Genomic DNA, 137,411 nt, shown 5'->3' on the forward strand with positions numbered 1-137,411 from the left:
CAAAATGTGGGTGGCTGAGCCTTTCATCTCCTCTCTTCCTTGCTGCCCTCCTCATCCCTCTGAGCTAAATAGAGCTGGCTGCAGCAGTGAGAGAAGGGACTCCTGGCTGCCCCAATGCCTGTGCTGCACACTCCCAACATTGCTAAAAATCACCCATAAATCTCACCCACCCAAGGTCCTTCTCCCCTCTGCACCCCCAGTCTCTGTGGGAACTTGCTGCAGTCCCTTTGCTCATTGCTGACGTCCCCTCTGAGGAGCACGACCCTGCTGGGGCAGGGCAGGGCCACAGGATCTGCTTCCAGTGGGAGCCTGGTGAACAAGGGACGTTGATAAGAAAAGAATCCAAATCTACTCAAAATTTTCCAGCACTGCTTCAGCCCTGGAGGAGGGACTGGCACTTCCAGAAGGACCAGAGCTGGATGAGGGATAGTCCATCCAGCTAACCCCTCCTCAAGTCTATCCACAACTGAACTTCAGTGGTGGCAAAGTGCCCTGTGGCAGCATCAGCACCCACATGGTGGCCTGTAGCTGTCCCCCACTTGCTCCCAGAGGGATCCATGTTCCCCCTGCCTCCTGGGCAGTGGAGGTGTCTGCATTAACCCACAATGTTTGAGTCAAAAGAGTTTGGCTGCACAGAAAGGGTGGGAAGGAACAATATGGGAGGTGTGAGATGAACAGCCTGGGAGAGATTTGCTACTGCTTTTCACAGAAAACAGCCAGGAGAAAGGAGGGAAAATGACTCAAAACCAGAGTAAAGGGAGAGAGAAGTGGAGAGGACATGCTCCCTTGGGTACAGCTTGCAGGGGTGGTGGGTGCTGCTGGGACCCATGGGAGCCATCGGGGAAGCAAAAGCAGCTTCTGCAGAGTTCTCTGGGATTATGCTTAAGGGTTTCACCAACACCCACCTCTGCCTACCTCTCTGGTAGTACTGAGAGCTGGAGACTGACCCTTTGCTCTGCGGGGTAGTGGGTTCACTACCCTATGGGTGCTGGCAACGTCATGGGAAGACTTTTCCTATCTCTTCCCATGTCTCAGCCCAGCTCACCTCTCCCTGGTTGCAGAGAGGAAAGAAAGGGCTTTCAAACTTAATTTCTCCTGAAATCCCAGTGCCCTGGATTCTCCTGGTTCTCAGCACCTTCACTCCCACAGGGCACCCCTCTGTCCCAGAGCCCAGGCACCCCCATGGCTCCATGGACATGGGGCCAGAGCTTGAGGTGCCACCAGCACCACCAACACCATGGAGCTGAGGGTCTCCATCAATGGCAGGGCACCTCCTGGGTGGTTTGGATCACTGGACTTTATTTGCATGAAGATAAATTGCGCATTTGTCTGTACAATTTCTCCTTAAATACTTGGCAATGCTTAAAAAATGAAAAACAAAAACAATCAGGGAGAAAAAATCCTAAACCAGAAAGGAATAGCGCAGGCTACAATATCCAAACAGTACAATGCTTGTGAATAAATAACCCCCTGGGGTGGCTGTGGGGACTGCAGGGGGCTGCTGAACTCAGAACCCATCGGGTCCTTGCTACCCCTTCCTGAGACAGCAGGAACAGTGTCCAGGTGGGACTGGATGGGCACAGATGCCCCTCCCTGCCCTCTCCCAGTTCCTAGTTGCCTGTCTCAGCTGTGGTGGTGCTGGTGGTGTTTTTGTTGGTTTTGCAGCAGAAGTACTGGTTCCAGATCTGCAGGAAGGCTGTCCGGAACTTCTTGATGCGGAAGGCGTAGACGATGGGGTTCATGGCCGAGTTGCCGTGGGTGAGGAAGATGGCGATGTAGGTGAGGATGTGCGGGGTCTGGCAGGACGGGCAGAACAGGGTGATGCAGTTGAGGACGTGCAGAGGCAGCCAGCTGAGCGCAAACAGGAACAGAACCAGCGCCAAGGACTTGGCGATCTTCAGCTCCTTGCCGTAGTACTTCTGGGGGTCGTTGGAGCTGGAGGACACCTTCTTGTTGAGCTGTTTGCGGATGAGGTTGAAGACCTCCAGGTAGATGAGCAGCATCAGCAGCAGGGGCGGCAGGACCCAGACGAAGAAGTTGAAGTACACCATGTACTCCATGCTGATGACTGTCTCAAACTGGCACGTGATGACAAACTCCGTGTGGCTGCTGTTCAGCTCCTGAGTCCTTCGCATCTTGTTGAGGTTGTTCCACCCAAACATGGGGGTAAGTCCCACCAGAAAAGAGACTATCCAACAGCAGGCGATGGCCACAGCTGCCCGCCGTGGTGTCACCATGCTCTTGTACCTGTCGGAGAGACAACAGCCACAGGAAGGAGTTAGACATGGGTGGGATGCTCTGTGTGGGGGTTGTGTAGCTCCAGGTGGAGTGGCAGTGGTGGGATGGCAGTGCCCGTGCTGAGGTAGGAGGATGTTCCTCCTTCCCTCCCCTGGAAGTGGGTAACAGCCTGTTCTGAAAATTGTGTTCACAGATTGGCTTCCCTGCCTGTGTCCTGAGGTGGCAGAGACCCCAGGCACAATCCACGAGCTCCAGGAGATGATGTCAAGCCAGGGAATGCATTAGCACCTGGAATGGGCCTGAGTATCCAACCCTCATGATTTGGAGGGAGTTCATATGCTCTGGAGCCCAGCTCCCATTCAAGCACCTGCACCTAGGGCAAGAGGTCGCCCTTTCCTCCTGCTACACACCAACCCCACCAGCTCACTGTCCCAGACAATTGCCCTGTGCCTGGGGAGGAAATGGCCAGCAAAAGCGTCCCCTGGGATGTGCTGGGGTGGAGGAAGGATCTGCGGGTGCTAATGGACCCCTGGGGAAGCTTTGGGCACAGCCTGTTCCTCTCCTAATGCACTTGGATTGACGAAACCCTCCTTCTTGATGGGCTGATGCCAGGGGCAGGAGGAGGAGGAGAGCTGTGTTCTGGCTAGGCTCTGCTCCCTCCCTGATGCCCCTGGGGAGCCACCAGGGCTGGGCTCATCTCTCCAGAGCTCTGCAAGCGGGAAGTGCCGTCTGCTGGATTGATTTTTCCCTTGGCTCTCCAGAAAGCTTTTCTTTGGAGGCTGAGAAGATTCTCAACCCAAGAGTTATTGCTTTCCACCAAAGGGGATTGAATAAAGAATGTTTTCCTGACTGTTTGCTGGGTCTCTCAGTGCTGCTGGTGTTAACCCAACCATGGGGACCATGTGGAGGTGGCTGGCAAAACTGGTTTCCATCCTGCTGCTCAGAGCTCCCTACTGCAGGTCTGCAGCCTTTACCTGTGATGGAAATGAATCATTTTGGGCCTTTTTATACAGCCAACCCACTCTCCCTTCTCAAGACCCCTCTCATGGGCAGGGCATCAAGGTGGGTGCTTGGAGTGGCACAGGCTGGAGGAGAGGACTTCAGTCCCTGTGAGTCCAGAGGGTCCAGAGCCATTGGCCTCCAACAGCTTTCCTGAAGGAACCTCCTGTGCTCTGGGAAAAGCTTCACAACATCCTGGTGGCAGCCAGGTCCCGTGGGAAAGAGGTGACAGTGTGGGCAGCTGTTTCCGCTGAGCCAAGGCTGGCTTTGGAGGGTGATTTATTCCTTGTGGGGAGGAGAGAGGGCAGGAGACCCTGAGAAAGGCTCAGGGCAGGGAGAACAGGGAGGGCAAGGGGTGGTGGGAAAGAACCAGCACTGGGGGTCAAGGGAAGGGAATGGCAAGGAGGGTCCAAGGGAGCAGGGGGTGGCAGAGGGATGCCAGAGACCCCCGTGGGGCTGTGTGCTGGGCCCTGCACCCCATGTGGGGCTGTGTGCTGGGCCCTGCACCCCATGTGGGCTGTGTGCTGGGCCCTGAACCCCATGTGGGGCTGTGTGCTGACCCCTGCACCCCATGTGGGGCTGTGTGCTGAGCCCTGAATCCCATGTCTGGTTGCAGGTCCTTGGTGGGGGGCTGATGAGCCCTCCAGCTCTGACACCCCACGGCCACCTCCCCAGGCTTGAACAGCTTGGGGAGTGACACCAGAAATAGCAGCAGCACCCCCTGCCCCAGCTCCTTCCCTCTTTGCAACCCCTGCAAGCTGTGCCCCATTTCTCACTCCTGGGGGTTTCTGGAGTCTTCTACTGGACATGCTCCCACTCTGGGCGCTGCCTGACCTGCAGAGCTGTGTGGGAGCCATTGCCCAAGAGACAAAGCTGCTGAGCAGCAGCGGTGTCACCATGGTCCCCAAACATGATCCCAGGGCTGGCAGCCACCACCCAGACACGGGATCCATCTTTCCTCAGTGCACACCCCTCCCTCTCCATGGTCCATATCCCTCCTTCCTGCACATCCATCTCTCTGCCATGGTCCATATCCATCTTTACCCCGTGCTGCAGTGACTGCTCTGACACTGCCTGGGAGCAGGACCTGGATCTCCCTGCTCCTGCCTTCACTTTGCCCCACAAGGTTTGAGGGTGCACCTGCAGAAGCAGCCAGGGGAAACCGGGACATCCTCCTCCTGCCTGTGTGTGACATGGTCACAGAAAAGTGGGTGAACCAAAACCCATAGAAAACAGCCACATTTTCTCCTTCAAGCAACAAGCCAGGGGCACAGGCAGCTGCAGGAAATGTGCTTTCAGGGACCTGTGTTCACTGTCTCCATCAGCCCCACATGGAGAATGACAAAAGCTGTAAAATTGCCCCAGGTTCCTCCTCCCTCCAGCTCACCAGGCCCATCCATCCACTGGAGCTCTCATGGAGCTCTCATGGGGCTCAGCTGGTCCAAAGGCCACAAGTCCAATTTCAATTCCTTTTACACTTTATTTTCCTTGGAGGTGTCCAAGGAATGCCTGGATGTGGCCCTCAGTGCTCTGGGCTGGATGACAAGGTGGGGATAGTTACAGGTTGGAATTTATGGTCTCAGAGGCCTTTTCCAACCGAATTGATTCTGCGATTCTGTAAAGGGTGGAAATGCAGGATCCTACCTAATTCTCAACCCCTGCCACATGGTGGGAGGACAGTTAGCAGAGGGACAGAGATAGACCTTGCTGTTCCCAGCATTATTCTTCGTTATGCCATAAAGAAAATATTTTCTCATTTGTCTCATTTTGCATTAATATGATAGGGCTGGAGTTTGGGATGGTATGGGAGGCAGAAGCACTAGAAAATGCTGATAATGGCTCATAGTTAATAAATAATCTTGTTATTCTCATCAGCACCAGAGCAATTACCAGCATCATTGCAATTTTATTACTGCTGTTATTTTTATTAACAGCTGTGACTAAAACATCCATGGTAATCATCACCCCCATCCTCATTCACTTTGGGTTGGTTTCCTTTTCCCCCTGGGGGTTTGAGCCTGACTATAATTGGTAGATGTTCCCCTTGCCCTCCCTGAGTGGTGGTTTATGCACCATCACTTCCCCACAGGGATGGGCATTGACCCAAACCCTCTTGGATGCAAAGTCAACCCGTGACCATCCAGACCTATCAAGAGATGGGACGGGCAGAACTGTGGTGTGGAACAAAATTGCCTTTGAGGGTTTGGAAGATAATGCCAAGAGGCAAAAAGGCAATTATTGATAGAGCTGTTTGCTCCCCAGGGGAAGGGAATAGGTGATGGGTGGAGGCAGAGGCCAACAAATTGTCCCCAGGGGCTGCACAGAGCTGACAGGGAGGCAGGGAGCAGCTCTCCAGGGCAGGATGCTGCCTGCAGGAGAGGCTGAGGATGGAGCAGCCACTGAGACCCTTTTTCTCAGGAAGATCATAGGAACCTAGAATGGTTTGGTAGGGAAGGGATTTAAATCCCATCTCCTTCCACACCTGCCATGGGTCAGGACACCTTCCATTATCCCAGGTTGCTCCAAGCCCCAGTGTCCAGCCTGGCCTGGGACACTTCCAGCCATGGAACAGCCACAGCTTCTCTGGGCAACCTGTGTCAGGGCCTCACCACCCTTGGAGGGAACAATTCCTTCCCAATATCCCATCTCACCCTGCATTACAGAATCACAGAATCACAGAATTTCTAGGTTGGAAGAGACCTTTAAGATCATCAAGTCCAACCCATCTTCTAACACCTCAACTAGATCATGGCACCAAGTGCCAGATCCAGTCTGTTTTTAAACACATCGAGGGATGGTGACTCCACCACCTCCCTGGGTAGATGTATACAGTATTTGACCACTCTTTCTGTGAAAAACTTCCTTCTTAATTCTAGCCTGTATCTCCCTTGGCACAGCTTGAGACTGTGTCCTCTTGTTCTGCAGTGGGAAACCATTCCCCCTTGTCCTGTCCCTCCAGACCTTTGTAATGGCCCCCTGGCCATCATTCTGAAGACACCATCCACCCTCCTCTCCCTTTGGTCCTCATTCCCAGACTAAATTCAACTTCTTCTGCCACATCTTGATGTGTCCAGACCTCTGCAACCCCCTCTGCTGCCCAGGAGCCCAGCTCAGCCCAGGCCCTGCTCTGGAGGTGCCCAGCCCTGGGCAGGCAAAGGCCCTGTGACCATTTCAGATATTAGGGCATGTCTGAAAGCACCTGGAGAGCAGAGCATTCACCTGGAGAACAGAGCATTCTTTGCTTTCATGGATTTCACCTTTGCCTTGGGGTCGTTCCCCAAGAGAGAGATGAGGGCTCATTTCCAACATCCCAACCCAGAGGTCAATCCAAACCCAACACTCACCAAACATCTCTTGTTTTGTTTGAAAAAGATTCAAAGGCTCTAGGCCTGGCTTGAATAAAATGTGAAGGTTTTTAGCAGTTCTGTGATTAGTTTTTCTGTCTACAAAACACTTGCTGTTGTCCAGCCAGTGCCAAGATGTGGCTTTGCTGGTCTTTGCTCTGGAGAGTTTATTGCAGTGCAATTCCTGGGGAATTAATTCACTAATGAAGACAGACCATTACTAATGAAAAGAATCTGGAGCCAACGTGGCAGGGAGAAAGGAGGCCAAGCTGACATGAAGCTCATCTGCACGATGAACACAGCAAGAAAAAGCAGCCAGACCATGTCCTGATCTAATTGAAAGTCTCTAGACAAAAGTGCTTTGATCTCAGAGGATTTGGATTCCTGCTCCTTTCTCCTGGCTGTATCTTCCCTTCAGATCTTTCAGTGTCTTGGAGGCTGCTGGGTGGGAAAACTCAGATTGTTGGTGTTCAAAGCTTTGCTTTTGCATTTTCAGAGCATTGCTCTGGAATGAGAGCCTGAGAAATGCAAAGTGGTGTCTGGGTTCTGCAAGGGAGAGGTCAGCCACAGCTCAGGGCTGGGACAAGAGGGTCCCTGGGTGCTCACACAAAGCGGGAAGTGCTGAAGAAAGAACTCTGATTGTAGAGCCTTTGTCACTATGATCCTGGAAGGGAAAGGTTGGTTCCTTCTTCACAGAACCACAGAATGGTAGCAAATGTGGGTTTGTGGCCGCGGGTGGGTGTCTCACCATGTTCGTGGTGGCCTTGGGAGGGATAGAGGTCAACCAATATCAGTCAAAGCTGGTATTTGGATGGACATTACAGCTTGCTCCTACAAATGCTTGGAATGGAGAGACTGGTCCTGTCAGCACTGTCTTAGGGATACATGGGGGACTGTCCCGATCCCCAGATCCCAGACTGATTGTTTGCCAAACCCAGGTGGCAAGTAAAGGCATAAAAAAAAATGATCTGGTCTTTCAGGCAAGCCAGAAGAGCACATGCAGCAAGGACATTGGTGTTTGTTGGTGCTGGAGCCCCTGTCCTGCACCAAAGTAGCCCAGCAGTCTCCATCAGCACAGCATTTCCAGCCTGACACCTTCATGCTACCACAGAGCCCCTTCCCAGGGCTCTGAAGGGACCTGGAGCACCCCGTGTGTGTCCCTTCCCAGCTGGTTGCTTGGTCTGCAAGAGATTTGAGCTGTGGGAGAAATCTGGGAAGTGCCAGCAGCTCCCTGGGACAAGAGGGAGTGGGAAACACAGTGGGAGGGCACGGCCAGGTGGTCAGGACATGGAATCCTGGCCTCAGACTCTGCCTTGGGGACCTGATTTAAAAGGAGCTGAGGAGGAAAATCTCTCCCTGGTGCCTCACCCATGTCTGTCTGCTCGGGCTGAGGGACAGTTGGATGAGGACAATGATCACTTTCCTGCAGGTGTCATTTCTGGAGGTTCCCACGGCAGGAGAGGCAGCATTGGCAACAGGCACCTTTTACCCACCACTCACATGGGTGGGGCTGCATCCCAAACCTGTACCTGGAACCTCTCTGGCAACCACTGAGCCCAGGTCAGGGCTGCCCTGCCCCCATTACCACCCGCTGCCCCAGTCTGGGGCTGGCACTGGGACAGCCCAGGGGGCAGTGGGTGCCTGGTGCTCCCTGGGCCATGTGCTGCAAGGAGAGGAGGGCACAGGAGGTGCAAAGGTGAGAGGAGTCCAGGGATGGATGTTCCCCACAGTTCCTGGGTCCTCCCACCCACACCTCTGTCCCTGTGTGCTCTGAGCTGTGATTCCAGAGGTCGTGGCTGTCACTGGAGCACTCTTGGCTGTTATTTGGCCCTGCAGGGCACCCAAGCCCAGCTAGGACCACCCCACTGAGAGACAGGGAAGGATTTTCTCACTGTATGGTGTCTTTTCTGCTTGGCCCAGGTCTGGGAGCAGCTGGCACCTTCCTAGACTGGCAGCTCAGCCCATACCTGGAGCTGCAGCCACTCCTGCCTCCCCAGAGACCACCTGGGCATGAGAAGTGTCTTCTTTGACGATCTCTGCTCCCAAAACACTTTGGGTCTCCTCCACTGCAGCATGAGGAGATGGTTCCACACCAGGAGGCTTTTTGAGGCAAACCTCCCCCACAGCCACCAGGAGAAAGGCATGGGAGAGGGTGGATGTGTGCATCCCACTGCTGACCATGCTGGTCCATCCGAGTTCAGGGTTTGGTTTTACCATCCCTAAAAGGTGATTCTGTGTAGGAATCATTCTGCAACGAGTGCCTGCAAAGCACAAACAACTCCAGCCGGGCAAAGCGTCTGGCAAGACCTCTGGATGTTCGCAATCACCTCTAATAGCCAGTAATTCTCTAATGGATGTGGGTGAGGGGAACAAATTCATGCTGACAAAATTGATTGGTCCCCACACACAGAAACATGGAGCCCCCAGGGCTTTGGTGAGGGCTTCATTCAGTGGTGGAAGAAGCTGGAACTTGTCACAGTTCCAGCAAATGGCAAGAGAACAACACAAAAAGGAGATTTCGTGCTTTGAACTTGTCAGAGAATGCTGTGGAGAGACATGGAACATTTGTAGATATCCTGGGCTCCAAACAGGGATTGGGGAAATGCTGCTGCCTTGGTGTGGGTTCAGCCTTGATGTGGGCTCAGCCTGCCCTGACACTGCTCTCAGGACCTTGGAGGAATCCTGGAATTCTTGAGGACTGCAGAGGGGTGTGGGCACATCCAAAAGTGGCCCCAGGCACACAGACACCCCCACAAGAAGCTGAGGAGATAAGGTAGAAAAGAGCTTTATGTGCTGAAATGGTTGGAAGTGGGAATGAGGCCTCCATGGGGCAGCCTGGCCATGCCAGGTTATCTTCAGCCCAGACTGGCAGTACCAAAATGAGGATCCATCGGGGATGCCCATCCAGATGGTGGTTAGGGGTGTGGGAAAAGGTGACCCCCCAGCTCCAGCCTGTATCAACACAGAGCCACGTCCCCCCAAACTCTGCCACTCCCCTGATGCCACCAGTCTCAGTAGGACCAAACCTCAAAGCACAGCACACCTCAGAGATCAGCCCAGCCTGAGCTTGGCACCTCCTGTGTGGGCATCACCCAGAGCCTCAGGAGGTTTCCCTGCTCCCCCATATCCCCACACACCCCACAGTGCCCAGCTGGTTCTGAGCTAAACCTGCCCTATTTCAGGTTCCAGTGACAGGACCACGTCTTTCCCTGCAGAGCCAAGGAGATTTATCCTGTCACACCTCTGGTCCCTGGGAGCAGCCACAACATCCCACCAGGCTGGCTGGGCCCCCACAGCCCCTCCAGGACTGCTCCTGGCCCCGCTGGAGCTGGATCCAGCCTCCCCTGGGTGTCTGTGCTGCTGCATTGCCCCAGCTCTGGCAATGAGTCACAGCCTTGGGAACAAAGCTCAGGCTTCCAGGAACTGCAGAACTGCTCTCAGATCCCTTGCCCAGCTGTGCTCAGCTCAGAGGTGTGGGGTGAGAACCACAGTGTTCCACCCGGAGCAGCACCCACAGCTCCCCTGGGGTATCCCCGTGGCTCCCACCGTGACCAGGGGCTGCAGGGGAAGGGGGACCAGGGGAGGGCTGGAGATCCCTGGGAGGGAGGATGGAAAGCACAGAGAGCTCACACTGAAGCATCCTTCCTTCAGGTTCTGCCCTGGTGTGGAGGAGATGAGGCTGCTGTCCAAGGAAGGTGAAGGAGGGCTGGTCACCCCCTCTGCTCAGAGAGGGTTTTCCTACATCCTCCAGCAACACGCCTCACCCCAGCAGCCAGTATCAATCCTTTCTGCTCAGAAAACTAATACTGCTTCCAAACTGAGCTTGGCTTTCAGCCCGAGGCTGCAGCCTGATGTGGACTCTGTCACTGAACAAGCAGATTCTCAGCACGGACCACTCACCCCATGCTCAGCCCCTCATCCCAAATGAGTTTGTGGAGGTTAAGCAGGGAGCTGGGATGCCCAGCTCCTCAATGCCTGAGGGAAATGACAATTTAGTTTGTGTCAGTGAGTGAGCACCACCCTCCAACCCCAGGCAGACCCTTCATGCCCAAAACAGGAGCTGTGAGACCCCTGGTGCCATGGGCAGCACCAAGTCCTTCCAAGGGTGCTGAGTGGGTGGCCCTGCCCTGGATGTATCACCCTCCTGCTGCCGTGTGACAGTGTGAGGGTGCACCCTGGTCAGTGGGGCACAAATCCCACTGAGCCAGAGTTTTGCACCCAGGCAGCTCCGGGGCTCCCTCCCAGCTCTACCATGTGTGGTCAGGGCCTTCCAGGACCCCTGAATTTTCTGAACCTCTGGTTTCTTCCTCCAGGACCCTGAGGGAGGTAGAGGGGGGGGGGAGGGAAGGGAGGGAAGTGATTTAATACTCTTGGCAATGGCTGCAAAATCATGAAACGACCTGCAGAATCTCAGAACTGGTGATGTTCTCTGAAAAAATGTGATGTTCTTGTCTTTTGGCTGCTGCTTTCAGGCAACAAGATTTTGAGCAAAGCAAAGTGTGAGAAATGGTGCTTAAAAAAAAAAAGAAGAAGAAGCAGAAGCTGAGATTCTTTTATAGACCCAGGAATTTAGGAATGAGGACACACAGAGAAGGACAGCTTGGTCCCCAAGAGCTGGGGTGAGGTTGTGAAAGCTGCAGGACAGTGTGATGAGCACCACGGGCTTGTCTCTGGTGCTGCCCCTGTGCAATATATTTCCTGGACATTTTTACTGTCTAAACGGTTTTGTTGTCAAAAATAGTGATTTGTTGTGCGAGCATTGCCTTGGAGGATGGCTCCCACACAACTGCATCATCACAGGGATGAGCCCCCTGTGCTGTGGGAGCAACCCCACCTCCAGCAGAAGACAATTTCAGGCGCAGCCACTCATCCCCATGTGCATCTCTCTCTGGCCAGGCTGTTCAGGGCTTGGAGCAACCTGGTCTGGGGAAGGTGTCCCTGCCCATGGCAGGGGATGGAGCAGGATGAGCTTTTGGGCCCCTTCCCACCTAAACCATTCCATGATTCTATGACTGTGCTGGAGCTGTTTCTCACCCAGGGCTGTGGTAGGATATCAACCTGCTTGGCCAGGAGTCTCAGGTCATCTTCCCTTGCTGTGCTGGGCCATCTCCCTGTGCATTTGGCCACCTCCAGGGGTGCCACACAACAGCCCTGCCCCTGCCACAGCAACCAGCCAGGAGCTGATTGTCCAGACCCAGCTCAGCAGAGTCTCTGTGTGCTTGGATAAGTGAGGGTGAGGCATTCCCTGAGTACAAAGGAGAAGGGATAAAAGGCAGTTTTTGCCAATCTTCAGTGCAAATCCAAGGCTTGGCTGGATAAAAGCAGTGGGTTTTTAATTATTGCTTGTATTGCACTTGATTTTTCTATGCATTGCATATTTTGATTCTTTATGCAAAAGAACCTCTTTGAAATGAGACCTCTGAAAGTCAGCCCTCAAAATTTAGAAGGGAGGGGTAAGAGGGGAGGACGAAGAAAGAAAGTAGCTCTAAAACCCACTTTAAATGCCAAATGCAACCAATGTGGCTCTGGGAAATGGAAATGGGAGAGCAGATATAAAGTACCTGATATGCCTGGGCTCCCAAAGGCTCTGTGGCTCAGAGTCCATCCCACAAAACACTGAGCTGCTGAGGGAAAAGGCTGTGCTGGGAGGGAGGTGCCAGCTGGGGAAGTGCTCGGTGCCACCACCCTTCCCTGCCTGTCACCACCACTGCCACACAAAGGGAGCTGGGTCTCCAGGGGAGGGCCCCAGCCAGGGGGGCTGGAAAGCATCAAACGCCATTAAAAGGTAGGAGCAGATCAGGGGCCCCAAGGAGAAGGGAAATGAGTGGGGTCTTGAGAGCTGCTGTTGGGCTTGTATTTGCATTCAACAGGACATTGAGATCTGCTCGCCAGATAAATGGGAGGCAGGAAACTGGAGACAGAATCTCGATTAAGAAAGGCACCAAGAAAGCCTCAGAGCAAGGCTTAGGTCTCAGAGCAGGCAAGGTCTTAGGGTCTTTCTCTCTCCAGTGCACAAGGACTCATCAGAAAAAAAAAGAGATATCCTAAATTACAGTTGGGACAAGAGATTGGTATTGGCTGCCTTTTAATTTCTTGAGTTTAACACTTCTCTTGCTAACCTAACTCCTGATTTTGCAGTCAACATCTAAACTCCTAATTTCCTTAGGCTGCAACTTGTTATTGGATCAGGATCCTCAGAGCAGAATTTGTCACTGCAAAGGGAACATTTCCTTTCTTGCACTTAACCCAGTTCAAAGATTAGGACATTCAAGACTGAAAAATTGGCTGGAGGTTCCCAAAATGAGGGAGGTTGTTTTCTCCACCCAATGCCTAGAGGAGAATTAGCAGTGCTGATGAGATCTACTGTTTCTAAACCTCAGAGGACACAGTAACCCAAAACAACCAGTCCAGCACCTTCTGTCCAATGCATATTTCCCCTGATTAAAAGATCAATTTCAAATGCAAAAGCAGCTGGATTCATTTAAGGTTTTTTTAATGAGATGGTTATATGTAGTTCAACCAGGGGAAATAATTTTGGAGGTACCAATTTGGGCTACAGTCGGCTTCCAACTTCTGTCCAAACACAACTCCCCACAAAGTTTAAGTAAAACCTGGGTAATTACCCCCTCCACACACCATTAAGATGGAAGAAGTAACGAGCAGAGGACATGAGTGTAAAGCCATTGAGTTGTTTATCTTGGGATAAGTCTGAACAGTGAATCCGTATCTCAGTCAGTCAAATGAAATACCAATTTGGAAGTGAAGGCTCCAGTTAACACCACAATTAAATGTTCCCTCACCTCTGAGAAAACAGGAAAACAAATAAAAAGTGCAAATGCAAAGCAAACCTGAAGTTTATTTGCACTCTGTTTTCTCATTTAGATTAAAAGATTATCTATTCACTTGGAAGAAAACTGAGGGGCCTTGGTCCCTGGGAGGAAGCAGCTCAGTATTTCCGTCAGGATGGTGAGGAGATCTGAAACCCAAGATCAGGTATTGCAGTGAAATGCCTCAGCTGGGCCTAAATTACAGCCTCTGCATGTTCCTAATTACTCTGGTCTTAATTCCAGCAAGGAACAATGGGCAGACACAGCCAGAGGCTGCCAAGCCTGGCTGGCTCATGGAGATGAGGGACACATGGACCAGGCAGGATGGAGGTCATGGATTTGCCCCAAGGGCTGGAGTCTTTGCTCTGGAGCCAGGCTGGGAGGGCTGGGGGTGCTCACTTGGAGAGGAAAAAGCTCTGGGGAGAATTTAGAGCCCCTTCTAATGCCTAAAGGGGCCCTAAGAGAACTGAAGAGGGACTTGGGACAAGGGATGGAGGGACAGGACAAGGCAGAATGGCTTCTCACTGCCACAGGGCAGGGAGAGATGGGATACTGGGAAAGAATTTTTCCCTGTGAGGGTGGGGATGCCCTGGCACAGGTTGCTCAGAGAAGCTGTGGCTGCCCCATGCCTCTAAGTGTCCAAGACAGAGGTTGGATGGGGCTTGGAGCAACCTGGGATAGTGGAAGGTGTCATAGCAGGGCGGCGGGGGACTGGGTGAGCTTTGAGGTCCCTTCCCACCCAAACCTGTCTGGGCGTTCTGGCACTCTAGGAAATGCATTTCACTCTCCCTGAGCCTCAGCAGAGCCAGGGCTGCCTGTGGGTGGGGAGCAGGGCTGGAATGTGGAGGATCCCCACAAGACCCCCTCATGTATGGGTCACACAGAGGGTGGAATGATCTTTAAGGACCCTTCCAATCCAAACCATTCTAGGATTCCATGATCCCCTGGAGAAAAGGGGTGTCAGTGACTGCTCCATCCTCAACCCAAGAAAATTTGACTGCAGCATCTCCTGGGTTCTGGGATTCCAGGTTTTCTGCTATTGGAGCACTTTCAGCTCCTTGGAGCAGACAAACCTCACTGAGCCCATAAAGAACCTGTGTCCCAGCAGTGCTGAATGTGGGGAATGAACTCCCTGAGATTAGACCCATCTGAGCTGCATCCATGCTGGCTCTGCTCAGGCTTTGCCAAGTGCATCCGGACCCAGGCTGAGCCCTTGGCTCTCCCAATCGGGAGCACTCAGTGGAGAATGGAGCCTTCACACTGAGAGAAATGAGTGTTTCATTTGTGTATTCCACACTTAAAGGCACTGACTGTTGTTACCAGAGCAGAAAAAAAAAGAGGAATAATTTAATCTGTAGGACTGTGCTAATTCTGGCATGTCTGAGACAGCATTTCTCAGCATCGGCCCCTCGCTGCTGTCAGAGAGAGCATCACTCCCTCTGTGAACAGATGGGGAGACTGAGTCGCAGAGGGGAGCTGTGATCTGCCAGGATGGACCAATCTGAAGGAGAAAACATCCCTGGTGCCAGGAGCTGGCACTTCCCTTCTTTGAAGGATGCCAAAGAAAATCATCCCCATCTCTGGCTGCAGGGAGAGAAATGGCCTGGAGAAGATGGATAAACTGTCGTGGCAGCAATGTCCCAGCCTTCTGTGCCTTCCTTGGAGGAATGATGGAGGGGTGATACTGCCACCCCAGGCAGGGGGTGGGACAGGGGGATGTCACTTCTGTGTCCCCGCAGTCCTGCTGGGCTTGGCTGGTACCTGGGATCTGTGTGCAAGAGGACCAGGGACAGCACAGAGGGAGGCTGGCAAGGGACACACAGGAAAGAGGCTGGGCAAGAAATCTCTTGTCCTCCTCCAGCTCTTTTTTGTGATCAGAGGCTTTAGTACCTGACAAAAACCCAACCAAACCACCCAAGACTGGGACAGCTGCTGGTCACAGTTGCCTGCTCAGTTCTGGGGGACAAAGCCCAAGCAAGGAAAGGATGAGGGAACAATGGGAAATGCAGAGACGGAGGGTGAGAGTGCACAGGGAAGGTGTTGGGTCTCACAGTGCAGAGAAGGACAAACCCAGATGCCCCAAATCTTTCCAGTGTCTGATCCTGCTCTGCTCCTCCCTACATCACCAAATGCATCCCCCATTTGTCCCCATTGCCCACCAGCCCTCAGCCCACAGGACACTGTGAGGAGGAGGATCTCAGTCTTTCAGGGTTATTTCATCCTCTCTCACTGGTGGCATCACCAGTGCTGTCTCCCCTTCCCCCTGCCCATCCAGCCACCCTTGGGAACAGCATCTCCATGCAGGGCCAGAGGTGCCGTGGGAGTGCCTGGGTGCTCAGCTCATTGCTATTCTGCAAGCCAGCCTGCTGCCTCTGTGGGCTTTTTGTGGCTGCCTGAGAGAGCATCAATTGTTCTTTCTTGCCACTGGGCACCCCATGCAGGAGCCAGCCCCAGCAGCTGGGTGGCTGCACTTCCAGAGCAGAACTCCCTGCTAGAGCCCAGGCAGCCTCTGGGACAGCACCTTTCCTATTCCACGGCCTTGACAGTTCAGGTCACCTTGGGTGAGAGGTGTCCCAAAAGGACCAGCCCCTTGGGACACTCCTCCAGCCCCCTGGCAGCCCCAGAGGTGGGCTGCACTGCTGTGTCCATCCCGGCTGCTTTGGCAGGATCACTGTGAAAATAATTTATTTATCATTTATTTATCCAGAACAATCTAATGCTGTTCCTGTCAGCTCAGCTGTGCTGGCTGTCACTTCCCCAGGCTGAGGCACTTCTGTTGTCCAAAAGGGGACGAGCCTCTCAAACTGTCCCCATCCCTCCTAGAAATCTCTTGCTCCTGTGATCCCCTCCATGCTCCATGTCCTGCTGTCTGCAGAGACCACAACCCTCCCCACGCTGTGTCTGGGCTCTCCTCACACCCCTGTGGGCAAGATCCTTCAGGGCTTTTCCCTGTCCTTCCAGACAGAGATTTTCTTCCAGCCCATCAGTTCCTGTCCAGTCTGAAATGACTCTGGTGTGTGTCACAATGAAACTCACCTCCCAGGTTCTTTCACTGTGGTACCTCCCACACATTTTCCTCTTTTTTTCCCATCCTTCTTTGTGTTGCTATGACCTTTCTCTCCCCCCTGCCTCCACCCCAGGACACAGACCTGCCAGTGCAGCACTGTGACCCCTTGGATGAGCCATTCCCGGCTGTCAGGCTGATTTCAAGCACAGTCATTGGGATGGAGGAGCTCCATTGTCCCCATCCCTGATCCTTTGTCCAGCCCTGCCTGTTCTGCCTTGGAGACCCATGGGCCTGCACATCCCAGGCCCCCAGACAGGTCCCCTCAGAGCAGATCCCCACGGCCAGCAGTGGCTGCTGGTGGGTACAAGCTGCTCTGAGGTGTGCCACACAGGAGATTTCATTGGGTCTGGCCTCACAGGGGTCCCTCCAAATCCGAGTTTGGAAGTGGAGGCTGGTGGGCTTTGTCCAGATGTCTCATGGCCAAAATCCCCTTCCTGGTCAACAGAGCCAGTCTGGCCCTTTTATGACACAGTTAAGCTTATTCTGACACCACAAATGGACTAAAAAACCCTGGTGTGATTGACCTGGGGGTGTAAGAGGAGCTGAGGGTGCTTTGGCTGTTGGTGGCCACATGGGAGGTGTCCAATAAGAGCAAGACAGAGGCCACGTGCCTGAGCCAAGGGCTGGGCAAGGGCACGGAGACCAGCCCAGAGCCCAGAGCTGCTCAGTAGGAAAGGCTCCAGGTCAAGAGGAGCATCTGAGCCCCTCTGCACCCCCGGCCTGCATCCCAGAGTGGTGTCTGAGCTTCTCTGCACCCCCTGTGAGTCATTTATTCCTGCTCTGTCACCTGCTCTGGCTGACGTGGAGCGAAGGTGAGACCAGAGGTGGGACTGCCTTGGTGAAGGTCAGGTGATAATGGCCCCTCCTCTGGATGGAGTCACATTCCTACAGGGGTGGGGGAAGGCCCGGGACCCCATTAAAGGGCTCCTGATTGCCTGAGCCAGCTCAGCACAGAGCCCGGTGAGCTGGGCCTGACTCAGCCCCACACCCAGCCTGCAGGCCCAGGGCAGCTGAATCGGCAGCTTTGGCTTTGGCAGAGCCTCCTTGCCGGGTGTGTGCCTTGTCTCTGTGCCAGCAGCTGCACAGGGCGCTCAGACACGCAGCCCCGAGGGACATCACTGCCACCTCCACCAACCAGTGCCCTGGGACACAGCCCAGCCACTCCAGGAAAGGGAAATGTCAGATGTCACCCATCTCCTGGAAGTGTGACAGTGTGTCTGGGTGTTCCAGGCAGTTCTGGGGCCCTGCAGCTCATCCACAGGCCTGTGCCCCAGACACAGGAGTCTCTCAGCTCCAGTGGGGGCCCTGCCGCCTGTCCCGCCTTGCCTGGGTGGTCCTGGCTGTGGGTGCTCCTCATTTTCTGCTCACGGACCCTCTCTGCTGCCATGGGATGAGGGAACACAGTCTGGCTGCGTCACATCAGCTTGGCAGAGCAGATCCTCTTGGACTGATGGTACCACACCTGAACCATGGCCATGGAGGTACCAGAGCCTTCCTGGGTTCCATCCACACATCCCCACCTGGTCTGGTGTCTGCTCCCCATAGGACGAGTTCATGGGGAGCCACAGAACCACAGAATCCCAGAGTGGTTTGGGTGGGAAGAGACCTTAAAGCTCATCCAGCCCCATGCCTGCCATGGGCAGGGACACCTTCACTATCCCAGGATGCTCCAAGCCCTGTCCAGCCTAGCCTTGGACACTTCCAGGGATGGGACAGCCACAGGTTCTCTGGGGACCCTGTGCCAGGGCCTGCCCACCCTGACAGGGAAGAATTCCTTCCCAGAATTGAACCTAAATTTCTGGTTTTTCAGTTTGAACCCATGGCTCCTTGTCCTGTCCTACGGTTGAGCTAACCCGGCCCATTGAAGACACATTCAGCCTGTTCTAATACCACAAAAGGCTACAAACCCACACTGTGGTGCTCCCTGGGCTGAGAAAGAGAAACAATTTAATTTCATGGGGTTACTTCTGCAGGGATCAGCAGGGCTGGGACTGGATCCTGGATGAGCCTGGCTCCAGAGCCCTGAGCACAGTCATGGCAGCACCCCAGTGCAGAAACAGAGAGGCCACGTTGTCCCAGAAATCTCTGCTTCCACACCTTCCCTGTTCCAGCCTCCATCCCTCACCCGTGAGACCACCCTGAGCCAGCCATGGTGCAACTCGGTGCCTCAGTTTCCCCATCTGCAGATGTGCCCTTGCTGGGAACACACCCTCAGATTTACTGGTGAGATATTGCCAAGGGTCAATTCCTTACCCTGAAAATCAATAGAAATAGGTAAAAAGCCCAATAAAAATATTCCCAGAGTAGGGGTTTGGGGTGCAGCACCAGGAAGGAGTAGGTTTTCATTCATGGCCCTGTAGCACAGCCCTGGCAGATGTGAGCTCTGTGAAGGGACAGATGTGACACTGCTATTGGGGTCAGAGCGATTACCCAGCACAGGGACCACACCTCGCCCTACTGGGAGACACAAGGACCACGAGGGGACAGGGTCCTGCTGCTCAGGGAGCCCACGCAGGGTCTCTTGAGGCCATTCACTTCCTCGTGCCCTTTTAATTCAGAGAATTTGTGAATAACTCCGAATATCAGGCTCTGAGCATCCCCGCACAGGATTCAGGGCTCTCCTCCCCTTCCCTCTGCTCTTCTGGCCATGGAGCATCCCACACTCAGCCCCTCGCTGCATCCCCAGCTGACACCCCCAAGCCCCAGGATTTTTCCTGCCATTCCAGGAGCTGGGAATGCTGCAGACAGCCCCACTTGCCTCCCTGCAGACTCACGGCAGTGTCTGGAGCTTTTGGGAGTGACCTGATTTTGCGTCTGCCAGCCAAGATCTCGTGGCGCTGCTGCAGCAGCTGTGTGAGCTCCCAGTGAGCCTAATCCAGGCATCCCCTCACTGAGGAAAGAGCCCTCATGGCTTTGATCCCTGACTTAGCCTGTTCATGGCTGAAAATCATTCTGTGGATCAGAGAGTAGGGCTGAAAACCAGCTCACCTCGGTATTTACAGGTCTTTACCAGGATCTCAAACCAACATAACCTGCTGGTAAATCCCTGCCCATCTCGAGGGCTCTGGGATTTTGGTGATACTGGAATTGATCTCCTGGTGCTGCCCGGGCACAGCTCGTCCCTGCAGCCGGATCTGGCTGGAGCAGAGCTCAGTGGGAAATGCTGGCTCTGATGTAGCACCCACATGCTGAGCTGGTGCAGTGTGCTGGAAACTGTGGCTTGGAAACAGCCTCCAGTCTGCAGAAACCTCCCTGGACTGTAATTCCTGCATTTTGATCTCCATCCTTGGTTCAGAGCTGCCTGTTCCATGGAATGAAGGTCTCTACAGATCACTCTCACTTGCTAAAAATATACCTGGAGGAGGGCACCAAGGGAAGAAACAAAAGAGGTGGCTGCAAAGACCTACCAGTCCCTGAAATTCCTCCAGGTTAGGGAAAATGGAAGTATTCTCCTTGGAAATGAAATGTGCTTTCTTGGGGGCTGGGACTGTATGGATGGATGGCATCTTTTCACTGACTAGTGGAGGGTGAAAGAAAATAGATGAGCTCCAGGGTGAGAGCTCTGAGTCACCTGGATGCTTTTGAAATTCCTCTGAATGTAAAACAGGCCTTGGACGAGCTGTGGTTTGGCTTGTTCACTGGCCTGGCTGGACAGGAAGGTTTCCTGGCACTAAGTGTTGAGAGTGCTGGAAAGATGTCCTGTGGGCCCTTTGATGTTTTGGGAGGTGGGAATTTGCATCCCAATGTTCTCCTCCTCACCCATCCCATGGCAGCAGGTGCCCATCACTCCCCTCCATGAACCCTTGGTGGAGGAATCATGGAATGGTTTGGTTGGAAGAGATCTTAAAGCCCATCTTATTCCACTCACGGGCAGGGACACCTTTCACTATCCCAGGTTGCTCCAAGCCCTGTCCAACCTGGCCTTGGACACTTCCAGGGTGGTGCAGCCATCCCACAGCTTCTCTGCAATGGGGAAACGCCCCTCAGATGTGTCCTGCTCCAGCACCCAGCTGGCTGAGGGCAAAAAGACTTCCCAGGCTTACCATGACCTAGTCCTAGCTGGCCCCATGCCTGTGGCCCTTGGCAGGACTGGGGAGAAGGGGAAAGAGCGCTACAATCCCAGGAAGAGCCTGAGCTCAGGCAGGAGCCTGGAAAACAGGGAGTCCAGGGGGAAGCTTCCCCCTCCATGTCCATCCAGGAGCTCCAGGTCCCCTGCACATCTCCCTCACTTCCTGCCTTGCAGGCATGCACTCCAGGGCTGAGGGATGTTCCTGCCATCCCTGAGCTGTTTTATCTCGTTCCAGACAGGCACTCTTGAACCACCAGACAATGCCAGTGCTGTCCACAGAGCCACCCCCTGACACTGATTTTACCCTGGGCTCCTCCCCTGCTGTGCTCCAGCCTCCTGGCCCCCATTTCCTAGAGATTTTCAACCATTCTGACCTAATTTCCATGGCTCTGCAGCCTCACAGGGGTGCATTCCAAACCTTCAGCAACACCAGAGGCAGATCTCCCTGGTGGGATGGTCCTTGGGATCATCAGGCTGGGAAGGGCAGGGCTAGGAGGAGACCCCAGTGCTGAGGCCCAGGCACAGAGGGGGAGGTCCTGGCTGTGGACAGAGAGACTCCAACATGAGGACTCCTGCAAACATCAGATTCCCGCAGGTTTTCCCTTCCTGGCGTGTTTCAAAGTGTTTGGGGTGAGGTCACAAGGTGAGGACCCCCAGGGACATTCCAAAATAGGCTTGGGCTGCATCCACACATTCAGCATCCCCAGCCAAGGGGTGGTTTGGCACATCCCAAGGACAGCAGCTCCTTTTGCCGTGGCCCTTTCCAAAAGGCCCAAAACACAGAGCAGTCACAGGGCCCCCAGGGCAGCAGAGGCTGGTGCTGAAGGAGCTGCATCCCCCCAAACATCCCTTCAGCACCATCCTCCCCAAACATCCCTGCAGCCCCGTCTCCTCCAGCATCCTGCCTGCCCCAGGATGCCGAGGGGCCGGTTCCTGCCAGACACCCCCAGCTGGTGCTTCCCCTCCCTTTGAACTCCTTTCATTTTCCCCAAGCACGGCTGTGAGAGGGAAGTTTGGGCTGGGCTGAGGGACCCCGCTGTGCCCGGACGGGGGGATCACAGGCTGGGGGTCCTGCCTGGTGCCGGGCAGGGAGGAAGGATGTGAGAGGGGAGGGGGAGTTTTCCACCAGCAAATCTATTTCTGGTGGTTTCCAGCTGTTCCTGTGGGGGCTGGGAAGTGGGGGACCCTCTGCTCTAGCCTGCTCAGCCCAAGTGATGCTCCTGCATCCCTCCAAAGTCAAGGCAAGGCCCCTCGCGGGGGAGGCAGCATCCCTCAGGGCCCAGCAGCCAGGAGGGATCACCCCCAGGAGCAAATGGAGAGGGTTTGGTGGGATATCCCAGTCCCTTGACCAGGCTGGATGAAGAAGGAAGAACAGGAGGCACCAACTCAAATCCAAGCAAGACCCCTCTCCATCTGATAAAATCTGCTTTGCAGGGGTGGCCCACATCCCTCTGTGCTTCTGTGTCCATGGGAAGTGGCCACTGGAGCAATGCAGCTTTGGATGCTGCTTTGGCATCTCCCACTGCCATGTAGAGACACCCCAAATGTCTCAGGGCACCATTTCTTCCAGGAAATATCCACCTCTGGAGACACCAAGTTCCCAGACTCGCAGCCCAAGGTCCAGGGTGTCCCTGGGGAGCCTGGAGCTGGAACCAGCTGCCATGCACCATGTTCCCCATTCCCTGCCATTCTTCCCTGTGAGGAAGGCACAGGGTGCCCAGAGCAGCTGTGGCTGCCCCATCCCTGAAAGAGCCCAAGGCCAGGATGGAATGGGCTTGGAGCAACCCTTGGGGTAGTGGAAGCCCCTGGCAGGGTAAGGTCCCTTCACAAACAAACCTTTCAGGGATTCTGTGGTTCTGTGAAATGCATTTCCCTCTTCCTGAGCCTCGGCAGCACCAGGGCTGCCTGTGGATGGGGGGCAGGGCTGGAATGTTGGGGATGCCCCCAAGACCCCCTCAGCTTGTGCAGGTCACGCTGGTGAGGATCCAGCCTGTGCCAGGCTTGTCTGAGGAATCCTGTTGGCACAGGAATGGGCTGCAGTGAGCACACTGTCCATGCCTGGGCTGGAGGGGCTGTCCCTGCTCAGCGTCCTGCCTGCCCTAGGGATGAGCCTGAGGCAGATATTCCCCACCTGCCTTCCCCCCGCCTGCAAATCTCTGCTCAGGTCTGGCTGCCATCATTGCCTGCAGCCCTCCAGGGCTGGGTTCAGTGTCACAGTCAGGAATGACACCACAAGAGCCATGAGCACTGCAAAAATGCCATCCCTGTCATCCTTAGCATCCTCCAACAGACTGGGAGAAACTTGAGGTATTTCAGAGTCAGAAAATATTCCTTAGTGATGTTTCCTGTCCTGTGTGCTGTATACAGGGCACTACATCTCCTAAAATCTCCACATGTACCAACTGCCAGGAATTCATGAAGTTGTAGGATCTTTAAGGCTGGGAAAGATCTCTGAGATGCTTGAGTGCACCTATTAAGTTGATGAGGTTACAAAGCTTTTCAATATTAAAACAGGCTCTGAAAAGACAGAGGAAAATCTCTTGCTGCTGAGTGCTTGGGCACACAATGGGATCACAAAATTCAGGGTGGAAATTTCGTAAGAAAAACCCACCCCAACTGTGTACAGCATAATATTAATATTAATATTAATATTGCTCCCAGGAAAGCTCCTGGGATCAGGGCAGGAATCTCCCCTGAAAGGCCCATCTGATGCTCAGAGGCAGACAAGGAGTTAAAAATGGACTGGTTTGTTAGGAAAATGCCTGACAGGCTGTGCTGCTCCTGTGGAGCCGCAGAACTCCCACAGCAGAGCCTTCCCCACAGGCAGGGGATGTGCGAAGCCCAAAAAAGCTCCAAGAGCAGTGACAGGGTGGGAATCACTCTGGTGCCACCGGCGGGCTGGGAGACAGTGACTGGGAAAATCACACCTAGGGAGGAAGTCAGGAACAGTCTGTGAAAATCATGTGTGGCAGGGAGGGGGTGGGCTGGGATTGTGGATTTATCCTGGGCCCCCTCCTCTGTCTTACACTCCTTCTCCTCTCCACGTCTGCTGGTGGCGGCTGCAGCAAAAGCCCAAAGGAGCACATCTCTAGCCTGATCCCATGGATCTGGGAACACTCCAGAGCAGTCAGGTGATCTCCAACACCTGGGGTGCCTCCTGTCCCTGTCTCCCTGCCCAGGAAGGTCCCAGACCTGCTGGGGTCTGGGCAGCACCAACACAAGGGGTGCCTTTCTGGGGTGTTTGTGCTGATGGAGGGTCTGGGACCACTCCAGCCAACGGCCTCAACTGCTGAGGGGTAATGGGGGGACACGAGTGCTCAGCTGGCCTGGGCTGTTTTCCAGCAATGCTCCCACATCCGGAGCCTTGCAGGGCAGATGAGGCTGGCAAAGGCATCCCCACAGAGTGAGGGGGACTCACAGCGAGGGGCTGAGCCTGGCTCTGCTCGGGGGCACCGAGCTCGGGTGTCCTGTCCCCTTCTAGCCCCGCTCACAGCCACCGGTCCCACCGTGGCACCCCAGAAATGCTTCCCCAAACCAGCATGGCCCCAGCACGGGAAGGGAGTGGGGCATAAAGGGTTAACTATCTCATCCTGGAGCGGCAGAGTTCGAATAAAGTGCTCAAATAAAGTGTCCTCCTCCTTTACACCACGAGGCACTTGCTCTGGGCTTGGAATGGCAACAGATACAGAAGGGGCAAAAGGGGGAAAGGAATTATTTGTGGGGCACCCCATAGCTGGGGTCTCTCCTGGGTGAGGCTGCCTCATGAAATGCGCCAGGCTGTCACCTCTGGTTCCTCAAACTGTCAAAGCTGTGTCCCACAGCAAGCCACCCCCGTGCTCGCCATGGCAAGGGAAAAGCTGGGGTGAAAGGCAAAGCTGTCACCCGCTTTCCTCCCGGAGCACCCGGTGGGGCTGTCCCATGTGTGGGGTCACACCTTGTCCTGGCCATGGGCATCCCGTGGCTGTCCCTCACTGCCAGCTAGCTGCCACCGTGTGATCTCTGCCTGCACACCCAGCACCCCCTAAGCCCCCAAAAGAGGCTGCTGGAGGCTCCAGGACACCCACCCCTACACCCCCCTGCCCAGCCTGCCTCGGTTGCTGCTGCAGCCAGATGTGTCTGGGATGGCAGCGTGGAGGAAAGTCCTTTCTCCCAGTGTTTCTCCAAGAATTTGGGGTTTCCTCAGTCCCTTTTAACCTCCACAGCAGAGCTGGTTCCGACGCCTTCTCCTACCTGACAGGGATCTTCACCCGCAGGTACCGATCCACGGCGATGGCCAGAAGCGCCAGGATGGAGCTCTCCGTGAGGATGAGGACGGGACAGGCCACCATGAGGCAGGTGTAAAACTCCGTCTGGGGTCCGATGTTGATGATGATGGCCAGGGGGATGACCAGAGCCCCCACGGCCACGTCGGCCACCGCCAGCGAGACGATGAAGCAGAAGGTGGCATCCCGCAGCGCCTGGTTCATCTTCACAGCCCAGATGACCAGGATATTGCCCGGCACGGACACCAAAGCGATGAGCACTTCGATGGAGATGTAGGCAGCCTGGAAGGCTGAGATGGGGTGTGCCATGATGCTCCGGTCCGCCCCGCTGCCGTGGGGGTCCTCGGTCACCTGCAAACGCACAGGGAGACGGTGAGAGAGTGGCATCGCTGCCAGAGCTGCGAGCGGGATGGAGCCTGTGCGAGGGGGTGGGAAAAACTCCTCTCCTGTCTGCGCCGTCCCCCGGGGCTCCGGGTCCCCCCGCCCCCCCAGCTCATCCTGCACCCATCCCGCGCCCAGCTCCATCCCGCACCCTTCTCCATCCCGCACCCATCTCCATCCCGCACATCCCGCACTCCCCTCCATCCCGCAGCGGGACCGATCCCGGCGGTGAAGAGGGAGCGGGAGCCGCCGGTCAGTCCCAGGAGAGCGGCAGAGCCCCCCGCCCCTGGGGCCGCCCCCGCGGCCGCTGTCGGAGCCTTTCGGGGCTCCCTCTGTCCTCTCGCTGGATCCCCTCCCTGCTCTGCTCTGCTTCCTGCAGCCACCCGAGTCCCGAGTCCCGGCAGCCGACCCCTCTCACCTTGTCCTGCAAATCCAGGGCTTGTTTTGGGGTGCTCTCACCCCCGGAGAGCCAGCGCTGTCCCCCCGCAGGGCAAGGCGGGGCTCATACCGGGGGCGGCCGGGGGGACCGTGCGGCCGCCGGGGGCCGGGCTGGCCGCGGCCGCCGGGGCTGCGCTCGGTCCCCGGTGCCCGACACCGCTCGGCTCCCACAGGCGCTGCCCCCTCCCCGCCGGAGCCGAAGCATCACATGGTGCCGCCTTCCAGCCTTTAAAGAGCGACTGACCCGATTCGGGGCTCGCCGCGGCACCGGGAAGGACCGGGCGGAGCGGGGAGAGGCGGCAGCGGGGGGAGCAGCCGCGCCAGTCCCAGCTCCAACGCTGCCGCCACCAGTCGGGCTCCGGATTTGACGCTAAAACCGGTTTTTGAGGTCGGGTGTGAGCAGAGGATCGGGACGGGGAGGGGAGGCAGAGCCTGAGCTGGGGCGGGCGAGGGCCCGGCCCGCCCCCGGCACGGGCAGCGCTGTTCGGGACTGTGCCCCAGGACGGCCTCGGGACCCCAGTCAGACCCGAAAGGCCCCAAGGAGCTCTGGTGCTCACCTGGGCTGTGGCTGGCACTGCCTCACCCAAAATTACTGCTGGGGTGGGCGGGGGTGAGACCCCGAGAGCGCTCTTCATCCGAACTGCACCGCCGGGCTGCGGAGGGGCTGCGTCCCCGGGGCAGGGGAAGGCTCTGTTCACACACGGCGTCTGGAGGAAAGGTGGCCCCGAAATGCCGCTGGAATATGGTCAGCCCCAATTCCCCTCTCCGGGCCAGGCAGAACAGAGAAAATGGGTCTGGGCGGTCGATCTCACTGATGGAGTTGAATCCCCCAGTCCCTCCAGGGACCTCCGGATGTGCACCAGGCACCTGCAAAGCTCATCTTACATAAATCGCTTCCCAGGAGTGTGGCTGGTTTATCCAAATGCTGCAAGGAACAGGACCTCAGACATGGGACAAGGGGACTCTCCCGACCCCCATCTGCACCTCTCCCAGTCCCTTCTCCCTTCTCTAGTGAGATTCGGGCTGGAGCTGTCCCCTGCTCTGCTCTGCTTCATAGGAGATGTCCCAACCCTTGGATCTGCCCCTTGTGGCTACCCCTCATCCCTCTCTTCATCAGAGCCTGCCCACCCCACAGCAGGGATGGGGTCAGCTGTGGGACCATCCCAATCCAGGGCTGATTTTCCATCAGCTGCTGTCCCATGGGGTGCCTGCTCTCCCCCTTGGCAAGTGGCCAGCAAAGAGCCGGGGGTCCCAGCCTCCCAGGCCTGTCTGGGGACTGTGGCATTGTGCCACCTCTGGGCACTGGGCTGTGCCAGCAGCAGGGCGAGGTGAGCTCAGATTGGTCTGAATGATCTGTTTGCTGTGCAGAGAGAAAAATAAACCGAGGCTCGTGGGCTCCTGTAAACACAGCACTATTTATGGAGCGTTGGCATCCTGCAGCATCTCCTCCACTGCAGGGGAAAGTGATGCCCCCTATGGCTGAGCATAAATCCAGAGGTAGGGGGTGACATGGGGGTGTTCAGGATGGAGTACTGAGAGTGAAAAGGGCATTCCCAGAGAGCCCAAAACCCCTCGCCCACCACCTTCCCAGGGAGAGTGTCCTTGCAATCAACCTCTGGCTGGGAGCAGGGCAGGAAAGCCAGCAGGTTCCTCACGGGAGTGCAATGCGGAAGCAAACGCAGGCAGGGCCTGGCCTAATTGTATGCAAATCGCCCAAACAGAGATTAAAACCACTCCTTTTCCTTTGTGGATTTGCAGTTTGTTCTCCCTCCCTGGATTCGTTCCCCTGAATGCTCAATTTTAGCAGCACCCCTAAAACCCCCCATGTTATGCCAAAAATGATCTGCTGGCTGTGAACCTGCCAGAGGGGGTCTGAGCTCTCTCACCAGCCCAGAGCATGGGCAAAGGCTGCAGGGGTGGGATGACCAAATGGATACAGAGCCCATTCCTGACAGAGAGGGATCATCAGCTCATTCTTTTGACACCAAGCTGGGGATGTGTCCGAAGAGTGTCAGGGATTCCTTAAAAACCCATGACAAAGAATTTTCTGGTGAGCATCAAACACTGGGGAAGTTATTCAGGTCTTCCAGGCTCTTTCTGGGGGTTTTAAGGAGAAAATGTCCTGAGAGCTGCAATGGGTTGTGAAGATCCCAGTGTTGGATAATGCTGCTATGGATAAATACCTTTGGCACACAGGGAGAGATGGGATGAAGCGGGACAAACAAGGGCCATGGTGTGGCTTCCTGCTCCAGCCCCTGTGAGCTGGGGACAGGAGCAGCCTGTGGCTGTGGAAGGAGGGGAGGGTTGGTGTCTGGCATGATGCCAGTGGGATGCACCCATGGCTGTGGCGTGTTGGGGCTGGTTGATGAGACCGAACCCTGACTGAACCCCCAGGGTTTGGCAGCAGCCAAGAAATGCTTTTCCAGGAAGACAAGTCAGGGCATGGGGAGCTCATTTCTGCCCATCTTTCTTCAGCTTTTCTCTGGGGTATGAGCTTCCCTCTCCTGCCTTAGTTTAGCTGAATGAAGAACAGCTCCATGGTGCCATTCTTGGTGATGAGGGAGGAGAAGTTGAGGATTTCTCCACCTCTTCCATCATGGTGACCATCCCACAGCACTTCTGGTCATGGAAAGAGGCTTCTTAACTAGGAAAGTTGATTAGGAATGTGGCTGGTGCCAGCAGCACAGGGATGTGTGCTTAGAGGGCTGATGGCTCTGAGAGACATTAATTAGGACGAGTGACCCCCTGAGTGCCATGGTCTGGTGGGTCCACACAGGATGGCACAAGGCAAAGAGAGAAGCAGCAAACAAAGGGAAGCCCTGGAGCTTTTCCAAGGAGGCCTCCACTGTGTTGAGATGTTTTGGAGTGATGGTCACCCCATACTGTTGGGGCCACCACTCTGTGTGCCAGTGACACAGAGCTCTGGGGACCTCACTCAGGACACAGCTGCTCTCAGTTTGTGCTCAGTTTCTCTCCCATTTAAGGGATACACAGTTCTGGGAACCCATCTGGGGAGCAAGGAGCCCCAGACTTCTGTAGGGTGGTGCATCCCTATCTGGACTTGGCAGGAGATGCTCAGCAGCAAGGACACAGCACAGAAAACATCCCAGAAGATAACTTAAATGGGCAAATTCCATGGAGTGAATGAAGGAAAGGCTGTTTTCCTGTGAACTGCCCATTCCCACGGAGCACATCCCACTCCTCAGAGCAGGTTGGGGAGAGGGCTGGCAGTGCTAGCAGTGCACCGAGGGACAAAATGAGCCCTGAGAGGTGCCTGTGATCCGTCAGCCCCGTGCTGGCATAAGGATGTGCCCCAGTTCCCTCTGGCCTGGGGAGATGCCACATCCACGATGCTGCAGATTCCCACAGCAGCCAAATGGGTCAGGCCCCACTCTGATCCCTGCCAGATGACAGCCAGATGCTGCCCACAGGCAGCTGGGTCATTGTGCCTTGGCACAACAGGGTATTGCCAGGCTTTTGTGCTGCCCTGTCAGGGAGGAACTACTGAGACATCACTGGCTGGAAGAGAAAACTGATCCCAGCCCAGGGAGCTCTGGCAGCCTGTCCCTGGCAGGGCAGTGGGGTAGGGCAGAGGTCTGTGCCAAGGTCCGCCCCCACAGCCCAGTTGGGGCCCTTTGCCTCGGCACTGCTGCCTCTTCCTCACCACACCAGGGTTATTTTACTCTGCAGGGAGCCCCGGGGGTGTTACTGAGCCAGGCTGAGGGCCAGGAGCTATTCCTGCCGCCGCTTCCAGCCGTCTCTGCAGGGCAGGAGGGGGTTAAACCTTTCCAATCCTGCCAAGCGGTTCTGAGGGCGGTTCAAATCCTTTGCTCCCTCTCCAGGGCCACCCCTGCACCAAACCCAGCACTGTTTGGCCTCTGGTTTCAGTTGCAGTAGCCCATGGAAGGGCAGGACGGTGCTGTGGGGAGGGAGGGGGGCCCCGGTGCTGTGAGGGCTCTGGAACACCCAGCAGTGATGACAGATCCTTCTGGGGCAAAGACTGGCATGAACCAGTGACTGCTCAAGAAAGGGAGAACAAAAGGCTGTGAGGGACAAAAATGTAAAAGGAAAAATTTGAGTTGCTACAAGGGCTGAATGAGGGGAACCACTTCCCTTGATGGATCTCAGAGATGATAAAAAAATTTTCCGATTGATCTTTGGGGAAATATTGGGGAGGGGATGAAGAGCTGAGTAGGTGTTGTGGCTGGAAAAGCCCAGGGCCACCCCCAGACCTAGGCCTGTGATGGCCTGGGGACACCATAGGGGTGGTGGAAAATGAGGATTTGGGGTGAAGGAAGAAACTGGGATCAAGCAGTGACAGCCACAGTGGGAATGCCCAAGGAGGACCGGGCTGGGCTGGATCGGTGGCTCTGAGTGAGGAGGGAAAGGTGGCAAAAAAGAAACCATGGTTGCTGCTCCCCAAGCCCATATCTCTCACTTCAGCATTTTGTCCCATATTTCTATTTTTAAATTCCCTGCTTTTAGCTTCCAGCTGTCACTTACAGCTCTCGGGTTTGGTAAGGGAGCTTACCCCCCACTCAGGCTCTCACAGGCTGTAACCATCTCACCGCACCCCAAGAGGAAAGCTCTTCTTCCACCCTGCACCCTGCTGCTGCCCAAATTATTGCTTTCCAACCAATTTAAGGCGAATTCTTTTGTATCCAGAAATTAATTCACGCCAGCGTTTCACTGAGTAGCTTCTCTGTGTTGTAGGAAAAGCCGTTCAAACCTTTCCCACATGCCTAAACCTGCAGATTCCTATAGAAGATGTGGAAAATTTCTTATCAGCACAGGGGATCCGTCTCCTGCCTTGTTCCACTTCTCCTCTTCCATCTGTAATCGTTTCCCCCGCGGCCCTGGAGCGCACAAACACGGCTGGAGCGGCCCGAGCCGGCCAGAGCAGCGGCCCGGCCGATCCCCGGGGAACGGCTCCTGCGGGACACGGGACATTCCGCAGTGCCCCCGCAGCGGGGGACGTTCCCACAGCTGGGAGCCCCCTCGGGAACGCGGCCCTGCCAGGAGCTCGGGGCGCCTCGGCTCCCTTGGGCGGGGGGGTTCTGCTGCCGGCCCCGCTCCCGGCCAGGCTCGGGGGTCCGGGCGGGGCGGGGGGGTCACCGAGCTCAGGCAGCCTCAGCCCGGAGCTGCCGCCACAGCGGCGCCCCAGCGCGGCTCCGGGGCTGCAGGGCAGGGAAAGGGGGGCCCGTCAGTGCTGCACAGGCCCAGGGTGTCAGCTGCAGTCTGGGGGGGCTGACATCCCCCAGCTGTCTCTGAGCTCTGGGGGAGCAGGGGCTGGGCCGGGGGGGATGCGGGCACCGCATATCCTTTGCTGGGAAAGGTGGGAGAAGCACCAGGCTGACAGGCAGAGACCCAGTCAGGCGTTGTGAAGGCAGCAACCCCAAATTTCCTCTCCTCACCGCAGAAGCAGCCCTTCCCACGAAAAGCCTTGGCCGGAGCAGTGTTTGCCATCCATGTCCATCCCCTCCATCCGGGCTGGGCGGGTGGGGATGGAGCAGGGAAGGAGCCCCCCGATGTGTGCCCATGACACCCACAGCAGCTCACCCTTCCCAAAACATTCCAGGGGGCCGCGAGCTGGGATGTTGCACCTCTGGGGACACCCTGGGATTAAAAGGCACCCAGGCACTGGAAACTGGGAAACTGGGAAAGAAGCCCAGGGTCCCCCTGCTGAGGACAAGGGACCTCCCCATCCCCAGGGCAACTGGGGCTCCCAGTTTCACATCCCTAAATAAATGCTTTTGAAAGGGCAGAGACCCACATGAACTCTGGTGCCTGAAGGGCTCCCCCCTACCCCAGCCACTGCACTTCCCAAAGGCAATTAAATCCATGGAGCCAAAGGGACCAGATGGGACACGGGCACTGGGAAAGAGCATCCCGTGAGGGACAGAGGAGAAAGAGAATAAATAGAAAAATAAATTATTATTATTATTATTATTATTATTATTATTATTATTATTATTATTATTATTATTATTATTACTATTACTATTTTATGTCCGATTGTTTATTATTAATATTATTCATATTATTTTATATTTCTGCTGCAGAATAAATTGAGGGAACCCCTCAAATTACACTCCTGTCCCTCCCTATGGGATGAAAGCCAGCTGCTCCCCAAAACAGATTTGGAGGGCAAATGTGTCTGCTTCAGCTGAGGCTAAAAATTCCTTCTCCAGGACAATTTCATCCACAAATGAGCAGGAAAACGCAAAGGAAAGTGTTTCCGGGGAGTCCCTCCACTTTCCTGGAGCCTCCCCTTCCCGGATTAGGATGTTTTGGCCCAAAGGATGAATGAGGGAACTGGGACTGGAGCAGGAACCGCAGGAAGCCAAACCCTGGGAGCTATTTTCGGCCGTCAGGCAGGAAAAGCACCTGTTGGGGTCATTACGCCGCGGGAAAAAACAAACCTCGAGATTTTCTCCCATGGGGGGGTCGGAAATAAATAGCTGGGATCAATTCTGCTGGAGAACTGGATCTGGATACAAGGGAAACACCCCAGGTTTCCAAATCCTGGTCCCCCCTCTCAGCCGCCAGGCCACCCCCGCCTGGATCCTGGGGGAGAAGGGCAGGTTCCCCCTAAAAAGGGGAATTCAGAGGGGTCTGAGATGCTTTGGGGCTCTGGCTTGAGGTGTGCGTCCCTAAATCCGGACTCGGCTGTGGATAACCGAGCTGTTGGTGCCCTCTCCCGTCCAGCTGCGGTGGCTGATGCCTCCTGCATCCCTCCTCCATCCCTCCTCCATCCCTCCTCCATCCCTCCTCCCTCCTCTGCCGTTCCTCCTGCACGGAACCGCAGATCTTGAGCCTCCCAGGTCTCATGGGACCCTCGGGCGACCTGACCAAGGAACGGCGGGTTTATCCTCGGTCAAAACCTCATGTTCCACGATTTTGGCTTTCAAGGCATTTTTCCTAGCAGGCAGCCAGGGGTTGCATTTCCTCAGTAGCTGAGATGGGCTGGGAGGAGCTTGATCCCCTGAAATGGGGCACGGGGAGCACCCCAAAAACACCTACCCCGTTTCTGTTCCCTACACCAAAACCCACCAGGCCTTCTCACCCCTCCCAAGCCCTCCTCATCCTCCCGGCTCTCCTCTCCCCGCCTGTGCTCCGGCTCCATCGGCTCTTGGGGAGCGGGACACCCCCGGGCGGGGCTGGCCCAGGGACCCCCCCGGGGTGCAGCTCTGCCCGGCCCCGGCCGGGATTCTCCTGCAGCCCCGGAGCGGTGCCCGAGCGGCGACAGCTGGGAATGCGAGAGGGGCTCGGGGTTTGCTGAGGCGCCCGCACAGGGAGGAGATCGGGGAGGGGGGCACGGAAAGCTCTGCCCCTGCCAGGGGAATTTTCAGGGTGGGGCCCCTCCGGAAGGGCTGGGGGCCCCTCCCTGGGGACCGGCGCGTCTGGCATCACTGCTGGCATGTCGGGGGGGGAGTCTGCTGACCCTTGTCCCCCGGGGAATCCCACGCTGAAGCCACAAAATCGTCACAACCCTCCCTCCCTGTCTCTCCGAGTTACCACGGGGTGCCCTTCATGGCAGGCAGAGGAGGCTGAGTGTCACCCCTCCTTGTGCCAAAATTTGCTGTCACTTGGGGTGGGAGCAGAAAAATACAGGAGTCACTGGTGTATGAAAGCTTGACATGAGCATCACTGACCAGACCTTGGTCCTGCAGCATCAGCCCCAGTCAGGCCATGGAGGGAAGGGAACATGCCCACCACGGGGACAAGCTGATGGTCACCCACCCAGGACACCTGGCTGGCAGTCACCCAGATCCCCTTCCCTGCTGGTTCCAGGCACCTCGTGTCAGGGCTGTCCCTGCCAAGGGACGCTGCTGTCCCCAGGTCCCATCCCCAGCCCTCATGCCCTCCCCTGCCAGGACAGCTGTCCCCTCTTGGGGTCAAACAGCCGCCACATGTCACTGCTGAATCCCTCACATTCATGGGTCTTCCTCTGAACCCCCACCTGTCCTGCAGCTTGCTCCTGCCACAGTGTCCCACTCCAGGGAAAACAACGCCTTGTTGACAACCCAAGTCCCCCCTGCTCCTCCCTTGGTGACACATGTGGGGACAGCCCGGCCAGTGCCACCCTGCAGGGGAGGGAGCAGCTGGGGATGGCCCTGGCCTGGTGGCAGGGAGGTCCAGAAGGGAAGCCCTGCTGTGGGGTTCACTAGTGGGAGTGCTGCTGGGTCAATCCCTCCTCCAGCTGTAATCTGGGGCTAGGGCCTGTGAAGGGGAAGGGTCATGTCCAGGCCATGGGGTTATGGAGCAAGGGAGGCCATGGAGGGGCAGAAACACAGGAGGCTTAGTGCAGAGCATCCCCTGATCAGTGTGAGCAAGGAGGGAGGTCAGGGCACCCAGTGTGGTTCCTGGGCTGGGAACCAGCAGATTCATGGGTCAGGGTACCTGGTTTTGTCCCCAAATGCGGATCCTGGTGGGTCAGGGCACACGGGGTGATTGCAGCAGGTCACCCACTGAAATTCATAGACAGGGCCCAGTGGCTTGGTATGCTGGGGCAACCAGTATTGTCCCCAAACTGGGATCCAAACCTACAGAGAGTTGCTGGTGGCTGAGTAGCCCCAGCTACTCAGGGTCTGGGGGCTACTCAGCCACCAGCACCTCTCTGTAGGTTTGACCTGGGAAGGAGGTGGGGGATCAACAAAGACAGTAAACAACAAAAATAAAGTTGTTCTCCAGAGAGATTTTAGACCTCCATCATGATCCCTGATTTCCTTATGGGGAAACTGGGGCACTTAGAGTGCAGGGGAGTGAGGGGGCACCAAGGGTGCTGAGGCCCATGGGGACCCCAGAGCTACAGGAGCAGCCCTGTCCCACCAGGGAACTGAAGCTGGACCAGTTGGCACTTACTGGAGTTGGCACCTCCCAGTTGGTGAGGGAGGGATTGTCTGCTGGTTCTGTCACCACTGCTGCCATCCCTGCTGGGACACACAGCAGGACATCATCCCCCATCGCTCCCCACGGGCTGGACCCCAAACTAACCCCAAATCCCCAGCAGCACCAGACGTGGATGTGCAAAGCCTCGGGCTGGGGCTGAACGGGGAGGCTCTGCCGAGCCCCATCCAGGCCGAGCAGCTGTCGCCGTCCCAAACACGTCGGAAATCCCGGGTGTCGGAGGAGAGGTCTGCTCCACATTCCTCTGCCAAGCATGGGGACAGGGCCAAGCATCTCCCCGCCGCCTGCAGCTGCTCCCAAATATGTTACAACTTGTCACGGCGGCAGGAAGGGATGTCGATGGGCCTGGAAAGGAGAGGGGATGTGGGACGGTGGGGTGCCCGGTGGGGTGCCTGGTGGGGGGGGAGGGTGGGTCCGACTGGAAGTCGCATTCTGGTGAGTCTCCTTCCTGTGCTGAAGTCCCAGAGGGATGATATCTGCTGAGCCCTGGTTTTCCCCCTTTTTCCCCATCAGTGGGATGGTGCCGGTGCCCCAGGTTGTAGATGCTGCTTGGGGCATCCAAATCTCTTCACCAGCCCACAAACCCAGGTTTTCCTGCCCTTTCCAGTAGGAGCTGGCCAACACCATCCCCACCATGGCTGCTCCAGCATGGGCACGGTGCAGCTCCACGCCCTGGGCAGGGATGGGCAACCCCTGTGTGCAGCTCTGAGCAGGGAACAGGGACTTGCACTGGCTAAGGCTGTGTGCACTGGGAGGGACACTCCCCAGGCTGCAACACGCTCACCTGTATCCCCAAAACTCAGCAAATCCAGACCATCAGACGTGGTGGGAAAGCAAAATAGCCAAGGCAGCCCCTGGGTGTCTCTCAGTGACCCCGCTCCATGGACCTGGCCACCGGCTTGGGAAGCTGCCCCGGAGGAGCAAGGACAAACCCTCCTCTCCGGGATTTTCTCAATGGACGGGTATTTTTAGCTCTGGGCTCGTGGCTGCCCTCCCCGCCAGCTGTGTCGGGGTGAGCCGTCCCCGCGAGGCCCCGCCGGCCGGGGAAAGGTCACCCCGTGACGGATCGCAGCACGTTCGGCCCGGGGCTCACACAGCGTCACTTTGTGCTGCCTCCCAGCCGCCACCATCCATCACGGGATAACCTGACAGCCGGCAGCACAGCCCTAATCCCCCCTCGGCTCCCAATTACCCGGGGCGCAGCCTCGGCCGCCGTGGGCACCCACGGGACCGGGAAAACCGCGCTCGCCCATCCCCAGCAGGTGCCATGATGGGAGCCCCCCTGTAGCCCAGACACGGGGGGCCTTGATGATGGCTGCGTGTCCCATGGGATTCTTTATCCGTGATTCGATATTCACCGGGATGAGACCACTGCACCTACAGACCCCAGACCCCGCCGTGCCCCTCCTCCGTGTTCAGGAGGGATCATCCACGGCATCGAGGGGCTGAAGGAGCTGCAGAGCTGCAGTTGGGTGGGCACAGTGTTATCCCTGCTCCCGCATCACTGGATGAGACCCCCAAATGCAGCTGGAGCGAGTGCAGCAGCTGCAGCAGTGCAGCTGCCAGAGGGATCCCTCTCCCCAGTGTCCACCCCACGCCGGCACTGAGTGCCCTTTCCTCCCCATCTCCTTAAGCTGCCTTCTGTCTCCCCTGCCCGCTCAGCCATGGGCACAGTGGCCTTGGTGGCCCTGTTGGGGCTGGCTTGTGGCACACTTCTCCAGCTGGGGACACGTGGCTGGTGCTGCCCGACCAGTGCTGCCCCTGTTTATGAACTGACAGATGCTTGACTGCTCTCCTGTGCACGTCAGCCACATGGCCCTGGAGCCCATTATGTCACCACTGTGTCTCTCACCCTCCAGACATGCTCCTGCAATTCCAAAACACCCATTTATACCTGACACCTCTCACGCAGGGATGCGGCTGCAGCTCAAGAGGCTCACTGGGGTCATGTCCACCAAGTGCCACTGATAAAGGTCCCCATGAGTGACTCAAGCTGATTGATGTGATGGTGTGGGGTTGATGTGAAGACCTCAGGCTCAGGTTATCCACTCCTAAAGCCTTCACTCCTGCCACGGGCACCTGTGCACACATGAGGGATGAATCCTGCATCTTCCAACCCTTTTAGTGCTTTTTCTTTAGGCAAGGGCCAAGCTGATGCTCTGATTTCTTTCCTTCTTGAGTATTTTGAAGTTTGACTGACTGTGGGAAGCACAGGGGCTGTGCTGAGGGTGAACCTCAAGGCTGCAGGTCCTGCTTTCCTTAGTGCAGACTTTCATAAATGTTCAAACCGTGGGGACAGCAAATCCACAGCTGGGACCCTGGGAGAGGAGGAATTGGGGTGAGGAGGCGTTGGAAAGCTCCTGGCCACAAAGAAATCACAACAAGGAGAGAAGAGCATAATGACAGGTTCCAACAAGGCCAGAAATCAATCCCAAGTGAGCAAGAGTGCTGATAGTGGGCGCAGGGAATGTGCCACAGCACGGCCTCTCCAAGGAGGGGGAATTTGGGGAAGGAGAATCCCAGCAGGGTTGGCCCTGCACTTTGCTGACATTCTTTCCACTGACCAATCCCTCAGCTGGAATCTGGCCTGGAGCAGGAATAGGATGAGATGGGAGATGATTTGTGATGCTCCAGATGGAAAAAAAGGCCCCTTTGAATTAAAGACAAGGCTGGAGAGATGTAGCCAAGTCATTGGAGTCAGCAGGGAAGGGATAGGGATAAGTTAAAATCCCCCTCATGCTGCTGCTGCTGGGTGAGCCTCAGTTTCCCTATCAGGAATGTGTGAGCAATGTGTCCTCTCTGGGAGAGGCGTGCATCAGGATGGCATTTGGGGCTTTGGTTACCCACAGGTACAGAGGCCAGCACAGGAGAGCAGGTGGGATGAGGCAGCGCCAGCTGGGAGAGGGCTGAGCCCAGCCTGGCTCTGCTGGAACCTGGAGACACGTGGGAGAAGGTGTCCTTTGGGTTTGGTGCATGGGACTAGCCACAAAGTGGATTTTGTGACACAAATGTGATAAGGAACTTGACTGGGCAGCTGCGGCAGAGGAAAGGTTGGGCTTTGGCTCTGTCCTGCCCGCTCCTGCCTGCTCTGTTCCTGTGGGACAGGCAGCAGGCACAGCAGCTGAGACCAGGACTGGTGAGCACGGAGAGGGGTGTCCATAGAGATGGGACTGGGGCCCAGGGTGCTCCCTCCATTGGGATGCCTCCCCCGAGGCTGATTCCAAGGCTTTCCCGAGGCTTCAGCAGAAGTGGCATCAGTGTAACATGGACCGGCAGGATGGGACCATGGGGAATATGGGGCAGAGCAGGATCGGGAGGTGGGAAGGGCTGCGAAGGGGATGATGCTGTGCTGCTGTTGGGTCCCACCGCAGGGAAGGCTCAGATTTGGGATACCGCGGGATCCAGGGGGCAGCGTGAAGGGATGGGGGTGCCCTGGTCAGGCAGCCTGGCCATGAGGCCACCACGGCCCCCCCAGCCCGGCCGTAACTGAAGGGACCAGCTGAGGCAGGAATGCCAGGGGGGAGCTGGCAGCTCCGCCGTCCCCAGCGGCACCTCGGGGCTCACACAAAGCCCTTGTTCGGGTCCAGCCGAGCCGTGCCAGCCCCCCCAGCCCTGCCGGCCCGGGCACTGTAATCCCGGTGGGGAGAGCACATAGAATCAGACAGACAAGTTTTGATGTGAGGCAGCAGCTTAGGGTGGGCTCAGGTTTCCTTTGGGTTTTCTATATTTATCTCCGTGATTTAATGCCAGCGCCGGGGTTTAAATGGCACCAAGCAGTTGGCGCGGGGAGAGGGAGCAGCCGTCGCCGAGCCGCGCACACGTCCCCGAACCGCCCATGGAGCTCTTCGAGACCAACCCGTATTTCTTCCCGGAGCAGAGGTTTTACGATGGGGAAAACTTTCTGGGCTCCCGCTTGCAGGCCTTCGAGCCCGCGGCGTTCCCCGAGCGCGCCGAGGCCGCGCTGTGCGCCGAGGGCAGGGCGGCTCTGGAGGACAAGGAGGCGCTGGCCGAGCACTGTCCCGGGCAGTGCCTGCCCTGGGCCTGCAAGGTGTGCAAGAGGAAATCCGTGTCCATGGACCGGCGCCGCGCCGCCACGCTGCGGGAGAAGCGGCGGCTCAAGAAGGTGAACGAAGCGTTCGAGGCTCTGAAGCGCAGCACGCTCCTGAACCCCAACCAGCGGCTGCCCAAGGTGGAGATCCTGCGCAGCGCCATCCAGTACATCGAGCGGCTGCAGAGCCTGCTCAGCTCCCTCAACCAGCAGGAGCGGGACCAGCGGGAGCTGCGCTACCGGCCCCAGCCCGCCGTGAGTGCCCGAGGGGTCCCCGGGAGGGGAGGGGGTGCCCCGTGGGGTGATGAGTGTGGGGGTGATGCCATTCCGGGGGACGCTCCGTGGGAGAAGGGCCATGTGGGACTGATGCTCTGTGGGGACAATGCCCTATGAAGGTGACTTTCTATGGGGTAATGCTCTATAGGGGGATGCCATTTAGGGGCGATGCCCTATGGGGGTGATGCCTGATGCGGGGTCATTTTGGAGTGCCATTCTATGGCAGAGATGCTCTGAGGGGACAATGCCCTATGGAGGTTATGCCCTATGGGGATGACACTCTATGGGGCTGATGCCATATGGGAATGAGATTCTGTGGGGGTGATGTCATTTTGAGGTGTCCATTCTACATGGGTGATGCATTATGGGATGATGCTTTAAGGGGTTGATGCCATTTCAGGGTTAAGGTCCATGGGGATGATGCCATAGGGGGGTGATTCTCTATGGGGACATGGCTCTATGGGGTGATGCCCTGTGGGGGCAACCCCAAGCAGAAGCTCTGGGGCACTGGGTCCTGCTGGGGGGGAACAGGACCCCAGCTCTGGGGTGGGGCAGGCACTGCCATCTTGGGACACTGGTGGATGTGTGTCCTGCACGGGGGCACACAGACAATGATCCCACCCTGCCGAGTGCTCACATCCCTGCGGGAAAGGGGCCACTGCCACTCTGTCCCTGGGAATGGCTGCACTGGGGCCGGGCATGTGAGTGACACGTGGGCCTGGGCTGGGGAGGGGTGGGAATGGTGAAAATGAAGGAAACAACATAGAACTAACCTAAATGAAAATGTAACATAACATAACATAACAATTAATAATATTAAATACTAAATGCAAAAAATAGAAATACAAATATGAAATATACAAAAATTGTAAAGCATAAAATAAAAAATAAAATTAACACTCTCTGTTCACACCCAGGCAGAGGAAGGGATGAAAGGGATGGCACAGGGTCAGCTCTGGTTTCTAGAACTGAAAGGGCCCATTTGGGCACTGGCTGAGGACACTCAGTAATTGTGTCCTGCCACCATCCCCAGAGAGCCAAGACCTATCACTCCACAAGAGTTTAGTCATTTAACCAAGTTTTTGAGAGGTTTTCACCTGCCCCCTGATCCCTGTGGATGGCTGGCTACGTGCTTCCCTTCTGCTCTGAGGTTTGGATCTATGAATGCACAGAGAGCTGAAACTGCAGCTACAGGTCTAGGGAGAGGTGGAGTAGATAGATGTAGGGGTATGTATTGGTATAGGCATTGATGACATAGGTTCTATAGATCCAGAGATCATATAGACAAATTAGAGATGAAATTGATATGGATATGATAGCTATAGAGATAGATACAAATTATAGAGATAGATTATATATAAATAATATAGACAGTGATAAAGATTATATAGATTATCTATAGATATATATAAATGACATACAGGTATATCTATAGATACAGATTATGGAGATATAGATAATGTAGATATGGATGATATAGATACAGACGTAGGTAATGTAGATATGGATATAAATATGACACAGATATATGGAGATATATATATATATATAGAGAGAGATCCATATAGATATAGATGCAGATAGATACAGATACAGATATATATATATATATATATATAGGTATAGGTATAGATATAGATAGAGGTACAGGTACAGGTACAGGTACAGATACAGATACAGATACAGATACAGATACAGATACAGATACAGATATGGAAGGACTTTATCAGAGGCCTGGAAGAGGGAATCCCACATCTCCTTCCAGACTAAGGGATTTAAGGGCCAAGCCAGTAGGTATCCAGGTAGTCCAATTTAATGCTGAATAAAGGAATGAAAAAGTATTTAGGCTTCATCCTAAGTATTTGTGGGACTTCCCAGTATCCATTTTAATGCCAGAATAGACTTGGATAGCAGAATCTAATATCCACTTCCAAGAATCCACTTAGATTTGCAAATGTGCCCAGAACTGTGCTGAGCTGTCCCTTTGTCACTTCTGTTCTGAGCAGGTGCAGCCAGGGGTTCACATATTTATGCATATTTATGCAAAAGCCAATATTTGGGGGGGAAAAAGATCGTACCTGGAAGAATTTCCTGCTTTAATGGGAAATAAGTCCAAGTGTTAATCAATTATCCTGTGTTACCATGAGCTTGTAGAACCAAAGCGCCATTCTAGTCTGCTACAAAGAGTGGGGTCTGTGGGGTTGCTCATATGAATCACTTTTGGGGTTTTACCTGAGCTGACACCCATTCCCAGACAAAGACACACCCAAAAAAAGTGAATTCTGAGCTGTGCTGAATAATGCTCTCATTTTTCATGCTGTCAGCTCTTTTCTCCAAAACCACTCAGCCCCAAATCCACAAATCAAACTGCCAAAAGCTTTTCCCAATCCCCCCCACCTCAGGATGGCCTGAGGGCATCCAGCCCGTGTATCATTTTTTACAAACCTGATTCTCAGTAAAAAGGTGTTTTGCCCAAGAACATTTGTTCGTCTCCAGCCCTTTTGCATAATCATTGGGGAAAGAGACACCTTTTTACGTGCAGTGAGCAGGGAGCCCCATTTCTCTGTGGCCAGTGTCCCAAAAAAAGGAGGTTTTTCCAGCCTTTATGGTTAAGGAAGCACCTGGCCCTGATGGGTCCTAGGGACCCTGTGTGCTGTTGGCTCCTCCAGGTGGGGAGGGACATGCCCCCGCTGTGGGATGGGCCCCCGGGTGTTGTTGGGGATGCTGGTGGGGCTTGCTGTGCCAGAGGAGGTGACACACGGCTGTTCTGGGCTCCTGCAGGCAGCCAGTGACTGCGGGTCCGGCAGCTCCTCCTGCAGCCCCGAGTGGAGCAGCCAGCTGGAGTTCAGCACCAACCCTGCAGGTAACGCCCTCCTGGCCCCCCTGGGGCATCCCACGGCCTCGCTGGGCTCTGCAGGGAGTGGGAAGGAACCTTGCCCTTCTCTCCCCGTCCCGCTGCTGCAGAGTGATTAGCTCAGAAATCCTACAGAACCTCCTTGGCTCAATTCTCAGCAATTCAGGGTTCTCCGAGCCCTGATTTCACCAAAACACCAAGCCCTGGGAGCTGCAGCAGCCTGGGGCCCTGGTGCCTTCATCCCCAGCAAGGCTTTCATCTGTCGCCATCCCTTAGCTTGGCATGCTTGGCTGGGCATCACTGGGCATGGCTGGGCATAGCTGAGCATGGCCAGCGCTGCCCCAGCCCCCCTTCCCTCCCTACACCCGCTCGGCAGCTGCTGATCTTTTTTTCCACGCTTGCCATTATCCCCGCCCCTGCCAAATCCACCTGTTATTTTCCCCAGAAGGCAGAAACTTAAATCTCATTTTCCAGTGGAGATTAAAACCTATAAAGGATCCAAAAGTCCCACTCCCTGTTGCTCTCTCATCCTTCCCCAGGGTGGGGGCTGGCAGCAGGTCCCTAGGTCCCTCTGGCCACGTGGAGGATCATGGGGTCCGAATCATAGAAAAGAATCAACAAATTGTTATGGATGCAAAAGATCAGCAAGTCCAACCCTCAGCCATGTTCACCACTAATCTACATCCCCTTGAGCAGAACCAGGAGCCATCTCCAGCACAGAGTCCCCATTCCCAGTAGTGTCCTCACCCCTCTGTTTCCCCAGATCCCATTCCCAGCAGTGTCCCCACCCCTGTGTCTCCCCAGATCTCATTCCCAGCAGTGTCCCCACCCCTGTGTCTCCCCAGATCTCATTCCCAGCAGTGTCCTCACCCCTGTGTCTCCCCAGATCACCTCCTGGCCGATGAGGCAGCCGAGGAGCGCAATCTGCACTCGCTGTCCTCCATCGTGGAGAGCATTGCTGTGGAGGACGTGGCTGTGACGTTCCCGGAGGAGCGGGGTCAGAACTGAGCTGGTGCAAACCCCGGCGGCTCCTTGAAATGGTAATGGGGTGGGAATGAGATGCCAGAAGAGTCCAGCTGGAAATCACATCCACCCCTCCTGCTGTGGGCTGCAGGGCTGACATCACTCGGCTCCCTCCCCACTCCTCGGACCGCTCCTGCCGGGCTGCAAGAACAACAGGCAGGGGTGGGGTGGTCCTGGAGGGGCTTCCCAGGGCCAGGCCCTGCTCCGCTGCCCAGCCAGGGACGGGCGGGTTTTGGGCCAATGTGTGCTGGGTTCGCTTTGCTGAGTTTTCCAGATGCTCCTTGACCAAGGTCTCTGTCCAGCCGCTGTCCGGTGGGGCTGACCCAGAGCCCACCTGTCTTTTCTACTGAACGCTATGTGCAGTTGCCATTTAGGGGTTTTTTAATTATTATTTTTGCTAACTTATTTGGATTCTTTTTTAAATAAAGGCATTCTTGTTTGGACAGCTCAGGGTTTCCTTTACTGTTGTCCTGCCCTGTGTAGGTCTCCTCAGTTCCACAATTCCCAAATCCAAGTTGAAGATTTTCCCATCAGTAAATCCGGTTGGATCTCAGCACATTCACTCAGTTGGGAAGTGGATGTGCCACACTTCAGTTAGCCCTACACTGACCAGTGATTTCACTGGTGTTTAACTGGGGTTCAGCCTTGCACCCTGAAAATCTTGAGGGAGCTAGAGATTAATGATATTTTTAATTTGGACTCTACAAAGGAGGCTCAAAGCCAGCACTGTTTTAAAATCCTGTTTATTGGAACACACATACATCCTTTCCTGACCCGATCCAGGGTTTGGAGTCCATGCAGTACCAGTAATATGACGAAAGAAATAGGGCATCGATATAAAGGGCTCACTGACTCTTCAAATTAAAAAAATATTTAGTACTGTATTAGGCAAATGATACACCGAAAAGACGCTGTGACTGTAGAGTCTCTCAGATATTGCACTTCCAGACAGCACATGATAAGTATAAGGTCATTCCAGCCATCAATAAATATCACATCAGAAATAGGGGCCACACAAGGCAAACGTGGCATGAGGAGACAAAGAGATCCTACCCTATGGAAGAAATGGGAAGAGTTAAGAGCCTCCTGGATTGACCCCTGCCAGGAGGCAGGAGGGGAGAGCATCTCCTCTGCACCCAGAGGGGAAGGGTGGGCACATCCCGGGGGTGGAGGGGGCTCCTGTTGTCTCCCTGGGCACCCAAGGAGGGTCCCCTCTCCTGTGGGTGCCAGACACCGTCCCCATGAGCCGTGTGGGGCGGTCCCAGGCACAGCCCCCCCGAACAGGGCATCTGACAGCACCAAAATCAGCACCTTGCCCACCCAGCCCTGGGCAGACACCGCCCTCCTCGCCTCATGCTGGGCCCCCTTCATCCCACCCAGCACCAGCCCTGGCACTGCCCCGGCCCCTCCAAGGGCAGCTCCTTGCCCAGCCACCCTGGAGGGAGGATTTTCACGAGCCTGAATCTTCCTTGGCTTCAAGTCCTGTGGGCAGCAGCATCCCCGATGCCCAGGGCTCGGGCGAGTGAGTGCAGCCCCGTGGCAGATTGGCAACATGAACCAGGCAGGGGAGAGGTTTCCAAACATTGCAGACACTTTGGGGGTGTCTGTGCTGCTCCCCACATTGCACCATGCCAGGACAGCATCCGGAGCACATCCATGGCCCAGCCAGCGCAGGAGAAGTGGGGGACAGGCCACGGTGGGAGCCACGGGAGCCGGGGGAAGCAGGGGGTGCATGAGCAGGAGGGACAGATCTTGTCAGTCCACAGCAGTGACAGTCTGTGGGTCAGGGCCGAGGAACAGGCACAGGCTGGGCTCTTGTCCTGGAAGGCAGCCAGCACGTGGCATACAGACATGGGGATTTGCTGAGGAGCAAAGTGGGAAAGGCCCCGTGAGGATGCTGGCTCAGCTCCACCCATGCACCCACCGGCCAACAAACCCAGATGGAATCAGCATTGGATCCTCCTGGACAACCACGGCCCAGGGCACAGCAGGAGCCTCCCTGAAGTGCTTGACTATCCTTCCCTCACCCAAGTGGGAATGGCATCCTGGGGTCCCCAGAGGAGCAGTCTGTCCAAGAGTGGACAAACCGCACGTGGTGGGACGCTGAGCATCCCTCCTGTGTCATCTCTGTGAGCCTGGGGCAGCAGCAGATCCCGCACCACTGAGCTCTCCCTGGTCCTCCATGGCCAAACCCTGGTGAGGGCAGCCCCCTCCCTGCCTGGGTGCTGCTGGGGCTCCTGCTCTGCCCTTGGTCCCCAGCACTCACCCAGGGCTTGGCTCCCATCTCGCTGACCCTCAGCATGAGTACGTCCGGACCGTGGAGGTCTCCAGCCTTGGGGACCCGGAGGCACTGACTGGAAGGGAACCAAAGAGCAAAGCAATTAGTGACTGCTCCAATTAGCCCCCAACATCCCCAAATCCTGTGTTCATTGAGCAGCAACTGTGCACTGCAGCCACATGAAGATGAGCATCAGAGGAAGAGCCACGTTTGGCTCATGATGCTCCTGAGGCTCCAGGACATTTGGGAAATTGCCAGCTGCCATCCCCGCTCCTGGGCAGTGAGCACCCTGCTCCCTGTCTGGGTGGGATTCTGTCCCAGGCTTCACTGTCTTCAGCCAGAGGGGAACTGAAGCTTCCAGGGAGGGGGTGAAAAGGTCAAACAGAAGCTTGACCCAAACTGCTGGATGGAAAGCTGGGACATCTGAGCAAAACTGGAGGCAGGAGAAGAGCTGAATCAGGGGTTTGGAGTTGGAAGGTAAGTACACAGCTTTTTAATTCTCATTCTCATCCTCATTTCTGAGTCTGATGAAGCCAGCTTTGCTCCAGTGGGGAGCAGCTGCTACCTTGGGATAGTGGGACCACGGTTCCTGGTCCAGGGGACAAATTGTAGTGACCTGGCTGGAGCTTCTGCCTACCTATGGCTTTGGAAGGGACCAAGACACCTTGAAGAAAGGAGTTGTCTGTTGGGGGCAGATCCTGGGACATAAAACAGGACAGCCAGCACCACGGGCAGAGCAGGCAGGGTGTCCCAGCAGGTCCTGCCAGCCCTGGGAGAGCTCAGGCAAATGAAGCCAGTTAATACATCCCTTTGGGGGTGGTTTCCAAAACCAGAATGGAGAAAACTGGCCCAGACTGGACTCCTGCATCCTGGCAGCCCCTGGGTGACATATCCCACTATATGCCACAATCCTGGCCCCTAACTGGTTCTTGTAGTTCATAACCAAGAACTCACACACAGGTCTGAAGTAATCCTTTCAGAAAAACATTTCCAGCAGACCACTGCTCCAGGATCATATGGATTGAGCATCTTGGTTGACCAGCAAGTCACTCCCTCTCCCTCTCCCCATTCTCCTTCTCTTCCTCCTTCTCCTTCTCCTTCTCCTTCTCCTTCTCCTTCTCCTTCTCCTTCTCCTTCTCCTTCTCCTTCTCCTTCTCCTTCTCCTTCTCCTTCTCCTTCTCCTTCTCCTTCTCCTTCTCCTTCTCCTTCTCCTTCTCCTTCTCCTTCTCCTTCTCCTTCTCCTTCTCCTTCTCCTTCTCCTTCTCCTTCTCCTTCTCCTTCTCCTTCTCCTTCTCCTTCTCCTTCTCCTTCTCCTTCTCCTTCTCCTTCTCCTTCTCCTCCTCCTCCTTCTCCTTCTCCTCCTCCTCCTTCTCCTTCTCCTCCTCCTCCTTCTCCTTCTCCTCCCTCTCCCCCCCATCCCTTTCCTTTCCCGGTGGCACATCCTTCCCCACATTCCCTAAGACTCTGAGCAGGGGTGGGAGAGGGCCCCCTGGAGAAAGGCTGACCGACCTTCCGGGGGCATTTTCTTGGCTGGAGCAGCCGGAGGGGGCAGTGGCACGAGGCTGGTGACACGGAAGCCGGCGGGGAGGGTCTCGGCAGAGCCGCTCAGGAGGTTGATGCTGTGCACGTCCCGTGGGCGGAAGCGCTTGCGCCAGGACGGCGTCCGACGGAAGGTTTTGTCATCGCCCTGCAGGGAACAGCAGTGACAGGCCGGGGTCAGTGCCAGCAGCACCTCCTGGCCCTGTGAGTTAACAAGGGCAGGACTGTCCTTGGTGATCAGCTCTAGAAAAGTGTGGGATCAAAGGACATAGGACATCTTGCTGGGATCCCATGGCATTGGCTTTATCCTTTCCAGCTCATCTGTCTCTTCTCTACAGAAGCCTGTAGAGAAGGGACAGATCATCTTTGCAGCCTGCCCGCAAAGATGCCTTGGAGACATCAACACTGAAGTCCCAGTGAAGACTCCAAGGGATGCTGGACTCATGGCAGAGGAGCTCCAGCCCTCAGAGTTCTTCCTCTGGACTTGCCCCAGCAGCTCCATGTCCTTCTATATTGGAACCTGGGGCTGGAGGCAGCTCTGCAGGTGGGGGTCTCACCTCAGAGGGGTCCAGGGGCAGAATCTGCCCCTGCCCTGCTGCCCACGCTGGGGGATCAGCCCAGCACAGGCAGCCCAAGGGGGGTTCTGGGCTGCCAGAGCACGTGGCAGGGGCACATTGAGCTTCTCATCCACCAACACCCCCAAGTCCTTCCCCAGTCACACAGGACATGGAGAGGTTTGGCACTCACATCATCCAGCCTCCGGTCCGTGCCCAAGGCAAGCAGGTTGTTGAACTCCCTCTCCAGCACTTGTCGAGCCTGCAATTAACCAAAAAACGATGATCCCTTATCAATGGGGAATGTGCTTCCAGTCCAAACTTCCATTCTAGGAAAGTCTGAGTGTGACAGAAAGAGCCCCCATGCCATAGGAGAGCTCTGCTTTAGCAGGCAGAGCTGGGTTGGTGACACAGGTGTGGTCACACCACAGCCATGTCCCACACTGGCCACTCTCCTCCAAAATCCCCCAAGGATGCTGCTCCTACCTGTGTGTTCTGAGTGGGGATCTGCAGCACAAGGGCCAGGCTGTTGTGGTCAAAGTTTTCATCGAGGGCCAGCAGGGCCCCGTGCACACCACTCTCCACCAGGTTGTTCCCGTACTCGAGCAGCCCGATGGACTGGATCCAGTGAATGACCTGGTCATTGGTCCACACCAACACATCTGCAGGACAGCAAGGGCACGGCTCAGGGCCACCTCACAACACACTCGTGGCTCTGAGGAGCTCTGGGATGTCCTGAGGCCCTTTCTCTTTGCTCCAGGATGATCCTGGGACTCTCCTTCCCAAGCCAGCAGCAAAACTGGGAGCGCAAGTGCCAAAACCAGCTCAGTTCAATTTACCAAGCTCAAAGCTGAAATAACAGGCAGAAAACAACTGTGAAAATTAATCCTAAGAACCCACGGCTGCTGATGTAATTAGGGGCATTATCAATAATGAGATGTAATCCAAGCAGCAGCCAGATGCACAGGGAATCTCACAACAGTGATGAGGAAGGGGAGGCTGAGCAAGCTGGGGATGTCCTGAGTAGTGAAATGGGCAGAGAAGATCATGGGATGCTCAGGCTGCATCTTTGTTTTCCCCTCCTCATGCCTGCCTGGGGCCAGCTGATAAAGGCACTTGGAGCAGCAGGAAGGTGCCTCAGGAGAACAGCACTGGGGGCTCAGAAATAATGGGTTAAAAATAAGAGATAGAAGAGAGACCGGCCCTGGATATCTCCTGGGAGGTTTCTGTCCTGTTCTGGAGCTGGACAGGGGGTGCTGACCTTTGATTTCATGCTGGGTCTCCTCTCGCCTCCTCTCGAGCTCTTTGCGGTCGTAGTTGAGCCTCTTGAGGCACATGATGCCGTACTGGAGGCTGGTGCTGCAACACACAAGGGGACACAAGGGACACAAGGGGTCACCCAGACCTCCAGGATACCTGGCTGGGAGGGACCTGGGTAGGAACCCCCCTCTCCGTGTGCTCCCACATGCCCAAAGGATGCTTCAGGCCAGGGATGGGTCAGGACAGACAGAACCCAAAGCTGGACAATGGGGAATGTCCCTCCCTTCCATGGCAATTCCTCACTCCATCAGTTTGAGCCTGTTCCAGCTGCCTGAGAGCGTTCAGATCCAAACAATGCTCACACGTGGTTGCTGGAGAGGGAAGGGGGAACCAGCCCACGAGGGCTGCACCAGGCTGAAGGGGTCACCCCTGGAGGTGACCCTGGCAGGCCCATGGGTCAGGGTGGGCAGTGGGAACCCCATGGCAGGGTTGGATCCTGGTGCTGGAGCCATGGCTTGGATGGCACAAGCTTTCTCCCACTGGGTTGCTGGCAGACAGCAGTGGAGCACCAGGTGGGATGGACCTGAAGTTTTGCCCATGGTTTGCTTCACAGCCAGGGGAAGGCCTGGTCCTCTGCAATTCTGCAGCAGGGAGTGAGGTGAAGGAGAACTTCTGCCCTCAAGAGCTGCCTCAGCTCAGGGTGGTGAGTCCAGCCTGGAAGAGCCATCCAGGGCTGCCCAAGACAGGGGAGAATCCCTCAAATCCCCCTCTCCTCTGCTCCATGTGCACGCTGGGGAGCTCCGAGGGCCAGCACTCACCGGTGGAAGCTGTCCACCATCTTCAGGTGCACCCTCAGGTCCTTCTTGGTGAGGTGGTCCAGCATGCGCGCATCCACCAGGCATTCCATGAAGTAGCTGCGGTACTGGGGCAGACCCAGGCTGGGCAGCCACTCGTTCCCAATCCACTCGTGGTTCATGTCCCCATAGGCCAAGGTCTGCACAGAAGCACATGGAGAAGCTGGGGAGAACCCAGGGCTTGGTGGAGCTGCACAATCCCAGATCAGTGACAGCCCAGGAGGGTCACTGTCCTGAGGCCAAAGCCAGGCCAGAGAAGTCAGCCCTGGCTGATACTGAAGGAGCTGGAGGGAACAGTCCTGTTGGCCATGGTCTGTGACCTAGTCATGTCCCTCCAGGAGGCAAAGCATAGCCAAAAGCAATGGCAAGGGATAACTGGACTTTATGAGCAGCTGCCTCTGGAAAAAGCACACTCATTGAAAGACAAAAAAACTGAGAAACAGGTGACAGTACATTCCCAACTCATTTTTAAGAATCTCTACTTTAAGAATCTCTATTTTATGGCTAAAAAAAAAAAGGTCAGTTTTGGGGAAAAAAACTACCCATTCACTTCTACTGCAAACTGATTTTGGGCCCAAAAATAAATTATAATAAATTTGAGAGGGATAAAACCAGAAGAGATGGATCCAAGTAGGACTCTTTCCTCCCACCTTTTTGGTTCATAAAAATCATCTGTATGGACTTGGGGCTACAAAATAGGTGAAAAACAAGTGTGCAGCTCAAATCCTGCTTGCATGCAGGGTGGTCACACAGGTGGGTGTTCTTAACACAGGCTCTGGATCTCACAGAGGTCCCAGGAAAAGCCACTGCCTGGAGCAGAGAAGGGCCCAAGAGGACATCCTGTAACTGAGAGACGGCCCAGAGGAGCAGCCAGGGGGTGTAGGTAAAGCCTCCAAGGCCTTGGTGAACATCAACGCCCCACACATCCCCTGGGATGTCCAGCTCCCCCCCGAGCACCCCATGCACCGCCCACGGACAGGAGTGACCCGGGGACCTCACCTGTGCCCAGCTGCCTTCCTCTGTGTCCTAAGTGTGACACACGCAGCATGACAACAGAAAGGACAGTGCAGTCAGTACCTGCTGGCCCTGCACAGGCACAGGGCCTGCCATGCACACTGAGACACCTCAGCACAGAGGGACATGGGGACAGGGCTCACTCTTATGGCTGGGGGACCTCAGCCTTGTCCCCAGGCTGCTGGGGACACCCCAGCCCTGCTGGGCCTGGTTCCCACCCCTTCTCTAACCAAGAATACAGGATGGAGAAGGAGAAGGAGAAGGAGAAGAAAGAGAAAGAGAAAGAGAAAGAGAAAGAGAAAGAGAAAGAGAAAGAGAAAGAGAAAGAGAAAGAGAAAGAGAAAGAGAAAGAGAAAGAGAAAGAGAAAGAGAAAGAGAAAGAGAAAGAGAAAGAGAAAGAGAAAGAGAAAGAGAAAGAGAAAGAGAAAGAAGAAAGAGAAAGAGAAAGAGAAAGAGAAGAGAAAGAGAAAGAAAGAGAAAGAAAGAGAGAAAGAAGATAGGATGAGGCTTGGGCTGGAGATAGCACCAACCCTGGGGCTTGTTCATCTTTCCTGGGAAACACAGAGAGTTCTTCAGTCCCCCCAGGTCAGATGGATGAAAGCCAATTAGGCTTCAGTACATCTGTCATGACCCACAGGGGGCTGCCCAAGCCAATTTGCTGATTTTGTAGCAATTTCCTCCATTGCCAACTCATGCTGGTTTTCCCCAGAAAAGAGCTCACAAAACCTGCCAAGGGACAGTGGCACATCCCTGCTTCCCAACAAAAGCTTCAAGAAAATGTTTATTTCAGAGAACCCCAAACTTCTTTGGATTGGAAGGGCTCATCCTATTCCACCCCTGCCATGGGCAGGGACACCTTCCACTATCCCAGGGTGTGCCAGCCTGGCCTTGGACACACAATTCCCACCCAAATCTGAAATGCTGCCCTGCTCTGACACAGACAGGGCATGATCAGGTTGCAGGGAAGGGAGTGTGGCTCCACCTCTCCAAGGAGCCAGAGCTTTTGGGAGCATGGACACATGCCTGCAAGGGACCCCAGGCTGTCAGCCAGTGGCAGGGACACAGGGTGGGGACAATATTTGGGTATGCTGGGGTCAGTGGGGGATTAGACCATGACTTGGGTGCAGAATGGCTCGGGGATCTCATGTGTCTTGAGATCATTCCTGGGTTTTGTCTTTAAGTCCCAAGCAGCCAGGCTGCTCTGGAAACCCAGTGATATCCACAAGGGAAAACAAATCGTATGGGGTTTAGAAATTGCTGGGACATAAAAGGTTGAAACAAGGTTTCTAAAGAGCTGCAGGGTGCTGTCCAAGAGCTGACATGTGAGGGATCCCCTCCCCTGTGGGTTAACACACCTGGAGCTGCTCGGACCCTGACACCCCGGGGGCTTCCCCCAGCACCCTGGGGGCTGCCCAGCCTCACCGTCTTGGTGGAAGTTGCCATGTTCTCCATCTCCTCATGGGTGACCCAGACATTTCCAGAGGACTGCAGGGAAGAGAGCAGAGGGGTCAGAGCAAACCACCACAGAAACATGGCCTCAGCTCACAACCACCATGGAGCCATGGAATCACAGAATTATTAAGGCTGAAATATCATCAAGTCCAACCCCCAAGCCAGCACCACCACCACCGTGTTCGGCACTAAACCACGTCCTCAAGTGCCACATCCACTCATTTTTTGAACACTCCCAGGGATGGTGACCCCACCATTGCCATGGGCAGTTGTGCCAGGGCCTGATCACCCTTTCACTGAAGAACTTTCCCCAGTATCCAACCTGAACCTCCCCTGGCACAGCCTGAGGCCATTCCCTCTCCTCCTGTCCCTGTTCCCTGGGAGCAGAGCCCAGGTCCCCCCGGCTGTCCCCTCCTGTCAGGAGTTGTGCAGAGCCACAAGGGCCCCCCCTGAGCCTCCTTCTCTCCAGGCTGAGCCCCTTTCCCAGCTCCCTCAGCCTCTCCTGGTGCTCCAGACCCTTCCCCAGCTCTGTTCCCTTCCCTGGACACGTTGCAGCCCCTCCAGGTCTCTGTTGTCATCAAGTGCCCAGAAGTCCCCCAGGATTCCAGGTGTGTCCCCAGCAGTGCCAGCACAGGGGATGGGGACTGCCTTGGGCCTCCTGCCACCACAGTGCTGGCACAACCCAGGTGCCCTTGGCCTTTCTGCCCACCTGAGCACACCTGGGCTCATGTCCAGCCTCTGTCAGCACCAGCTGTGCTGGAACCAAGCCTGGCTCAGGCTGGTGGAGGATCAGACCACCATGTGCTGTGTCCTTGGGACACCCCACATCCTTGCAGCTCTACCTGGTGACACCCCAATGCCCAAAGGGACCCTGGGCTGTTCATGCAGACACAGAGAGCAGATCAAGGACCTTCATTCATCTCCCTTTCCACTTTAGTGTGATGCTCAGGGAGTCTGCAGGCCATCAGCTGTGACCCCAGACACAGCCATCTGAGGGGGACATAGCAGCCTTCCTTCTGCCAGCTGCAAGTCTACAGATGTGTCTTGGCATTACTTGGCCACCATTAACCCCTCAAGGCCTTTGGGGACCAGCAAAAGACAAAATCCCTCCATCCTATCAAGGGCAGGGATCTGCAGTTGCTCTGAGTTGCCCCAGGAATTTCAGATGTAAAATTCTTGTGTTGAAATGATTGGGAAAGAGGCTTGTGCAACCAAGCTGGCCCTGAACATCAGGAGTGTTTGGATTTCTGCTCTTTGGATGGAGTTTTATCCTCTCCAGGGCAGCCAGGCCTTGAGCTCTACTATTTGCAGGACTGGCCTCCTGCTGAGAACCCCATGTGAGTGGCAGGAGCCTTGAAACTGGAAAGAGCTTCATGCTTCCAGTTTGGGATCCCCCAATTGTGCTGGGAGATGAGTGTTCAGTGGTTTGACCAGTCCACAAGGGGACATCACCCCTCCATGGCCACGTTTGCCACACTGATCCCAAGGGAAAGGAGGGCAAGTGTGCTACATTTTATTTAAATGGTTTGCTCTGTCTCACCCCTGGAAAATGTAGGGTTTATTCCAAGCCTGTGATCCTCCCCTGCAGTATCATGGATCTGTAATCCCATTGGCCCAAGGCTTATTCCGTGCCCACTTTGAATCTCCCTGTTAAGCTGTGGGAGGCAGACCCGGATGCTGCTCCCAGGGCTGTGACCCCCAATAAACCCTCATCTAATGAGCACCCTTAGAAGCCATGTGGAGTCTCCTTGCCTGCCTGCTGCTACCAGGGAACACACACAGCTTAGGGGCCCGGGGACTCCCCAGGGACCCACAAACAAACAGCAACAGGCAAGGAGGGCAGGGAGGGCAGGGAGCACGCTGTGGGGCCCATGGAGGGCAGGGAGGGCAGGGAGCACGCTGTGCCGCCCATGAAGGGCAGGGAGCACACTGTGGGGCCCATGGAGGTGTGGGAGGGCAGGGAGCACGCTGTGGGGCCCATGGAGGGCAGGGAGCACGCTGTGGGGCCTATGGAGGGCAGGGAGCACGCTGTGGGGCCCATGAAGGGCAGGGAGCACGCTGTGGGGCCCATGGAGGGCAGGGAGGGCAGGGAGCACTCACCGTGCGGGACGTGGGCGGCGCGGAGGGGCTGGTCAGGGACACCATCTCCTGGATGGCCAGGCGCAGCTTGAGGCGGTGCAGGGCGTTGCTGATGCCGATCTCGCGCTGGATCTCGGTGTCCGACAGGGCTGACATGATGGCCCCGCTCTTGACGTTGGCCCGGCATGCAGCCACGTACCAGGCTGGCATCCCCACCCAGAGCTGGGGACAGCGACAGCAATGACTGCCTGGCACTGCCACCCTGGCCCTCGTGCCAGGGGCAAGGCCACCCTCTCTAGAGCCCAGGATCAAAGCTGAACGTCCATGTGGGGATTCCTGGCTTGGTTGTACCTTGCAGAGGTGGCCTGTGGGAGGCCCAGCATCCCTGTGCCTGATGGGCACAGCACAGGGAGAGAGCACCCACGGAGCTTTTCATAAAATCATTAAGGTTAGAAAAGCCCCCTAAGATCAGTTCCAACCATTCCCCCAACATTGCTACATTCACCACTTACCCATGTCCCACGTGCCACATCCACACATCTTTCAAACACATCCAGGGATGGTGACCCCACCACTGCCCTGGGCAGTTGTGCCAGGGCCCGACCATCCTTTCACTGAAGACCTTTTTCCCAATATCCAACCTGAACTTCCCCTGGCACAGCCTGAGGCCGTTCCCTCTCCTCCTGTCCCTGTTCCTGGGAGCACAGCCCGACCCCCTGGCTGTCGCCTCCTGTCAGGAGTTGTGCAGAGCCACAAGGTCCTCCCTGAGCCTCCTTTTCTCCAGGCTGAGCCCCCTGCTCCTCAGCCACTCCACCTCAGATTTATGCTCAAACCCAAAGCTCTACTCAAACCACAATTCCACAGGCCCTGTGAGGGATGCAGGGATCTCCTCCGCTCTCCCAGGATTTGCAGGCCCCAGATGTGCACATGGACTGAGGATGGAGGGACATGGTGGCACACACAGACCCGTGGGGACAGCATGGGGACAATCCATGGGCACGCACCTCCAGCCAGGACACAACAGTGGGGCCGTCCCAGTGGGCAAAGGGCAATCCTTTCCTCCGAGCCTCCTCCAGGAGCTCATGCCTGGCAGGAACAGAAGCACAAGAGTGATTTATGGGGGACTTGTGTGGAAGGGAGAGTTCCTTGAAGGGAATACACCCCGAGCAGCAGGAATACAAAGCTGTGAAGGAAGTAACAAGCCCAAGGAAGGGTGAAGATGAGATTTCCCAGCAATTCCTAGTCCTGTGCCATGGATTCCCAGCAAATCAGTTTCTTGCTGGGGTAGGGAAGGAAGTTTACTCACTTCTTCCGTAGGCGCCGATCCTTCTCAGCCTGAGCCCCCAGCTTGCCCAGTCCCAGGGGGTCCTGGATGCCCCCCTCCACATCAGTCAGCAGCACTGTTGGGCAAGCAAGACACCCTCAGGTCAGTGTGATGTCCCCGGGTCAGTGTGATCTCCCACAGGGACGGTGTGGGCATTGTCACCGTCCCTGTGCCAGGGGGACACAGTGACAGCACAGAAGGTGACAGTGTCCCTTTGCAAACCACCCCCATGGCCCCCCAGCATCCCTGGGAAAGCCCAAGCAGACCCCCTCCAGCCATCCCTCCTATTTCCAAATCCCAGAATCCCCAAATCACAGAACTGTCCCTTCTGGAAGGGACCCAGAAAGATCAGTGAGTCCAACAATGCTCAACATGGAAGTAGTAAAGGATTTGAGAGTGGAAAAGCAGCTCCTAGCAAAGGGCTCTGCAAAATCCATGGGAGGGAAGTAGATCTGGGGACATTAAAGATGAGATACAAGGACAGGAGGTCACTGTCCACATCCCAGCTCTGACAGAGCATTAAGGAGACACCATGCTTAGGCCAGAAAGGCCAAGGGAGAAAACACCAAGCTCCAACTTCCCTGAAGCTGCCATGGTCCCAGCATCCCACACCAGTAGGGGTGTCCCTGCCCCTCCCTGTCACCCAACAGCACCCCAATGGCAGACAGAGCCAGAGGATGGCACAGACAGGGACAGGGCTGCTCACGGACCCTGCCCCGTGGACCCTTCTCTGCTCAGCTGGTTGAAACGACCCTTCTCCTTCTTCCCAAACAGGCGCCCGATGGAGGATTTGATCCCCTTCCTCTTGGAGCCCTTGTGCAAGGAGTCCTGGCTGCTGCTGGGGTTGCTAGCCTGGTCCTCCAGTGAGCTGGGGATGGAAGAGGGAGAGGAAGAGCAAAGCCTTTAGGTTATTCTTGAGAAGGGCACATGGCAAAACCCAGCCCACCCATCCCACCACGTGTGCCCCAGGTGTATACTCAAACCAACAGAGATGCCAAGGGTCTCCACATACCTCCTGCCATCCTCCTGACTCAGAGCAGGGTGGCCCAGCTTCTCCAGCCGCAGTGTCCTGGGCGAGGAGGGCGGGGACGTCTCACACTTGATGGTGGTTTTGTCCTCCCGGCTCTCGTCCCGAGCTGCGGGTGACTGAACAAGCGGAGAGGCCGTGAGGGTGGGAGGCCAGACCCCAGCTCCATCCTTGCCCTGCTGCCTGCCTCTCTCTTGCTCCATGGAGGCATGGCCAAAAGAGCCACCAGAGCCCTGCTGGGGCTTTGCCACGCTCCAGGAATGGCCTGAATGAGAGCTCTGGCAATGGTTCCAGATGCCCAAGCGGATGGGGAGGATGTGGCAGTATGGCTGAGATCCTGGGAATGGGGGGTGAGAGGATGCAGCCCCATGGTCCAGGTCAGGGTGTGGGGACAGAAGCTGCTGGCCCTCATCAGAGGGCTCTGAGGAGCACAGATGGGAATGTCCCAAGGACACCCTGTTGCCAGAGGGGACACAACGTTTGAGGACCCAGTGGCTTTCTGAACCTCCCCATGTCCTGCCAGACCCCCCAGGCTGCCAGTGGGAACATGTCCAAGCACCTTTTGGGATCCCCATGATCCTCCTGCTGAATCCCTGGGGTCCCCAGCTCCATCCCGCGCCTGCTGCACCCTGACCTGGTGTGGACAAAGCCAGGAGCAGGCTGGAAAAAGGGCTTGGACAAAAACCAACGGGATGGGAGCCACTCACTAGCAGTTTCCTCCGGTGCTTCCTCAAGTCGCTGGGCTGATTGCAAGGGGGAAAGCGAGAGAGACACAGAAAGGGGGGCAGTTAATGGAGCACCCCCCCAGAGCAGTCCCGGGGCCAGGCTGCCATCCTGGAGACAGCAAACACGGGCACCCCCTCGTCCCACACCCCCCCAGGCCCGTGTGGACACCGGGCATCGCTCCCACCTCACAGCCCCTCCCGGCTCCTCACCAACGTCATGATCCCCATGCGGTCCAGGTCCTGCGCCACGCTGCGGGAGCTGAGCTTGGGCGTGGAGCGGCCGCTGAGTGGGGGGGACGAGCTGGCCAGGGACAGGGCCGTCAGTGAGGTGGGGATGGAGGCCCTCTTGCACAGCTGGGTGAGGTTCAGGCCCTCCATGCTGCCGCTCGTGACCCGCGTCTCCAGCTCCTCTGCACGGAGCTCCGTGGACTCTTTCTCCTCCTGGATCATCCTGGGGGAGCAGCAGGGCTCAGGGCTCCTGGCTCCCCACCTTCCCAGGAACACAGGACCTCTGTCCTGGGGAAATGCACCTAGGTCCTGTGCCTCAAGCCCCAGTCTCCAAGAATGGCAACAAGATCCATCAGGATCCATAAAAACCAGAGCTGAGACACACCCTGATTCCTTTTAATATACATGGAAGATATGAAATATGATTGTTTGAAATAATGACCCTCTGAGCCAGCACTGGTGCAGCTGAGAGACAGAGAGACTTGGCAGGAAGGACCAAGCCCTGTGGCTGGATGCCCTGGAGCCACTTCCCTGGCTGAAGACACATCAAAGCCCCAATTTTAGGCCAGCAGAGCCCCCTGGCTATTGTTGTCCCCCTGGAGCCATTTCTGCACAAGGCAGTGGTGGGGTTTTGGCCACAGTCATACCTGATCTCTTCGTTGATGGCATCCAGTTGCTCCTGAAGCATCATGGCCAATGTCTGGGCGTCTGAGTGCCCACCAGGAGACAGCACATCCATGGAGCTGAACAGCGTCTCACGGTCATCCTCGTCCACGTCAGAGATGTCGGGGTCACTGTCGAAGGCGTGAGGCCCCGCGGCCAGGACTCCCCCTGCCTGGGCCTGCTCCCAGTCCTGGGGGAACAAGGGCCACTGTCCTACACAGCATTCCCACGTCTCCAAAAGCCAGACTGGTGATCTCCATGCAGGAGTTCTATCTCAATGTGACCCGAACGAGAAACCCTTCCGATGTTCCCCCATCAATGCACCAGGAGAAGGAAACTGCCCCAAGTCTCCAGATGTGACCCTAATCCCAGGATGCAGGGCAGGAGCAGACCCTAACTCTGGGGTGCACAGGCTTTACCTTGGCTGGCTCCTCTCTCCGGGCACTGAATCGTCCCTTCTGTGCCCGGGGCAGCCCCGGAGCTGCTCCGAAGGGCTCGGCCGGGCCGTGGACCACAGCTCCCAGCGGGAAGCGCAGGTCAGTGGCACTGCCCATGTGGGACCTGGGAAGAAAGAGTCCTGTGGGGGACATTGCTCTGTGCAGGACACCCTCACCCTCAGGCTGCTCCCCTTGCAGCCCAGGCTTCTTGGGACAGAGGAGCAGGAGGAGGAGCAGGAGGAGGAGGAGACCACTGCAGGATGCCCATCCCAGCAATGTTTGCCTGCTTGACATGAAAGGATGCGAAACCAGTCTCTGGAAAAAGGTGGCCCATTCCCCCACAGGGGACCTGGAAATGCACTCACAGAATCTGTCACAGAATCATTGAATCACAGAATATCCTGAGCTGGAAGGGACCTACAACAATCCAGCCCAATCCCTGCCCTGCACAGACTCCCCAACAATCCCACCCTGGGCATCCCTGGCAGCGCTGCCCAAACACCTCTGGAGCTCTGGCAGCCTCGGGGCTGTGCCCATTCCCTGGGGAGCCTGGGCAGTGCCAGCACCCTCTGGGGGAAGAGCCTTTCCTGAGATCCAGACTGACCCTGCCCTGGCCCAGCTCCAGCTGCTCCCTGGGTCCTGTCCCTGCTCACAGAGAGCAGAGATTGGAGCTGTCCCTTCTGAGGAATCTGCAGCCTCTGATGATCTGTGACCTCTGGAGACTCCCAACTTTCCCAGACTGTCAGAAGTTCAGCCCTGGGCCCTCCCCTGCTGCTCTCTCCCACCTTTTTCTGTGCACCCATCAGGGCATCCAGCCAGTTCTGCCCCAAAGCCCCTGCACTGGGGGCTGCTGTGGAGCCAGGGCTGAACAGGCCCCTCCTGCCCCTCCCTCTCCAGAGCAGCTGCAATGTCCCAACACAGCTTGTGTCCTCTCAATCTCCACGTACCCAGCAGGAGCCAGCCAGGGAGCTCTTGTCCTTTTCGTGTTTATTCCAACATTTTCATGAGAAATACCCTGATGGGGGTCAGTCTCTTCTCCCAGGCAGTGAGTGACAGGATGAGGGGAAATGGCCTCAAGGGAAGGTTCCGGTTGGATATTGGGAAAAATTTCTTAATGGAAAGAGTGGTCAGGCCCCAGCACAGGCTGCCCAGGGCAGTGGTGGAGTTCCCACCCCTGGAAGTGTTCAAAAAATGGTAGATGAGGCACTTTGTGATGTGATTTAGTGGATATGCTGGTATTTGGGTGAAGGTTGGACTTCATGACCTTGGAGGACTCTTCCAACCTCAATGATTCTGTGATTACAGTGAATAAAATTCCACCCGAAACATCTGCCAGGAGTGAGGGCATGAGCATTGTTGGGACCTCCCAGCAAGAACCAGCTGGGACTTCTTCACCCTCCTCTTCCTTGCCAGGGCTGGTGCTTGGGGCCAGGCCCTGGTGAGTCCCATACCAGGCAGGGCAAGGCAGCAGCTTGCCAGGGGGGCACTTTGAGCCACTCGTGATGCTCATTCCATGCCTCCACTTTGCCCAGTTGTTCTTCTTGGCCCTGAAGACCCAACCATGGAGCTGAGCCAGGCACATTCCTGGGCACAGGGTGATTACTCCCCACATACAGTGCCACTGGAGACTCGAGGTTTGTTTAATTTAAGGTGAATTTAAGATGACAAAAGCAGCAGCCCCAGGCAGATGGTGGTTTTCCATCATGGTGGGCCTGGTTTGCAGGCCTAGATACAGAATCAGGTCAGGCCTGGAGGTCAGGCAGATACAGGCCTGGAGAAAATCAGCACCTTGAGCAGCATGGCTGGAGCCTGGTGTGTCAGACAAAGGCACAAGCCAAGTTCCAGGGATTTCAGAGCTGCTGACAAGCTGCTGCCCAGCTAAAACCAGATAAAAACACCTCAGACCAAAGCTGACATTTCAGCTGGGGGATCATTCTGCAACTCACAATTTCTGCTGATTTTTCACCTGAGAAATATAAAAAATCACCAAATTGTCCATCCTGCTCTTACAGACCCATGCAAAGAGGTCCCACACACGCTCCAGACTCTGCTCCAGCACCCAGCTCTCCTTCATCCATCCTCACAGGCTCTTCCTCACCCTCCCCATTTTTTCTCTCCATGACAGACACAGGGTCTCCAGGCCTTCTTCTCCTTTCTGCTGACAGGCCCAAGGCTGGTTATATCAGCTCTTCCCCATCGTTTCCAGCCTTGCTAAGAGGGAAATTTTCTTCACTGGTTGCTCCCACTGACCCCTTGCTGCCTTGAACCCACACTGAAAGTGCTCAGGGCAGCGTGTGGTGTCCCAGGTGAGGCTGTTGTGCTGTCACCCTCCTTTACCACCTCCATTTTCCTGGAGCAGCTCTGGGTATCCTGGTCAGTGCTGGAGGCTGAGACCTGATGGACTCACCTCTGCTCCTGGTGCCCTGGGCTGGGATGTCCCCATATCCCAGCTGACTTTAAATGAAAGGGTGTGGGAGGACCATAGCATTGGAGAAAGAGAGGCTTCATTCTCCTTTGTCTGCAACAGCTCCAAAGCAATTCCTCCTTCTGCCCCAGCCCATCCCCTGTACTCCCCAGGGGAAAAGTCCTCTGGTGAATATCCAGCTTTCAGAGCAAAATAAGTCTTAAGCCACTTGTGCAGAAAAACAAGAGCAAATTTGGGGCCATTCAGTTGGGCTGGGCTATCCTCAAGAGTGAATGTCCCACCCCAGGACAGATCCATGATGGGACAGCACAGCTGGAGCTGACCCTGCTGTGAGGACTCTGCAGCCCAGTGCTGAAGCTTGGGGGCACCAGAAACACCCGGTGCCAGCGCCACTCTGGGGCCCCCGAAGAAAACTGCCCCCAAAGGCAGGGGTGCAGGGGTTTGCCCTGGCACTTACCTGGTGTGCACACTCTCCACAAATGTCCCACTCCTGGTCTTGAGCTGATCCACCTCCAGCCTCAGCTTGTCGATCTCGTCAGACAAACGCCGCTGTTTGGGGGGATGAGACAGGCAGGGCTTGGCTTTGCTCTGCAGAGCTGCCAGGTTTGGGGCAATCCACATCCTTGGCTATTGCCATGCTGACATTCCCTTTACAGATCCCTACCCCAGGTTTAAAGCATCTTGGACACATCAGCAGAGAAACAGCTCACGCAGGCAGAGGGAATGAGGGTGCTGGGGAGGGGGGATCAGGACAGACAGGCACAGGTGCTCAAGGAATGCTGCTTTGGGAGATGAAGGAAAACAGGTCCCACTTGGATGCTCTGGTTCTTCTCCAGACTGCACGTGTGTGCTCCCTTGGCAAGAGACTGGCAGTGAGGGACCCCCCAGCCAAACTTGCTGCTGGCCCTGTCCCTCCTGCTCCCAGTCCCATCCCCATGGGGAAGCTGTGCCCACACCCAGTGCTGGGAGATGCCAGGCGGAGGCTGCAGATGGACAGGGAGAGAGGGAAGAAGGGATCTCCCAGGCACAGCAGGATCCAGTCTGGGGGACAAACAGGCTGAGCCAGGGTGGGCAAAGTGCCCGCAGTGTCATGTGAGTCCCCGAGCTCTGCCCTGCCCAGACCTGAGCAGCCACGGCTGGGAAGCACAAGGAATAAGCACACAAGCTCCCTGCAGGCAAGGGGAAGCACAAGGAATAAGCACACAAGCTCCCTGCAGGCAAGGGGAAAAGTAGCCCCCTGATCCCCCAAACCATGCATGAGACATGCAGCACATCCCAAAAGCTCCCATTGCTCCAAAAAGCCACGTCCCTGCAGCTTTCTAGCACGGCCACTGGGGGTTCATGCAGATGCTACTGAAGTGCCTCATCTGAGAGCAGGGTGTGAACACTGCGGGGTCCCTGCAAGCTGGGCACGGGGCAGAGCACCCCCAGCCTGGGGAAGCCTCAGGGGCCAGGGGATGTGGCTGCCTGAGCCCTCCTCCAGGCACGGGTGAAGCCAGCCTGGCCTCGGCACTGCCCCAGTGGGCTCAGGGATGGATGAGTGGGACAGGAACATGCATGGCAGGGAACTGACCCGGGGCCCTCTGGGGAGGGGCTGGCAGCTTCCATCCAGCCACTGCGTGGGTGAGTGTGTGGCCTCCTGCTGCTGGGTGCTCTGCTGGCCCCAACCTGGGGCATTTTAGGAGAAGCAAGTGCCCCTAGCTGAGGGTTGGGAGTGAGGCAATGCCATCACTGGGTCAGGTCCCTGCAGCCGCATTTACCTTGTCATGCTGGTGTTCCTCTATCTGCTTTTGGGTATTTTCCAGCTCTTGTAACAATGTATTCTTTAAGAAAAACCAAAAATAAAATAAAAGGGAACAAAAACAGGAAAGAAAAAGAGAGACCATTTAGGAAATGGCCACGTGGCCTCCCCAGAATGGCCAGTGTGGAATTCCTGTGTAGTGAACACCTGGAAAAGGCTCCCTGGGCTATTCCTCACCTGCCTGTGCACAGGTCTCCTCTGCAAATCTCCTGCCTCTCAAGCAGGGTGGCCACAGCTCAACTCCTGCCCCACTCTGGGGCTGAGCAAGGCCATGGAGGGCGATGAGGGACTTGGTGGACAGGGCTTGAAGATTAGGAAATATGTCTGAGAGAAGAACAACTCCTCGAGCAGCTAGATCAAAGGGAAAAATATCCCTTACATCTAAGCTAGGGAGTAGGCAGGGGGGAAAGGAGATGTGCTTATAGAGTCACAGAATCATGGGATTATTAAGATTGGAAAAGCCCTCTAAGATTGAGCCGAACCGTTCCCCTCAGCAGTGCTGTGTTCATAGCTAAACCATGACCCCAAGTGTCACATCCATGTTTTTGGAACACTTCCAGGGATGGTGACTCCACCACTGTCCTGGGCAGTCTATTCCAATGCTATAATTATTTCCTTGATTTTTTTTCCTAATATCTGTCTAAACCTCCCCTGGAGAGTTTGTAACTGCCTGAACCAGTGCTCATTTTTGGTAAGTGCTGGCAGCCAAACAGAATCATTTTTGTGCATGAAGGACCTGGATGAACTCTCAGGGTGGCCAAGTGCTGGCACCAGACTGGGGAGCAGGCAATGCCCTCCAAAACATGTCAGTACTCTGGTCCCTGTTGCTTGCTGGGGTGGGGTTTGGACTCATCCCTGCAGGTTGGGTCCTGCTCTTTATCCAGAGAAATCTGCTGAATAACTGGACATGCCGGCATAGCCACATTTGGTTGAGGACAGGAGGAGCAGAGCAATGGGGTGGGGGGACAGAGCCAGCCCTGGGGGCATCAGCTGGGGGATGCACGGGTGTGCTGAGGGCAGGAACCCTGAGAGAGCTGAATCACCAAGGCCTGACCTCCCACTGGCACTCTGGATGGATGCTTGCTTGGAGCCAGCAGCTCCCAGTTAATTCCATTCACACTGAGGCAGCCACAGCTCCAGCCAGTTCCTCCCAGGAAACCCAGTTCCCCGGGAGTCAGGTGGGAGATATTCATGGACACTGCCCTGGCTTGGAGAAGGGAAATCAGTCTGCACCTGGGGGCAGGAAACTTTTAAGGCAGCATGGGGAGGGATGGGCACTGGGACAGGATGAACACTGCAATTTTTCCTGCAAAATGCAGTCGGGATTTGCTCTGACAGCTGGGCACAGGTGGCATCAGGGCTGCACCAGCAGAGACAGGGAGGTGAGGGAAAGAAGCAGGGCAAATCCTGCTGCTGTGGGAGGTGGGAGGTGGTGGGGAGGGGGTCTCCCTGAGTGAGGTGACCAGAGCAGTTCCCTGTGCTCCACCAGCCCCAGCACAGCCATGTCTTGCATGTTACCATTTCTCCAGCCCTGCACAGGCACTTCCAGCCCTGGGCCATGGCTGGATGAGGCACAGAGGGACTGCAGACCCCTCAAGCGCCAGAGGAGCCCTGCCCCATGCAGTACCTTCTCCTCCAAGGCTGCCATCCTCTCCTTGAGGTGCAGCTGCAGCCGCTCGTTGCTCTCGCTCAGCAGCCGATCCACAGTGTCCGAGAGCCGCTTGTTGTGCTCCTCGTTCATCTTCTCCCTCTGCCGCGCCTGGGACAGACACAGAGACACCTGTGTCACACCCACAGGGGCTCAGTGCCCTCCTGCCTCCCTGTGCCTGCTGCAGTGTCAGAGCTGGCCCACCAGGCCCAGCGTTTGGGCACAAGTCCACCTCTGACAGCACTGGTTGGACCCTCTGTGCTGGCCCTGCTGCTCTCTGCCACCTCCCAGCCAGGGATGAACGGGAGAGAAAAGGATTTAAGGAGACCATGCCTGTCTGCCCCTCAAGAAAGCTTCTCCTGTGTGTCTGCCAGGAATACCCACACTGGGGGCACCCTCCAGACCCCACTGGATAAGGAAACTGGATTTTCAAATATCTGTCTTAAGGCTAAACATCTGGAGGCTTCCCCAGGGCCACATCTGTAATGTCACCTGGGTGACCTGAGAAATGGGCATCACAGCCTCCTGCATGGACAGCCCAGCCCCAGCTGAGAAGCACAGAAGCTGAAGAATGGACTGTGCAGCCCAGGGCACAGCAGCTCAGCTTCCCTGCCCTTTTCATTCTGCTGATCCAGGCTCGGGGGAAGAGCTGCTGAAGCCTCCCCTTCCACCCTTTGGGGTTCCAGCTTTCCCCAGGGAGTGATGCTGAGAGAGGAGTGGGTGTGGAATATTAACAGCAAGTCTTGGATGCCTGGGAGATGGGAAATCACAGAAGAGAGTGCCATGAGCTCCTGTGTGGCTCAAGTTTAAGTGATCCCAGATGGGAAAGGATTAACCAAGCTGTCCTCCCAGGCTGCTCCCAAACTGCAATCCAGGTGTGCCCAGGTACCCAGGCACCAAGGATCAGGACTTACCCTAGCCAGCTCCTGGTTCTTCTCCTCCAGCTGAGTCTCCAGCTGCCGGAGGTGCTCCTCGATGCTCCCATGCCTCTCTTCTGCCTGGGAAAAGCAGAGCAGCCTTCTTGGATGATGCTCCCCAAAGCCATGAAGGCCCTGCTGCATCCTGGTGTCCATCTCTGCATCTGAGTCCTTCCTGGGATGCAGGGCTCTCTCCCACTGCCTGCATCCCTGCCAGGGCTCCCTGTGAGCCCAAACCAGCCCTGCTGGCATGGTGACAGGAGCTGGAGGTGCTCTGTGAGAGCCTAAACACCATTCCAGAACCCAGGAAGGGCAGGGATGGCTGCATCCCTTCCTCCCTTCAGGCCTGCACCTGCCAAAATCCAGCCTGGTGCTTCCTCTTTCTCCTCATCTTAGAGTGGTCTCACCCAAACCAAAGGGCATCCACACCAACAGGGCCATCCCTGCCTTGGAGAAAGGGGCCGAGGGAAGGGAGCAAACCCCTCATGTGCAGGATAAATTGAGGTGTCCTTTAAAGGCAGCGCCTTGTCCCTGCAGCAGTGGGGACGGCAGGGGACAGGGAGGCCACAGCTGGGAAGGAGAATGGGACGCCTTGGGCTGCCAGGGGCTCCATCGCTGCAGGGGGCGGCCAGGCCCAGCTCCTCCCCTGCTCCCAGCACTGCCCTCCCTCTCCAACCCCTGCCCTCCCTCTCCAACCCCTGCCCTCCCTCTCCATTCCCTGCCCTCCCTCTCCAACCCCTGCCCTCCCTCTCCGACCCCTGCCCTCCCTCTCCATTCCCTGCCCTCCCTCTCCAATCCCTGCCCTCCCTCTCCGACCCCTGCCCTCCCTCTCCATTCCCTGACCCTCCCTCTCCAATCCCGGCCCCTCCAGCCCGGCCCCAGCCCTGCCACTTGCCTTGGTGAGCGCAGCAATGCGCTGGGCCAGCTCCGCTTCCACCTCGGGCAGCGTCTCTGCTTTTCTCATTGTCTGCTGCAGCTTCTGCTCGGCCAGCTCCAGCAGCTCCTGCAGGTGCCGCGCCTTCTCCTCGCACTGTGGGACAGCAGGGTGTCTGCCACCCCGGCATGGCCCACCCCCAGCACCCCTCCTGCCCCAGCCCCGGGGCAAGGGGACACTCAGGGCCCAGGGTCAGTACCTGGCGGTGCAGGGACTCCTTGTTGGCCAACTCATTCTCCAGTTTGTCGTTGAGGTCATGGATGGAGGTGGCCTCTCGCTGGGCTGCCAGGTACCGTTTCTCCAGCGTGGTGATCCTCTCCTCCATGTCCTCCTTCTGTGCCAGGGCCTGGGAAGCGATGGGGCTATCACATCCTGCTCTGTGACAGCATTTTGGGAATAGCAAGGCCATCTAGTTCCTTCAAGCCTGGGACACTCCGAGTCTAAGGGGTGGGAAAACCCCCCTTGACACGGGGATGAGGGACAGCAGAATGGGACAGTGATGAAGGGAGAGTCAAACAATCGCAGGAAAACCTTCTAGAGAGGACACAGGTCACTGCCCCAGGCGTGCTGCACACCTGAGAGCCTGTCTGTAACCTCAGGGAAGTCCTGCTGATGGACTTGGGGACAATTTCCCAAAGGCAGTGGCCTCTTTTGGAGAACATCCTGCACACAACAGGAGTTCCAATCCCCTCCCAGCCCAGTGGAAGCAGCTGTGAGGTCTCTGCCCTAGGCTGGGTAGTGCAAGGGGTCAGGGACTCACCTCTCGGAGGTCTCTCTGGTACTTGCTGCTCATCTCCTCAGATTTGATCAGATCCTTCCTGGCAGTGCCCAGATCCTCCTCCAGCTCGGCCACGCTGGCAGCCAAGGCAGAGATTCGTTCCTTGGCCTGGACCACTTCAAAATTCTGCTTCTCCAGGAGCTCCTGCAGCTCCACCACCCGCCCAGCCTCGTCGTCCGGGTGGACGGAGCCATTGGAGAGACGCTGCAAGGCAGAGGGAGGTGGATATTGAATGCTCCAAAGCTCCCAGGCTGTGGCATTGCCTGCAGCTACTCAAAGTGGGAATGTGCCCTGCAGGGACTCAGTGAAGAGGTGGAAGTGGAGACAGGGGGCTCTGGGACCTCCATCAACAGCCTCCACAAGTCAGGGATGGGGCTTCTTACAGGAATGATGGAATAGGAGAGGCTGAGGGCTTACCAGAGCACCTGGTGGAAGATGTCCCTGCCCATGGTGGAGGGTGGAACAAGATGGCCTTTAAGGTCTCTTCCCATACAAACCATTTTGTGATCTCTGGTAAGTAGAACCCCTTGGAGCACCCAAGCACAAATTCAGTGCACCCCGCTCAGAAATGGCCTGTACCCACCAACAAGGGCATTTCCCACGGGGCTGGACCCAGAGGAGAGGGAAAACGGTTTTCAGCACCCTGGATCCAGCACCAGGGAGGTGGGAGAAATGACAGCCTCACTGAGCAGGGGTTTGCTGGGCTCTCACCTTCCATGGAAGTTTGGGTGCTGGTTCCTTGGGCTCCCTCTCCTCGCGCTCGCCCGCTGCCGGCTCCCGGGCAGAGCCTTGCTGCAGAGCTGCCACCTGATGGGAACAGGGACTCAGCACTGGGGACAGCAGGAGCTGAGGCCAGTCCTGCTGCAGCCAGGGCTGCACCAGCTCCCTGCCAGAGTCCTGCTAATGGCTGGGGGAACCGGAGGGAGCGGGTGAGGAACAGCCCTGAGCTGGCACTGCTGGGGTCCCAGCTGGAATCCTGGGGCAGCTCTGGGCTCTCAGTTCAGGAAGGACACTTAGGGGCTGGAGTGTGTTTAGGGAAGGGAATAGAACTGGGGAAGGGACTGGAGCACCAAGAGTGGTTGAGAGAGCTGGAGGGGCTCAGCCTGGAGAAAAGGAGGCTCAGGGGGGACCTCCTGACTCTGCACAACTCCCTGACAGGAGGGGGCAGCCAGGGTGGGGGCAGTCAGGCTCTGCTCCCAGGGAACAAAGGGACAGGACAAGAAGAAATGGCCTCAAGTTAAGCCAGGGGAGGTGTTGCAGTGTGATGCAATTTCCTGTTTTAGCTATCCCAGTCGTTTCCCAGGTGTGGCAATACCTTCTCCCTTCCCCTCCCCTTGCCTCCTGCTAAGTGCTGTCCGTCAAGCTTGACATTACAGCAAGGGCGTCGTGTGATTGGCTAAAGTTCAAAAGATGCTTCTCAGCCCTGGGGTCATTGGCCTGTCTAGGTGTCATTGTCCCGTGAGACTTCCCCCTCCTACCTGGTTGGTGGGATCCCTACCCCTTCCCTCCCCCTGTCCTCGGGGTTTAAAAGGACACTGAGACCACATGCTCGTTGTTCTGTTGGAGCTGTCGCAACATTCAGAGGTCTGCGTGCCCAGGAATAAAAGTCTGGATCAAGGCCCTCCAACAGGATCCGTCTCCTTTTTTCCTTCACCTCACCTAAAGCCTTTCCATCAGAGGTAAAACCTGAGTTCCTGCTTGCCTGGACTTGTCCCAAGTGCCAGCTGCAATTTCCAGCTAGCCAAAGGTGTCTCTGAGGTGAAACACCACAGCTGCCGCCTTTGGTCAAGCAGCAAGGGCCAGACGAGCCCAGGCATGTTCCATCCGGTAATAGGGAGGGTCAGGTGGGACATCAGGAAAAATTTTTTCCCTGAAAGGGTAGTCAGGCCCTGGCACAACTACTGAGGGCAGTGATGGAGTCACCATCACTGAAAGTGTTCAAAAAACAAGTGGACGTGGAACTTCACAATATTGTTCAGTGGGCATGGGGGTGTTTGGTCAAAGTTTGGAGGCTTTTCCAGCTTTAATGATTCCATGATTCTAAGAGAGAGGAAGTCAGACGTGCTGGGAAGGCTCAGTACTGAGAGAGATTTTCCTGGTGAGGCCAGGGCTCCTTCCCAGCTCATTTCACTGGTTTACAGCCAGACAGATTCTGAACCCAGTGCAGCTGGAGAAGGGGATAAACACTGGCACTGTGTCCTGCTCTGATAGAGGAGGGTGGGGAATGGTCCCTGAGAGAGGCCTGGAAGTACGGGAAATACCATGAGACTTATCCTGGGAACTGGAAAGAGGAGCAAAATTTGGCCAGCAGAGGCTGTAGAATGGCTCCTTCCTTTTGGGACTAGTGGCTGGTCACAAACTCCAGGAAGGAAAACAGAGTTCATGTCTCTTCAAGAACATTATCCCTGGAAGTGTCCAAGGCCAGGTTGGACAGAGCTTGGGGTAACCTGGGATAGTGGAAGGCCTACCTGCCCATGGCAGGGGATGGAATGAGATGAGCTTTAAGGTTCCTTCCCACCCAAATGAGTCTGGGATTCTGAGATGACCACGGCTGGAGGTTGGGGACAGCGAAATCCAAACCCCAGGACTCCAGCAGGGAAGAAGATGGGGGATGCAAGATGAGGTGCTTGAAGCAGTGTGGTTTGGGTCTCTGCCAAATCAGGGCAAATCTCACATCACCCTCAGCCCCCTGGAATGATTCACATTCAGACTGTTTTTGTCAGTGACATGAATTCCAAACAGCAAACAACAGGGAAATGTCACCTGTGAGACAAACGTTCTCAGAATCTTTACAAGGTTTCCTTCAACACAGACAAACCTTCAAGTAAACAGCAATTTTAGAACAAAAGCCTTACAAAGAACCTGACCAAATGCAAATATCACATGAACTGCCCAAGGTAATGGGGAGCATTCCCAGCCCAGCAGGTGCCCAGGTACCCCTTACCTGCCGATGGGCATCCACGAGCTGCTCCTCCAGGGTGGCCACACGCTCCAAGGCTGCTCGCAGGCGTTCCCTCACCTGCAGGTGAGTGAAACAACGGGAAAGGCTGTTATTTTTCCAGGATGAGGGTATCCAGGATTTAGACATGCTCCCAGGCTTGTTTGTTAGGCTGACAGCCAGGCTCAGGTGGATTCACAGGTTCAGGATCATCCAGGCCATCACAGGGGGTTAAATTGTGTTGGAGAAAACAGGCTGGGACAATTCTTGGAGCTCTACAGCCAGAACAGCCTGGAGAGGTCTCCTAGCAGAGGAAGGAGATGCTTGAGGTGAATGAATGAGGAGGAACAACAAAGACTGACCCAGGGTGTCAAATGCCACCACCTCGAGAGTGACCTGGGGGAGTTCCCTGTGCCCAACAGCCTCAAATCCAGAGGATACACTGGGCAGCCCTAGCAGCTCCTCACTGCAGCTTTGGGATATCCAAGACTTTCCTGCTGAGTGCCCCCATGTTACCTTAACAACACAAAGTAGCAGGGAGGGAGTGGAGGGGCGGGAGAAGGAACTCTGAGCAGGAGAGGTCCCAGCAGCTTTCCCACCTTTTCATCCAGCGCCTTGTGATGCTCAAAGAGCGACTTGAGTGCCTTGAGCACCTCGACCTCACTGGACACCCCAGATGGCGACTGGGCCTGCCGCTTGACCACGGTCATCCTGAGGGAGCGCTCATGCCGTGACACCAGGCACTCCAGGTGCTCCAGCAGGAGCTGCAGGGGGACGACAGAGGGGCTGTCACGGCCAGGATGGGCCCAGCGGCCCCGGGGCTCCCACAGTCCCAGGGCTGAGGGCCTCCCAGCAGGGTCTCCAGGCTTACCCGGGTGTTGTTGCGCTCGGCTTTCAGCTCTGAGATCTCCTCCTCCCTCTCCAGGAGCTGCTCCCGGCAGGCGCTGAGCTCCCGCGTCAGCGTCGCAAACTCCTGCGGAGAGCAGCGACAGAGGGTGGTGGAGTCAGCACTCCAGCCCCACTGCTGGACCTCCAGCACAGCATTTCCCATCCAAACCCAACCAGGGCAGCACTGAGGGAATGTGGAGAAACCAGTGGAGAGGCACAGCCAGGCCAGGAGGGGATTTATTCCTGGCTTCCCTCATGCTCTGGACTAGGAGAACAGAACAGCTCAAGATTTATCCCACTTGGTTTGATGTCCAATGGCACAAGAAACTGATCTACAGCTGCAGAGGTGGTCGATGGCATTGAAAGCATCCCAGTCAAGACCACCAGCATGTTCCCATTCCCACTGTCCCCTGGATGCAGATCCCACCTTGGAGCATCCCATCAGGCTAAAACTCACCAAAAAACCCCAGCCAGTCAGGATGAGTCCCCTGGCCCTCAGCCAGCCTCTGCCATGGCCTCAGGACCTGCAATCATCCAAAACTTCCTTGCAAAAAAGAGGTTGCTGCCTCAGTCTAGCATGTGGAGCCCCAGTGAGCTGCACATGGGGCACCTTCAGGTGCCAAGTCCCAGCTGAGAGGGATGGGGCACAGCAGGAGACAGCCAGGTGCCACCAGCTCTTGCTGCTGCCACTGCTTCCTCCAGGGATGTGACAGCCAGCAAGGAAGAGCCAAGCCCAGAGCAATGCCAAAGGAATGCTGCACACCCAGCACATCCCTCAAGATAGGATGAAAGCCACAATCACACTTGTGGCTGTGTTGGAGGGGAAGGGAAATTCACTTTGAAGTCCCTTGGATGCAGGAGGGTTCCCTTTCCCATAAAAAATGAAACCCAGGCACCTGGGTGAGCCATCACTCCCAGTGTCTCTTCAGTGGTGCCAGGCCTAAGTGAGGTTTTGCAGCTGGGATTTCTTAGGGTGAGAAATGCAAATGCAGGAACACGCCACAAATTCACACCATGTTCAGTGTTGGAAAGAATTTTAAAAGGCAAAGGATTTCAGAAGAAGCCAAGGAGGATTTGATGGAGCATTAACAAACCAAATTTCAAGAGGGGGTTGAGAGCTGCTTTACAGCATGAAATTCTTTTTCACTTTTATTTTCAGGTTTACCAAATAAAACCCCTTCAAACCGAAGCAAAGCATTGAGGCTTAGGCTGAACCAAATGCTCTGCTCAGCTCCAAGTGAAACCTCCTGTGACAGCTGAAGCTCTGAGAAATCCAGAGCTCTTACATCTGCTTGCCCCAGCAAGGTTTTCCCTCTCCCTCCCTTGCCCTCCCCAAACCTGTCCCACTGCTGGGGTTTGTAGCCTGGGATTGGTGGGGATTGTGGTGCCACTGGTGCAGTTGAGACCCCCACAGTGGGACAGGACCTGAGCAGGTTGCAGTGAAGGGAAAGGGAAAGAATCACTGATCCCATAAACAGCTCCTTTCCAGCCTGTCATCTGCCTCAGGCAGCTGCCACCCCACATCCCTGCTCCACGCCCCTGCTCTGGCATTGCCCCAGGGCCTGAGGTCCTTCCCAGACCCCTTCCTGCCCCATCCATTCCCCAGGGACCACTCCAGCCCTGCAGTTTTCCCTCTTCCCATCCCTTCTTAGGGACCACTCCAATCTGGGATCACCCCTGGCCCCATCCCTTCCCCAGGGATCCCTCCAGCCCTGGGATCACCCTTCTCCCCACCAGTTCTCCCCCAAATCTGTCACAACACCCCAAACCTTGTCACTAACCTCTGCCATGCCCCATCCCATCCTTGCTCTGGGACCATCCCAGAGCCCCCAGAGCACAGGGAACCCTCGGCAGACCCAGCTCCAGTGGGATCCCACTGTGCCAGCCCAGCTCCCTCCCCGCCCTGCCGGGGACCGTGCGCCCGCCCAATCCCGATGCTGGGACCCCGATGCTGATCCCAATCCCCATCCTGATCCTATCCCGGTGCAAACCCAATCCCAATCCCGATCCTGATCCCGATCCCCATCCTGATCCTATCCCGGTGCAAACCCAATCCCAATCCCAATCCTGATCCCGATCCCGATCCTGATCCCAATCCCAGTGCGATCCTGATCCCAATCCTGATCCCAGTGTGATTCTGGTGCGATCCCGATCCCAATCCCAATCCCAATCCCAACCCCAGTGCAATCCTGATCCCAATCCCGGTGCAATCCTAGTGTGATCCCAATCCTGATCCCGATCCCAGTGCGATCCTGATCCCGATCCCGATCCCGATCCGAGTGCAATCCCAACCCAATCCCAATCCCAATCCCGACCCCGATCCCGGCGCAGGCTCAGGGATCAGGCCCGGCCGCAGGCACATGTGCACGTTCCGTGCGTTATGCAAGCGCTGCCAGCAGCTCCCGAGCATCCCTGCGGATTAGAGCCGGGCTGGGAATGCCGGCGAGCAGAAAGCAGCAGGGAGATGTGCCAGAGAGGTGCCTGTGCATCGCCACACACTCAGGGATCTGTCACTCCCCCAGTCCCTCAACGCGCCGAGAGACAGGCGGCAGGGCTCCAGGAGCTTGGGAAAAGCATCCTGGCACCGGGATGGCCCCGGGAATGGCTCCCAGCAGCCCGAGCTGAAAACGTGGGGGACGCATCAGCTCTGTGCTTTTCCAGCACCAGGCCAGGACCCTGTGGATCCAAAGCACCTCTTCAGCCCTGTGGCTGGAAGGGCACACTGGCTGTGGACACAGATGCTCTTCCCACGGGAGTGAACAGAGCAGGGCAGCACAGGATGGGTGGGACAAGGCATTGGAGGCAGCAAGAGGACAGGGATGGCCAGTGCTGGGGACAGAGATCACCAGCACCCAGGGAGGGATGGCCAGTGCTGGGGACAGAGATCACCAGCACCCAGTGGCATCCTCTCCCTGCATTCCCTCGCTGTGGTGGCCAGGCTGTACAGATGCTCCTGCAATCAGGATTTCATCCTGAAAGAGTGGATTAAAAGGGAGCAAATCCTCTGGAGAGAGAGGCAGCCCCTGCTGCGGCCAGCCCGGTGCACAGGCGGTCAGCGGGTCACAGCCAGGGTGGCACAGCACAGAGCTGCCACCAGCCCTCCCCCAAGGGTGCTCCTCTCCCAGCCCTTCATCCCGACAGGAATGCTGCCTGCATCCTGTGCTCTGTGTCCCACATCCTGTGCCAGGCCTGGAGCACCCCATGGCAAATCAAAGAGCCCTCGGTCACTGTCCCCCCTCAGGGAAAGCTGCAAAAATGAACATTTACATCAAAAATAGCAACAGCCCTGCGGCGAGCCAGGCCAGCAGTGAGGTCAGCCAAGTACACAGGGCCTGAGTATGATGCCTTGGGAATAAAAAATAGGAATAAACCACTGCAGCTCCTGCTTGCAGCCACCTCCGAGAGCCCCGGCTGTGCCAGATGCTGATGTTGCCGCCTTGCTCTGGGTCACTGGTGGGCACCAGGCAAGCTGGGGACCATGACAGGCTGTCCCAGCTCACAGCTGCAGTGTTGCACTGTGGAGTGCAGCCTCCACCCCCATCCACAGGTGTGCCATGACCCTCCATCCCAGAAAAGTGGAGATAAAGAGGATCCAGATGATTTTCCTCTGCCCTGGCCATGGCCAGGAGTCTCCCAGGCAAGGCAGAGGTGCCTGCCCAGCTCTGATAAGTTCTGGGACTAAGCAGGGACACCTATAAACAGATTAGAAAGTGAAGGAGAGTGCCTGATCTCCAGTCCAAGGGTGAACAAACACAGCCTGGGAGTCCCCAGGAGCCCTGCAAGCCCAGCAGTTTGGGAAGGGGCTAGTTTGGATTAAAACCAAACCTCCACCAAGTGACTGATTGGGCTTGGCCCCAAGTCGTGGGGTGAGAGGGAGCAGGATGGAGGGAAGGAGCAGGATGGAGGGAAGGAGGGATGGAGGGATGGAGCAGGATGGACAGATGGAGCAGGATGGACAGATGGAGCAGAATAGAGGGATGGAGCAGGATGGAGGGAAGGAGCAGAATAGAGGGATGGAGCAGGATGGAGGGATGGAACAGGATGGAGGGATGGAGCAGGATGGAGGGATGGAGCAGGATATAGAGATGCTGTTTTCAGAGCAGGGAGGGAGACCTGGAGCACCACACAAGGTGTTGAAGTGGGACGCTGTGGACTGGGACTCAGATCTTTAGTCAGCACCAGGCATGTTGGGGGTCTGGGGTTTTCTTCCTTGGCTGCATCAGGGGGGAAGGCACAGGGAAGAGCTGGAGGCGGGCCAGGAACCAGCAGGATGGAGATGGCTGGAAAAGCACAGAGAGGTTTAGGAAGCTCGGGGGGAGAAGGCTCCAAGGCCTGTAGCACGGAAAAGCTGGAATGCCAAAGTCCTCAGCCCAGGGCCCCCTCGTGTCTCTCCCAGTGCCGTCTGCAGCACAGACAGGGATGCAGCAGGATCACACCACAGGCAGCAAAATTCCCTGTTTGTGGCAGGAGCACGGTTGCGGCTCCAAGGCACCCGAGCCAGCTGTAGGATTAATGGCATTTTAAAGCCCCTAATTGGAGAGATTGCTCCTGAGGGAGTGGCAGGGGATGGGTGGGAAGGATGCCCATGCTGGGAAACCAGCGCTGCTGACTCGGCACGAGTGAGACAGTCCCATCCATTGTCTGCCCATGTGGCAGCCCCACCACCCCACTTCTCTCCCAGGAGTGGAGCAGAATGAAGAGGAAGCCCCAAATCAGAGATGAGGGGATAAACACAACCCCAGCAGTTATAGCATGGGATTACACAGATTAAATCCTGCTGGGTAAACCCAGGGCTTCGACCATCACCCACCCCCAGCGCTGGACAGCGGCACCTCCCTGACCTCCAGGATACAACACCAGGGCTCTGCAAGAGCATCCATGGGGAATCAGTGTCCTCCCTTCAGCACGTTGTGTATTTCCACCTGAGATTGCTCAGGGAGGAGCACTGTGCAGCCAGGCAAGCAGGAATCCAACATCTCAGCATCCCAGTCTTGTAGGAGCACAACCAGCTCCAACACAGCTGCCAGATCCCCCCCTCCTTCCCAAAATCTGCAGATGCTTTAAGGGTCTTACCCAGTGGGTGTCTTCCCCCACCTGGGGCTCCTGAGGCTCCCATTTACCTGCTGGTCTTTGCAAGTTAACTTGAGGTATACTTTGAAGTTATATGTGATTGTTTGATGTCAGGATCTGCCCCAGGTAGTTTGGGCAGTCTTAGAGGGTCTGCTCACCCCAAAAAGACCAGAACTCAGCTCTACAGGCAGCCCAAGAAGCAGCAAAGGTGCAGCAGAGCTCCATGGATGGAGAAACTGCAGGAGGTCTGCATGGCCATGGGCAGCCCACAGCCCTCAGCCCTGCTGAAATCTGGGAGTGTGTTCTCCCACTGACACAGGTGGGACAGGGACTCCTGCCAAAGCCCCAAGCCATGGCAGGACAGGGAGGAGCTCCATCCCACACAGGACCCTGAACTGGGAGCACATCTGGATGCACCGGGACCCCTGAGTGTAACATCCCCTGGTGGCGCCTGCCCCCAGGAGAAACTGAGCTGCGGGCTGGGCAGGAGGCAGCTGGGAGCAAAGCCAGGGCCTTGGGGGACTGCTGAGAGCACCCAGAACCTGCTCAGGGCTCGGTCCTTGGCCACGAATTCCCTGCAGAACAGGGGGGCTGGAGCTGGAGCTTTCAGCCCGATTAAGTCACATTCAGCACTGCCACATGAATAAATAAATCATGTAAGAAGCATTAAGGCAGCTTAGTCTCCCCAGGAAATCGCCCTGGAGTTCTGCCTTTTGGGGGCTGAGGGATGCCCCCATGGATTGGGAGTGGGGATGGTTCAGCCATGCAGCACAGGCAAGGGGGAATGGGAGCTACAGGCAGGAGCATGCCTGGAGCACCCCTGAAAAGGGGTTTGCCCTGGAGAGGAACATCCCCTGCCTGCCCCATGCCTGGATCTGCACCACATGCACATTCCCAGCCTGTCCCTTTGGATCCCATGCGGACACAGCAGCATCCAGCTGCCACTGTGCCCTGAGAGGGTGCAGAGTGCCACGTCCCCAGATGCCACCCACCCCAGCCTCAGCAGGCAGTGCATCCCCAGCCTGGCTGCACCCAGGGGACACTACTGATGAGCCTCGGTGCCCACTCCTGCCCCCAAAGAAGGGGTTCTCCCAGAAATCCAGCTTGCATCCCATTCCCAATGGGTCTGAGACACTTTTACCACTCCTGGCTAAAAGAGCTCACAGAGAAGGAGGAAGAGGATGGGACAGACCTATGGGATGCTCCCCAGTGCCCTGGGGAGAGACCCGCGCATCCTGGTCCCACTTACCTGGTACATGCACATGCTGGCATTAATCCCATTGGGCAGGTGAGCGCCTCTGGATTTGCTTCCCGTGTTCATGCCGAGCCCTCATGTCCGGGGGAGAGCACGGGAGGCACCGGAGCCCCCTGCCCGCAGGGACCGGGAGGCAGCGGGAGCTCCGGGGGATTCCCCATGGGAGCCGCTCCAGTCACATCCCGGGGCCGAGGGGCCAGGGCGGCCCCGGCCGGGCACGCAGGGGGCACAGCGCTGCCGGCGGCCCTGAGTGCTGACCCAGATTGCTCCGAGCACACCCCGAGGCTCCCAGGGCCCGTCCCCGGAGCGGGAGCCGAGGCTAAATCCGCGCATCCCTTAATCCGGGATGCTGCGGTGGGGCGGGCAGAGCGGCAGGGTGACCCGGCTTGCTCTCTCCAGAGCGGGGAGCAGAGGGACCCAGCCCTCGGCACTGGGAGGTGGTGGTGAGAATGGATGCACTCAACAACTGGGGACATCTCAGCAAGTCTCAGGAACCTCCTCACCATCTCATCCATAGGGACCCCAGGAGCTCCTGGGAAGCACTGTTGGGTGTTTTGCTCTCAGCATCTTGGGCAGAGCCAGGACCAGCTGAGCTCTGCATATGGAACAGCTGTTCCCAAGCTGCTTTCCTCCATCCAGACAAGGCAGGGATGCAGAGAGCTGGCCAGCCAACAGCCAGAGCTCTGTCCTAGCTCATGCCACTATTTTTGACCCATTTTCCATCTCTCTGAGGTGCTCCAAACCCCAACACCCAGGCAAGGAGGATCTCAGGTTTCAGCACTGCAGAGTTAGAACAGATGCAAACATTTGAAGCCTCCTGCTTCCCTGGGCTGTTGGGCTCCTCCCACACCATACCCACAACAGAGCAGAGCAACAGCCCCCCAAAATCCCTGTTACCCCAAGTCTGAGCCCTGGGACACCGTGCTATTTCAAAAGACCCCACAGAGATGGTGGGCAGCTCAGACTCATCCTGCACAGCCCTGTGACACTGGATTCATCCACCTCATCCTCTTCTAGCCTGAATATCTTTGTGGAAATCAAGACCAGGCCTCTGGAGTACCTGGAGAGGGTCCTGCAGGTGGAGGAACCAGGAGCACAGCACCAGCAGAAGTCCCAAGGCAAGCCCTGACTCCCCAAGCCCTAGGCTGCTCACTGAGCACAGGCCCCTGGCAGCCTCACTGTCCTCTGCTGAGATGTCCCAGTCCCCACCCTGCACCAGCTCTGACTCCAGTGTCCCCTCTCAGAACCAAGACTGAGACACAGAAGTCCCATTGCCCCACTGGGAAAGGGGGCTGATGGAAAGGAGCCCTTCTGGCGAGGGAAGGGGCAGCAGTGGGGCTGCTCTGCACAGTGGGGAAGGAGAGTGATTGATGAATGGTTAATGTCCCCATCTGAAGCGCCACGGTGGGCTCAGCACTTTCTGACATCCCAAGAAGTTAACTGGAGGCAGAAAGCCAGATCTGCTGCCCAAAATGAGCTATCTGCTCCCCAGGTGCTGTCCCCCAGCAGACTGACTGTCCCCATAGGAAGCAAAGACTCTGCCTTGCCCTCACCCTGGGGTGTCCTTGGGGAGGTTTTGACCCTTCTCCAAATCCATTCCCCTGTGGACAGGGGCATTGCATTCCTACCCCTCCTCAAAGACCAGCAAGGGTACAGAGAAGGGAAGATGTCCCAGTTGGTCGTGGCTTGGCCTGAGAGAACCTACAGGATTTACTGCTGACATGAGGTGCAACACCTGCAGCGTCACCACTGTCACACCAAGCCAACCCACCCAGGGCCATGAGCTGAACCCCACATGCAATCCCCCTCGTGTGCCTCAGGGCAGGTGCCAGGGCAGGTCCTCACCTGCGGGAGCGCCGAGTTCAGCTGCCTCTGGAGCTGGTCCCGCTCCCGGAGCGTCTCCTGCAGGCGGCTCTGCGTGACCGCGAGCGTCTCGCGCGTCTCCCGCAGGGTGTCCAGCAGCTTGTCCCTCTCGTCCAGCATGTTCACCATCAGCTGCTCGAAGTCAGCGTCCGCCTCCGAGCCCTGGGGGGGGCCCAGCGGGTCCCCCTCGCTGATGGTGGGCATCACCTCGCACATCATGGTTGGGCTGGCTGGGGGAGGCTCCCGACGGGGCTGGGGGTGTGCTCAGCACAGTCACATCACTGCGGGCTCCCGCGGGCCAGGGGAGCCAGCACGGGAGGGGACACTGGCCTGTTCAAGGAGGGGGACTCCCCATCCCTTCCTCCTGTGGGCTAAGCAGCAGCTGGCATCACTCCAGCAGGGTGCAGGGATGTCCTGGGCACCAGCAGGGTCCTCACAGTCACCAGTGCCCCGCTCGCTGCTCGTCACTGCCGGCTCCCACTGCCACCTCTGCTGGGTCCTGTGTGTCACCTCTCCTGGGTCCTGTGGGTCACCTCTCCTGGGTTCTGTGTGTCACCTCTCGGGGGTTCTGTGTGTCACCTCTCCTGGGTCCCGTGTGTCACTTCTCCTGGGTCCCGTGTGTCACTTCTCCTGGGTCCTGTGGGTCACCTCCCTGGTGCCTTTCCAGGGGCTGCAGAGTCCGGGCTGTTCAGAGGGGGACAAAACAATCCTTGAGGATTTGTCCCAGTGGAGAGCCCAAGCCAGCATAGGGAGGGTCCAGGGAATGTTTGGGCTGCCTGTCCATGCTGAGGGGGGCTCTGGTGAGGATGGGCTGTTTGCCCTAAAGCTGGATGAGGTGTCACTGCTGACGTGGAAGCGTGTCTCTGTTGAGCATCACAGTTCTTCAAACACCCAGCAGTGACCTGTGGCAGAGGGGACAGAGATCAGATCCCTCCTGCTGGCCCCAGAATGCCCAGAGACCTGCCCAGCCCCCTCTGCCCCCCATCAAACCCTTGAGAGCTGCACCAGGTGGGCTCAGCACCCACAGGAATGGGCTGTGGCAGGTTGTACCTCCTGCACCCACTACCCCAAATCCAGGATGGCACCAAGCTGCAGGAAACAGCAACCCTGGCACCCAAAATCCTGCAACTGTCTCTGGCATTCACATATCCTGGGCCAGGATCCCATGCCCTCTGTGGAACTCCTGGCTGCCCAGGGCCCCACTGTTCCCCAGCCCCAGGGAATTTGCAGAAAATCAGGCTCCAGCTGAGTTTAGCCCAAACCTGGCAGGAAGTCACAGCAACAAATGAGTTGAATGATTGGATTAATAGACAGATGTGCTGGGCCCAGCTGTTCAGTGACAACTGAACTCCAGCACATCCTCCCTTGGTCAAACCTCTCCCAGGGGATGAAGGCAGCAGCATCCCCAAATTCCTGCCCAAGCACAAGCACCACAGATGAGAGGCTGGGGGGAAGAGGCAGAGCTGGCATTTGGCAATATATAGGCTGGATTAAAGCATGGCTGGACCTGAGAACCCAGCCCAGGGCTGATGCTGGAGCCCACAGCCCCACCTTCCCTAAACCATCCCAGACAAGGTGCCAGCTGGGGATTCACAGTCCTGTGGGGGAACTTCAGCCCTCTGCAGCTCCGTGAGGGTCCCCAGCAGCAAGGGTGAGAGTGACACTGCCACCCCAGCCACCGTGGGGACCTGCCCACTGCAGTCACCATCTGTGCCAGGGGACAAACCATGAGCAGGGCTCAAGCTGAGCACCAAAACACAACAATGGCAGGCCCAGGGTGAGCAGTGCTGGTCTAGAGCTGCTTCCAGGACAGGCCCCACTCCAGTGTGAAACTTTGCAGATGAAATGCTCAAGGGTAGGTCTGAATATTCTGAGTCTGTGGATGCATCTGAAGCTGTGGCTGCCCCATCCTGGAAGTGTTCAAGGCCAGGTAGGACAGGGCTTGGAGCAACCTGGGGTAGTGGGAGGTGTCCCTGCCCATGGCATGGGATGGGACTGGATGAGCTTTAAGGTCCCTTCCAGCCCAAACCAGCTGGGATTCTGTGTCACTTCCCCTTCAAACTCTCCCCCACACACATGGATAAAAAGGACCTGCACACAGGCCTGGCCCAGAGCAGCCTGTTCTGGCCCTTTGGGCTGGGATGAAAGCTCTTGTGCCCAACAGCTCAGAGGCACAGCAGGGACCTGCCCTGATGAAAGGTGACACTTGTGAGGAGGTGCCTTTGTCACACCAGACACTGCCAGGGCAGGGGAATCAGAACTCTGCTCTTTGGATGACATTGGCTCATCAGCTGAGGGGAAGTTTGACACAAAAAGCTCTCTAAAAATAGAGAGGCTCTGGCAAAAGCAGCAGCCCCTCACTGTGCCCCCTGTGTGATGCTGAGAGCCAGCTTCAGGGGACAGAGGACAGGGCTGTCCCACAGGTGGTGTCCTCCCCTCACTTCACAGGTTGGATCCTCAAGTGGGATAAAACCTGTTGTGGACATGGGCCACTGTCCTGAAGCTTTGAGGGTTGTTCACGCTCTGCCCTGGCTGTTGGGATGTGAATGACCAGGGTAACTGTGGATTCATGGGATAACTGCACTGAGGACATCCCAGCTGTCCTAGGGTGAGGTTATGATGCTTGTATCCCCAGTCATCTGTTCTGTTAATGCTGGATATTCTATTGTCTGCCTTCAAGACTGGCTCTGAGAGCCAAGGTGGGGAGAAGAAGCATGGAGTGTTATCAGAGGCTGCACTCACTCCTCCACAGGCTGCTGGAACTCAGAACTCCACTGTGGTGTCTGGGCACGGACAGGGCAGAACAGAGCCTTCCTTTGCTTTTCAGTTGGTTCAGCTGGCTGAGGCAGAGTTTTGCCTGGACTGCGTTTGTTTCTTTCCCTTATCTTGGAACTGTTCAAAGTTGCTGTGCACTGGGACTTGGGGAGAACTGAGAGCTTGTACTTTGTGGCCTATGGGGGCCTAGTCTGGGCCGCAGCCTTTCCCAGTGCTCGAGGGATTGATAGGAGAGCGAGCATCCACAAGAGAGACTTTCAGAATTTGTCGTCTCTTCAGAGCAGCGATTGAGTTTTGTCATCTGGTACTGCTCAGTTTTTGTGCTGGGGAGTGCTTTGCCTGTTAAAGAAACAGGTTCTTTCCACTTCTCTGCAAGGCAATTTTCCTGAACCAGGTGTGGGGAGGGGCTGTGGGTGTGGGTGTGCTTACCTGGGGGGGGGCCTTTTGAGGTTTTCTCCCCAATTTGCCCTAAACCAGGACACTATCCCAGCAGGATAAAACAAAAAAAAGGCTGGTGGAGCAAAAGGCACAGAGTGAGGGACCATTCCAGCCCCTGCTCTCCTTGGGTTGAGTTGGACATGAGCCTCATCCCTGTAATTAAGCAGGGAAAATGCTCTCCAGTTCTATGGCCCCTAACGAACAGCCCCAGGGGTACCCACAGGCATGTAGCTCCCTGTCAGCTTTCCTGGGGTTAAGAGGTCCCAGACTCCAGGGAGATCCAGAAGAGCAGAAATCAGTCCTACCCCAGGGCTAAGCCCTGTTAATTTGGGCACAAAGCCTAAAGGAGGTGACTTGCATGCCCCCTCCTCTGCTGTGCCTCTGCCTGAGGGACGAGCACGAAGAGGGAACACCCAGGCTGGGCAAAGTCTGGCAGCTCCTGAGCACGACTTGAATGGCAAAATGAGCCCCATGGGCATGGCCCCAGCCAGCTGCTGATGGGGAACTGGGAGAAATTAGCAGATGAATTAAGAGATGTTAATCAAGGCAGGAAGGGAAGAGCCCTGCAAGCCCTCAGGGAAGGGAAATGCTGCAGGGAATGACCAAGACATAAATCTGACCTGAGCGATGATGGGATGGAAATTTATCCCAGCTGCAAAGGAGAGACACCCTTTCCATGAGGAGACTCTGCAGATGCCAATTCCAGCAGGGCCATGGCAGCCTCCCACACCCCCATGGGGCTGGACCCACACAGTGCAGCAAGAGGCACAGATTTACATCCAAGAGCTGATTTTCCTTCTGCTTCCCTCATGGCTGAGCTCATGCACGAGTTGTTCTGGGGGGGTTTTGTTTCACTGCAAACCTGCTCCTGCCCACAGTCGCATCCTGTTATTCCTGTGTGCTTGTGCAGGGAGATGGGGAGATGAGCACAGCCAGTCCCTCAGCCTGGGGAGGGTGATCACAGAATCACAGAGATCTTACACCCTGTGGTCCAGGGTGGCCTCATCCCATTCCACTGGTCCCCAAAAGCCTCTGTGCCCTGTCCCTGAGGAGGCTCAGTGAAGCATCAAACTCTCCTGGCCAAGGCAACGTTGGTGACCCTGAGCTCCTCTGTGCCCAGGGCCTGGGGGTGTCTGCACTGACTCGTCCTGGACCACCAAGGACACCAACAAAGGTGTAAGGCAGCTGCTATAAACCCCTGCAGCTGGAGCAGCCCTATGAGCAGGGTGAGACCTCCCACCACCCCAGAGAGCGGCCAAAGCCCCCCTGGCCTGGCCTGAGAGCCCTGACAGGTGGGGACAGCCAGCCCAGGGCTCTCTGTGCCCCCCAGGATGCTGTGGCACTCTGAGAATCCTTCTGCCAGAGGGTCCCTGGCAGGGAAATCCAGGGGGATGCTCTGCCACCTCTGAGTGTGGCTCTGGACACAATCCAGTCCCGTGTGCCCATCCTGGCTGGAACCATGGCAAAATCCAAGAGTGGGAAATTCCCTGCACTGCAGTGAGACCGTCCACATCCATGGACAGACACTGAGCTGCCTCCAGCATCCCCATCATGGATCCATTCCTCTAACAACCACAGGAACTCTCCAACCCCACGGATTTGTGAGTGATCATTTCTGGATTCAACCACTGCAGCTTTCAGAGCAACACCACGAGTCCCAGGAGTGGCCCAGGCTCTGGGAAGGGCCAACACCCAGAGTCAGGGCAGATGCAAAGGGTTTATTTGGGATGGCACATGAAGGAGCCAGGACCAGGCTGCGTTTGATCCCTGCTGTATTCAAGGCCTGTGGAGCAGGAAGTGAGTTCAGTAAGCAACAGGTACAGGTGAGTGTGCAGGGATGTGCACACAGGGACAGGGATACAGCAACATCCATGCAGCCAGGGATGTGCACACGAGCAGGAATGTGCAGGATGTTCCTTTCCAGGGTCAACTCCCCTCACTGCTGTCCCACCTCAAACCTTGGGCTTTTCTCCATGCTCCACCTCACCCATTCCCAGGTGCCTCTGCCATTCAGCCCAGCTGAGGGGGCACACCCAGGCTCTGTCCCTAGCCAGCAAAGCTCAGCAGCTCCCAGGCAAACCCACACATGCCAGCGGTCACTTTGAAGGACCTTGGGGACATCAGTGTGGGTGACAGCACAGACACCCCCCACACTCTGCTGTGACTGCAGCAGCAGCGAGGGCACACCCAGAGCAGCTCTGTGCTGCTGGAGGTCAGAGGGGCCTGAGCTTGCTCCCAATTAGTGCCTGTAAATCTCAACCTTGCACAGGTCCTGGGAGAACTCCCTAAATGCTCCTGCCTGGCTTTAGAGGGCCTTAAGTGCTGGGATAATCATCGGGTAGAGGCTGCAAGGAGACAGCTGGGAGCTGAGCAAACACACAGTGCACAGCTCCAGCCCTTGCTGGGTATTTTTAGCCCCGTGGGGCTGCCAGGCACAGGCTTGCTGGGAGCAGGTTTCTTGCCAGGGAAAACGTGCTTGCTTTACTATCCCTCCCCCCTCCACCCCAAAATGATGCTTTCCTCACTTTTGGGGATGGAAAACAGCACCATCACATGTTGCCTGCTCAGAAAGGGCACTTCCTCACAAAGGTGCCCAGATGTGGAGCAGCTGATGGGGAGCAGAAGGGGTTTTTGGCCTGGAGCTGATGATTTGCTCAGCCCAGCTCAGCAGTGAGTCAGGCTGCCTGTGGGATGCTGGGTCCCAGGGAGCACCCTGGCTTTCCCTTCCCAATGAGGGCAAGAAGCACCCACAGCTTTACCCACACACAGAGGATAGAGACAGCCTCGTGTTTCCTCTCTGAACAGCTCCAGTCCCATCCCAGCCCCGACAAGAGGAAGAGAAAAGCCTCGGTGGCTCTGTCAGCAGGACCATCACCCAGCAGGCAGCTGGCAAAGAGGCTTTAATGCACTCCTTGGAGGCAACAAGCTCTCAGAGATTGATCATCCCATAAAAATGTCACTCTGATCTTTTCTGCTCCTGGAAAATCCTTCTCAGCTGCCCAGCTTGGTCTTGGAAGCACAGAGTTGGGGTGGCAGAGCCCACACCAGCACCCCTCACTCCCAGCTCCCTGGCACAGGGACAGCCTCCCCTCTGCCCAGCTCGGGGTCCAGCACCCACACTAACCTCCCACACTGACTCCTCTCTGCCAGATCCAGGAGGGACCAGAGTCTGATGCCCTCTGCTGTTAGTTCTACCTTTCAGGAACTTGTGACCGCAGGACAGGCTGCAAGTGTGACATCCTGGCATTCCCAGCAAGCTCATCCCAAACACTGCCCTGCAGACAGAGCCACATCCCAGCACAAGTCCTGCCCACCCCCACTGCAGTCAGACACCATTTGGAAGCAGCCAGGAGACACCAACCCACCCTTGCCTACCCGAGGGAAGGTCAGTAGTGACCCTCTGAGCAGTGGGATGGCAGGGTGGGAACCTCCTCACCATCCCTACTGAGCCACAGAGCCCATTTCTCCTACCCTCAGTGAGAGATGTGGCAAGGAGAGGCTGGGAAAAGATACAGCCTCATCCCAGCTTTTCTCCCAGGCCCCCTCATCTATTCCCAGGATACATTGTGGCCCCTTGGGACCTGCAGTCCCCTGAGAGGGACAAGGAAGATGTAGTTTTCCATGGGGCCCGGATGGTAACAGCGCTCCCAAATTCCCTAACACAGTCCTGCCACCAGCAGGGAACTGCACAGATGGTCCCTGGCTGCTGCCAGGGGCTGCCCGTGGCCAGGACACCCAGGGATAACAAGGGAAATGAGGCATTCTGGCTGGAAATAAGGCGCCATTTCTCAGCAGCACAGGATTGGATTCCTGTTCCAAAAGGTGAGATGGATTTGCTGAGATTGGGGCTGGGAACATGGTGCAGACCTGAGGAAAGACTCAGAGGTGCCTCCTCTCTCATCCAGGGAGGTCTCCTGGGGTCCCCACACCTGCAGCAGTGTGTCCTTTGCCCCCAGTGGGACAATGTCCAACTTGAGCCTTGCTGGAAATGCAGCAGTGGCAGAACAGGACACTCAGGCAGCATCTCCAGGGTTTGGAGCTGTCTCAGGTGTTGGGAAGCCCTGGGTGCCCCTAAAGAGTGGGGACAGGGGACATTGCAAGAAATAAAAGGCAGCTACTCCCAATATCTTACCTTAAAGGACACACTTCTGCCCCAAAGACTTGCTCCAAACCCATGAAGCAGTTCCCACCTCAACCCTTGCTCACTCAAGTTGCTAAACCAGAGGAGAATCCACAAGGAAAAATGTCCAGATCTGACAGTTTCTTTGCAGGGAGCAGTAAATGCTAGCTCTGCACTGGTATTTATACTTCCCAGTGGGAGGGGAGGCATTACACACCACTTCCAGAGGGTATTTTCAGACAGCCACCTGCTCCTCATTGTGCAGAGACACAATTGTTCCTCAGCAAAACCTTGTCAGACGAGGAGCCAGAATCTGCGCCGGGCCCTGGGGGGGAGGAGGGAGCTGAAGCCCCAGGGCTGGCACCCAAACACGGTCACACAGACACCCACAGGAATCCACAGGACTTTGTCACCTTGGGATGTGTGTGGGGGTTGTGTCGGGGGTCCTGACTCAAGTTTCCCTGTGTCCAAAGTGGGCCACGTGTCCTGCCCTGACCCCAGGGAAAGGTGGGATCTCAGGGTATCCCAAGGAGGACCACAGGTCTGAGGAGGCTGCTGAAGCCCTGAGGGTCCCAGGGGCTGTGTGGAAGCACAGGGAGTGTTCTGGAGGAGCACAAGACTGGAACACAAGCTGGATTTCACTCTTTGGCACAGCTGCCCCAGTTGGCACGAGGGGTTCACCCGAACCAGCAAAAACACAAACCAAACCTCCCAATTCTGTAATCACACCCCACTCCAGTCACCTGGACCCAGCAGCATCACTGAAAGACAGGGCTGTGGAAATCCTGGAGAGATCCCAATTCCTTTGATGCACAAGAGGCTGGAAAACAACCATGTGCTCTGGCAGGGAGGAGACAGATGCACGTGATCCATGAGACCAAGCTCACATTGCTTTCCAGGATGTGGTCTGCACTCAGAGCCATCCACAGGGACAAGGAGGGGTTTCAGCAGCCACCAAACCAACACAAGAAAGCCACAATTCCGGTTACAACCATTTCCTTTTCCAGTTGCTGCTCTGCTGTGTGTCATATGGCTCATCCATCCTTCTGTTCCACAACTCTGCAACCAAACCCCCTGCCCTTTGCTCTGTTAGGCTGAAGTCACAGAATCCCAGAAGCCCAGAATAGTTGGGGTTGGAAGGGACCTCTGAAGACTGTCTAGTCCAATGCCCTCTCAAGGCAGGGTCAGACCCCAAGCAGGTGCCACAGGGACACATGCAGGTGAGTTTAGAATGTCTCCAGGGAGGGAGACTCCACACCCTCCCCAGGCAGCTGTTCTGGTTCTCTGGAGGAAGTTCTTCCTTGTATTGAGGTGTTGAGAGTCTTGGATTTCTGTCTCAAGGAAGGTTACTTTAAACAGCAGCAGAAGGAAATGCATTCCCTAGAGAAGCAGCACATGGAGGTGAAGCAGCCCCTGACTGTGCCAGGGAACACAGCACTGGGATCCATCCCAGCAATCAGGCTGGTTTCCAGCCCAAGGTGGATTTAGACTCCTCTGACAGGGAAGTGATCCACAACCATTGAGAGGAAATCCTGTGCTTGTCACAGAGGGAGCATTGCTGCAAAGTCCCCTTACCTCTGGCAAAGAGAGGCTTTGTGCCTCAGTCTCCCCACGAGCAGGGCACAGCTTCAATCCTTGCTGAGACACAGAGGCATGGCTGGTGATTTTCCATGATTTCACTAGAGGTTTTGCCACGGGTACATCCCTCCCGCCCCCATGGCACTTTTGCTGAGGAGTTATCTCATCTGGGAGCCTGGCGGGCTGGAGCCGGGGCCTCCCCCTCGCTAGCGCTGCCCTGCTTTAGTCACACCCCGTGAGCACTTGTGGTGCTAATTTATTCAGCGACAGGGAAGAGTCACCAGCTCCGAGGGGGGCTGGGGAAATCTGTGCCAGGGTGCACCCGAGCCCTGCCAAATGCTGTGGAGGTGCCTCTCCCCTCACCCAGCCCGGGCACCCACAGCCAGCCCGTGCCCGGCCCGGGCACAGGGGAGGCTCTGCTCGCAGAGAAACCCCAGGCAAACCCCACGGGCACCTGAGGAGCTGCCCTGCCTGCTCTGCCCGAGATCCAGGGTTTCCCCCTCACCACCCATCCCACTGGAGTCTCTTCCACACCCTGAGCAGGGCCTCCCTGCCAGGAGCCTCAGCATTGATAACCAGTCCTGCACATCAGCTGCACATCTGCCCAATGCCCAGGGTAAAATTCAGCCACCAGCTCCACGACTGGCGGAAAGGGAAAGGGGCTCAGTGAGCTCCCTGAGGCCCACAGTGAAATCCCACTCCCTGCCCTGCTTGAGCAGGTCTCCAGCATTCTGCCACCACAGAATCATGGAATGGTTCACTTTGGAAAGGACCCTGAAAGCTCAACCACCCCTGCCACCTGCCACGGGCAGGGACACTGTCCATGAGGCCAGGATGCTCCAAGCCCTGGCCAACCATCCCTCACCAGACTCTAAATTATGAGTAGGGTTAAGGAAGAGCCCAGAGAGGGAGTTTGGAGTTGGGGAAGAGGCAGATGGGGCTTTCAGTGAAATTTAGGAAGTGTTAGAGGGTGTTCAGAGCCACAATGGACAGAGCAGGGATGTGTCCAGTGCTACTGGCCTCAGGTTGGACCACAGCAGGCTCAGGAACATATTCCTGCACCACAGCCTGCAAGGGAACACCAATGGTCCTGGAGCATGACCCTGGCCCTGGGGAAGCCTCCAGAGCTCAGCAATGCCCCACCAACCACCCCAGCACACAAACAGAGACAACAGCAGCGAGACTGTGCCCTAAGCTCCCCTTGTGCTCCCCATGCCACCTGCAGACAATCCAGGCAGGGCTCCCCTTCCCTCCACCCTCCTGAAGCACAAGAAGGTTTTAGTCCATCCTGTTCCTCAGGAGTGGTGACATCATGAATTGGGCACTGGATGACCCCAAGCAGAGGTGACCGGGATGCTTTCAGTCACTCAGGTGATGGGGAGTGGGGATAATTCCCCCTTGTTTTCATCCTTTCTGTTGCTCCTAGCCTGTGCTAAGGGGCTTTAGCAATTACTTGATCCCTTTGCTGATAGCACAGCCAGTTCCTGAAGAGCTTTTGCCCAGATGCAGTGGGACATCAGTGGGACTCTCACTTCTGGATGCTCAGGCTTTGAGGATGAGCAGATCCAGCACTGGGACAGCTCTGCAATGTTCGGCAATGAAACCTCACAGGATTTACCACAAGCATCTCCACCCCTGCTGGGACATGTGGGTGCTCAGCTCCACGTAGGACAAGGCAGGACCGTGGGGTTAAATCCCTGCCTGACTGAAACCTGCTCCTCCTCCCAAGCACCCTCACACCACAGATAACCACAGCCCTCCCTCGCCAAGCCAGGCTCCTTTGGCTGGTTTGGAATGGTGGGTGAATCCCAGCAAGGAGCAGGCAGAGATGGAGATAACCAGCCCCCAGTCCAGGCTGGAATGGCCCTGGTGCTGTTCCAGTGCCCATGCAGGGAGGGCCCAGGGCAGTGTCAGCTCCCAATGCCTCAGCCCTGACAGCCACAGGGCCTGGCAGGAGCAGCCAGGGGGGACAGGGACATTACAGGGTGGCTGGGGCAAGGTTCAGGCACTGGAGCCCTGTCTGCTCTGCCTAAATCCACATTGAGCAGGGTCACATCTTCAACCCACACCCTTCAGGGGCAAAGTGAGCCCCCAAATGAGCCCCAGCCAAAGCCCACCTGGCACAGCCAAAGCCACAGTGCTGCAGGAAGGACTCATCCTACCCCTGGTCTGGCATTTTAAAGCCTTGTTTCATGCAAGAAGGACTTCCTGGGAGTGTCTGTGCCCTGCACATCCCAACTCCTGACACAGGGGAGGATGTGCCCACTCATGGCACCAGCGAGGCGGAGGGCCTGGAGATGCTGTGCTTTAGAAGGAAAATTCAAGTTGTTCCTCTTTAGGAGAATTGTAGGATTAGCTCAGCCCTGATTAAGCATCAGAGGAACCACAAAAAGCACCTCAAAAATAGCCTGCCAAGGAAAAACTCCATCTGGAGCTCATTCCTCCTGGATATAGGCCACAAGGAAGATATAAGGGATATAAAAGTTCAGTTCCCTCCAGAAATCCCAAGTACTGGAAAAGATCAGGAAGAATAAATCAAGGTTTGCATGAATGTGAAGAGCTGTGTGATCCAGCAGGGTGCTCTAAGCAGAGCCCCTGAGGGCATGGAATAAGCAGAGGGAGGGACCAGAGGAGTCACCATGTCCCACCACTGCTCCCCTCCTTTGGGGATTGGAGAAAACAGAGAAAGGGAAGCGCCACCAAATTGCTCCAGAAAGTGTGGGGAATGTGGTGATTTGCAGAGGGGTGGCAGCCCTCCCCCAAGGCAGCAGAGCTCTCATCTGGGCACATATCATCTCAAAATCCAGCACCAGGCACTAGTTCAACTCAATTTCTAACTTGCTCCCTCTCAAAATGTCAGCTCCATGGAGCCCAGCTAGTGCAGTGTCCTTGGTGTCCCCAGGGACTGCCCTGCCTGGCACAGGAGCCCCAGGAGCTCTGCCCTTGTGCTCCCTGTGCCACCCACAGGCTCCCATGGCCACCTCAGCTCACCCAAAGGGGAGCCCCAACTATGGCATCATCGAGCCTGACCCCTGCTTCCACCCATCACCTGCAAAGGGAACCCAAAAAACACTGAACCCATTTCACCCTTTGGCCCAAAGCCCCTGGGAACAGCACTCTGCCACCCCCAGTACTTTGGGGGCTCCTGCATACTGAATTCACTGGATCCCAGACTGGTTTGGGGTGGAAGGGACCTTTAAACTCATCCTGTTCCACCCCCTGCCAAGGGACACCTTCCACTATCCCAGGTGGCTCCAATCCCTGTCCAGCCCAGCCCCAGGAACAATCCCCTGAACCACCTCAGGTCAGAGCAGGATTTGGCCAATTCATGAGACATCACCAGGAGAGGAGGGACACATCTGCAGCTCAGCAGGCTTTCAAAGGAATGACATGTGGTTGATTACACTGGTGCACCACTGGTGGGAAGAGTTGCAGGGGGGGTGGTTTCCTACCTGGTCCCCCTCTTTGCTCCTGTGGACACTCAAAAACATGGGGGCCTTAAACTCCCTTGGGGGAGGAATGAAGGAAAGGGGACATCCCAATGCCTTGGAAAACATCTGCTGCCTGAGCTGAGGATGTTGTGTGCTCTCTGCTAAAAGCCAAGAGCATATCAAAGCTCACAAGGCAAAAGGGCACGTGTGGGGCTGGGAATCTCTCTCCACACACAACCCAAGAACAGCAGCTGAGCCAGTGCTTTCCAGAGGGTTTAGTGACCATTTCTGCAGACAGCTTTAAATTTCTGGCTCTTTTACAGCACAGTTTTGGACCTTGCACACCCCCCAGTGCCTGTTCCTGCAGATGTGGCAGCAGGCAGAGCCCAGCTCCAGCAGCACTGGCTGGGGGGGTCAGGCCCTCCCTGAGCCCCAGCACTCAGCAGGGCCAGGCTGTGCTGCTGCAGAGCTGCAGCCCCCCAGGGCAGCACAGGCAGAAAAACCAGCATGTGTCAGGACTGGTGGGATGCTCACCCAAGCAGAAGTGGCTCCCTGCCCAGCCTCCTGTGCCCTCCTCCCACCTCCCCAAGTTCAGAGCTGCCTGCAGGCACCAGCCCACCTGAGGTGACCTTCACCTGTCGCGCTGATCCAGGGACATTCACTGAGTGATGCTCACATGTGAACACCTGATAGACAGAGCCCCTGACCTTCTCTCCCCGGGTAAACGCACCAACTTATCTTCACCAGCTCTGGAAGGTGCCTGGTTTGGACAGCTACAATCACTTCCCTGCCAAAATACAGCAATTCCAGACCTTGCCACCACCACAAGAGGACCTTCAGCCCATGCACACGCAGCAGCAGCAGCTCCCTGGAAATGCACCCAGGCACTCAGAAGGATGGAATTTACCCTGCATCCAACTGGTATGTAACTGGAGGTGGGATTTTTGTGCCTTGCCCTTTGCAAAGTGCTTGGCCCTGCTGAAGAACATGGTGGACTCTGCAAACGTGGTGGACTCTGGGCTTGACAGGCAAAACCACTCCCAGAAGCTCTGGGAATGGACATTAACACCCACCCTGCAGGTCTCCCACCCCCGTGGCACAGCATAAGGGGCTGTCCAAAGGCCCTTTCTCCCCTCCAACATCACAACCACAGTTGTTGGTCACCATCCTTCAGCTCAGCAGAGCCACCTTCACCTGCCTGCACCTGCTGAGAGCTGACAGGGAGCTCCAGGGCTGGGCTCACATCCAGCAGTGCTCTGCATCCTTACAGGCCATACAGCCTCTCCAGGGTGCTCCCACCCCAGATGGGGAGTGAACCTCAACGGGATTCATCTCTCCCTACAGCCAAAGCCACCTTCCTCCCAGGCACTGGGTCCCTTTGGCACCTTTGCATGTCCAAATCCTTCCATAGAGCAGGGATGGATCCAAGCCCACCTTGCTCCTTGCTCTCAGGGATTTTTGAAGAGCATCAGCCAGTTCTGAGGGCTGAAATGAGATAAGGTGGAATCTAGTTCCTGAAGCTCAAGAACCAAACACTCTCCCAAACATGGATCTCACCATGTCCTCTGCCCTTTGCGAAGTATGTGGCCTCCTCCAGCTGTGTCTGGTCTGGGGAACATGGGACAGGGCAAGGCAAGAGGGTTTCTGGGTCAGTCTGACTCTCCTGAGGGGAAACAGATGGGTTTTCTGGTGGGGACTGATGCTGAAAAGCAATTACACATGAAGACATCCCCAACAGACTCTGCTCTGCTCTGGCCCAGAGCCCAAGTCATCCTGGGTTTGGATTTTAATTAGCCCCGTTTTGGTATCTGCTCTCTCTTCCCTCCAGATAATGATTTAATTATTACAGACATGTCTTCAAATTAGCAGCTTCCTCAGTGGATTATTCAGACCTCCTCAATTACAGAGCCCAGCTCACCACCATCACAAGAGAGGCTGGAGAGAACAAAGGAAGCCCAAAATGCTTCCTGGAAAGAGGAACCATGAAGCACCTGTACAAGCAGGGGTCACTGCCAAGCCCTTTTCTGTTTATCCAGGTCTCTGTCACAGCTGGACAGGAAACCTCGCTCCAAACCACACCCAAAGAGCTGCATCATGTGTGTTCTGTCTTCCCACCAGGCCTTTGTGCTCAGCAGAGCACAAGCAAGGTGAAAAGGACATGGGATGAGCTGGGACGTGGAGCCACCTCTGTGCATGCCCCTCTACTGAGATCACAAGTTTGGGGATCCCCCAGCAGAAGGGACCCTGTGGGGACGTGGTAGGGACCCACTGCCAGACTACAAATGCCCTTGTGCTGGGGGTCACCCAGTAGGCTCCTCACCTTGGGAAGGACCACAAGGGAGGTGAGACCAGGCAGGGAACAGGGAGCAGGGACCAGGAGGTGGGAATGGCAAGTCCAATCTCCTCCAGCAGTGGGACTGGGCAAGGGCCTGGGGCTAAGCCAGGCCTAGTTGAAAACAAATCAGCAGAACAGGCTGCCAAAATAAACACCAGAAGTAAATGCAAAGTGAAGGAAGGGGGAAACCTTCAGAGTGCAGCTCCCCAGCAGATTTGGTGCCCAGGAGCAGGGGCTCACCTGCACAGGAGAGGAGTCCCTAGCTGAACTGCCAGGCAGACATCTTGCTCCCTCACAGTGAGGTGTGGGCAGAGCTTCTCCAGGCTGCATGAATTCCCAGCAAACTCTGCTCCCCAGCCTGGCACAGACTCACAGAATATTCTGAGCTGGAAGGGGTGATCCCTATCCCCAGGCTGGGCTGGGACAGGAGGGGACACACACAAGAGGTGCCCCATCCCTTGCTGCAAAGGGCAACAAGCTCCACACCCCAACAAGCACCTTGGTCCTTTTCCACCGACACACCTGAGCTCCTGACTCCACACCATGCTTCTCCCAGGACCCCCAAGATTTTCCTCACCAGCACTGCTACAACACCCACATTACTACCAAAGGAACCAGATTTGTAGCAGCCACTGGGAAAGCTCTACTGCCTCTCCCTGCTGTAGCATGGGCAGAAGCACAAAATCTCCTCTGGCACCCCTGTCACTGCAGTTTACACTCCAGAAGACCAGCTTAAAGCAGCTGCAGCTCCTGCTGCTGCAGGAAAAGCCCTCAAGCACAGCCACGTGTGAGTCTGCACCTGCAAACACAGCCTAGGCCTCCCAAATCCCAGGCTAACCCTGCATTTGTGAGGCTGGATCCTCCTCTGAATCCCTTCCTGAGCTCAGAAAAGCTGCTGTGCAGCACAAAGAGCCCGGTGCTGTGGCCTGTTATCCCAGCTCATGGGCTGGGGGATACAGCCCTGCTGTCCCTCACATTCCTGGCTGGATTCATAGCCCTGTTCTCTGGGCAATGAGCCCCAGTCCTGCACCACTGGCCTCGTGCCCCGCATCCCTCCGGGCTGTTCCCTGGCTCTGTCCTCTCCAACAACCACCACAAACCTTTGAGCATTCCGAGCTCTCCACCCCATCAGAGACCAACACACTCAAGAGCAAGCAGGGCGAGAGTAAAGGTCACAACGGAACAAGGCTTTTGGTTTAATTTCCTTAAGAAACCAGGCTAAAGAAGATGGGAGTGGAAGTGACACATAAAAAAACCCAGAGATTTTCATTAACCCAATCAAACCTCCTGGAATATGATAACAGAGGCAATAACAGACACCTCCCCTCTGGCCAAGGACAAAGAAAGGCTTCCTAGCTATGAAGAAGATGAAGAAAATTGGAGTAGAAGAAAGGAAATGACTCAAAAATGGCTGAAATGTCAGCTGTTATTAAAAAGCCTTCACCTGGAGAGAAATAATGAGTGATGAGAACAGCGATATGATGGGGGAAGCTGAACAGACAGAGAACAAGTGGGGGAGCAACCACCTGAGAATGGCTCTGAAAGCCACGCTGGTGACTACAGGGCTGGGCTGACCTCCAGAGCTGTGCCTGGGGTGACCTGTGAGGAGTTTGGGGTCCTGAGAGGCCGTGCCTGTCAGGAGGGTGGCAGCACTGCAGGTGACAGCAGCCCCGGGATGTCCCCCACCCCCGACGAGCGAGTCCCAAAGAGACACAGTGAAATCCCCCCAGATTTTGAAACATCCTCCCAGAGGCGCTGATCCCGCCCTCCTGTCACCTCTTCTCTGCTGTGCCTGCCCGAGGATAGGAACAGGGACACTCCTGCGGTGCCACAGTGTAGGGGGATAGAATGTAAGTAAATAAAGGTAGTATAGAAAGTAATCTTACCCCCTAAAGAGTTGCAGCTGGGTTAATTATTAAAGATTAGGAGCAGGCCTGATTTTAACAGGCCACAGCTGTAGCCGATGATAAGAAGAGTGTTATAAAAGAGTGGATTGGTTGGTTGAGGGGAATTGGAGTTAGTTGGCTACTGTGAGGATAAGGACAAGTCAGTGCCTAGAGGAGCTGCCTATGAGAAACACCAAGGAGGTACGAAATTCCAGCGATGTGGAGCCTTTGCACTATAATAACAATATAATTCCCAGCACGGCTGGGAATGCACGGCCAGCATCCCGAGTGGAACAGCAGCTGGCATCAGCCAGGAGGGGACACCCGTCCCTGTGAGCCCCGGGACCACCCTGAGCCGGGGCGGCCGCGGCCTCGCACGGCCCCGGCGCTGCTGGGAGGGAGGGAGGGCAGTGTCGGGGCTGTGTCACTGTCATTGTCACCGTCACGCAGCACAGCGAGACCGCCCGCTGCAGCCGCGGCGGCTCCATCCGCGCCGCAGCTCGGGCCGGGGCCGCGCTGTCCCCGCTCCCCCGGCGCGGACACAAAGCCCGTCCTGCTCCCACCCCGCCGATTCCTCCGGCATTGCCGCAGCCGTGCCGGGAATTCTGGAGCAGGAGCCGCTCGCATCCTCCTCTCCTGGCGTCTGCCTCCAGCGCCTCCCCAGAGCTGCGTATGCGGACACGGCTCCATCCCCCCCGCAGAACCCCAGCCCAGCCTTGCTCTGCCCCACATTCACAGCACGGTGTGCCCAGGGCCCTCCGAAGCTGACAAGAGTCACTTTTTGGGAAGCAAGAAGTGAGAGTCAAACCTCACACATTTCCTGCCAGAGTAAGGTCGAGGGCAGCAGGGAGTTGGGAGCTGTGCCTGCACAGAGGTTGGACTTTTCCAAACCCATACTTGTCACCTTCAGAGGAAAATACAGAGGCAGTAAAGCCATCCCAGTTGCCACCATCACCTTCAGCATTCTCCTCCCACCACCAGTCTGGACCAGCTCTCCCCTGCCAGCCTGCTCTGGTTACTGGTGTCATCAGCACCTGCCCTGGGCCTGGAAGTCCTCTCATATTTACAGACGCTTTGGGGACCACCAAGTGCACTCAGCAGCTGCATCAGAGTGATAAGCCTCAGTTCACGCCAGGGGAACAGACAGGGGCAAAAGGAAACCAGTAAGGTCCCAGCTGCCTCAGGGACTGGTTAAACTGGGTGCTCACAAGCAGCTTCTGATCATGGTTTAGTGGCCACAGTGGTATTACGTCAAAAATTGGACTTGATGATCTTGAAAGTATTTTCCAACCTTAATGATTCTATAAGTCTTTGATTCTGTGGTTTGGGGATAAATCCTGCAAATTCTCACACTTTTGGGAGAACACATTCAGACAAATGTCCAGCTCAAGAGTGACCACACAGGAGCTGACCAACGTCACTCTCCTCTCCACCTGCACCAAGAGAAAAGAGAGAAAGCCCCAGGAGGCAAGCAGCAGCATGGGAAGATTCTTCTGCTTCCCTCCCCACACCAGGGTTTTGGCAGTTTGAGGCACCCCAGGGCAGTTCATGAGGAGTCAAGAGGCCTTGGAAGGAGAAAGTCCAGGCACTGAGTGATGGAGGACCTGACACACCTTGGGCTGACAGCTCTTCCTGATGGGTCACTACATTTTTCCCCAGGCCAGGGCAGTGACAGCCCCTCCCTGGTATCTCCAGTGGTTGGATTTTCTTTGAGTTGCAGTAGAGAAAGGAGGAAATCACGCAGCCAGTGTCTGCTAGCTGGTGGGGCTGGTGACTGGTTTCCTCACCTTTCCAGCCTCAAAAATAAACATTATTTTCTTTGCAAGACTGGGGGAGCTATCAATGCCTGTATCCATGGCCTGACCACGTTGCAGCAGGGTGTAGGGCTCCCAGGGAGCAGCCAGCCCTGAGAATGTGTTCCTGGATCCCCTGCTCCTACACTGCTGGATTCCAGCTCCCTCATGAACTTCCCAGCAGCAAACAGGGCAATCACATGGAGCCGGAGACAGGAAAATCCAAATACCTTCAATCCAAGGTCTCCTAAAGAAACACATCCCTTTAGAGCATCACTCCTGTTTTACAGCTCAGCACCTCCCAGCTGTGCTGAACTTCAGTTTGCACATCCATCACACCCAGCTCTGCTCCCAAATCCCTGTCAGTGCCACAAAGCCAGTTTGTCACTTCCCCCCAAGATCACAGCACGTGATCAGCCCTTGGCTTCATTCTTAGTTCAAGTGATGAGCTCTCCCTGCTCTACCACAAGCCATTGGGGTCAGGAGGCTGAAAGCTGCTGGAGACAAGAGCCTGCTGCCTGCACACCAGTCTGCCCAGTGCTCTGTGTGAACTGGAAACACCAGCAAGCCCTCTGCATTCACCTACTGAACACAGACTTGGCTCTCAAAGCAAAACACCACCAGTTGGCCACCTTTTCTGTATCCCACATCTCAAAGCCAGATGTGAAAAGGTAAATTGTTTATTTACAAAGAGGATGGAACAGATTCCCAGGACACACACACAGAGTTAACAGAAGGTTTTGAGGGTATTTTGCTTGATGCTATATGAAGTCCCCAAAACTCATCCTTTCCTCAATAAGATGAGCCCTCAGTGGCCACCAGGGAAGGTGCCATCATTTCCCTCCTGGACCCCACATCCCTAATCAGGAGCACACCTCACAGCATGGAGGTAAAGGTAATAAATGTTCATTTACCCCCAAATTGATCTGGGGGTAAATGCAGCTGCTGCATTACCTAAAGGCCACATCTGGAGGGCAGGGTGTGACCCTTGGGAGCGCAGCAGATGTCCTGCACCGAGCCCTGAGCAGCATCTCAGGCAGGAATGGAGGCTGTGCAGTAGCCAAGGCATTGGAGAATTCAAGCCTGGTATTCAATACCTCCTGGTATTTTTAGGCAGCAGGAGGACGTGTGGGAGAGCTCTCCCCGTGCAGGCTGATGCCATTTGCTGCAGGGCACTCAGAACAAGATTTATTGACAACGTGGGATTTGAAAGCGACACTGGTGCTCCCAGAAGCCAGGCACTGCTCAGCAGTGCTGGGGCTCATGGCAGCCTCAGTTTGGGAGACAAAATTTCTCTGTAAATGTGTAAACATGAAGGACACATGTAACAAAAGCCATTTCTGCTTGCAGGGATGCTCTGGCTGCCAACTCCAAAAATGGCCACTGTGAAAGTCTGCTAACTAAACTAACTAGAAGCAGATGATCAAAAGCAGGAAAAATGCTCTTTTTTTAATATGGCAGCCCAAAGTGCTGGCTGTAATCAAGTGATTATCACCCAGGTTTTGATGCTGGGGAGAAGATTCTCTCTCCATCAAACACAAGCTGCTCTCTGGGTGGCACATCTGGATGTCAGATAGATAGCAGCAAAGCAAACCCTTTCTGGATTTGGGATCAAAGGAAAGACAGCTCAGGTCAGGAGAGATGAGCCTTCTGGCTCTAATTAAAACCTGATGGGTTAAAATGAGTAAAGCCATGTTATTGAGCACATGGAGAGCCCAAGCCCCTGGAAGGGTTCTGGGAGGAAGCTCTTCCAGGGACACTGGCAGTGACCCGAGACTCCACCCCATGTCCCAGTAAAGGCACATCTGCTTCCAGGTGCTGTGATGCTGGGGAGGAACAGGGACAGCAGCTCTCCACAGGCACATGGGAATCTCCAGAACTTCCACCCATCCACTCTCTAGCACAGCCAGGTTTTGCAAGAAGCAGAGCTTGAAAATTTGGGTTGGTCAACACCCCCATGGATCCTTCAGAGGCTTTGATTTTCTGCTCCTCTACCCCCACATGGCCTCCTCAACCCTCCCCAGCCTGCCTTAGCCCAAACTGCTGGCAGATACAACCCTGGCTGCAGGAGGTGTGGGGACTGGGTCCCCTTTGCCCACCCGGCAGTGCATCCAGGCTGGACATTGCCTTCGCTGATGCTCCAGTCCCACAGCAACCTGGAGAGACAGGACCTCTGCTGCTGCCAGCATCTCTGCACAGGGCCACAGCCAAGAGGGATTCCATCCTCAGCCAGGTGGGAGACACGCCACCAGCAAGCTGAGATGGCAAAGGCTCCAGCAGTGCTACATCCCAGTGATTCCCACCCTGGCAGATCCCAGTCCATGACCAGAAACCAGCTGTGGCCACACCAGAACGCCCCAGAGAAACATTCTCTTCTGCAGATACAGGAGAAAAGCAGGATTTGGCTGTGCCACCCTCACACTTCACTCCCACCACCCCTTCTCAAGAGTAGGAGCTCAGCTTCACAGCATGCCAGGGAAAGCAAACACAGGAGGGAAAAATCCAGGAGCACCAGAGCCACTACATCCTGCAGAGAAACCATCCCAGACACCACGGCCCTTCCTGAGCCTTGAAACAACACCATGCCCAAAAGAGCCCTGAAACAACTCCCTGCACTCCCCAAATCCAGGTGTCAGCCAGGGAGACCCCAGCTGAGCTGGGTACTGCTCAGGATGGAGCAGGAGTTGTAAGGCACAGAGCCTTCCACCACCCCAGGACACAGGGCTCAGGTCCATCCCCAGGGACAGAGGGTGAGAGGGCACAGAGCCCATGTCCCCTGGCTCTGGCCTTATCTGAGGACCCTGAGTGTCACAGGACACGGAAGGTCCAAGGTGGTTCCTGAGAGCTCCATCCACAAACAGGAGTGTCATCCCCCAATGTCTCCCAGGGAAACCACACCTACACACAGCACTTGGTGTTATGTGGGGCAGTGTGGGACCAGAATAACTCCTCTCCTGGCTGATCAGTGTGTGAATAAATCAGCCACAGCCAAAAATAACCTCTGGACATTTTTTGACTCCTTCCTGGAAAACTGTTTGGGGCTGCTGCTTGAAAGAAGCCCAGATCTACTTAGTTACAGCTGCCAGACACTGAATTACAGGGCAGATTAAGTGGATTATGGATTTTGTACAAGCCCATCTTTCCCCTCTGTGACCACAGCCCCTGGCACTGGGAATGTCTGCATGGGGAGCAGTTCTAGGCACCACCACCAAGCCTATTTAACTCATGATCCAGAGCCATCACCTCTGTTAATGCCACAGCGAGCCTATAAACACCTTCCCAACTCTGGAACCAGAAAGGCCAGGCTTTGGCAGAGGAAAATGCATGTGAGGATGTTCTGCACTAATGAGACTCTGAAAAGGTGAGAGTTGGGCTGGGGGCAGACATCCCCTTCTCCCAGGCTCCAGATATCCCATGTTCAGCCCAACTCCCTCCTCTGGCCTATGGACCCTCCGGGCACCCCACAGCTGCAGAGTGTTTGCCCTGTACCAGCACATCACATCATGATGTGGCCAGGAGGGAATTTGGAATTGCAGAGAAAATTCCACCAGGAAAGGATGGAAATGAGAAGTTTAAATGCATGCCCCTGCCGTATGGGCAGCAATTCCGGGAGGGGGCTCTTTCCCTGCCGTGTCATCCTGCCCTGGCGAGGGATGCTGCCCTCTCTGGAAGGCGGGATGTGGAGTCCAGGCAGGAGGAGCCTCCTTCCTTCCTTCCCTCCCTGCCGCACATCCCTGCTCCCGCTATTTAAAGCTCTCGGCCCCGCTGCCAACGCCTCAGCGCCCCACGGAGGAGCTGCCCAAGTTCCCCGCACGGCTCTGCCCCCGGGACCAGCCACACCAGGGGCTGGACACGGCAGGAGCTGCAGGGAGAGGCACCGAGCAGCAAAAATCCCCGGGAACTGCCCTCCTGGAAACCGCTCGGCACGGACAGGAGGATGGGGAAACGAGCTCTCATCTGCCACTTGTTTTCTTCCTTTTTTCATGTTTGGATGCAATTAAAGGCAGGCACCCAGCCGGCACCTCCTCGTGCTTGCTAAGAGAAGCACGGCAGGAACTGAAAACCAGGAGCAGAAAAAAAAAATCTGCATTTCAGATAAATTCCAGGCTTGTCAGTCCTGCAGGATTACAGAGCTGGAGACAGCGACCCACGAGCTGCTTAAAACATCAGGGTGAAGATTCAGCTAAGAAAGGGCAATGTGGAGGACACAGGGTCAGTCCCCTCCTGGCCAGTGGCTTTTGGAGGTTTGACACCCAGCTCCCAGACCCTCCTGTGGGATGGGAATCACTGCGCTGCCAGTGCTGCCCAGGGCTGAGGGGCAGCAAGTTTTGCACAAAAATGAGAGAGATGAGCAGCTACTTCATTCACAAAACCACAGAATCACAGCATGGCTTGGGCTGGAAGGGACCTTAAAGCTCAGCTCATTCCAACCCCCTGCCATGGGCAGGGACACCTCCTACTAACCCCTACAAACCAAGCCCTGTCCAGTCTGGACATGGACACTTCCAGGGATTCAGGGGCAGCCACAGCTTCTCTGGGGAACCAGGTGGTGTGCCAGGGCCTCCTCACCCTCACGGGGAGGAATTCCTTCCCAATAGCTAATCTAAACCTCTCTTCTTTCAGTGTGAACCCTCTTGTCCTGTCACTCCATTTCCTTTTGCACAGTCTCTCTCCAGCTTCCTTGCAGCCCCTTCACACCATGGATAGGGCTCTGGGGTCTCCACACAACCTCCTCCTCTCCAGGCTGAACTGCCCCAGCTTTCTCAGCCTGATTCCTCAGGACATCCTCAGCCTACAAATGAACTCAAGGCTTTTACCCTGTCCCCACAAGGGTTTCAACCTGCTTGACCACACAGCAAACAGAAATAAAATCCAATTATATCTGCACAACTTTTTTTAGCAAAGAGCCTAGAATCATTTCCCACAACTTCTGCTCCAGATGGGCCCAAGCACAGACCTGTCCCCCAGCACTGCAGTTGTTCCATGTGATATTTTCCCTCCTCCCTACTAAATGCCAGCCTGTGTGAGCACACCCACACGGGCACCCACCTCCAAGCCTTTCGTCTGCTCAGAGAGGAGGCCTTTAAGCACTGAAAACTCCCAACCACATCCCCCAGGAGCCTGGCCAAGGCTTGGACCCACCTGCAGGGCCCACGGCAGAGCCCTCAGCCTGGGTCAGGTCTGTCATCCCACACCTGGTGCTTGGAACGTCCCAGAAATCATCTGCAAGGAAAGTGCTGTCATTCTGTCATTCACACCTCTCTGGGAGGGCAGCTGGGCAAGGGATCCAACAACCTTCTCCTCCAGTTAATACTCAGAGACCCCACAGCTCAGTTTTGGGAACCATCTGGGAAACCTCTGGCTCACCAAAGCATTCTTTAGGAGGAAATTAATTGTGAATTAAGGTTTCAAGGTTAGATAAAGAATACAGTATCTTTCTGGTTTGCTGGAAACCTTGAAATGGCACTCCCCAGGCAGAGGATGGACACTCATGTCAACGTCTCTCCATTTGCCCAGAGTGGAGCCCTCCAGAGGTATTCCTAGTTGGGCCCCAATTTGAGTTCAGCTCCCTCTGAGGCTCCAAGAATGTCTGTCTCAGCTCCAGTGTGAAGTTCCAGCTCCAGCACAGTGTCAGGCTCTTTCCCAGCACTGATTCAGGACCTCCACATCCTCACCCAGCACAGCAGGACCCACCAACTCAGCCTCACTCAGCCTCCTCCTCATCCCTGTCCTCATTCCCAGGCCCCAGTGGGAGCTGCCCCAGAGGACAAGACTTGCAAAAGCGTCCCTCCAGAGATGCAGATGAGAAGGGTTTTTGGGGGGGGGTTTAGCCCTGGTGTCTTCTGAGACAGCTGAGACAGGCAGGAACCCAAATCTCCAGCTGTCCAGTCCCCCTGCATCTGCACTGGAGCTGCTGCCAAGCTCAGCTGGACTGGGACAGAACAAGAGCCACTCACCACAAAGACACAAAGCTGCACAGGGATGAGATGTTTAATCCCACACCTGCCAAGCTGGCCATTCCAGAAAGCTGGATGTGTCCATCAGTCCCACCACTGGTGCCTTAGGAACCAGCCAGTTCAGAGGCACCCCTGCCCTCCTGCTGGTGACACTGGTCCCAGCCCCTGGTCTGACTCCTGGGAAAGAGCTGCAGGAGGAGCAAGCACTGAAGCTGGGAAGGCACCTGAGCACCACAGGGTGCCAGGGAGATGGCAGCAGGGACCTGTGCTGATGGCTCCCTGACAAATCTCCAGGGAAGTCCCTAGTGATCAGTGCTGTTCCCCAACGAGCACATGCAGGAAGCAGCACACCGAGATGGCCCCAAGAGCACAGGTACCTGAGACTCTCAGACTGATCATCAGAGACACAAAGACACCCAACTTTCCACCTCCTGCTGTGTGGGTAGCACCACAACCAAGAAACTCCCAAACCACACAGGCACATTCATCCAAGTCCCAAACTGTAGCTCACGCTTGCCTCTGGACCAGCTCCTGCTCACACAGTGGCTTGGTGGTATTAAACCCACCAGGAGAATCTCATTCCAGCATCCAGCAGATGGTGGCAAATGAGCTAAAATGAACACTTTGCCAATCCTGATTTGGCCAAAACCAGGGCCTCCCCAGAAGGGTTTGCACAGCTTTAACAAAACCCAGCTCCCTAAGCCAATTGCTGCTCTAATGATGCAATTGAGGGGATAAACAAGCCCTTCAAGACTGGTTATTCAGGAGCAAACAGTGCTGTCTGGAGGCAGCTTGCAGCAGCCCTGTGAACAGAGCTAACAGGCTGGGAAGCAGTGTGGGCACAGCTGGAGCTAGCCAAGCTGACCGGATGCTCTGCTGGCCGGGCCCGAGCACACAGGCCAATGTTTAGGCTGAACCAGATCCATGAGCATCTTCCCAGTTCTGAGCTGGCCCAGCTTGGAAGGCATTCACCTGGTGCTGAGCTCCAGGAGCGTGTGTGTGGCAGCATCCCCACGAACCAGTCCAGCCCAGAGCCCAGAGCTCAGAGCCAGGCAGATGCTCAGTGGGGCTGACACAGAGCTCAGCATTGGGTGGATGCTCCAGGGCTGGAGGCAGCACCGAGGAAGGCAGGAGGAGACAGCGCTGGGAAATGAGAGGACGAGGAGAAGGCCATGGGAGGACCAGGCTCACCCGCATTCCTGCCCTCCCCTCGGTGTAAGGTAGAAGAATCTGGGGAGGGGATGCAAAGGGACAGCTTGGGAGCATATAGGGGTCTGCCAGAGGCAGAGACCAGCCGAAAATCGAGACCCCTTCTACCGGGTTAAGGAATCACTGCCTCCTCCCTGCCCCCCATACCATGCAGCCTCGGGGGATGTGCCGGCCCTTCACCCTCCTGCCTGCACACCCAGTGGGGATGGGGCAGCACACATCTCCCCGGCTCTCGGTACGGGGCCAGTGCACCGAGGGGAGCAATCCTAGCTCAAATGCTCGGTCTGCGGGTAAAGCTGGGGCAGAGCAAGTCCCCCCTCCAACCCAGCTCGGGGTGAGTATGACACTCCCCAGCTCAGACTCAACCCAAGGGAAATGAAGGAGCTGAGCACACCCTGACTCAGACACCCCCTCCAAGGGGTAACGGGGTGGAGATGAAGAACCCCCGGAGCGAGTCAGCCCCTTCCGGGGGGGGGGCAGAGCATCCCCTGGGGCACGGCAGGCTGAGCATCCCTACTGCGGCCCCGCCCGGGGGGCAATGGGAGCATCCCCAGTAGGGGGGGTGGGGGAAGGAGGGCAGACCATCCCCGGAGGGTCGCAAAAAGGGCAGAGCCCGCCGAGTCCAGCCCCACTGGGGCTGAGCATACCCACGGGGAGGGCCGAGCATCTTCTCGGGGGGCAGCAGAGCATCCCCGGGGGAGGCAATACGGGCAGTGCCCTCCGGGTCCGGCCCCACCGGGGGGCTGAGCACCCCCGGGCGGCCCCACGGGGGTCACGGGGGCAGAGCTCCCCCCGGGCGGCCCCGCGCGGGGTTGAGCATCCCCCGTGGGCAGCGCGGCCCCGCCCGCACTCACCGCCCGCCGAAGTCGCTGGAAGCCGCCGCTGCCGCCGCTGCCGCCCCGCCCTGCCCCGCCCACTGCGTCACCGTCCCCGCCTGGACACGCCCCCGAGCGGGCACGCCCCCGAGCGGGCACGCCCCCAGGGGAGGGGGCCGGGGGTCGGGGGCCGGGGGTGCTCCCGGGGACAGGAACCTCCCTGGGGACAGGATACCCCTGGAAAGGGGAGGAGCCCCTCCTTTGGGCGTCACAAGACTTTCAGGAGCGACAGGAATCCCCCCAGGGAAACTCTTCTTGAGGGCAGAAACCCCCTTGGGGGCAGGAATTCCCCCGGGAGGACAGAAGACTCTGAGGTGGGGCAGAAATGCCCCCGTGGGAGTAGGAAACTCTCTTGTGGGGGAGGTTCCTCCCTGGGGGAGGCACAGCAATCCCCTTGGAATGGGCATAGAACTCTCCTGGGGGCAGGAACCTCTTCGGGGTTTGTAGGTCCCCACAGGGGCAGACTCCCCAGGGGTCTTCTCCAACCCCGCAGGGAGGGAGGGAGACAGGAGCAGGCCTGGGCTCTGGGGTGTCCGAAGCCCTGGGTGCCCCGTCCCCTCCCACCATGTGGGGAGCAGCGATGGAGCCAGATAGTGACCCCCGGACTGCCCCAGCCCCCTCTTCACCCTGCCAGGCTCAGTTCTGAGCCCTGGGGGATGAGATGTGTCACCCCGGGCTCCCCTCAAGGATGTCTTCGGCATCATCAATGGGATTTGGGACAGAGGGGGCCCGTGAACTTCAGTGGAAGCAGACAAAAGCCCACCCTGCTTCATCATCCTGCCCTGCACAGGGGCATCCTTCACAAACAATTCATTTGGGGGCCTTGGAAGCAGAGTCCCTGGCACAGCCTTTGGGATCCCTCAGCAGTCCTCACGCAGCCTACCCATGAGGAGCTCCTTTCTGCAGCACCACTGGGAACAACTGGGATCAGTAGCATCATCACAGAGCAGCACCTTCCTCTCTCCAGGAAGGATATGGAGCTCATCCTCAGGATTTTTGCTGGAGGACCCTGAGGAGGTCTCACATAAATGCCTCCAACCCACCAGGGAAGGGAGTGTGCTGGATCCACCCGCCGCCAGTAGGACTCAGGAACAACTGCCTTCAGTCCTGAGAACATTTCATCTCTTTTCCACGTGCCAGAGTTTTCTAAGCCAAGACAAACTTCACTTTTTAAAAATAATACTGTGATACAGTTCTCAAATAACTATGATGAATAGGACAATCCAAGGAAAACATTTTCAAGTAAAGAGGTGGGTGCAGCCAGGAGCACCAGGATCTGGTTTATTGACTGCCATCCACATTAATTTGTATCCATTGCCTAAAGAACAGATGGATTCAGAGTAGCCTTTCTGTCAAGGAATGGCCTTTCCTGCCTGCGATGATCAGAAGTTTTCTCAATCAAATATGTTCCTTGCTGATAAAATGCTCTTTGTTTATTTAAGAAATGCTGAGAGAAATAGGGTCGGGCAGGGAGGTTATGGACATACCAGCTCCTGGCCATGCCTGGGAAGCAGAAGGAATGTGGATTTCCTGGATTTGTCCATATTCCATGCTTTATTCTGCTCTGGAGAGGCCCAAGAGCTGACACCACTGTCACAGACATCTTTTATGAAAAATCCTTTCCTTAGGATTTTTTCTCCTGAGAAGCTGAGAGGCCTCAGGAACAAAATGTAAACAATGATTATCTGCTGCTGTGGAATGCAACAGGTGCATCTGTGATTGGTCTCATGTGGTTGTTTCTAATTAATGGCCAATCACAGTCCGGCTATCTCAGACTCTCTGTCCGAGACACAAGCCTTTGTTATCATTCCTTCTTTCTCTGTTCTTAGCTACCCTTCTGATTAAATCCTTTCTTCTATTCTTTTAGTATAGTTTTAATATAATATATATGACAAAATAATAAATCAAGCCTTGTGAAACATGGAGTCAGATCCTCGTCTCTTCCCTCATCCTCAGACCCCTGTGAACACGGTCACACACCACAGCTGTGAAAACATCTCGCTGTCATTCCAATCGTCCCCTGAAGTTTTGTAGGAAAGGGGCACAAGTGGGAATGCAGCACTCTGGAGTGTTCAGAGTCATTGAGGGAGAATGGGGCAGGGCTGGGCTCTTTGGTCACTGTGTAAAGCCCAAAGGAGGGGAGCAGGATTCCACCAGCCTGCCCAGTTTACCCCAGCACTGGGCAGGACTCCCAGCCAGCTCCTGGCAGTGCCCAAATCCCCCTGTGAGCAGGGCACAAGCCCTCAGGGGGACACAGGCCCCAAAATCACCATCAGCCCCTGGACTGCCAGTCACGATTTCCCTTTGCAGATCCCCCGGAACCAATTCCTCCCCCATGGGGTGGCACCACTCCTTCAGCAAGCTCTGAGCACTCATTCCAGCCCTAAAAAATAGCAAATGCAGTTTACAGCTGGTGGCCACCCATCACTGCTCCTACCACAGAGGTGTGGGTGGCACTGGGAGCCCGTGGTGTGGGCTGTGCTTGGGCACTGCTCAGTGGGTGTCTCTTGGGAGTGTTCCAAATCTGAAATCATCAGGATAAACCCCGCCAACACTGTCTTTTTAGTGTCAGTGGCATTACCTTATCCTTGGCCAGAGTTCGTGTGGCCAACAGGGTTCCAGACTCCACACAGACAAAAATACAAAAGTTTGTCATGTGTTTATACATTTTTAGAAGAAAAAAAACCCCAAACAAACAAAAAAACCCCAAACAAACAAAACAACTTCATTTAGTCTAAATTCCATAATTCTCTTCCATTTAATACTATTTTATGCTGTACCAGTTACTGATTTCTCACTTCTTATGTTAATTAGTCCATCTTTTTTAGTCTTTTTAGTATCTTCGGAAAGTAGGAACTTTTAACACATAGATTCTTGTTCATGTCTTCTTTATTTTCAGTTTTCTGCAAAATGTCCTTGTAGCTCATAAATTCAACATTCCAGATGTCCAACCTCACCAATATGTTCTGCTCTCCCCGGTTTTGTTCATTGAATCATATCAGACTTAGTTTATCAAAACTTCAATTTCAGTACTTTTCCCAATCTGTGCTCCTACAGAAGTGGCTCATGGCAACTTTGCTAAATGCTGGAAAAGAGTAATTTAAGAATAACACACTATTTATAATTTATATATAGGCTATGATTAATTAAAACAATTAATTTCAAAGTTAATTAAAACCATTAACTAAAATTATTATTTAAAAGTTCCATTGTTTCCAACAGGGGTTGCATCAGGGCAATCACCTCAGAGTTCCTCCTTACTGGGAGTGCTGGGGGGAGCCTGCAATCACCACAGAACTCTTTTATTGGCGGGTCAGTTGCCTCAGAGACCCTCCCCGCTGGGAGGATGGGGGGAATCCCCTCAGAGCCCCCTCTTACTGGGGTGACTGGGAAAGGCAATCATCTCAGAGCCCGTCGTTACTGGGATGACTGGAGAGCGAAGTTACCTCAGGGGCTGTCGTTACAGGGAGGATGTGGGGGCAATTCCCTCGGACATCCATGTTCTGGGAGAACTGGGGACCCACTTGCTCAGAGGCCCTTGTTACTGGGAGCACTGGGGAGCCAGCATCCTTAAAGGCCTTTGTGACTGGGAGGACGGGGGTGCCGTTCATCTCAGCGACCCTCAGTGCTGGGACGACTGGTGTGCGGGGGATCCCCTCAAGCGCCCTTGTTACTGGGAGGGAGCAGTTGCCTCACAGACCCGCAGCTGGACGGAATCCCCTTAGGACCCCCATTACTGGGAGGACTGGGGCAGGCTGGAAGCCCCTCAGGGCCCCTGCTAACGGAGAACTGGGAGGGGGCAATCCCTCAAACACCTCCATTACAAGAGGGGCAATTACTTCATAGATCTTCATTGCTAGGGGGGATCTCTTCAGGGATCCCCTTTACTGGGGGGGAATCTCCTGAATTTGAAGGGAGGAATCTCCTGAAGTGCTCTTGTTTCTGATAAGATTGTGGGGGGAGGAAGAAACCCTCAGGGACCCTCAGCACTGGGAGAGGGGAATCCCCTCAGGGGTCCCCGTTCCTGGGAGCGCCGCGGGGGGATCCCCTCAGCACGGGGAGAGGGAGAATCCCCTCAGGGGTCCCCGTTCCTGGGAGCGCCGCGGGGGGATCCCCTCAGCACGGGGAGAGGGAGAATCCCCTCAGGGGTCCCCGTTCCTGGGAGCGCTGTGGGAGGGTCCCGTCAGGGGTCCCCGTTCCCGGGAGCGCTGCGGGGGGGGACCCTCACGGAGAGGACTGGGGTGTTATGTCACAGCCCCGGTGACGTCGGAGCGGCGCGCGGTGTCGCGGCGGTGACGCGGCGCGGGGCGGGCGCTGTGGCGCTGTCCCCGCTGTCCCCGCGGGGCCCGGCCGGACATGGCCCCGCGCGGCCGCCCCGCCGCCGCCGCCATGCCCCGCAGGGGCGCCCGCAAACGCCTCAAGTTTCGCGCCGACGACGTGTGCTCCGAGCGGGGTGAGAGCCGGGCCGGGCCGGGCCGGGGCAGCGGGTCCGGGCCTGGGCCGCTGCTGAGGGGGCCGGGGCTTATGAGGGTAGCGACGCCTGATGAAGGGAGCGGGGACTGTGAGGGGAGGCGGGCCTGAGGTGAGCCGGGCCGAGCTTGGCCCTGCTGGTGCACGCCGGACAGGAGGCCTGGGCCCGCATCAGGGCCCGAGGGAGGAGGTAGTCAAGGGCCTGGGCTTCGCCTGGATGAGAGGGATGAGGGGAAGGAGGACGGTCCAGTCTCACCTAGGAGTGAGCTGAGCCCTCTCGAGATTGTGCAGGCAAAGAGCTGCGTCCAGGAAGGATCCCACAGCGGGGTTCTGGACGGATGTGTGGCAATAAGACCTCTTTGCCTGTGGAGGAGGAGCCTGAGACCAGAGGATCAGCCAGGCTCGAGTTGGGCTGTGTGAGGGAGAATGGGATTATCACTGACTGAGGTGGTGGGAGAAAGAGAATTGCGCTGGGCTGGGCGGGGGTGTGGGTCCCCTGAGCCTGGTAGACCAATGGTCTGGAGTAGAGACTTTCTGGGGACTCCTGGCCTGCACATCTTTGCTGAGGCTCATTTTCCTGCTTGTACATCTCCTTCTCGAGCCTCTACTCCTCTGGGGACTGTTCCCTTTAGTCATCGTGACTCTTAGCCCTTTTGTCCCCTCCCCATAATCCCTAATCGCTCTGACCCTTGTTTCCCCCTTTCTGCAGTGACAGTGGCAGATTATGCCAACTCAGACCCAGCTGTCGTGAAGTCTGGGCGGGTGAAGAAGGCTGTGGCCAATGCAGTGCAGCAGGAAGGTGAGTCTGCCCTGGAGCCCCAGCCTTCCCCACACTGCCTTCAGATTTTGCTCCGCATGACATGGGAAGCTCCTCTTCCTTAAACTGAGAAAATTTGTTGTCCTTTAGTGCTGAAAATGAGCGTGTGCTACTCTGTAGACAACCAAATGTTAAGGACTTTGACAGGAGGTTTTGCAGAAAACCTGCTGCAAGAATTGCTGAGTCTTTGTTAGTGCCTGAAATGGCAAGGCTTGGATGTCATCTCCTGCTTGAAGCAGAAAATAACATTATAAAAGTCTTTATTACTTTATTACCACATATAAAACTGTAGATAACTTTATTAGCAGGTAAAGTTCTGTGATAGGTCTGTCAAACATGTGCTGCAAGGAGGGCTTGGGAGGGTGTTGTTGGTTTTTTGGTAAACTTTGCAAAGAAGAAGTTTTCCTGGAAAGGTAGTGCAGTATTTTGTTATCTGCTTCCTCCTTGTCTGGGAGCTTTCTGAGCTAACACACCCCATTTGCTTGAGAAATGGTGAGGTTTTGGCCTTTTAAATGTAGCTGTCACACGTGTTGGAGGTGGATGTTGTGTTGACAGTGATGACTGAACTTTTCATAAAGGGAAGCTCTTGGTTTGCTGCTGAAATCTTGCACTGTTGGAGGCAGTATGCACTTGGCATGAGTGCCTGTCAGGGGCAGTGGTGCTCCTGAACATCCTCTTCAGCTGCTACTTCTCAAGCTTTCAAGATCAGGGCACCTCCCTCTTTTGCAGTCTCCTTGAGGCAAAGTCCAGCACTTCAGCATCACACCAGCAAGCTGCTGGTGTTTCTCCCTGCACCCAGCATCATCTGCTTCATCCAGTGTATCCCCTTCCCTGCTGTGTTTCTGGCTCACCTCCACCTCATCCCGTTGCCTCCGGGTCACAGCAGTTCCGTGCCCACCCCTTTCCCAGGTCTTTGCAGTGCAGTCTCAGGGATTTCCCCTCCGGATTCAGGGATTCTCGGGATCTCTCCTCCCCCACCCCGGGGGCTGTGCTCCAGCCTTATCTGGCCCAGCCATGACCGTGCTGCAGCCTTATCTGGCCCAGCCTTATCTGTGCGTCTCAGGGTGCCACGCGTGGGGACAGGAGCTCCAACCTTTGGCCTTGCTGCTCTCCAGAAACTGGGCTGCGAGTAAAGCCCGTGCTGGGTGTGGCTGTAGTGGGCGGGGCACCTCCCACAGCGAGCGTCCCATGGGAGGTTCACCCACCGGGGAGCAGCGGCCCGGAGGAATTTTTCCGGGCTTCTTTCTTAATGCCTAGGATGGGAGGATTGCAACAGTGAGGTGAAAAGAGGGTGCCTCTGCAGGGTTACAGTGCAGCCATTCACTGCTCGGTGGACTCGTGCTGTTGACTCAGAGGTTGAGTTTTCCTTAGCAGAGTGGGGTGGACTCTTCTTCTAAACCCCACTCTGAGTCCCTGTCAGTTTTGTCCTCTCTTGCTGTATTTGATGTCCTAACTCACTGTCATTTGTGTTGCCACCTATTCCACTCTCTTTTTACCTATGAAAGGTCATCTAGAAAGGGCAGGGGGGAAACAACTGCCATGAATGCATCCAGGTGCCAGGAAAGCCTCCAGTTTACAGAACAAACTCTGCAAAGTGAGGTAGAACTGGTTTAGCAAAGCACTGAGGTGTGTCTAGTCAGTGGGTACAATCAAGCCCTGTCTAAAGACTGTCTTTCCATCTGCTGTCTTTTCATTTTAAAACCTTTTTTAGTGGTTAGAAATGAGAATATTTTCCACCTGAGTTTATGTTTGGTTTCTTGTTGTTGTTGTTTGTTTTTCTGCTACCTGTCTCTGTGATTAAAAAGCACATTTTCCTCTTCAGTGGCTCTGGTGACTGCAGTGACTGGAACTGGGATGTATAAAACCTTCCTGGGCCTCAGTTTGTGCTGAGTAGAAAAGCTTGAACACTATAAGCCTCCTCTGACCTCACTGGTCATGTTCTATTCTTCACCCAGTTTGTTGGGTTGAAATTCAGCTCTCAAATGAATTTCACAGCCTATTTACTTGCCTTTGTGCTGCTGTGGCAGTGCTGGTCTCTGTGGCAGCGCCTCACACAGCTGTAATGCAGGACCACACCTTTCTTTTTCCAAGACTGTCATTACTGACTCTCGTGGATTTTTCTGCCCTAATGAGCCCTCAGTTTACAGATCAAGTTTTGAAAATAATATTTCTGAACAGAGATATGTCTAAACATGTCCCCAGATACGGGGAAAAGCCAGCCCCAAGCTCCAGCTGACTCAACTGGCCGTTTTCCTCACTAGGCCAGGGCCTTCCCCTTCACTAAATTCCAGGGTAAGTGGAACTCCTGTGCACTTGACACTGAGTTCCAGCCCCAGTGGATTGTTCATCAGCCACAGGAAGGTTGTCCTGCTGCAAAGGGAGTGAATCTTCTCCATGTTCATAAAACAGTTCCAGAGCAGGTGCTGGCTCCAGGCTGAACATGGCCATGCAAGGCAACTCTGCTGTTTAGGGAAACCAGTTACCCTTTATAAAGAGGCTGTTGTTTTATTTGGAGTTGTAAATAGCTTCAGCTAAACCAGTGGGATCTGCATAATGTGCTGGTAATCATCCTCATTGTTCATTACTTAAAACAAGCAGCTGAATAATTATGTTTCCCATTCACTCACCCCTGCTAATCTTTCTCTGACAAGGTAATCCTTGAGCTCAGGATTTACTTGCTTGTGTCACTCACCAGAAAGCTTTAAGGCAGTGCTTCCACTGAAGCATCTCCTGGACTTGGATCACCTTTTCCTCTCTGCTGTTGTATTTACTGTTGTTTTTAATTCCAGTAAAATCCCTGTGTGGTTTGGAAGCTTCCTGTGTCCCTACGGAAGAAGTTCTCTCCGTGTCAGGAGAGTCCTGTGACAGCAGTGATGAGATGGATACCAAGGAGAGCATCAATGGGAGGGCTGCAAGAAAAAAGAAGAGCAAAAGGCACAAAGGTGTGGTCACCTGTGGTCCTGGGGCTCTTTGGGCTCCTGCTACGTGTCCAGCGATGCTCATGCTGGGGATTTACAGGATGGTCATGGGGCTCTTGGAGCTTTCTGGAATTTGTGTGTGCACAAAGAAATGCCTGGGGTTTAGTCACTTGTAAATCTGCTGGCACTTGGTCACAGGAACTGTATTTGCACAAAGGCAGAGCCTGGGGCATGAAATCAGAGCCCAAGAGCTCCTTGCTTCTAACAAATATCCCTCAGTCTTGGAAAACAAACACTGCTATTCCAGAGTTGTGCAACTTTGCCCCTGGATATATTGCTTCACTGAACATGGGGTGGTGGCAGCAGGTTTGCTTTGGGGTTGAAGTGCTGCTGTCCATGATGCATTTGTTGGCAAAACACAAGCTCTGTTTTCAGTGTTTCCAAGGCTGTGGTTTGTTACAAATGGGTTTAAAGGGTTCTTTTTCCAGCAAGGAAGTGCATTTGATCCTACTGGCACCTTAATACATTAATTTTCAAGGGAGATGTATCCTTCCGCATTTGCACTTTGTGCAACTCCATAGAAATCCATTGACAATGCAGTGTAAGCATCAAACAGCTCTACTGGACTGGGGAACTCTGCAGAAGTTTCTAGTATCAGGTTGAGAAGCAAATTTTGACCATTTTTCTTGAGCTTAATAGCAATTTATGTAGCACGTGATCATCCATCCACCACAGACTGAGGGTGGACAGCACTTCCTCTGGGAAGGGAGTTAAAAGAGGTTAATCTCTTTTATTAAGGCATCCTTCAGAATCTTGACAAAATAAAATCAGAGTGGCTGGAGCTATGAGTCTGGGAAGACAATATTCTGTTCTACCACAGCCTTGTCTTGTTTCTGCTACACATTTAGGGAGGAAAAAATGATGATAGAACAGTGATGCTTCTGGCTGCCCTCTGAGTTCAGCAGTGTGGAGTTTGATGGCTTCTTGAGCCAGAGCTGACCCAGCAAAATGGGTGTAGCAGCTCATTGTGGGTGTGCCTGCCAAAAATCTGAAGTGCTGTGGAGAAATGATCCCATCCAGAGCTTTCTTTGGCAAGTATCACATGAGGATAAAGAACTGCCCTTTGTATTAACCTGCTGTCTCAGGGTTAGATCTGGCACCCTCAAGTTCCCAAACACCTCTTCTATGCCAGAGACCTCACATCAGCTTTTCCTATTAGCACTGTGCACAAGTTGTGTTTTCCTTCTCTGTTCTTAACCTTCCTAATGCTCAGTATTGTTCACCTACTTTAAAACTAGTTTTTACTCCTAAAGTTGGAGCAATGTCTGGAAAAAAATGTGGTGTAAACTACAAAGCACTCCAGGAATGAAAGGAGTGTGAGCCCTCAGTTCTGGCTGAGCAGTTCTGACACCTCTAAGAGGAGCAGGCCATTCTCTCCATCTGAATTGCATTAACAGTTCTATCCAAGCAGTTTTAATGAAATAAGGAGATTTTTAAAAAGAAGGTGATTGCCAGATGCAGAACAGAATTTTCCTCCCTGACAGAGCTCCTACTAAAATATTGTGACCACTAGAACAAAGACCTGACAAGCCTGGCAGTACCAGTGATCAGGGTCTTCATGTGTGAAGCTATTTTAGTGACCTGTTGAATGTGGCCTTTTCATTAAAAATGCAGGAACTTGGCCCTCCTTTACGTGAAGTTGCCTCTTTATTTGACATCCAATTTTTATTTCTCAGCTTCAGGGTGGTATTTCAGCTGTGCCAGGGTCAGGCCTCAAAACGGGGTCCAGAAAGGCTTTGTGGTTTCCATCCTTGCACACAGCACTCACTTGGACAAGATGCTGAACAAAATGACCTAATTCTGTATGCTTTCAGCTGAGCTGCTGGATTAGAAACCTCCAGAGAACCCTTTCAGCCTGAATTCCTTTATGAATCTGCCACTTTGCCCACTTGTGCAGCAGGGATAGCAGTGGCAGGTGTCCAGCCCAGGGGAGGTGTCTGGCTGTGTGGACACGGATAGGAATGGGAGCAGGGCCGCTGTGGCAGTGCACACTGGGGCTTGGGCTTTCCCTGGGTGTGAGTCAGGGGCCCACGTGTGCTGCCAGGTGTGCAGCAGGTGTCTCTGGGTGGGAGTTGGTGCAGATGGGATGTTCTGCACTAATCCACCCACGTTGCCTTTAGAAGATGCCGAAGGGGGAGGAGGAGAGGAATATCCCATCGATATCTGGCTGCTCCTGGCTTCCTACATCCGCCCTGAGGACATCGTCCGGTTCTCTCTGATCTGCAAGAAAGCCTGGACTGTCACTTGCACTGCTGCCTTTTGGACCAGGCTCTACAGAAGGTGAGACTCTAGAGGGTTTTAAAACTGGTTGTGGGAGGTTTCAGTAGAGAGCAGTTCTCTGCAGAGCTGGAACTAAGGGAATAATTCCTTGTAGGCCTGGGCCCTGTGTTTGCACATTGACATAGTGATGTGGGCCTCTCCTGTGGAATATTCTTATCCCTCAAGGACAAGCTGGGAGAGCTGGGGTTGTTCAGCCTGGAGAAGAGACGGCTTGGGGAAAACATCCCTGTGACCTTCCAGTACCTTAAGGGGGCTTAAAAAGGGGAGCAGAGGGACTTTTTATATTGGTGGGTGGTGACAGAACAAGGAATAATGATTTTAAACTGAGGGCAGAGGGCAGGGTTAGATTGGATGTTAGGAAAAAATTCTTAACTGTGAAGGCAGTAAGGTCCTGGCACAGACTGCCCAGAGAAACTGTGGCTGTCCCATCCCTGTAGTGTCCAAGGCCAGGTTGGAGCACCCTGGGATAGTGGAAGGTGCCCCTGCCCATGGCAGGGGCTGGAATGAGCTGAGTTTTAAGGTCCCTTCCAACCCAAACCATTATAAGATTCTAATATCACATCTGCTTTGGTTATGGAAATGGATCTTTGTGGTGTATTCCTGTATGTTCCCTGTAAAATCTCAGAGCTTTGTGTCCTTTTCTGCTTGCCATGGCCCAACACTTGTATATATCAACCTGTCCCAAGTGTGTAGGGCAGGGTCGGTGCTGAAAAGCAAACATCATTGATGGACAACTTGCCCTGCCTCAAGCTCTAATCACAGCCACCTCCCTGTAATTTGGGAATTTTGGAGCTGTACAGTGACAGGAGTAAGTGAAAGCAAGGAGGGCAAACAGGTGGTCAACACTTGATACAAATGCTTCTGTCCCAGTACATGCCACTGGGGTATTCTTTCAGGAGAGAACATTTTCTTTACGCAGCTCTACCTGTTGCCCAGGAGGCATAAGCAGCAGGGGCACAGAGTGGCTCTGATCACCCTCGCCCCACCCCTGGTTTTTAGTGTGACATTCCCAAGCAAAGGCTCCTTTGGAATGTGATCAAGTAACAGCCATTGAGTGCAGGTGTTCAGGCTGCTCAGGCAGTGCTGAGAGCTGCAGTCAGCTCAGCTGGAAGTCCCTGGGAACCTGCAGCAACCTGCAGCCCTTTGTGCAGCCTGCAGCTGCATCCCTGGCTGGTCTCTGGGCAAACTAGAAATGATTGGGAATTGTAGTAGGATGTCTGGGCTGGAAGTCTGCCTGGTGTGGGTCAGGGCTTTGAGGCTGCCATGTGGTGTCCTGTCAGCTGCACAACCCCCTCACAGCCCTCAGGGTTGACCAGGTCCTGTGGTCAGTAGATGTGTGTGTGTGTGTGTGTGTGTGGAGTGTTCCCTGGCACGGCTGTGTCCCTGCCCTGCCGTGCCCTGGCGCTGACACGTTGCTCTGGGTTGTGCAGGCACTACAGCCTGGACGCGTACCTGCCCCTGCGCCTGCGGCCCGAGTCCATGGAGAAGCTGCACTGCCTGCGCGCCTGCGTCATCCGCTCCCTGTTCCACATGTACGAGCCCTTCGCCGCCCGCCTCTCCAGGAACCCCGCCATCCCAGACAGTACTCCCAGCACTTTAAAGAATTCCAGAGTAAGTGGCATCACTGAGGAGCTGTTTTCTGTTTGGTTTGGTTTTTTCTTTCTAGAAGAAAAACAGATGATATGGAGATGGTCACCAGTGAAGCTGGTGTAGGATGGTCACTAACTGGGTATTCTCAGTGGGATTTGTAAAAGTGGGCTGATTACTTGTGCATGTAGAGTTACTCCTTGGAGTAACTTCTGCTTAAGTCCTATACTACACCATTTTAACCAGCAAAAGTGCCCTGGTATCACTGGATATCAGAACTGCCAGGGATGTTTGCAGCTTCCCTTCCTCTGATCAAGGCTCCATAGGATCAGCTTTTATATGTTTTGCTTTATTCTGACACTGTGTGCCAGAGTACATCTTCTCTCTGTAACAGGCCTCTGGAGAGCTCAGGAGTGACACTGATGCCAGGAGTTGTGTCACCCTGCTTTCCTGCAGGTCATTCATGGTCTGGTGTGTGGGTGAGGTAGGGTGGTGATGCTGGGGTGAGCATGGCAAATATGGAGAGCCAGTGTCTGCTTTGGGACTGGGCTGCACTTGTGTTGGGCTGTGAAGGGCTTGTCTGTGGTGTGGGCAGGTAATTCCCTGTCCTATCCCAGCTTGGAGCACTTGCATATTATTCCTCTTTAATTGCTGTTGACCATTAACTCTGAAATGCCTTTGTGTCTCTTGTTTGGTTTTAACTTGCAACTGGCCAATAATCTCTGAGCAGCGTAAGCAATGATGTGAATTCTCCACCCTCCAAATCCTAGGTCAAAAACCTGTTGAAAGAGGTTTCTGGAGCCAAACTGAAGTGGATTTCATTTAGGAGTTGTTCTTTCTTTTGTATTCAAAATAGAGGAACCTCATCTATCTGTACATGACATCCCACCTTTCTTCCTTCCTCTCCCTGTCACAGGCTGTCCTAGGCTCGGGGAGCATCCAGCAGCACACAGGAGGTGGTGCTGCAAGACAGGGAAAAGCACATGGCTCTGTGTGCGATCTTATCTCTGCATCCAGAGCTCCTTGTTCTCTTCCTGAATCCCCAGGCTGGGGATCTTCATTGCCAACTGAAAAAGCAAGACACTTTGAGGAAATTCCAGTAATCCTGAGCCCAAGCTCCCGCTGCACATGGCTGTAGGAGCTGGAACCCCGAGGTGGTACTGGCAGGGTCGACATTTCAGGAGGATTCCTGGTGACATCATAACGGCTTTGGTGCCCACTGCTAGTGCTTCTTCTGTACTAACAGTTGGAGGAGCATCCTTTAAGTGCAGTCTTTCATTGCTCAGCTTTTAAAAAAGGAAATTAAATGGGGACGAGACTTTGTCAGAGCAGTAGAGGTCTGACCTAACCCCTTGCAGCATGAAAGAGCCACCCTGAGTCTGGTCTTGCTGTACTACTGCACTGCAGGACTCTGAGCTCCACTTGTGTGATTGTGCACACAAATCCCTCAGCACAGAGGGTTTGGAGGAGGACCTGGCACTGCCTCCCCATGTTCTGGCTTTCCCGGGCTTTGGTTGTACCTTTGTGGGTTGCTGACACTAACGGCAATGCCTACCTAAACTGCATGTGGCTAGAGGAGAGCCCAGCCCGGGGTGTGATCCAACCTAGCTTTTCCTCTTTAATTTCCTTTTTTCTTTCCCTAGCCTAGCTTGTGTGGGACACTGGAGCCGTTATGGTGTCAGCAGAGGTGTTTGCCCTTTAAAGACACCCCATTATTTTGGGCGGAGCGGCCCCGCACGGCGCGTCTGAAGGGCAGGACGGCTGACCCGAGGACGACATCCTCTGCCCCTTAGGAGGTACTGACCTTTTGTGCTTCACTACTTGCCATGACCAAACAGGTTGCTAGACCAGGCTGCCTCTGCAGGTGAACTACAAATGCCACTGGTGGAGTTAAACTCAGCAGCATGTGGTGCTCATCTGAGTTAAAAGATCTGGAGAATGTTTTTTTTGGAAAAAAACTTGAGGGCTGCTTCCTCCCAGGTGGAGGTTATTCCGTGCATGTTTCTGAGCTTTACTCCACAGAGCTTTGTTGTTCACCTCATGAGGATTGTGGAGAAAAAAGGTCTTTTAAGGACTTGTTTATGAATGTGACTCAGAGTTGAAGTAGAGGGTCTTGTATCCCCCTTGGTCTCTTCAGAGCCCCTGTGGTAGAGGCTGGCTCTGGCTTCGTTTTATTAGGATCACTCCATCCTGGAATGAAGTTAAATGTGTGCTTTGCCCTGCAACCCAGTCAGGCCTTCTCTCTTCAGGAGAGACTGTGTATGGATCACAGGGAGTTCTCTTTACCCACAGTATTCCTCCTTTACCTGCTGACACTGATGAAAGATAAGACCAGCTGTGGTGGGCTGGCATCTGTGGTGTGGAAAAGCTTTGTGGGATGGCTGGACTGATTTGCCAGGTTCTTTCCTTGGCTGTTGAAGGCTGATTGCTTGTACTGTGACTGGTAGGCAGGGATTTCCCTCCTACAGGAGTTTTTCTGAGCCTCCTGCTCTAGAAGAAGCTCCTGGGCTGGAGTCTGTGGCCCACGCAGTGATAACCAAGTGAAATTGGAGCAGTCCTGATGTATGTATGCATGAGAGGGCAATGCTGGTGACTTCTGAGGCTGGTTGAGGCTGGTTTCTCATTTTCTTTTGAAAAGAGACAGAAGGTTGGTCAGACTGTGCTGTCCTGGCAGTGGTTTTGGACTCGGAATGATGACAGTCAGTGCTGGTAATGGCAAGGTCAGGGTCTCCATTTGACACCACAATGGCTTAGGAACTTCTTCATCCATCACCTCATAGCTCATGTGGTGGTCTTTGTATTTCCCTCTGGATCCTTTCCTTCTCAATCCTTATTCTGTTCTCTGTTGTTCCTCGCTTTAACCTTGTTTGGAACCCAGTTTAATGGGAGTTGCTGGTGGGTAGAGGGAATGGGTGAATCTGCACCACTCACACCTGCCCTAGGAAAGGGACAAATGGCACATCAGGATTTTGCTGTTTGGCACATCAGTGACTACATGTTGCATGAGGAGTTGGCCAGCTTGAAACTGGGAGACCTACACTGCTGAGAGGGTTCTTTGAACATAATCAATTTGAGTAAGTGGCTCCTAATTGCTCCTATGTAATTGTGTTTTCAATTGGAAGCCTTTATTATCTGTTAAAACTTACTTAAAGTGGTGTTTCTAAGGGTTTCATAATTATGTGTTTCTTTTTTCCACCTCAGTGTCTGCTTTTCTGGTGCAAAAAGATTGTAGGGAACAGACAAGAAGCAATGTGGGAATTCAACTTCAAGTTCAAAAAGCAGGTATGAAAGAACCAGATCAACTGTGACTTTTGTTTGAAGTAGAAATTATTTTTCTGGGGAGTAGAAGAGAAGTGGAAACTTTTTGTCCATTCAGAGAATAAATGCAAACAGATTTCCATGGTAAACTAAAGCATGTTGTAGAACTACACTCAGATTTCAGTCTGTGTTACCAAGACATTTAGAATCCCGCATTTTTATTTCCTCCTTCGGTATCCTTTCCCTGCTATACAATGTGGATCATCACTACTAATTGTTACCAGAAACCACGCTGTCTGACTGTAGTGGTCAAAATGTTGATCAAAATCTGAAACTTCTTGTTATGCCATTGCCAAGACTTCTCAGAGAAGGAAGACAGCCAGCACTGCCAGGGAAAGCCTCCAGTAGTTGGTGTTGGGAGAAGCCAGTAATTTCAGGCTACCTTGGGAATTGTGCAGCTTTCCCTTCTAAAGAAGTGGGTCTGAAAATTGTCCATCCAGAGTGATGGCATTTTGTTGTTATTGTGACACTTTGCCCAAATACCTGGTGAGGAGGAGAGACCCTGCCAGGCCACACTGGGGAGGAGCAGCCAAGCCCAGCAGAGGTTCCTGCTTTGCTAAATCAGCCTCTCTTTCTTTCAAGTCTCCCAGATTTAAGAGCAAGTGTTGCAAAGGTCTCCAGCCCCCAATCCAGTATGAGGAAGTGCACACAAACCCAGATCAGGATTGCTGCCTGCTGCAGATCACCACCTTCAACTTCATCTTCGTGCCAATTGTCATGGGCATGACCTTCACCTTGGTGAGTGGGAGAAAGCTGCCAGGCTCTGCAGATGAGGTTCCTGTAAGGACATGAGAGGGCACCTGGATCTTCTGTGTTGGAAGGGACCCACAGGGTCCCCTATTCCTGGCCGTGCACAGGACAACCCCAAGAATCCCACCCAGTACCTATTTTGGGCTGTATAAATCCTACTGTTCAATCTGCAAACCAGTTCTGGGAATCATATGGTTAATAAAGACAGGAAGTGCTCAGAATCTCAGTTTAACTTCTCCATTTCCCCTGTTTGGTGCAGTGAATAGAGAGGATGTAGAGAATGTGCCAGGAGCTGTGGTTAGGCAGTGTCTGGCCACAGGTCAGTTACCAGAACTGCAGCAGGTACAGGAGACAGGGAGCAGTACAAATGGAGGTCTGCCCCTCACAGGAATATCTCTTTATGGTAGTAAATTCTGAGAGGAAAATCCCACATGAGCAAACTCTTTGATTGTGTGTTTGGTCCCTGATTGGGAGTCAGGGTTTCAGAAGTGACCAGTGCTCAGGAGAGGTTCAGTCTGGCCTCACTTAGGAGTTGGGCAGTGAGTTCCAGACTTCTCCTGACAGCCATGTGTTTCCAGGTTCACTTAGAATCAGAGTCATAAAATTACTTAGATTAGAAAAGAGCTTTAAGATCAGTCGCAGCACTGTTGTGTTCACCCCTAACCCATGTCCCAAGTGCCACATCCACAGGCCTTTTGAACGCTGCAAGGGATGGTGACTGCCCAGGCAGTTTGTGTTCTTTTACAACCCTTCCAAGTTTCCAACGTGATTATTTGGGGCTGTCAGTCAGACAGCTGGTTTGGGTGAGAATGAGAATGTGACTGTGAAACACCTTGTACAATTCAGAGGAATTTATAAAGTCTAGAAGTGTGGTGTTGAGAGCTCTCTTGGTCACTGTGACTCTCTGAAGCAGCTCTGGTCTCCTCTCTTGCAGTTCTCCATCTCGGTGAGCACGGACATGCGGCACCACCGCGTGCGCCTGGTGTTCCAGGACACGCCCGTGCGCAACGGGAAGAAGCCACGCATGGAGCAGGGGGTGCAGGTGGTACTGGACCCTGTGCACAGTGTCAGGCTCCTGGACTGGTGGCACCCACAGTACCCCTTCTCCCCAAAGGCTTAGTGCTCTCCTGAGGCTGCAGGAGCCCACAGGGAACTGAATCTGGCAGGCTGAAGAGAATTTCTAGGAACCAGGAAATCCTATTTTTATTTCTGAAATAAATTCTGCAGTCTCCTTGCAAGTGGTTGAAGCTGCTGAGCTAGTTTGTATGTATATAACTTCTGGTCAGTAATGAGCAGAGCTGAGTGTAAAGCAGAAACTATTTGTAAACACACTTTTATGTAAAATTGACATTTTATGATTTGAAAGGAGCTCCCTGGAACTGTTCATTTAAAATCCTTTTGGTGCTAATCAAAGTGGTCTTGTGTTCTGTTGTTCGGGAAGAAGTAGGAGGTTTTGCTTTCCAAGAACTTTCCTTTTTGCTTTCCAGGAACAATCAACAAACAAAATCCATGTTTGTTTTACTGCAGCAGGATTGTGTTCATGCACAGTGTGATATTTCAGTGTCTGAGAAGCAGTGAGCAAGACAGCAGTGATCAACAATAATCTTAATTCCCAGCCCAGCAGATACCAGTTTAAGGAAAGAAAAAGACATAAATGATCAAACAAATGAATTACTTGAAAGAGGAGTTGTAAGGCAAAAGTATGTAAAGGTACTTAAGTTCTCACACTGGTGTTTTTCTTTGAAAAGAAGATCTAAACTTTTAAAACCAGAAAGTGCTTTTCAGAGAACATAAACGGGGAGGGAGAGGAGGAGATAAACTAAAATAACTGAAGCAGTGATGAAGGACTCAACTCTGTCTTTTCAAAGAGCAGTGTGGAAATCGTTTCTGTTGAAAGCCCCCAAGCAACCACTGATCTGGCTTTTGACTAAATAAATTGATTTCTGTGAGGAAGAAGCAACCATGAAACTTCCTGTGGCTCTGGGCTGACTGAGAAGTGAGGGGTGCGGGGGTTGGGCCTGTCAGAAGTGTGGTCTGACCAGAAGGAACCTGGCTGGAGGTTTAATTGAACACGTGGCTTCCTGGGGAGGTGCAGAGGAGGTGCTGCAGGGCAGGGGAGCAGCTGTGCAGATACAGACCCTGGACTGAGCTTTGCTGCTTATCAGATATCAGCTCCTCAGTCCTACTGCACACCACATCTGGTCCCTAGCAGGAGGAACAGTACTTGTCCATGTAGAATGTTCAGTGAAGCTCCCGAAGGAGAGGGAGTTCTGACATCTCGGTTTGGACTTGGTGGTCTTTGAGCCCTTCCAGCTCAGAATATCCAGTGGTTCTGTGACCCCACATGACCCTGGTGTAGCTGCCCAGAAGGAGTTTCTTGCTACTCTAAATCACCACTAAGGACATCTGCCTCAACCTTGGATCTCTGTTGGAGACTCTTTATGTTGACTTCAAACACATTTGGGACAGCTTCTGCCTCACAGTTCCCCTTTCCACCACTGCTGAGCTTCTGTTGATGCCACAGGTAAGTTTTAAAGTTAAGTTGGTTTATTAGAGATAAAAGGCAAGAAAATTGTGCTGTCCCTGTGCTCCTGGGGCTGCCATGACAGCAGAGCCTGAGCTCTGTTGTGGTTGTGGTGCAGGAGAGGCAGGACAGGGCCGGGGCTGGAGCTGTGTCTAAGGGCTGCAGGGGCTCTGTCCCCAGGGAAGCTGCTCCAGGGCAGTGGGGGACAACAATCTGCCTTTTGCTGTGGGGTTAAACACCACTGAACTCAGGGACAGGTGGTGAGCTCAGGCAGTGAAATGTGGTCAGGCTTCAGTTTGTGGTTGTCTTGGAGGGAGGTGGCTGCTTACTCAGAGCCTGGTTCTGGCTGTGCTTCAGGCTGTTTCCTGCTACGTTCCCTGAAACCTCCCTCATCATGATGCCATGGCCATGTGCCTGGTGATTGCTGTTATGCAGGGTCTGGAGGGTGGGAGCAGAATTGGTTCCTGGCTCAGGCTGATGGCAGGAGCATGGAGCAGGCTGGTGTCTGTGTGAGGCTGTGCCCTTACCTGTGGGGAGCTGCTCGGGCTGAGCAGGGCTGGGAACGGCAGCCTGGGCCCTGCTCTGGCTCCTGTGCAGAGCTACAGAACAGCTCCTAGGGCTGTGTGTTCCTGCCATCTGGCAAAGCAGGAATACCTTCTGATCAGGCATATGGCAAATCCAGGGGGCAAAGGTGCTTGGCAGCTCCAGAATTCCCTGGCTGATCCTGGGCAGTGCAGCTGGAGCGGGCGGCACAGGCTATGACAGCAGGAAACAGGTGGATGGGATGTTTCCTGCTACCACCAGACTTACTGGATTCAAATATGGATATTTAGATACAGATGCCCCTAAGCCAGAGATGCCCCTCCCAGGCCAAGGTTTTTGTAGGCTGAAATGTACAAAACATAAATAAAATGTACAAGAAAATTCTCAGTCTTTTCCCTTACAAAGCTCCCAGTGATCCTGGTGCTGAAGCTGTGCTGATCAGCAGTGCTGGCCGGGATTGGGAATCTGTTCTGATCCATGTTGGGAGGATGGGGAGTGGCAGGGATGCTGTGGAGGGGGGATTCTGCCTCTATGTAGAGCTTCAGGTACAGGAGTTCCCCTTGGTCCTTACCCAGAGCATCAGACCCCGAACCCTGGGCTGAGGTTTGCTCAGTGAGGAAGTGACACCAAAGCTCAGCCCCAAGCAGGGGATTTCCACCCTGGCTCCTGAGCCCAGCCTCTCTTGAAGCTTGATTGCCAGAAAAGTCCTCTTCAGTGTCCTCTGGGGTGGGATGCAGTGAGTGCATGGGCAGGAGTGGCTGTGGTTTGGTGTCACCCATTTCTGTAGGACGCAGCTCAGAGGGGTCCTCAGTGATGTGGAAATGGAGCCCCAGATCAGCATCGTGGTGGCTCCCCCGTGCTCTCCCTGCTGTGTGAGGCCCCGTTCTACCTTTGCTTTATCCTGCTCCTGAATAATGGAAGGGCTGTAAACAGATCCTGCCTGGCTCTCTGGTTTCCTAGGGGAGACAGGAAGACTTGGCCACCACCCTCACCCTGCTCTTGTCCTTGTCAGGGTCCGGTGTCCAAGAGGAGCTCAGCTCGGTAAGGCAAGGCCTGGGGGCTTGGGGAAGGGGGCTAGGCCCTGCTCTGGGTTCCCTTGTGCCTGTCCCATCCCAGTCCCTCCACTCTGGCCTCAACTGGGGAACTGGTCCTCCCTGGCCCTCTGAGCTGGGTGTGCCTGTGCAGCCACAGGGCCCTCTCAGAGCAGCCTTTGCACCTGGGGCTTCTCTTCTTCAGCTTATTCTAAAGCAAGCAAAAATGTGCCTTTTAGCCTCATTTCAGCCACTTCCCTGTTTCCCCTGGTCAAATATTTTGGTGAGCAGAGCATGTTTGGGTTTGGGGCCAGAGGGAGGTTTGAGAGCAGCCTTTGGTGCCAGGCTCTGGTTGGTTCCTGGGCACTGGGGCTATGCTGTGGCCCTCACAGGGTGGCAGGTGGAGGCACCCTTTTTCAGCACCCAAAAACCATTTGGGACTTGCTCCATAGCACAAAGGGGGGACTGGATGAACTGGCTCAGGCTGGGCTTGTGGCACTTGCTTTGAGGGCAAGAGGACCCAGGATGTTTGCCTGGGCACCCGGAGCTGTGTCCTAGCTGGATTCCCTTCCTGCTCCAGGCCTGCTGGTGGATGTCCCCGGGGAGGGTCAAATCCTGCCCTAGCACTGCACCCTGAAGCAGCCTGTGAGGACCAACATGGAATTTGGTGGCTCTCCTGCTCCCCTTGTCAGTGCTGGCTGTTCTATTGGCACGGCTCTGCACCCCGAGCGTTGGGGACCCAGGGCTGTGCTGGGTGTCACAGCCCTCCCCCTCTTCCTTTCTGCGGGGGCAGGAAGGACCAGATTTCCTTCCTGTGCAGGGATGGGGGTCAGGGGCAGCTGTGGTAAGAAAAGCCCTCCCCCTCCTGCAGCTGCTGCAAGCCCCACAGTCCTTCCCACCCTGGGCCACTGAGCAGCAAAGCTCTGCTGGGCTGCACCATCCCAGCTGCCTTGGCCCTCCTGGAGTCCTCCAGCCCCTGCCCAGGTGGGAATCCCAGAGTGCCTTTGCTCCAGTGCAGGTGGGGTGTCCCCACTGAGCCCCTGGGACCCCACTGGGACAGATCCACTGCCACCTCACCATAGGAATGTAAGGATTTAAATCCAAACAATGTAGGAAAAGCGAAAGCCAGCGGATCTGGGAGCCTGGGGACGTCTCTTCTGCCTTCCCAGCACCATCACCTGCTTCCTGCTCTACGTTCTCTCTCTCACAGAGGAGTTCCAAGCTCCATGTGTTCCCATGGGAGCAGCTGGGGCTGGAAGTTGTCATGGAGGATTTGTAGAAGATGGAGCCTGGTGAGAGATGTGAGGTCTGCCTGAAGGTAGGAGAGGTCCAGCAAGGAGAGAAGGGAAGTGGGATCCACACTTGTGTGTGAATAAATAGGGGGAAGGGAAGGGAAGGGAAGGGAAGGGAAGGGAAGGGAAGGGAAGGGAAGGGAAGGGAAGGGAAGGGAAGGGAAGGGAAGGGAAGGGAAGGGAAGGGAAGGGAAGGGAAGGGAAGGGAAGGGAAGGGAAGGGAAGGGAAGGGAAGGGAAGGGAAGGGGTTTCCTCTCCATGGGGCTGCTGTGGGAAGGAGCTGATCTGGTTGGGAGCTGGGGACGAGCAATGCCATTGATGACTTGTGGATGCTCCAGAGCCATGTTCCTGCTCTGAGTCTGGAGGAGGGAAGCAGTGGGAGAAAACGCTTGGAGGGTGGAGGAGTTGGGAACAAATCTGGCCCTGGAAGGGCCCTATGTGGCCCACACTGGTTCACTGGAATGAAGGGGCTTCAGAAGGGGCTTCAGCCCCAGCCCAGCTGCGATGCCCAATGCTCCAGTGAGGAGCTGGAGTGTGTGGGGAAGCTGTGGTGTTCTGGGGCTATGTCCCGGGTGGGATCAAGGTTCTGCCCTGCCCCAGGGTGCCAGGCATGCAGTTCTGCCTCTGCAGCCCCAGAGGTTTTTGCCACCTCAGCACAAGAGCTGGAAAAGAAATGGGCAAAAAGCTCCATGTCACCAGCTCCGTGTCACCAGCTCCTGGCTCGGTGAAGTGTCAGGTTCGTGCCAGAGTTTGGGACGCTGCGGCTTGGCAAGAGCCCCCAGCGGGGGTTGCTGCTGCCCGGGGGACAGGAGCTGCCTGCGAGGATGGAGTCGGTGGGGCACAGCTGATGCCATCCTGCGCTGCCCGTCGGTGAGGCTGTCGCAGGTCCCACGGCGGGCTGGGGGCCCCTGGGCCGTCCCACGCGGGTCCCCGCCGACCTGGCCAGCTCTCTGAAGCTCCTGGGACCGAGGGAGCCGGCGGACGCTCCTCCTCTGCGGGAGGCAGGCAAGGACTCGGGGTGGGGCTTTGCCGAGCGAGAATCCTGAGTCCGGCCCGTCCGGGGAAGTTGCCGGGACCGAGCGCCCCGGAGAGGCGAGGCTGCCGCCCACCCGTGAGTCTCTGCCCTCGGCGGATGCGTGCAGAGCGGGGCTGGCCAGGAGCCATCTCCTGCTGCCGTGGGAGCGGGTGTGAGGGCAGGGGGCTGGGCTGGGGGCTCCCCAGCTGTCAGCGGTGGGGACAGGATCGGTGTAAGTGTCCCTCCCTGCAGGGACCTCCCTGTGCCGTGGGACACCTGAGCTGACTGAAAGCTTTGGCCCCCGGAGCCGTGTGCTGCTAGAACAGGGCATTTCCCCTCCTTTGTCCCCGTGGGACAAGCCCTGGAGCCGAGACAGTCAGGTACAGTGGGCCAGACCCTGGCCTGACTCCCAGGGGGCCCAGGAGCCCCCATCCCCCACAGCCTCAAATGGCCACAATTTGCCCATGGGGGACGTTGTGCTGCCACAATTTGCAGTGTCCCCCACCCATTTCTGGTGCTGGGTTCCATCCCAGCCATTTCCACCCCGGGGACCCTCAGGGCGGGGCACTGAGCTGTGCTGCAGGAGAGCTGGTGTTTACCTGCTGGGTGACACAGCCTGTGTCTGTGCCTCAGTTTCCCCCAGCATAGAAAGGCACTCCTGGCAGTGGGCAGGAAGCCCTGGCTGTTCCCTTCTTGTGCAACCAGCCCTGCTCTCCTCAGTGCCGGCGGAAGCAGCTGGAGCTGCCTGCACACCGGGAGCTTCCTCGGAGCCCCGTGGGACTGAGGCTGGGAATGGACTGTTCCTTCCCCCTGCCCTGCTCTGAGGCTGGGGAGGAGTTTGGCTCCAAGCATGTGGCTCTCAGCTCCTCCTGGCCAATGTCCCTATAGCAGGGTGGCTTTTGGGAGCATCTGCAGTGGGGTGCTGGGCTGTGGGGAAGGTGCATGAGGTGCTTGGAGCAGAGTGTGGGGACAGGGATGCTCTCTGGAGGCACTTTGAGCTGGAGCAGGAAGATGCTGCACCCCTGGTTGTGCCCACTTACCTGGGCTGCTTTGTTCCTCCATGGAGGCAGGAATCCAAAGCCCAGTTAGGGGGCTAATTATGGGGCTGCACTCGTTACCTTCTGTTCTGTGCCGGTGATCCCTGTTCCCCATGGGCTGCCTGCTCCTTGGGTGAAGCTGCTCCTGTGAGAGCTGGGGGTGCTCAGCAGCATCTTGTTTTCCACGCAGAATGGGCTGTTGGCAGCCAGACATTCCCCAGCAGCCAGAAAAACCTTTGGCCAGCCTGGCATGTGGCCAGGCCTCGCCCTTCCCAGCTCACTCCGGAGGTCCAGGCTTGGAAATCCACGTCCAGGGTGGCACCAGGGTGTGATGTCCCTGTGGCTCGGACGGATCCCTAATGCTGCTCCCCCCTGAGCTGGTGAGGTCCCCCATGTCTCCAGAGCTGTAAGGGATGGAGAGGCCACGCTCTCTGCTGGGACCCGGACAGAGAGATTAAGCAGCTGCAGGAGCTGGTTGTCTGTGCTGCGGGTCAGCCCTGCCCTGCCGGGCAGCGCGGCTCCGGATCCGTGTTTATCTGCGAGGGAGCAGCCGTGTCCCTGGGCGGGGTCAGCGCTCCAAGGGCCAAGTGCCTGCGGATCGGATCGGGGCGCCTGCTCGGCACCAGCCTCTTGGGGAGCTGACAACCCCTCCAAAGGGCTCCTGGGCGCAAAAATGAGGGTTCTCCTTAAAATAAGCCCAGCACACGCTTCAGGGCAGCAGCCCCAGAGGTGCTGTGCTCCAATCTGTGGGGCCTGCGGGTGGGCTCAGAGCACAGCGGTGCTGCACAGCTGCACAGCAGTGGTTGGGGCAGGAAAGTGTTCAGGGTGCCGTCCTAGGAAGCCCAGCCTTGGTTTGGGAAGGCTTTGGAGGGCTTTGCCTCCACGTTTGCATTCAAAGCTGCTTTGACCAAGCCAAGTCACTGTGAACAGCTTGGATGGGGCTCAGGCTGTCTGCCCCATCAGGCTGGGCACTTGCCCAGGCTCAGCTGCTTCTCTTCCAGGACAGCACTGTCATATTTATAATGGAAAAAACCCAGGCAAACACAGGAGCCTTTTAGCCTCCTGCCACACCTCTGCTACCATGTACATTATCTCAAGTTCGCTGCAACTTGCTTGAAGTTGACACTGTCCCCTCAGGGACACCTTTCTTGTCCTACCAAGCAGGGGATGGAGCTGGGACAGGGCGAGCTGGTGCCTGCCTGGAGGAAGGTGGGGAACTGCTTCCTCCTCACAGTGCTGGAAGAGCAGCCTGGGCCCATTTGAGACCTGAGTGTTTCCCAGGGCTTGGTGACAAATCCTGGGGTGTTGGTGACTGCTCGTGGGGTGTCCCCATGACCCGAAAGTTTTTTCTGAGGCTCTGTCACCTGCATTTCTTCTGCTTCCAGCTCCGGGGTGCTGCTTGGGGTGTCCCAGGGCAGCCGAGGTGTCCTGGGGCTGATTTTGTCCTGGTCAGGTTGGGGTTTCCCTGTCCCTGCCTGCCCAAAGGGGACAGTGCACAAGTGTCCCCTGATGCTCCATGGCTGCTACAGGTGTGCACCTGTGTGTGCTCGGGGCAGGGGGTCAGTCCCACGGGTGTATCCAAGTGCTGTCCTGCTGTCCCATCCAGGGGGTGGTGGCTTTCCCCAGCCTGTGCTCTGACATGTCCCCTCTCCCCAGGCCTCAGCCAGCAGGTGCCATGCGATGCTCTCTGAAACGCTCCCTCACGGTTCTGCTCACTGTCTCCTTCCTCCTCCTCCTCCTCCTCCATGGGAGCAGCCGGCAGGAACAGGATCCCCTGGAGGTGAGTCCCCAACCAGTGACATCCCACTGGAGAGGCTAGTGGAGCATCCTGTATCCCTTCCTGCCCCGCATGAACCCCAGCCTCAGCTCTGCTCTCTTCCCTGCCCCCTCTCACCCCAACACCCCCCACCTTCTCCTCTCCCTCGGGTTGCCCTGGGCAGATGGACCCCCCTGAATCCAGGAGTTGGGAGGGCAGGACAGGGGCTCCCCTTCGCTTCTGGGTCCCCCTCTTGTCATCCCCCCTTGCTGCATGGTGCTCTGGGATGTGACCTGTTGCCTGTGGCTCCCATGCAGGTGCAGCTCAGGGGCCTGGCTCCTGACACCATCCTGCAGCTGCTGCAGCCAGAGGGAGCCCAGCACATCCTCAGGGACACAGCTGAGCTCTCTGCACTCCACAACATCTCCTACCAGCTCCTCGCTGGCTCCCCGGCTCCCCGAAAAAGTGAGTGGTCCTGGACCCTGTGGGTATGCACATCTGGGTGTGCACAGCTGCACATCCCAGCACAGACCTGCCCCCTGAGTGCTGCTGGGGCAGGGAGGGGCTGGGTCCTGCCTTTTTGGGTGGGGGCCTGCCTACAACCTCCACAGCCTTCACTGCTCACTCAGGGGATGGAGGAATTGGGGAAGCTCCACGTGCTCCACGCAGGGTCCAAGTTTCTGCACCTTGGGACTGGGTGACTGCAGGTGTCTTGGGCTTCCCAGACCTCTCTTTGGGGGTTGCTGAGATCCCAACTCCCTGGGGTTGAGGTTCCGGTGGAGATGGTGAGCTGGCCCACTGGGACAACCCCATAGTGTGGGAGGAGTGGGCCAAGCTCTTGGACAGGTGCACAAGAAGCAATTGCCATGCAAACCCTGTGGGAAGGAGCCCAGGGCAACCTGTGAAGCTGTGTGGAAACCAGCACAGGAATGGTGCTGTCCCAGCCATCAGCAAGAGAAGCTGAATCAAGGCAGCCAGTGCTGGGCCATGGGGAGGACACAAGCTGCCTGATCCCAGTGTGGGTGCATCTCCATGAGGTGTGGAGTGGGGAACGCTTCCAGGATGTGCAGCCATACCAATAAGCCATTTCTGCCCTATAGACTCTCTCCCTGCACTGTTACTTGCCTAGATTTGGCTTTTTAAAGGTGTTTTTCAGGAATATTTCTTCAGTGGAGCCCCTGCCTCCTCAGCCTGTCTCTTGCTGCCATTTGGGCCAATTTTGGGCCTCTCCTGAGATGCTGAAGGCTTCAGCTTCAGGAAGGAGACAACAGCCTTAGACATGGGGTTACAAACAGCACTGACCCTGCAGGCTGGCCATGGGAAGAGGTTTTTGGAGCCCTTTTGTTACATCTTGAAGGGAAGAACATCACTATGGTGATCCCAGGTCATCCCTCTGCCTCTTCATGCCTTTCCTTTGCCTTGCAGAATTCCTGGCGGTGGGAATGGCGTCTGTGCAGAGGCCACGTGGTTTCTACCTCCTGGCCACACTCCAGTCCCTGTTCAGCCAGTCCACGGAGGAGGAGCTGCAGGAGATGGTGGTGGTGGTGCACCTGGCTGACACCGATCCTGGCTGGAACGTGCGCGTTGCTGCCACCATCGCCCAGAAGTTTGCTCGCCACATCCTCCTGGGCCGGCTCCTGCTCATCCATGCTCCCCCTGAGTTCTACCCCACCCTGGAAGGTCTGAAGAGGAACTTCAACGACGCAGAGGAGCGGGTGAGGTTCCGCTCCAAGCAGAATGTGGACTATGCCTTCCTGCTCGCCTTCGCTGCCAACCTCTCCTCCTACTACCTGATGATCGAGGATGACGTGTGGAGCGCCAGGTCCTTCCTGACGTCCATCCGCAGGGCAGTGGCTTCCCAGGAGGGCTCCAACTGGGCCACCCTCGAATTCTCCAAGCTGGGCTACATCGGAAAGCTCTACCGCTCCAGTGACCTTCCTCGCCTGGCTCACTTCCTCCTCCTCTTCTACCAGGAAATGCCCTGTGACTGGCTGCTGGTCCACTTCCGCCAGCTGCTCACCCAGAAGGACGTGATCCGCTTCAAGCCATCTCTCTTCCAGCACATGGGCCTCTACTCCTCCTTCCAGGGCACTGTCAACCGGCTGAAGGATGAGGATTTCCAGGCTGATGCCTTGGACCTCCCGGACAACCCACCAGCATCCCTGTACACCAGCATGTCCATCTTTGAGAACTACGAGCCCCTCAAGGCCTACAGCTCGGCACAGGGGTACTTTTGGGGCAAAGACCCGGCAGCTGGCAGTACTTTTACCATCGTGTTCCAGCAGCCAGCCCGAGTCAGCCGCGTCCGGGTGCGCACGGGCTCCGTGGAGCGCCCGGGCGATTTCCTGCGCGCAGGGCTGCTGGAGCTGGGCCAGCGCCGCGACCGCAGCCGGGACTGCTCCTCCTACGTCCCTGTGGGCTCCTTTGAGAAGGGGACCCTGGAGCAGCAGGGCCTGGAGAGGGTCCTGCCTAGGCCCGTGGAGTGCGTGAGGATCCGGGTGACCCAGGACCAGAGCGAGTGGCTCATCATCCAGAGCATCGAAATCTGGACCACAGCAGGCACTTGAGCACAGCACCTGTGGCAGCATGTCAAAGCAGCTGCATTGGGTTCCTTTATTTTTCACATTGCCTTTTTGGATAAGAAATTATTGGCTCTCACTGCCCTATGTCTGGAGAGATGGGAACCACTGCTGTGGGCTGTGGGTGGGTCTAGGAGCAGGGCCCATCAGAATGTACCTGCTGGGGGATGCCCCAATGAGCCAAGGAGGGGGAAGGATGTACAGGACAAAGCTGATCAGCTAATTAACAAACCAAATAATTCATCAGGCAGTGGTATTTTTTGGAGCCTCTCCACACCTTACTTGTTATAAGTTTTCTAACTTTTTCCAAAACTCTCAATTTCTCATTCCCTCCTCTCTGATCCCATTTCCTAGCTGCTCCTGGAGGGGTCAGGGGAAAGTCTGGGGGTGCTGCTCACCAAACCCTTCACCTGCAGGCTCAGCAGGTTCGTGGCAGCAGCAAGCTCCCACTGGTGCCCGGCCATTTCCCGGTGCCGATCGGGGGCGACGGCCACCAGATGGACCCATCGGCCCGGCCACGGGCAGCGCCTCCCACCAGCGCTCCTTGTTCCCGCCCTCGAAGGGAATAAAACCAATTCCCAGGGACCTCACTTCGTGTTTTTGCTTGGTTCACACGGAGCGGGAAGGACAGGCAAGATGGGGCATCTAGAAGGGCGAGGAAGGCACAGAATTGAGCTCCAGGGAACAAAGATAAGCCAAGGAAAATGTGGCCTTGGTATAATGTGAAGCTCTGTGTCCTTTTTAGCCCAGTAAGGTGCTGAAGGGTAACTGGAGTACACAAAGGATCCCAAAAGCTGCTGTTTGGGTTTGTGTGGCAGGGTCAGCTTGGAGGGCTGGATGCTCCACTAGCAGCTGTGGGCCCCAGTATGCAGGGCAGTGACTGACACCTCTCCCAATTAGGCTTTTAGCAACAATTTCTCAGCTTCCTGCAAAGGAAGAATTCCAGTCTGCTCAGCATTCCCATGGGATAGCCCAGAGAACCCACTAACCTGTGCCAAGCAGGACCCTGGTCTGCCCATGTTCCAAGCATGGCTCTCCTGGGGCAGGACAGTCACTGTCAGCAGGGAGCAGTGCCACTCCTGCAGCACCATAACCACAGCTCTGGTTTGAGGTGGCATCAGCTCACCTGCTGGGCACTGGCAGGCAGATGGAGAGCCCCAGACTTAGCATGATGAGGTTCTTCCCCTGAAAAAAAGCCACTCAGGTAGTAGTAGATCTTTGCATTTAATATGGAGGTGCTACACCATAAACTCCAAATTTTCTCAGTGGGATCAATACACATGGCAGAACCACTGCAGCTTCCTCCACACAGACCAAGTCCTGTCAGAGCTCTTGGAGTGTTCTGAGTGGCACAAGTGTCCACTTCCCAGGGCCCTGAAAAGTGTTTCCAGTGCTCCAGGAGAGCCTTTGCCCCAGTTCTCTTGGACACAAATGCTGCTGCTCACTGTGGGAGAACACCAAGGGTCACCAGTGTGGGTACAAATCAAGAGGTTTCACCCCAGGAAGTTTCTATCTACTGGTAAAGCACAAAAAGATAGAAATGTAAATCAGCTTTTTACCTCTTGGACTCTTACTGATGTAGGTACTAACAGTTTTTGTGATATTCACATGCCCAGAAGCAAGCTGCAGTCTCAATTATGCTGGTGTAAACCTGGACAGACTCTAGAGGTATGGAAATCTCTCCATTTACATCAGGATAAGTGGAAGCAGCAGTGTGCACTGGCAGAAACCCCCTCCCCTTTGTTCCTGTGCTGTTCCTCTGTGGCTCAGCACCACAATGCCCAAGGACCATCAGTGCATACTGGAGGAGGAGGTGGCTGCTGCATCCTGGAGAAACATCACATAATTTATCCCACATCAAAATTCTCCCACCATTTTTATCCCAGGAGGACTCAGCCAGCTCACAGCACTCTGCTCCCAGCCCCTGTCCCTGCTGGGGTGGGCTGATGGAGTCCCATGGCAGCCAGAGCCCAGGGGCCCCGTGGCTGGGCAGGGGAAGGGCAGGGGACACGACCAGAGAAGCCTTTGGGGCTGCTGCTCCCTCTGGAGACGGTGGATCAGGGAGGGCCGGAGGTTCCATTCCAACGCCGGGGTGTCCTGGTGCGGCAGGGCCCGGCAGGGCCTAGCTCAGCATCTTGTGCCGGTCGAACACCGTCTTCCTCTGCTCCTGCACCTGCCGCTTCCAGCGCTGCTGCGCCCCCTCCACCCGCTCCAGCACCGTGTTGGCCCTGGCGCCAGCCAGGGTGGGCACTGCAGCCAGGGAGTGAGTGTCCTGCAAGGAAAGGAACGGGGCTGGAGACCAGGCAGTGCCCAGCCTGAGCACAGAGCGAGGCAGCTGACCTGGGGAGAGACTGCACCTGGAAGAGCAGTGCAGGGTTTGTTGTTCTGATGAAAAACCTCCTTTTCAGAGCTCCTCAACACCAGCCCCCAAGTCCTTGCTCTTGGGGATCACCCACAACCCCAGACAGAAGTTCCCAGCAGAGGAACTGCGCGAAGTATAGAGCTCTGCTGGAAACCCACTCTTGGAGTCTGCAAGGAGCCACAGTGCCTAGGTGAACCACATCCCCCCGCTAAAACCAGGCTGACGATGGGTGGAGATCCATCGTGGCACAGGAACAGGGCCTATCCCAGAGGACTTAGTCCAGCATACTGGAGTGAGATAAACCTCACTTAACACCAGGCATCCACCATTTGCACCTGGATCTGGATCTGAATTACTGCTGCAGAGCAGGGTGCAAACCCATGACTTTGGAATACAATTCATAATCCTCCTGCAGGACCTCCTTTTTCAGCAGGAGGCAATGGATGGACTGTGGACACTGAAGCAGCTGCTCCTCACATCCGAGTATGAAGGAATTGGGCCAAATAGTTTGTACTCACAACAAAGTACAAACAGGACAATCCAGCCTAGTGCTGCAACTGCATGAATTTTATGCAGCAAGAAATTTTTCCTCCCCCAAAACTGGTGTGTAACAAAGAGAGAAAGAGGGAAAGAGTGGCTCTTTCTTTGCTACTGGGATTTTGCCAAATCATTTTGCCCAGGGTTTGTATACCAAACCCCAAAAGATGGGGTTTGAATGAAATTGTGCTCTGGGAGAACTGCAGCAGAGGAGCACAAGGAACAACAGCCTGGATACAACCCAGGGCCCAGCCCCAGAGCAGGATCAAACAGCACCTCGTAGGCCAGCGTTTTAAGTGTTTAGAAGGTGGTTTATCCAACACTTAAGTTTGTCCTTCCCTGGAAGCTCAGCACCACAAAACTCCACCTGAGACACTGCACAAACAGGATCTGTTTGACTTTTTTTTTTTCCCTCTAGATGGACAAACCAAATTCAGGCCAGCTGCTACAAAGTCCCCTCTGCCTCTGAGGGCAGGGCTTGCCTTGGGGTCATTACACAGAACTCTGAATATTCCTTGTGCTTCTGCATGACGTGCAGAGATCTAAATGTTCACCTGTGTAAGTGCCCCCAGAGCAGCAGTGCTGGTCCCTCAGTGGATCAGAGGACACAAGCAGTAGGTCGCTGTTTCCCTGTCCCCCATTCTCCTGTCCCCCTGTCTGCACCCCTGCCCCCTCACCTCGCTGTCCTCCTCATTGTGCAGGGGCTGGGTGTAGGGGTCTGGCTTGCGGATCAGGGGGTCCACGAGCACCAGGAACGCCATGTAGAGCAGCAGGGCCCCCACCACCGACAGGTAGATGATGATGATCACCTGCAGTTGAGGACAGCACAGGGGGAAAGGATAAGCAGTGGAGATAAGAAGCACCACAGAGGTCAGGAAGGTCCTTTGCAGCTGCCTCTGATGTGTGATCTCTTGTTCTCATTTTGCTCACAAGAGTCTCTTGCTCTTGCCAGGAGGCTGAGGTTGTGCCATCGCTGCACAAACTGTGCTGACGCTCTCACTGTGCCAACTGAGGGCATGTTCTGCACACAGGGGACAACAAGATGGGGCCCTGGTCAGAGATGCTTGGCACTCTTGTCACACATCCCCAGCAAGAAGACTGGGCTCCCACACAGCTCCTCACTACCAGGAATGCCCCTGTCTCAGGGAATCACAGAAATCACAGAAGTCACAGAATCCCTGAATCACTGAGTGAGGTTGGAGAAGATGTCTGAGATCATGGAGTCCAACCTGTGACCAATCCCCACCTCGTCACCCCACCCAGAGCACTCAGTGCCACATCCAGTGGTTCCTTGAACACCTCCAGGGACAGTGACTCCCTGGGCAGCCCCTTCCAGTATCCAACATCCTTTTTGTGAAGAAATTCTTCCTAATGTCCAACCTAAACCTCCCATGATGCAACTTAAGACTATGTCTTCTTGTCGTGTCACTAGCTGCCTGTGAGAAGAGGCC

At 55.5% G+C, this 137,411-nt stretch overlaps 6 protein-coding genes across 16 annotated transcripts in view; 3 read left to right on the forward strand and 3 right to left on the reverse strand.

The window, feature by feature from the left end:
* Window positions 1-1,294: 1,294 nt before the first annotated feature.
* On the reverse strand, window positions 1,295-25,722 carry LOC115913638 (adenosine receptor A1). Its single transcript, XM_030965783.1, has 3 exons — window positions 25,606-25,722; window positions 24,775-25,157; window positions 1,295-2,247 (listed from the first exon to the last, which is right to left on the reverse strand). The coding sequence occupies exons 2-3, from the start codon at window positions 25,113-25,115 to the stop codon at window positions 1,611-1,613; spliced, it is 978 nt and encodes a 325-aa protein (XP_030821643.1). The 5' UTR covers window positions 25,116-25,157; window positions 25,606-25,722; the 3' UTR covers window positions 1,295-1,610.
* A 12,581-nt stretch (window positions 25,723-38,303) lies between these two features.
* On the forward strand, window positions 38,304-43,181 carry MYOG (myogenin). Its single transcript, XM_030965791.1, has 3 exons — window positions 38,304-38,838; window positions 41,641-41,722; window positions 42,600-43,181. The coding sequence occupies exons 1-3, from the start codon at window positions 38,371-38,373 to the stop codon at window positions 42,719-42,721; spliced, it is 672 nt and encodes a 223-aa protein (XP_030821651.1). The 5' UTR covers window positions 38,304-38,370; the 3' UTR covers window positions 42,722-43,181.
* Window positions 43,182-43,464: 283 nt separating this feature from the next.
* PPFIA4 (PTPRF interacting protein alpha 4) lies at window positions 43,465-105,107 on the reverse strand. Of its 6 annotated transcripts, none has more exons than XM_030965818.1 (31): window positions 105,064-105,107; window positions 78,670-79,589; window positions 70,483-70,584; window positions 70,211-70,375; window positions 69,618-69,692; window positions 67,385-67,480; window positions 66,656-66,877; window positions 66,095-66,241; window positions 65,857-65,991; window positions 64,959-65,042; window positions 64,024-64,155; window positions 62,356-62,418; window positions 61,053-61,144; window positions 58,153-58,294; window positions 57,718-57,923; window positions 57,053-57,293; window positions 56,825-56,860; window positions 56,103-56,236; window positions 55,801-55,958; window positions 55,073-55,166; window positions 54,771-54,852; window positions 53,788-53,988; window positions 51,658-51,720; window positions 50,221-50,247; window positions 49,186-49,361; window positions 48,369-48,466; window positions 47,594-47,769; window positions 47,301-47,369; window positions 46,524-46,701; window positions 45,003-45,090; window positions 43,465-44,598 (listed from the first exon to the last, which is right to left on the reverse strand). In XM_030965818.1, the coding sequence occupies exons 2-30, from the start codon at window positions 78,904-78,906 to the stop codon at window positions 45,032-45,034; spliced, it is 3,690 nt and encodes a 1,229-aa protein (XP_030821678.1). In that variant the 5' UTR covers window positions 78,907-79,589; window positions 105,064-105,107; the 3' UTR covers window positions 43,465-44,598; window positions 45,003-45,031. The 6 variants fall into 6 exon arrangements, with proteins under 6 accessions (XP_030821678.1, XP_030821679.1, XP_030821682.1 ...); XM_030965819.1 differs by lacking the exon at window positions 105,064-105,107 and adding an exon at window positions 102,186-102,256; XM_030965822.1 differs by lacking the exon at window positions 62,356-62,418.
* A 4,304-nt stretch (window positions 105,108-109,411) lies between these two features.
* On the forward strand, window positions 109,412-122,697 carry TMEM183A (transmembrane protein 183A). Of its 2 annotated transcripts, none has more exons than XM_030965935.1 (8): window positions 109,412-109,537; window positions 110,264-110,353; window positions 113,161-113,313; window positions 115,470-115,629; window positions 117,060-117,240; window positions 120,418-120,498; window positions 121,117-121,272; window positions 122,219-122,697. In XM_030965935.1, the coding sequence occupies exons 1-8, from the start codon at window positions 109,441-109,443 to the stop codon at window positions 122,402-122,404; spliced, it is 1,104 nt and encodes a 367-aa protein (XP_030821795.1). In that variant the 5' UTR covers window positions 109,412-109,440; the 3' UTR covers window positions 122,405-122,697. The 2 variants fall into 2 exon arrangements, with proteins under 2 accessions (XP_030821795.1, XP_030821796.1); XM_030965936.1 differs by having other exon boundaries at window positions 115,473-115,629.
* Window positions 122,698-123,559: 862 nt separating this feature from the next.
* MGAT4C (MGAT4 family member C) lies at window positions 123,560-133,637 on the forward strand. 3 transcript variants are annotated; one of them, XM_030965779.1, is made up of 5 exons: window positions 123,560-123,808; window positions 126,593-126,700; window positions 130,383-130,506; window positions 130,800-130,947; window positions 131,908-133,637. In XM_030965779.1, the coding sequence occupies exons 3-5, from the start codon at window positions 130,402-130,404 to the stop codon at window positions 133,047-133,049; spliced, it is 1,395 nt and encodes a 464-aa protein (XP_030821639.1). In that variant the 5' UTR covers window positions 123,560-123,808; window positions 126,593-126,700; window positions 130,383-130,401; the 3' UTR covers window positions 133,050-133,637. The 3 variants fall into 3 exon arrangements, with proteins under 3 accessions (XP_030821639.1, XP_030821640.1, XP_030821641.1); XM_030965780.1 differs by lacking the exon at window positions 123,560-123,808 and adding an exon at window positions 126,280-126,366; XM_030965781.1 differs by lacking the exons at window positions 123,560-123,808; window positions 126,593-126,700 and adding an exon at window positions 127,739-127,785.
* Window positions 133,638-134,269: 632 nt separating this feature from the next.
* The window catches only part of TMEM9 (transmembrane protein 9), a 6,538-nt gene continuing 3,396 nt past the window's right edge, over window positions 134,270-137,411 (reverse strand). For all 3 annotated transcript variants that reach the window (XM_030965960.1, XM_030965962.1, XM_030965961.1), the window contains exons 5-6: window positions 136,638-136,769; window positions 134,270-135,333 (exon numbers count right to left, since the gene is read on the reverse strand). In XM_030965960.1, the coding sequence (XP_030821820.1) occupies window positions 135,184-135,333; window positions 136,638-136,769 (282 nt within the window). In that variant the 3' untranslated portion in view covers window positions 134,270-135,183. The remainder of the gene's footprint in view (window positions 135,334-136,637; window positions 136,770-137,411) is intronic.

The sequence above is a fragment of the Camarhynchus parvulus genome, chromosome 26, assembly GCF_901933205.1.
Source record: "Camarhynchus parvulus chromosome 26, STF_HiC, whole genome shotgun sequence".
NCBI classification, from domain to species: Eukaryota; Metazoa; Chordata; class Aves; order Passeriformes; family Thraupidae; genus Camarhynchus; species Camarhynchus parvulus.

Excerpts from the sequence above, each read along its gene's own strand:
- MYOG (XM_030965791.1), top strand. The coding sequence starts at position 38,371 with ATGGAGCTCTTCGAGACCAACCCGTATTTCTTCCCGGAGCAGAGGTTT. Across the intron at positions 38,839-41,640 it reads GCTACCGGCCCCAGCCCGCC|GCAGCCAGTGACTGCGGGTC; the intron begins GTGAGTGCCCGA and ends GGGCTCCTGCAG. Across the intron at positions 41,723-42,599 it reads GTTCAGCACCAACCCTGCAG|ATCACCTCCTGGCCGATGAG; the intron begins GTAACGCCCTCC and ends GTGTCTCCCCAG.
- MGAT4C (XM_030965779.1), top strand. The coding sequence starts at position 130,402 with ATGCGATGCTCTCTGAAACGCTCCCTCACGGTTCTGCTCACTGTCTCC. Across the intron at positions 130,507-130,799 it reads AGGAACAGGATCCCCTGGAG|GTGCAGCTCAGGGGCCTGGC; the intron begins GTGAGTCCCCAA and ends GCTCCCATGCAG. Across the intron at positions 130,948-131,907 it reads CTCCCCGGCTCCCCGAAAAA|AATTCCTGGCGGTGGGAATG; the intron begins GTGAGTGGTCCT and ends TTTGCCTTGCAG.
- LOC115913638 (XM_030965783.1), bottom strand. The coding sequence starts at position 25,115 with ATGGCACACCCCATCTCAGCCTTCCAGGCTGCCTACATCTCCATCGAA. Across the intron at positions 2,248-24,774 it reads CGGGTGAAGATCCCTGTCAG|GTACAAGAGCATGGTGACAC; the intron begins GTAGGAGAAGGC and ends TCTCTCCGACAG.
- PPFIA4 (XM_030965818.1), bottom strand. The coding sequence starts at position 78,906 with ATGATGTGCGAGGTGATGCCCACCATCAGCGAGGGGGACCCGCTGGGC. Across the intron at positions 55,167-55,800 it reads AGAAGGGTCCACGGGGCAGG|TGCTGCTGACTGATGTGGAG; the intron begins GTCCGTGAGCAG and ends CTTGCCCAACAG. Across the intron at positions 47,370-47,593 it reads TCCCCACTCAGAACACACAG|GCTCGACAAGTGCTGGAGAG; the intron begins GTAGGAGCAGCA and ends GGTTAATTGCAG.
- TMEM183A (XM_030965935.1), top strand. The coding sequence starts at position 109,441 with ATGGCCCCGCGCGGCCGCCCCGCCGCCGCCGCCATGCCCCGCAGGGGC. Across the intron at positions 117,241-120,417 it reads GCACTTTAAAGAATTCCAGA|TGTCTGCTTTTCTGGTGCAA; the intron begins GTAAGTGGCATC and ends TTTCCACCTCAG. Across the intron at positions 121,273-122,218 it reads TGGGCATGACCTTCACCTTG|TTCTCCATCTCGGTGAGCAC; the intron begins GTGAGTGGGAGA and ends CCTCTCTTGCAG.